Source organism: Protopterus annectens, chromosome 1.part1 (genome assembly GCF_019279795.1).
Source record: "Protopterus annectens isolate FY-2018-M chromosome 1.part1, PAN1.0, whole genome shotgun sequence".
In the NCBI taxonomy this organism is placed as follows: Eukaryota; Metazoa; Chordata; order Ceratodontiformes; family Protopteridae; genus Protopterus; species Protopterus annectens.
In genome coordinates this window covers 1,736,171,231-1,736,315,409 of record NC_056726.1, presented here as the reverse complement: position 1 = coordinate 1,736,315,409, position 144,179 = coordinate 1,736,171,231, and positions in this window count along the sequence as shown.

Sequence of the window (144,179 nt, the reverse complement as noted above, 5' to 3'; positions counted from 1 at the left end):
ATTTCTATCCATCAGGTCATTACCCTTCCTCCCATCCTTCAAAATCACTCTGAAAGACTTCCTAGCCAAAAGCTGATTTTTTTCTTGCTCAGTACCAGCATAAACTGTATCCATAAATGTGAACAAATACCGGTTCAGACCTTAAATTTCCTTACTGTCCCTTCTTCACTCGCTTCCTTATTTCTGCCAGTTTCTCTCCCCTGACTTTCTTTCTAAATATGCCATAAGCCTGCTTTTCTCTCACTTCATATTGCAATTCCTGTTTATATTATACTGACTTTTAATTTTTCTATAAACTGGCCAAATCCTTGTCATATAACTTGTATCTATTCTTAACAAATGTTTTCACATTATGTCAAATTTGGTATAATTATTGGATATGTAGTTGTTTTTGTATTATTTTTAAAGACTGTAAAGTTATTGTTCTTAAAATATTTTGTTATACTTTGGAGCTTTCTCCACGCGCCTCCACTGAAAATGGGCTCCTACTCAATCAGACTTTCCTGGAAACCAACTAACTAACTAAATAAATAAATAAATATTGGTGAGATGTTTAATATCCTACAAGATAGTGAAACATATGCCCTTATTTCTTCAAATGAAATTAACGTTGCATATAAAAATATAGACATATCTGGATGACTATATTTAACAAGGTTTGAGTTCTGGATGATTATATTTCACAAGGTTTGAATTCTGCTTCTTTGTACCATTTTCTGAAAAATAATAATCCTACCATTCTAATGATCTTTGGAATCTCAAAAGTCCATAAAAACAATAACAAACCACCTTTATACCTTTAGGGATGGCCCAAGGCTGTAAAACATATTTATTAGCAGTATATACTGATCACTTATTAAAACCATTGTTTTTAGAGTCAACTCATATGTTAAAAGGTTCTTGGGATTTTTAAGGAAGAATCAAACCTGCTTTATGGAGTAGTAACATTTGTTTTTTAGCTATAGACATGGAGGACCTTTTTATTTGTATTCCAAAAACAGCAGATTTGGATATGTTTAATGATGCATTACTGGACTATGTATTTCTGAGTCACACTGATTTAATTGATGTTGAACCTTATGGATTTAATGTTGTCCAGTAATTTTATTAACTTTGAAGGTGAATTATACAAACAGGTTAAGGGGAGTGGCTATGGGTGCATCTTGTCCAGGTTTAAATAATGCAGTAAGCCTGAAACCAGTTTTGGTGAAAAGACAGAGAGAAATCATGTAATTGAATAGTATAAGATTTCATCATTCCTGCCTTTAAAAGTTTTGTTTATCTGTTGTGGTTGATGCTTATAATGTAGCATATGCTTTTATAATAGATACTTTTTATAATATGACGTTTGTTGTATAGTTACTGTCCTGCTGATTTAAGTCATGTTTTATATAGTGAAGTTATGATATATTCTACTTTTTAAGAGAGTTCTTTTTTAAAAAAAGGTTCTTGTGAAGGAAAGTTTTAGATAGGCTGGCTGGATCATGTGATGTTAAGCAACTCCTATTTAAAAAGAATGAAAGCCTTATTTTAATTGCACTGATGAAGGGTGGTTAGCCCGAAAGCTTTATCGTATTAAATTTTTTGGTGCTATATTTTGTCTGAGTTTTGTGAAGAATATATATAGTGATGTTCTCTGTTCGCGGATTGTAAACTGGTGTTGAACAGAATTGTGAGCGTCAGTTTAAGGAGGTCGTTTTCCAGCCAGCCAGCTGAATGAATGAAAATATAGATCTGGTTTCTAGTTCCAAGGAAGAAAGTGGTTCGATAAAGAGACTTTTATACAAAGAAGCAAATCCATTACTCCAAATGGTAACTAATTCATCTACAATGCTGACAAATGTGGGCCAAGACATGGAAGAATATGAGAAGGCATTGGAATTCCTAGAAAAAAAGGTACAAACATTTAAGCAATTTCAATGGCAACGGTTAACCTTCCAAGTCTATTTAGAGCTGGGGATAGTGCCACGAGGACTTAGAATACAGAAAATGCCTTCATCTGCCAGTACATATCCAGATTTACTTGGACAGTGGCAACAATTAAATCTAAAGCTAAGTGCGGATTATATGCAGTTAATGAATAATTTTTTTAAACCTATTGAGAGTCAACTGGAAGATGAAATAGTAAGGTTAGAAAATGAACTCTTAACCATGTCTACTCATTCTACAGCATTGAATTTATATCAGAATATGTTAGACCCCTTGCATTTGTTGGATGTAAAATTTGAACCGAAAAAGAAACATAAGTTACAACGTGATGTTGCCGATTTCAAAAACGGCCACATTTTTCATGGCCCAGGAATGAAATAAGAAATAATAATGTGAATAGAAATAGTAAAACTTGAAATATACCACAAACTGCAGGCCAATTCCACTGTAGTGCTAAAATAATTTATTGTAAAAAATACAATCCAAGTGCAATTTTCTTTCACAAATGAATCTTCTCTAGCGCCTCGGCCACACTTGCCTTTATCAGAGTATACTATAATCATTCATCCTAACATCCTTTTATAATGCATCACACCCATTTATTCAATTAACCAATTAAATAAAAAGCATTATAATAAAAACCTAAAACACATTAAATACTTATTAACATACTATAAATCATTACACAAAACTTTTCTATGTGCTTTCATACATCCATACATAGAAAGTTTAAAGAAACTATTTCTATTTTGCATGGGGAAAGTTTTCATCCTCCTCATACTATTAAATCTATACCATATACTGAATTTGTCAGAATTAAGAGGTTATGTAGTAGTCCAGCCATAGTGAAAACCTAGCTAAATGAGAGTTATATTAAGTTCTGTTTAAGGGGTATCATGAAGTAGATTTAAGAGAGAGTTTAAATAAAGTTTTGAATAATAGAAAATCTAGAAATAGGAATGGTGTGAATAGAAATAATGATAGTGAATGTATATATTTCACTTCCACCTATTCTATATTGTCTGAAAAAATTTTGGAACAAGTTAAACATGATTGGAGAGTGGTTAAAAGGGAGGTTGAGTTCTTACAATGTAAAAAAAATGTGCTTCTCCTTTAGAAGGGGGAGAAGCATTAAGGATTTCATAGTTCATAATAAATTTGATATGCCAAAAATGATAGTTGAGAAGCCAATTGATATACAGGAAATGCAAGCATGTGGTAAATGTAGTGTATGTAAATATATAATCAAAGAATTTACTAATATCAACGGAGTTAAATTTCAAACAAATGGAACTTTTAATTGTAGAACTGAGAGGGTTATATATGGTCTCAAGTGTTCTTGTACTAAATTTTATGTCAGAGAAACTAAAAGACAGTTCTCCTGCAGAATAAAGGAACACATTAGAGATATTAAAAATAATAAACAGACTAGTCCCATAGCAATACATTTTAATAGATATTATAATGGTTACAGTGTTAGATAGTATAAAAAGAAATGCATATATGAATGAACAGCAAATAAAATGTTTATTGAGAAAAAAAGAGGCTTTTATGATTTTGAAATTTAATACAATGAGTCCAGTTGGGCTATATCATGAATGCACATGGTAAAGTTTTGTGTAATGATTTATAGTATGTTAATAAGTATTTAATGTGTTTTAGGTTTTTATTATAATGCTTTTTATTTTATTGGTTAATTGAATAAATGGGTGTGATGCATTATAAAAGGATGTTAGGATGAATGATTATAGTATACTCTGATAAAAGCAAGTGTGGCCGAGGCGCTAGAGAAGATTCATTTGTAAAAGAAAATTGCACTTGGATTGTATTTTTTACAATAAATTATTTTAGCACTAAAGTGGAATTGGCTTGCAGTTTGTGGTATATTTCAAGTTTTGGCGTATTTGGTTGTGGTTCTTCAAGAAATAGTAAAACTGTTAAAGAAAAAGAAAAAAAATATAACAAAAGAAAAAAGTTCTGATGTTGCCCCTTTAACTTTAGAGCACCAATCATCCAATCAAGAAGTGATAATAGAGCCTCATTCTTTGGTTCTTTCCAATCAGCAAGCAAATAATTTGGATGATGCTGTAGTAGAAACTGCTTTGACTGTAGCCAATAAAGATTGAGTTAATGAAAGTGACAGTACGTCCGAAATTCTCTAAGGAGCAACAGTTGAATTGTAAAACTTTAGTGAATAGTAGAGGCACTTGAAATTTGGCTATAACCTCTTTTTCCCCCTTTCAACTAGAGCTGCCAGAAAAGATATCTATGCAATGATCGTCTCAATGGAGAGGCCGATCAATGCAAAGGGAAGAGCAACAAGCAACGGGCGGCATGAAAAGGAAAAGCAACAGTCCAGCGTACTTCAACAAACTAGTACGGTGATAATACAAATGGGGAAAGGTACTGTTAATCTGTCTTCAGTAACACTAACTGCAATGCAAATAGAAGTCCCTAGTAAAGGACTCAAATTCATCCCTACAGCAGGAGATAATATTGTACAAGCGATAACTGATTTGAAACTGTTTGTTCGAACAGTAAGCTTGAAACTCATTTTTAGTGATGTTAATGCGCAAACTCCTGTTTGTAGAAAATTAAGTACTTTTTCACCAGAAATATGCCCTGTTCTGACAGCCTTTATGAATGTAATTGAAAATGAGTTAAGAATATATTATTCTAAGGTTGAAAAGAATAAGAAATATAACATGACGTTTGATGAATACAAAGCACTGCAATTACTGGAAAGAGATGATAGAATTGTTATAAAACAGGCCGATAAAGGGGGTGCAACTGTTATAATGGATTGAGTAAAGTATTTTGAGTCATTCAGATTGATGTTAAGTGATGAAAGCACATTTAAACCTATTTCTTTTAGTGAAGTGAAGAAACATATATCAAATATAAATATGGTTATTTATGATTTGCAATTAACAAATTATATAACATTAGAGTTATTTAACTACCTTACTGTTTTGTGCCCTAGGATCTCTCAGATATATGGGATCCCTAAGCTACATAAATCTGTCGACAACCCCCCCCCCTTGAGGCCCATTGTCTCGGGGGTGGTTGGTTCACACAACCAATTTCAAAGTACTTGCAAATGGTATTGGCAAGGTATTTAGCTAGATGTTCTAGCATAATTAAAGATACTGATAGTTTTTTGGTTGACTTGTTTGAATGGTATGAAAAATATACAGGAGACAATAACTTCTTGTTTGTCACTTTGGATGTTACATCGCTTTTTACGGTGATACCAAATATGGAGATAAAATTGCAAGCGAGGGAGATAGAGAATATATGTACACTACTAGAAGTAGTTTTGACACAGAATGTATTTGTTTTTGATAATATACCCTACTTGCAACTAACTGGAGTGGCAATGGGAACACCGGTGGCAAATACATAAGCAAACCTAGTACTATAGGAATGGGAAAAGAAGTATATCCTTAGTGAATCTAATAATCTCAATAGTAAAGTTGCTCATTATAAAATATTTGTAGATGATTGTTTTCTTGTGTGGCAGGGGGACAAGAGAGAACTGGAAACATATCTGAACTATTTGAACTGTACAACAGATTTTTTGAGGTTCAAAATGACAGTGTCAGAAGAGAAGATAACATTTCTAAATGTCCAGTTATCCAAACGGGCAAACTTCTGCAGCCAAAAAGAGTAAAATAAATCCACCGGAGACCACGTATAAGTCAAAGATTTAATAGTATCCACAGTAAAAGTATGTCCACAAATCTAAATAGGTTGAGCGCTTTCACTCGACAAGCGAGTTTCATCAGAACACTTACTAAATGCACCAGTAGTTAATTTATACAGAAATTGGCGCCAAAAATTTCCGTGACGTTAAAAACAATTACTTTAAGAATTTACTTTAAAATATTTTAAAAAACTAATACAATGTAAAAAGTGATATAAGACTGCTGTTTAGTTAATATACAAATGCTTGCTTGTACATGATGAAATGTTTAACTGTTTAGCAATAACAATGGTTTTATTGATAAGAAGTCATTAATTCCAGGGTCTGTATTGGCATTAGTAAATAACTGCCAATAAAGTTTTCTCCATGCTAGATAGTTTTTAGTATTTCCTCCCCTGGGATTACTCTTAATGACGTCTATGATAGCAAACTTGAATTTGTGTCCCTCACCATTGTCAATCGTATGCCTTGCCAAGGCATTCTTAGTATCCTTCCTTTTTATGCAATACAGATGAGAATAAATTCTTTGCCTAAGCTCCCTCTCAGTCTTCCCTATGTAAAATTAGGGACAGGCTGAGCACAGAGCTATGTAAACTACCATTTTGGTCCTGCAATTCCCTTTTAATGCTGAAATTCTGTTTCTATTGTAGTTTAATAATGAAATGGGGTTTCTATCATATATATAAGGACATTGTTTGCAAAAACCGCATCTATTTGTATGTGTTGTTTCTGCATCTACTTTTTGAGTAAAATTTCGCTCCAGCAGACATTTTATGTTCTTGCCCATTTTATTAATAAAACATGGAACTTTCCCTACTTTATCCGCTAATTCTTCTTCATCCATTAAAAGGTGCCAATTGTTATATAAAATGTTCTTAATAATGTGACTGTATGGCCCATATTCTATAATACAAGCCTTGCTGTAGTTAATATTCCTTTCAGTCTTGTTTTTATTTATACTTATAACCCCTATCAAATCTACTTCATTAGAATCAGTCTCTAATATACTGGACTGATTTAGGGTATCTGTAGTTGTTGGGGTGTTGTTAGTAGTCCCCAACAAGGGCATATATGCATCTCCTCTTTTACTCATAACATATTCAGAAATGTTCTTCATAATTTCTAAATCATAACCTCTTTCCAAAAATAAAGAAGTTATGAATTCAATTTCACAAATAGTATCATCTAAATCTGATGTCATTCTTATGGCCCTAATGCACTGGCCTTTATAAATGCTTCTTTTTACATTAGTGGGGTGGAAACTCCTGTAATCCAGATAAGAATTAGTGAAGGTGGGTTTTCTATAAATACTAGATTTTAAACCCCCATTTTTAACACTTACAAGAGTATCTAAATACAGCACCCCCGTTGCATTATACTCAGATGTGAACTTTAAATATTCACTACTAGAATTAATAAAGTCCAAAAATTCTGAGAAACCTGTGATGTCCCCTTTCCATAATATATATAAATCATCCAAGAAGCGGGAGTAGTACGCTATGGACGCATACCAAGGACTGTTGAAAATGATCGTTTCTTCCCAGTCTAACATAACCAGGTTTGCAAATATAGGTGGCACCCATAGCTACACCCCTGGTTTGTTTGTACATCTCCCCTTCAAAATAGATGAAGTTGTTTTGCAAGACAATGCTCATCAGTTCCACTAATAAGGAAATTCTATCCCATGAAAACTCAGAATATTTCCTCAGGCTTCTAGTGAAGGATTCTAATCCTTCATCTATGGGAATACTGCTGAACAGATCAATAACGTCCACAGTTGCAAATGTAATATTCTCGAAGTCCATAATCAATGGGTAATTTTTTAAAAATTCCCATGAGTCCTTCACTAGATGTTTAACCTTCATATAAATGGGTTTTAATAAGGTATCAATAACCACCCCAATGTGGAAGGTTTTAGATCTGCTCCCTGATATTATGGGGCGAAAAGGTGGATTCTGGATGTTTTTATGTACCTTGGGAATGCCAACTATGGTGGCCATAGTAGGATGCTCTACCTTCATATATTTAAATAAATCCTCGGTAATTCTTTGTTCCAATAAATATTCCTCAAGGTACAGATCTATTCTTCTATAGGCAATGTTCAACTCATTGAGAGAAATAGTATTGTAATTGCCTGAGTTGTGTAAGATATCAGAAATGATGGCTTTATAAGCTATAGTGTCATAGAAAACAGCCCCTCCGCCTTTATCAGGCTTCATTACCCTAATATTTTTGTTGTGCTGTAAATCATATAACACCTTGCTCTCTTCCTTAGTTAAATTAGGCTTTCTCATATGTTTGATGTTGGTTCCTTGATTAAGGCTGTATATATCTTTAATAACTCTGTTTTCAAACTTTAAAATGCTGGGGTTAGCCATAGGAATGTAACTACTCTTTTTCTTTAAATTAACAGTATTATCATCCAACTCATTCTCATTATGTACAAAAGAAACTGCTAAATTTAATTTCCTAGTATATTTTTTGATCTCTAAAATGTTGTCGACTATGTTAAATTTAGGCGTTGGAATGAATTTCATCCCCTTAGATAATAACTCAAAATGAGCCTTTTCTACTCTGATGTCACTATAATTATATATATTGAAATTTCTATAAGTATTTAATACAGGATGTTCAGTGTTTAAATCACTTGTACTAGTATTACCTAGTTCCTTACTTAGAAATGATGTTGTTGTTTCTTTTTCCATTTCCCTCCTTTCTGCCATTTTCCATATTTTTTGTCCTTGTGTACTGGAAAAAACTCATCATTGTTATAATCTCGCCTTTCTGTTTCATAATATTCTTGTGTTTCTTTAGTAATTTCAGGAGAATCCCTATTCAAATAGTCCCATTTATAACAAACATTCTTTTGATACTGTTCCTTGTCTCTTCTCAATTTCTTTTCCTTTCTTTCATACGCCTTGTAGGCTCTGTCCCTAGCGGTGTTGAACTGTTTCTGAAATAATGACTCCCATTGTGGGAACAACAAATCTTGTGTTATAATATTATTTAAATTTTCTACCTCTATCAATAATCTACATAATTTAAAATCATTAAATTTTATAAGCTTCTTCATGAAATCAAAACCAAAACTGTCAAAAAGTACATTAAATTCTTCTTGAACATCTATATTCAATTCAATTCCCATAGGGAACTTAAAAAATCTAAGGCCCATAGGCACAATGTTAGCAGATAAACAGTAATTAAGATAAGCATTGTCCATTTTTAAACCGTTGATTATATTTAGTTTTTTCCCAAAACTGTAAATCAACTCCTTTAAACTTTTTTTACCAAACTGCCCTTTGTCAAAACAGTTCTTTGAATGCTTGTCATCAAATAAACATTCCTGTCCCAAAAAGTCATGTAAATTATAAGATTTTGAATCAGTATTTGTTTTGTTAATAACAGTACCTTTCGGGCGAACAGTGTCGCCTGACACGCAAGCATATGTCCGTGTTGGTTGTGTATTTTTCGGTCTTGTACCAACACGTTTCATTTCTTCGGAATAATTCCCGAAGGAGAAATCAAATGTGAAGTCTGTTAAAGCAGTCTTATTATTGTCATTCAAATTGGTAGAGCCTGGTAAATCGATTCCCGCATCCTGCTCTTGTATCTGGCCATTTGGTATACCGGGCGAAGAAGTGCCCGTGACCGTTCTACTCCCCATAGAGCTGCATGGAACTGTTTCCTTGAATGCAGGAACCTCCAAACGAGGCTCTCTGAAGTTAGCGCTGTTAGGCGAACATACGCATATGTCAAGTATACTGGGGATCTTACTCATGAACTCCATGACCTTTGAAACCTCTTCCCGTAACGAGGAAATGTCAGCCCTCAGCTGCTCCAATTCATTACGGTTGCTAGTAGTAGTATTGGGAGTAATGCTGCCTGAGGATTCCATAACGGCAACAACAGAAAGCACAAAAAGTGACCGTTTGGTTCAACCTCCAAAAACACACACAAATATCCAAACGGGCAAACCTCTGCAGCCAAAAAGAGTAAAATAAATCCACCGGAGACCACGTATAAGTCAAAGATTTAATAGTATCCACAGTAAAAGTATGTCCACAAATCTAAATAGGTTGAGCTTTCACCGACAAGCTTAGTTTCATCAGAACACTTACTAAATGCACCAGTAGTTAATTTATACAGAAATTGGCGCCAAAAATTTCCGTGACGTTAAAAACAATTACTTTAAGAATTTACTTTAAAATATTTTAAAAAACTAATACAATGTAAAAAGTGATATAAGACTGCTGTTTAGTTAATATACAAATGCTTGCTTGTACATGATGAAATGTTTAACTGTTTAGCAATAACAATGGTTTTATTGATAAGAAGTCATTAATTCCAGGGTCTGTATTGGCATTAGTAAATAACTGCCAATAAAGTTCTCTCCATGCTAGATAGTTTTTAGTATTTCCTCCCCTGGGATTACTCTTAATGACGTCTATGATAGCAAACTTGAATTTGTGTCCCTCACCATTGTCAATCGTATGCCTTGCCAAGGCATTCTTAGTATCCTTCCTTTTTATGCAATACAGATGAGAATAAATTCTTTGCCTAAGCTCCCTCTCAGTCTTCCCTATGTAAAATGAGGGACAGGCTGAGCACAGAGCTATGTAAACTACCATTTTGGTCCTGCAATTCCCTTTAATGCTGAAATTCTGTTTCTATTGTAGTTTAATAATGAAATGGGGTTTCTATCATATATATAAGGACATTGTTTGCAAAAACCGCATCTATTTGTATGTGTTGGTTCTGCATCTACTTTTTGAGTAAAATTTCGCTCCAGCAGACATTTTATGTTCTTGCCCATTTTATTAATAAAACATGGAACTTTCCCTACTTTATCCGCTAATTCTTCTTCATCCATTAAAAGGTGCCAATTGTTATATAAAATGTTCTTAATAATGTGACTGTATGGCCCATATTCTATAATACAAGCCTTGCTGTAGTTAATATTCCTTTCAGTCTTGTTAAAAACCTATTTAGATTTGTGGACATACTTTTACTGTGGATACTATTAAATCTTTGACTTATACGTGGTCTCCGGTGGATTTATTTTACTCTTTTTGGCTGCAGAGGTTTGCCCGTTTGGATATTTGTGTGTGTTTTTGGAGGTTGAACCAAACGGTCACTTTTTGTGCTTTCTGTTGTTGCCGTTATGGAATCCTCAGGCAGCATTACTCCCAATACTACTACTAGCAACCGTAATGAATTGGAGCAGCTGAGGGCTGACATTTCCTCGTTACGGGAAGAGGTTTCAAAGGTCATGGAGTTCATGAGTAAGATCCCCGGTATACTTGACATATGCGTATGTTCGCCTAACAGCGCTAACTTCAGAGAGCCTCGTTTGGAGGTTCCTGCATTCAAGGAAACAGTTCCATGCAGCTCTATGGGGAGTAGAACGGTCACGGGCACTTCTCCGCCCGGTATACCAAATGGCCAGATACAAGAGCAGGATGCAGGAATCGATTTACCAGGCTCTACCAATTTGAATGACAATAATAAGACTGCTTTAACAGACTTCACATTTGATTTCTCCTTCGGGAATTATTCCGAAGAAATGAAACGTGTTGGTACAAGACCGAAAAATACACAACCAACACGGACATATGCTTGCGTGTCAGGCGACACTGTTCGCCCGAAAGGTACTGTTATTAACAAAACAAATACTGATTCAAAATCTTATAATTTACATGACTTTTTGGGACAGGAATGTTTATTTGATGACAAGCATTCAAAGAACTGTTTTGACAAAGGGCAGTTTGGTAAAGAAAGTTTAAAGGAGTTGATTTACAGTTTTGGGAAAAAACTAAATATAATCAACGGTTTAAAAATGGACAATGCTTATCTTAATTACTGTTTATCTGCTAACATTGTGCCTATGGGCCTTAGATTTTTTAAGTTCCCTATGGGAATTGAATTGAATATAGATGTTCAAGAAGAATTTAATGTACTTTTTGACAGTTTTGGTTTTGATTTCATGAAGAAGCTTATAAAATTTAATGATTTTAAATTATGTAGATTATTGATAGAGGTAGAAAATTTAAATAATATTATAACACAAGATTTGTTGTTCCCACAATGGGAGTCATTATTTCAGAAACAGTTCAACACCGCTAGGGACAGAGCCTACAAGGCGTATGAAAGAAAGGAAAAGAAATTGAGAAGAGACAAGGAACAGTATCAAAAGAATGTTTGTTATAAATGGGACTATTTGAATAGGGATTCTCCTGAAATTACTAAAGAAACACAAGAATATTATGAAACAGAAAGGCGAGATTATAACAATGATGAGTTTTTTCCAGTACACAAGGACAAAAAATATGGAAAATGGCAGAAAGGAGGGAAACGGAAAAAGAAACAGCAACATCATTTCTAAGTAAGGAACTAGGTAATACTAGTACAAGTGATTTAAACACTGAACATCCTGTATTAAATACTTATAGAAATTTCAATATATATAATTATAGTGACATCAGAGTAGAAAAGGCTCATTTTGAGTTATTATCTAAGGGGATGAAATTCATTCCAACGCCTAAATTTAACATAGTCGACAACATTTTAGAGATCAAAAAATATACTAGGAAATTAAATTTAGCAGTTTCTTTTGTACATAATGAGAATGAGTTGGATGATAATACTGTTAATTTAAAGAAAAAGAGTAGTTACATTCCTATGGCTAACCCCAGCATTTTAAAGTTTGAAAACAGAGTTATTAAAGATATATACAGCCTTAATCAAGGAACCAACATCAAACATATGAGAAAGCCTAATTTAACTAAGGAAGAGAGCAAGGTGTTATATGATTTACAGCACAACAAAAATATTAGGGTAATGAAGCCTGATAGAGGCGGAGGGGCTGTTTTCTATGACACTATAGCTTATAAAGCCATCATTTCTGATATCTTACACAACTCAGGCAATTACAATACTATTTCTCTCAATGAGTTGAACATTGCCTATAGAAGAATAGATCTGTACCTTGAGGAATATTTATTGGAACAAAGAATTACCGAGGATTTATTTAAATATATGAAGGTAGAGCATCCTACTATGGCCACCATAGTTGGCATTCCCAAGGTACATAAAAACATCCAGAATCCACCTTTTCGCCCCATAATATCAGGGAGCAGATCTAAAACCTTCCACATTGGGGTGGTTATTGATACCTTATTAAAACCCATTTATATGAAGGTTAAACATCTAGTGAAGGACTCATGGGAATTTTTAAAAAATTACCCATTGATTATGGACTTCGAGAATATTACATTTGCAACTGTGGACGTTATTGATCTGTTCAGCAGTATTCCCATAGATGAAGGATTAGAATCCTTCACTAGAAGCCTGAGGAAATATTCTGAGTTTTCATGGGATAGAATTTCCTTATTAGTGGAACTGATGAGCATTGTCTTGCAAAACAACTTCATCTATTTTGAAGGGGAGATGTACAAACAAACCAGGGGTGTAGCTATGGGTGCGGCTTGCGCACCTATATTTGCAAACCTGGTTATGTTAGACTGGGAAGAAACGATCATTTTCAACAGTCCTTGGTATGCGTCCATAGCGTACTACTCCCGCTTCTTGGATGATTTATATATATTATGGAAAGGGGACATCACAGGTTTCTCAGAATTTTTGGACTTTATTAATTCTAGTAGTGAATATTTAAAGTTCACATCTGAGTATAATGCAACGGGGGTGCCGTATTTAGATACTCTTGTAAGTGTTAAAAATGGGGGTTTAAAATCTAGTATTTATAGAAAACCCACCTTCACTAATTCTTATCTGGATTACAGGAGTTTCCACCCCACTAATGTAAAAAGAAGCATTTATAAAGGCCAGTGCATTAGGGCCATAAGAATGACATCAGATTTAGATGATACTATTTGTGAAATTGAATTCATAACTTCTTTATTTTTGGAAAGAGGTTATGATTTAGAAATTATGAAGAACATTTCTGAATATGTTATGAGTAAAAGAGGAGATGCATATATGCCCTTGTTGGGGACTACTAACAACACCCCAACAACTACAGATACCCTAAATCAGTCCAGTATATTAGAGACTGATTCTAATGAAGTAGATTTGATAGGGGTTATAAGTAAAAATAAAAACAAGACTGAAAGGAATATTAACTACAGCAAGGCTTGTATTATAGAATATGGGCCATACAGTCACATTATTAAGAACATTTTATATAACAATTGGCACCTTTTAATGGATGAAGAAGAATTAGCGGATAAAGTAGGGAAAGTTCCATGTTTTATTAATAAAATGGGCAAGAACATAAAATGTCTGCTGGAGCGAAATTTTACTCAAAAAGTAGATGCAGAACCAACACATACAAATAGATGTGGTTTTTGCAAACAATGTCCTTATATATATGATAGAAACCCCATTTCATTATTAAACTACAATAGAAACAGAATTTCAGCATTAAAAGGGAATTGCAGGACCAAAATGGTAGTTTACATAGCTCTGTGCTCAGCCTGTCCCTCATTTTACATAGGGAAGACTGAGAGGGAGCTTAGGCAAAGAATTTATTCTCATCTGTATTGCATAAAAAGGAAGGATACTAAGAATGCCTTGGCAAGGCATACGATTGACAATGGTGAGGGACACAAATTCAAGTTTGCTATCATAGACGTCATTAAGAGTAATCCCAGGGGAGGAAATACTAAAAACTATCTAGCATGGAGAGAACTTTATTGGCAGTTATTTACTAATGCCAATACAGACCCTGGAATTAATGACTTCTTATCAATAAAACCATTGTTATTGCTAAACAGTTAAACATTTCATCATGTACAAGCAAGCATTTGTATATTAACTAAACAGCAGTCTTATATCACTTTTTACATTGTATTAGTTTTTTAAAATATTTTAAAGTAAATTCTTAAAGTAATTGTTTTTAACGTCACGGAAATTTTCCAATTTCTGTATAAATTAACTACTGGTGCATTTAGTAAGTGTTCTGATGAAACTCGCTGAAAGCTCAACCTATTTAGATTTGTGGACATACTTTTACTGTGGATACTATTAAATCTTTGACTTATACGTGGTCTCCGGTGGATTTATTTTACTCTTTTTGGCTGCAGAGGTTTGCCCGTTTGGATATTTGTGTGTGTTTTTGGAGGTTGAACCAAACGGTCACTTTTTGTGCTAAATGTCCAGTTATATAAAAAGGAAACAATATAGAAACAACTATACATAAAAAGGAAGTAGCGGTCGGTAGATATATAAATAGACAGAGTATGCATGCACCGCACACCTTTAAAGGAACTTTAAAAGCTCAATTAATTAGAGTAAGCAAACTTAATACCGAGGAATCAAATTTTGAAATGCAAGCTAATTGCATGATGCAAGAATTTATTGATAATGGTTATTCAGCATTATTAGTAGATGAAATTTATAGAAATGTAGTAAAAGGTTGATTGGATGAGTATAAGCCAAAATTTGGCCCTTTATGGCAGGCTAGTCCCCATAAGGAGAAGAAGAAACAAGTGACTAGATATGTTACTACATTTAATAAGAATACTGAGCAAGTAAGACATATCATTGGAAAAAACTGGATTATTCTAATGGCCATGCAAGACATAAAGAATATAGTTGGAGAGAAACCGCTTTTTCATATAGAAACTCAGAAACATTGAAAATGTAATTATGCTATAATGATTTTAAAGGGGGAGGGAAAAGGATAAATTAGGTAAAGCAGGAACAAAGAAAGGTTATAATTGTATTTTTTGTAATGATATATGTGAAGGGTTAGATATTTATAAACACCCAACAACAGGTAAGGAATATTTTTTTAATATTTCTGCAACTTGCAACACAACTCAAGTGGTTTATTTAGCGACATGTGTTGCATGTCCTGGATTTTATGTCGGTAAAACCACTTGAAAATTAAGGGAGCGTATAGGAGAACACAAGTTAGAAATCAGAAGGAAAATATTGACGAATGCTTTAAGTAAGCGTATTTCTGACTGTGGCCCGGAACACCAATTCATGTTTAGAGTAATTGATTTGGTAGTAATGCGAAATAGGGGTAGTGATATGAACAATGCTTTAGAACTAAAGGAATATGAGTGGACTATTAGATTACAAGCCGACAAAAGTCCAGGTTTAAATAATGCAGTAAGTCTGAAACCAGTTTTGGTGAAAAGACAGACAGAAATCATGTAATTGAATAGTATAAGATTTCTTCATTCCTGCCTTTAAAAGTTTTGTTTATCTGTTGTGGTTGATGCTTATAATGTAGCATATGCTTTTATAATAGATACTTTTTATAATATGACATTTGTTGTATTGTTACTGTACTGCTGATTTAATTCATGTTTTATATAGTGAAGTTATGATATGTTCTAATTTTTAAGAGAGTTCTTTTTAAAAAAAAAGTTCTTGTGAAGGAAAGTTTTAGATAGGCTGGCTGGATCATGTGATGTTAAGTAACTCCTATTTAAAAAGAATGAAAGCCTTATTTTAATTGTACTGATGAAGGGTGGTTAGCCCTAAAGCTTTATCGCATTAAATTTTTTAGGTGCTATATTTTGTCTGAGTTTTGTGAAAAATATATATAGTGCTGTTCTCTGTTAGTGGCTTGTAAATTACTTTCAACTCAGGCAGACAGGGCACTCCTAGGAGTTAAGCCCCCACCCTCCCATGCTGCACTGTAGTGTCAGCAATGAAAAATTAATCCAAGTACCTGATGTGGGAATAGAAACCACAGTCATCTGCACCAAAGGTGAGTGTGCTGCCTGTTCAGCTACTGAGTCTGTAAATAAACACATGCTAGTTTACTAGCACCCTCCAAGGAAAACAGCACTAATAGAAAAAAAACTGTACCAAGCAAATGCAGCAACATGGATAACCTATTACTGGATTTCTGGCTTGTTGACATAGCACCAATAAAAATAATTTTGAGTTTATGTTTTGGGGTAGCATTGTACTTCCCAAATTATTTAGTCAAGAATTCTCAATAAAGCCAAACATAATCAAATGATAACACAATCAGGAACAATTTTTAAATATTACTATAATTAACTTAAAAAGTAAATATAACAACAAGTTTTTCATCTATATGATTTTTTGAGACAATAAGAAGTATAAAACTCAAATGACTGACCTTGCTGACTGACTGTAATCATGAGTGATTTACCAGAAAATTACAAAAGTTATGAGGAACAGGACAAACATCTGAGTCAAAATCAGAGGCATTCTGCAAAAATAAGGGCAGTTGAGACTTATGGGTAGCACTCAAAAGGGAATGTCTTGTCACAATAACCCACTGCAGGATTTGAATACTTTTAGGATGTCTTGGATTTTAAATGATGCAGTTATGATTTTCTGAATGCTGTTATAAGTGTCTTTGAGCAAGTATCAGCAGAAGATTTTAACATTTTCTAGTTTTAATGACTGAAATAATTAAAATTACATATACTTAAATTATTAAGCTGAAGCTTCCTCATTTTCAGACAGTTTAGTATGGCTTAACATTACCACAGCATCCATAGTACCAACAAGCAAAACAATTAAAGAAACTGCAGCCATGGTTATCTTTCCATCTTTAAAATATGGAACACAATATTACCTCTCATTAGGTGTAACAGACAGGCAAAACACTGGGAATTTACTAGGAACTAGGAAGGGAGCGCAAAGCATTGTTGAAAGGTCACCTTACACTTGTTTTATCACATACATAGTTCATCAACCACTAGAAACACTTAGGTTCATAGGTTCATAGGTAGTTACTAGGCTATTGGCCCTAGGGCCTATACAAGCCTAGCCAAAAATGTACCCTGGCTTTCGCCACCCAAGAAAATTATTTTCCTGTGCCCCTGTCAAGCAGAACCACAGAAGTGATCCCCGGGGTGAATTTCCTATTACCCATCCAATCATCAAGAGTGCTAATGAGGAGCTCTGTTTGACATAGATAGGTAGTCTGTTCCAGAGTATGGGAAGTCTCTGGGACAGGAATCTATCCCTCCAGCATGTTCTGTTTATTGTGGTGACAAGGTTTAGGTCCCTAGAGTGTGTAGCTCGGAGGGATTGGGATTTCTTTAAGTGGAGCATGTCCAACAGCTCTGGGTCTGACATAGCTTTGTATGTTAGGCAGAGATCGCCTCTGAGCAGGCGATATGCGACGGAGTAAAGCTGGAGTTTTTTGAGATGGTCTGCATAAGGCATCTGTTTGAGGCCAGTAATCCTCTTTGTGAGGTATTTTTGCGGCCTTTCCAGTTGTTGTAGATGTCTTGTGAGGTACATACCAAAAGGGGCGTTGTACTCTATAATGGATCTAATGAGTGATGAGTAGAGGGGAACAATGACCTCTTTTTTTCTGGATGAGAGAAACAACTCAAGTTGCCAAAATCTAAGGCCCCAGTTGGGCAGTCGCCCCATCTAAAAAAAATCATCTCCAGTTGTAGCTTGGAGATGGCATGTATAGACAGTGCTGGCTCCAGGTTCCTTTTCTGTTTTGGAGTTGGTATGTATAAACAGTGGAGGCTTGTAACATCATGAATACCACACCAACCATAACATCAACAACAAAAGAGTTAAAGAAACTACAGCCGTAATTAACCGATCCTCTTTAAAGTACAGACTCCTAAGACTGCTAGACTGTCTTTCACAACTTGAAGCCATACCAGTATCCCACTACTTGACTGTCTCTCCTCAGTTACCACGAAACACTGTTGAAACCTGTCACTGTGGATACTATTTTCTTCTATACTTTTACAGTGCCATCAGAAATTTGGATTTAATTTAAAACTTTTATAAAAAAACACTGATAGTCATTTGCTGATAAAAATCACTCACTGAAAATAGACACCATAAGCAACAATAAACTTATCTTCCTTTGAAATTCACGTTGGTTGAAAACACTTTTGGAAATCTGTTAAACTGCAGCAGATGTGCAAGGATTCATAGTCAAATTACGTATAGTGAAACAGTAATTAGGCTATCTGGAAGTCTAAAGACAAACGTAATTAATTTTCTAACAGCTTGGGACAGCTTACTGGACACAAGTGTCTAGTGAAATGACTTGGTCAGACTCAGTCTAGAAAAATGAAGACAGAAGGGATCGAATGCTGCATTACAGGAAGCAGCTGATTAACAGCTCATAACCTTAAAGCATATGCACTAATTACCAAATGGTTGTAGCCAAACGTAGTACCTTTCACACCCTTGAACTTGCAAAACACAACTTAAATTAAAAATGCATACATAGTATTTTAAAATTAAACACTTAGACTTCATGCTGTGCAGTTTATTCACAGACAAAAAAACACACTATCAACAGTCAATAAAACAATTAAACCAAGGATCATACCCCTAGAACATGGCTCATATGATGAAGCCCCTGTTTACTGCAATCAGTTCTTTTCCTTTACATCATAAGTACTCCAGGATACAGGATACACACACACACACACACACACACACACACACACACACACACACACACACACACACACACACACATGATAATCAATTACAGCCCCTTGTATGACTGTGTACATTCAGATGTTTGCTTATAATAAAATGAATGGACAAATATATAAATAAAGAGTGAAAAATGTATTTCGGTTCACTGCTGTGAGAACCCTGTAGTGCAATCCATTGCACACCCCATGCCCTCCCAAACACTTATCTCAAGAATCAGAAACAAAGACCCAACAATCTGGAAAGGATTTTCAATATTTCTCTTATATACTTAGAAAATTGCATTAGCAAGCATTTTCTGAAAGACACAAAGTCATAAATGCACACACATGACATTTAGTGACTGTAATCCTCAACAAGCTGCCTGAAAGCTACAAATTTTATATGGAGTGCATGAAAATAATTCTCAATTTCTTTGCTCAAGAATCCTGGACAAAGTCAAAAATAATGTGGGGGGGTGCAAAATGGACAAAATTTAAATAGTATTTTAATATATCTGATAAAAAGGTAAACACACACTGGAGAAACTGTCCCATTTGGTATTCTCTCAGTGATTTGCTCACAGCCACTCCATAGGCAGATCTTTTGTACCACATACAACACGTTGGAAGGATGCATCACAGAGAATAAAGCTTCTCTGGAACCATCGTCCTGTCCTCATACAGCAAAATACTTCTTTGATACTATTTAAATTTAATATGGATGAATGTATGAGTAGCTGCAAATTGACCCCTGGTTTTGCACCCTTGTGCATTATGGATAAGGACAGCATGTAAATGCTCATTACATCACTGGTTTATTCATACTTAGAATATAAGGGCTAATGTTCAAGGGAATGTATGGATAGGCTTCATGAATCAGTAGCCTAGTAATTACTAGTACATATGATGGGGGGGTTCATACCCTTTACCTTTGTCTTCAGGAAGAGCTTTCATTAATAGCTCAGAGCCTTAAGTACCAGGCAACTCTAATTCACTTAAAAGGTTAACAGAACTACAACAGGCATTGCATGAACACACATTTTATGAGAACTCTAATGACTAATTTACTTAAAAAAACACAATCAAACAACAAAAGAAAGAAACAAAAAAAATAGAAGAAGCTAAGGGAGGTCTGGCAGTTAGTGTGGAGGATTAAGGCTCTAAGCTCTTAATGAAGTTCCTCAGAGGTCCGGGGTTTGATTTTTTCCACCTTCAGTGGTGTGATTCTGAGCATTTCATTTAACCAGAAACCCTTAACTGGGGCATTTTATACACGCACACACACACACACATGCACACACACACACACACACACACGCACACACGCACACACACACACACACACACGCACATATACACACAGTAGAAAAAGAGCTTTCCTGTGATTGCTATTTAATGGCTGTCACACCAATTGAATAAAAAAGTAATAAAAGAGAAGAAACATACACTTCCTCCCGACTGCTGCATAATAGATTTCTCAACTGTGCAGTAAAAGACAGGGGCATTCCTGATGGCTTAAAAAGATATTTGTGAGCTTTGAAAAGGCCCGCACTGTACATTGACATAAAGAATGCACTTGCAGAAAGAGTCAAGTGTGTGTTCTCAGCTGGATCAGAAATATTTGTTTGTTTTTAGTATTCCAGGGACTGGGACACTCAGGGTGCACACACATTCTGAGGGGGCAAATGCCCCCTTCTAGCTCCTTCCCTTTATGTAAGTTTGGGGGTATGAGGGCTTGCTCCCCACATCTGTGGTGCAGTGGGTTTGCCCTCTTGCATAAAACAAATTTAAAGGAGAAGACTGATGTTTGATATTTACTTTTCTCCTGGATTTTCCATCTTTTTTGGAATGTTGGCAGTTGGCATTATGTATGCTGACATTTCAATAGGGTGCCCATAACCACATGGTTAATATCTCAAAACAAAAAAATTGCATTTTCTAAAAAATCATATGTAGTGAAATGAAATTGGAGTTTCTTAGCTCATTGGGATATAAAGAATAGACTGTAGCAGAACAGGACAATGTTTACTTGTTTAGTTCACTATGAACATCATCTGAATATGGAGTTTATCTGTGGTTGGAAAGATAATAAATTATGTCTGCAATCATGAGAGGGAACTTGGAGGAATGCTTTTTTAGACAAGTCACAGAAATATTTAAAGGAAATAAAAAAATGTAGTAAAGCTTGCAGTACCAAGTATAGAGATGCATCATTGTTTAGATAGTTAATATTGTAGATGAGATATGTTTGTATTTTCAAATGTAGAATGTGGTTTTGAAGTATGAATGGAGTGTCTAAAAAGCTGACCTTGAAATACTTGGAGTCCTGAGTATGAGGTAATAGGTCTTTTAGAGCCAGTATGACCCTTGAGCTTTATTCAGACATTACAGTGTTAAGTGTGCTTCCCTTGTTCTTAGTTTTAGATGTTCGTGGGTCAAGTAACAAATAGGTAGGAAAAGACAGATTATAAGTAGAGTACATTGCAAAGGGACAATATGCTTGCTTTTCTTGTGCACCGTGTGGGGAAAGTCCATCAACAGATGTATGACGCTGCAATATAAAAATGTAAAATATAAAACTTTTGCCGTTCTTGTTATGGGTTATGGAACTGATGGAAGATTTATCAAAAATTTAGTTTGCCAGTCCTAATCTCTGCATGTCAGTCACTTAAACAAATAAGACAATGTGAATGTTCAAAGAAGAATATTTTATTACTGAGATGGGTAGATGGCTATCAAGTGCATGTTTATAAAACTACCTTTTGCTGACAGACAATAAAAAGAGCAAGAAATACCCAGTAATTAAATAAAATATTGTGTCAAGGTATAAACACACTAAGGCTTGGCTAAATGATTCTGACTATATTAGTGTGTAATAACTTTTAGTGTTCTTGCACATTTGAATATATCAACATTTCCTCTCTCAGCATGATGTTTGCATTTCTGTGGATGTGGTTAACCACAGCACTATGTCAAGAAAACACACTTCTGACTTATCAGTTTGACAGTTGAGATTATAGTGTGGAGTTCAATTAGTGAAAAAAATCTATTTCTGAAACATGTTGCATTTAGTATTTGAGAGACATTTGCATCGGTTTGTGTACCTCATATGAATGGATTTAGGTTTGTTTATATTTTTGTCATAGGTTGTCACAAGTGTAAGTTCCTTTATTACGTTACTACAATTTCTGTGATGTAACCGGGGCGGCCATCTGGAAGTCATACACTGATTTATGATCACATAGACCATGCTTGCATCCAGGAATGCAAAGTCACACTGGGGGTGACAAATTAAACAAGCAAATGGTTTATATTAAGGGAAGTTATAGTCATGATAAGTTAAGTTTAAGGGAAGTTATAGTCATGATAAGCTACGTTTAAGGGAAGTGCCCAGCATCTTTCCCATCTCAACCTAGTTTTTAAAGTTGAATTTCTGGAGTATGTTTGGGCAATTGCTATGTTTCTGCTTGAGGCCTCAGCTGATTTTTATAAACTTTTATAATTATTTTTAACATCTTCTTTGATCCAGGGTCAGTTTGGTCTAATGAACCTCTCCTTATCCATTCTTTGGAATAGGGGTTTCTGGACACACCACTTGACCAGATATGATTTGTTCTCTAGCATCCCTGGCTGTTTTTAACTTGTCTCAAAAGCACAAAGAAAAGGTTTGTTTGCTAATGTGCTGGTGGGGTGGCCACAAGTTAACATTTTAATTCTGAATCTACTTTTAGGGTTACAAACTAGACACTGATATCTTCAATGTTTGGCATTACCATCTCTATTACTGGTCTAGCCTTCTTAGTTTCTTTGCTTTGATTTAATTGGTTAATTGTTTGGAGGTGCTTTCAGTGGTCATCGTTCAATGAATGGATTAAATGTAAGAGTGTGTGTGCGTATGTGTATGCACATGTGTGTGATGTATACTTGCGTCTGCATTTATGAATTTATTTACAATCATATACAGGAGTACAGCACTGACCCAGGTGGATTAATTTCTGGCTTAACCAGAGAGGTACAGAAAAGAACCACAGGACCTGAGTACATTTACAAACAGACTAATCCCACAGTTGATTTGAATTAATGTAACAATATGTAAAAAATACAATTTAAAATATGCATAACACTGAAATCACCAGACGTATAGGTAGGCTATCTTTATCAGCATTACTGATGCAAATATGTATAACACTGCATCAGTAATAGAAGAGAAAAATATGTATTTGTATTCATGTGTATAGCTAATACATGAAAGCATCTGTAATGTTATATTATGTGAGGAGGAATATGGAGCTCTTGGATGGAAGAAGTTAAGTAATGTGGTCTGAGGAAAAGCATTTCTACTTGGCTTATTTAAAGATATGTGCTTTGAACACAGAATGCAATTTAAGGAAGGAGGTTAAAGGTTTTAGGTATGGTGGAAGTGATTCACACAATTTTGGTCCTAGTATAGAGAAGCTGTGATGTGTACATTGTAACTTTCTTTTTTGTTTGTAGTATTGTCCCTAATACGTTCACTCTCTTAAGTGTAGTTTCTGGTATTCTCATGGTAAGTTTGGGAAAAGGGAGTAAACATATTTAATTGTAATAGCTTAAATAACTGAGATCCAAGTAAAAGGTCAACCCTTTGTTTGACAGGTAGCCATTTTGCTGTTTGAATTGTTAGGCAATAATTTTCCTGTTGTGAAGACTGGCTGATAAAGTGTGTGCATGTGTGCTTGTGCATGTATATGTGTGTGTGCATATGCGTGTGCCTGTGTGTGTATGCATGCATGTCTGTGTGTTTAGGTGATGTCAAATAAAACAATGTATGTTTTGAATGAACTTTTTTCTGTTTGCATTGTTACTACATTTTGTGGTGACAACACTTGTGGCACAGACATTGCTGAGGTGATCTGGCTCTGGTGTGTATGTGTGTGTGTGTGTGTGTGTGTGTGTGTGTGTGTGTGTGTGTGTGTGTGTGTATGTGTGTGTGTGTGTGTGTGAAGTAAAACAATGTATGTTTTTAATTATTTGTTTCCCTGTTTGTTACAACATTTTGCAGAGACAACACTTGCTGAACATATGTTGATGGGTTGATTGAACTCTGGTGCACCCACTCATGCATTTCAAGTTACTGTATGTAAACTGAACAAATGATCCTGTGCTTTGCACTAAATCACCAGCATAACCGAAGTGTCAGTATACAGCTTTCTTAGTCCTGATTCGACAATCACAATGTCAATATAATAATCTCTGGATTCCCATCTGAAGGTCAATGTGACAAACTAATTATCACTGCCCTAGGCTTTTGAACAGAGAAAACCATTTACAGTGGTGGGCATAGATGGTAGAGCTAACACTGACCATACATTTATGAGTTGCAGGCCATCAATGCAGAATTTGGTTAGTGCTATCATATGCACTGTCTCAGCTCCCTATTGAAATATTGGCACTTATAATGTTGAGTCCCGACAGACTGAAAAAAAAAAGACTGAAAATTCAGGAAAAGAGAGAATCTTGAATATCACTCTTCTCCTTTGAACTTCTTTTTTTGCAGGGGGTCAAGCCTCCCCCTGCACTCCCTAAACTTATATATACCAACTCCAAGATCGCCATACTCAGAGAAAAGGGAATATTCTAGGAAATTGCAGTACTGAACTTAATATATGTAAGTGTGTTTTTTGGGCCATTCAGTCTCTGTTGTTTTGGGACTTGCTGTAGCAGGTCCTAACCATACCTCTCAACCTCTTACAGCAAGAAATCTGAAAAAAAGCCAAAAGTAATGGGAGTATAAAGGCCCAAAATCAGGGGCAGATTTTAAATGCTGCTATTACAAATGTAGAAAGTTATCAGAATAATAGATTTTGCATTAGAGTGTATTTTCTAAAACTCACATCTGTCATTATTCAGTGACTTCAGTCCTCTCTGATTTGCCAGAAAACCACAAATTATATAAGGAACAGACCAAAAATATGAGGCAGAAATCTGGACATTCTGAGAAAATCTGGACAGTTGAGAGGTATGGTCCTGAAATTTTAAATGATTACCCACTGTCTCTGTTGTAGTAGTGTTATTTCCATTCTTCTATAAATGCTGAACAAAAGCTAAATTCTTGGAAACTGTAGCAGCCCCTTTATCTTTGACTCTAAGCTGATGCCAAAACATGTAAGTTTATTTCACCGGTGGTGCTTTACTCTTCGCTTGCCAAGTCTGGAACATCCACTTGAACTTCCCACTGTGTACTCTGCAAACCTATAAGCCACATGCAGTTAAATATGGACTGATTCATCCAATGGTAAACCACAAAATTTGACTTGCGAAGTGGTTGTACTTGGACTTATCTATGTACCTGAACTAAAAAACAAATAATAATAAAAATAAGCAGGTATAAGTATCCAACTGCAACACAACACTGTGAAAAATAAAGTGATCCTGTCATAAGCTAAATGTACTAAAGCCACTTTGCTTATGCAAAACAATTGTGCAGGTGTAATTAACTGCACAGAAGGGACATCTATCGTATATCATACACTGGCTGCTATGTTTGTCTGTACGCCCACACCTAACAACCTATAAAATAACTCCTTCATCCAGTCAACGGTACACGAATAACAGGTTTTCTCTCTCCTACTTCCCCTCCACCAACCCCACAAAATGTATCGCTATTTAGTATTGGCAGTTTCTATTTGCTGATTTTATTTGTATAAACATAAGATATACTTTTCTTCTATTGTTCTAGCATGTTACACTGTATGCCCAGTCACTTGTTTGCCACTTTTACCCTCATTTTCCTACTGATGGAAAAAAGCATCTGGGGGCTCAGTGTCAGTGAGTTGAACTCAGCTGATAGAACTGTGTTCAGTTTGTATTCAACGAGGTGTAGGGAAGTATTTTCACACACATATTTTGCAATGCTGGTTTATCCTGGTGAATAATAATTTCATAAACTCTTAGCCTTTCTGTTGTGCAACCTATTACAAAATTTGGGCTGTGAATTCAGACAAAACCTTTTTTTGTGAATTTGTACTAAAAAAACACTGTTTTCCATTTTCCACCAAAATCCTGTAACATGTACAAATTAGAACTAAGTACAAAAACAAAGGAATTCATAAAATCTGACATCGTAGACTATGTTATTCTTTCAACTAAACTTGAATTTCTTCTGGTATTTTTCTTAGTGTTCTGTTTTTAAACGTTGCTTTTAATCTCTTACAGACAGACAAAAATATGATTTATTCTGTTGTATAAACCAAGAAAATTACAAACAGAATGACTGTGTTGACTGGAAACCAGGGTACTATTACCAGGATAACACGAGTTTTCAGCCAATGAAAATGAGTCTGTTTTATTTTAGTATACCTAAATCAGCATCTTTCTCCAGGATAAACAATTTGGTATAGACCAAATACAGAATACAGTTCCACAGTGAGTATAAGCACAATGTATGATCTCATATGACACAGTTCTGAGGATGGAGTTTATGTAAGATAACCTCTAAAGTGTACTTCATTATGAGGAATGTTCTTTATTTTGAGTCTTAAAAAGTCCATGTTCCCCACTGATCCACATTGGAAGGGTCTGGCAAATATTCACTGTTAAGAATCTTTTTAACTAATATCCATGGTAAATAATACTGAATCATATTAATTAATCAAAGTATAAAGTAACATATTTAACTACCTATGAGCATCCTAGATGAAGGTGCTACTAAGCTGTCAGTATGTGTTCCACATTATGAGAGGCACTGTTCCACATCTTGGGGGTGGAAGATTGAGAGATAAGTATGTAGGTTGGATGGACACATTATAGTTTGATCATTTTATATAAGGTCAGCCTGTTTTCTGCACCTTTAGACTGGAAAAGACACAAATAAATTAGAAACACACACACAACATGTTGTTACTTGATCCACCATTTTTATATATAAATGTGCATTTATTACTTTCAAAAACTTAAGGACTGCTTATGGCAACAATTGAGGATTAATACTACCAACCAATAAAATATCACTTCTCTGATATTACATAATTTATGTATTTACTGAATTCTTATATTAAGTAGATATGTAGATACCAATAAATATTATATCAGCAGATGGACATGCTATTAACTGCATCATCATACAATTTACTTAATGTGTAACTGTGATGCCCCAACACTGGCCCAGTGATCAAGGCACCTCAATCCTCAACAATGGTAACAGTGGGGGCGTACAGACTTGGAGGATGACAAGTACACACATACTAAAGTACAATTTCCCTTAAGAGCACACAGAGACCACAGTCAGTCTGGGGCTGGTTTATCCCTCTTTCTCCGGATCACCAATAAGACTCCCCACTGACACAGCTATAGAGTTGAGATCTCAGCTGAGTGGCCAAGCCAAGACCACTAACACCCTCTCTGTCCAGCCAGTGCTTTGGTAGCTGACACACACTCTTTTGAGATTTGATTTATACACCCCCCCGGAAAAGGCTGGCACAGGTTTAATAGCTATGCCCCCTTCTGCCCAGACTATAAGGTAGTTCTCACTGCCACCAGCGACTACTTATCAGCTACTTTAAGGCTCTTAGCAAATGGTGTCCAGTCTCTCTGTGTAATGTTACTATTACTCCAAATGGTAGTTTGACCAAGGGCAAAGCTATTAGGAGTGGCCCACACAGTGTCACCAAATAAATATGCAAGTACTCTCAGAGAGCATAAATGTGTTTCTACACAGATCAGCCATAATTAAAGGTTTAAATATATTTAATAATAAATAATAACAGAACAAGAAAATACTTAGTAAATAAAGGCAGTTACATCAGAGTTTAAAATCATAGGAAATACTTAAAACAACATTGCAGGACAGGCTCAAATAAATACAGAAAACATCTAAGCTATACTTCGCTATATTTCTGTCTGAATCTAAGAGAAATTACTTTACCCTAGTTAATTTACTTACAGAACAAGGCACAACAGATGTGGTGAATGGGATTTCTAGCTGATGTTGTCAGGTCAAAGACAAAATACAAAAGTCACAGTTTCTCACTCAGAGAGTTCTTAAATTAATATCTCAAATATTGCTGCTGGAATGCTTGAAGCATGACATCACTTCTTGTCATCTGACTATCCCAAGTGAAAACCCCCACTGCAGCTGGTAGCATTTAGCATCTACCTGGAAAAATACATAAACAAAGACTTCTCTTAGATCTAAGGCAAATGGTGGAAGTCATAAAATAATTTACATTCCTCCACATTTAAACACAATACAAAAAGCTTCTAGTGCTAGACATTGTCTCCTGTTGCACTGAAACTGAAAGATACCATCTCTTTTATTACATGGTTATAAAGTAATTTTAATTTTCAACTATTCTCCTTCTTGTGTTTCAGTCCCTATTGTTAAAATACATGCACATCTAAACAGTTACAATAGTGTATATACTTTTCTGCTCAGTATTTTACAAAATATCTCTTCTGCACGTCTGTACAATATGGCATACAGTTCTATTATAGTTATAAGACAAGCAATTGCATCATGCTGATATTCACAAATGACAAATAGCTACTTGCAAAATTTCATATAGTTGGGTTGGCAGTATCTCCTTCTGTCACACTTCTATATAAATTATATTAATATTCACAGAATTCCATATAACTAGGCTGACAATGTTTCCTTTTGTGACAGGAACCTTAACTATTCCTTTGGGTCCATTTTTTTTTGTATATGCATAGTATTATCTGGGAGTCACAACATAAATTATATGTTTTACTAGTTGAAACAAAAATAACCCTAGGTGATTGTCATGTTTTACTGTTACAAATGAGAGGCTCAGACTACTTTATAGAATTTCTTCTGCTTTGACGCCAAGTGCAAAACCTTCTATTGATTATATGCTAATTACCCTGATGTCAAAATTACACATCTGCTGGTAGACTGCTTTCACAGTGAAAAAGGTCAACAGTGAAAAAAGGGTCTGCCTGTAAATGTTATTTATAGATAAACTGTAATATGGAAAACCCTTATTCAAAACTATTTTATGATTTGTTGGTTGATTACTTCTTAACATAAGCATTGATGGGGGGAGCTATAGCCATAACTCCCAAGTGTGCCTTATTATGAGGAACGCTCCTTGTTTTCAGTCTTAAAAAGTCCATGTCTCTCTCAGATACACATTGAAAGGGTCTGTTACATATTTGTTGATAAGATTTTTTTAACTGATATCCATGTTAAATACGTAATCATATTAATTCATCAAAAACACTTTTCATAAATATAAAGTAACACAATAACCATTCTGTGAGTTTCCTCATTCAAGTTGTTATTAAGCTGCTAGTAGATATTCCACATTTTGCTGATTTGTTCCACATTGTAAGAGGTAGTGACCCATGTTTTGAAGACTAAAGGTTGAGTGTTCTGGCTATAGCACCCCTAGCACCCCTCTATATCCACTTATGATTCACTAAAGGTATTATTTGAATGTGGACCTTATATATTTTATTTGGTTTTGCTATATATCAGTTACTTTCCAAAATAAATTTACTGCACTTTAATAAATAGCATTGTATAACCTGACTTCAGGATAGTCATTTGGAAAACAAGACTGTACTTTTGGGCATAGTCACCTGTGTAGCAGATGGTTTTAGCAGGATTTTTTAACAGTACTTTATTTATTTGTCTTTGTTGGCTGGAAAAATTCTAACTGAACAAAACCCTAGGTTCATCAGGGGGCCAGAGAGAAAAGCTCCAAAGTTAAATCATATATATGACATCAAAATAAAAACATTTTACTTATGCAGTATTATATGAAAATAAAGGGAGTATGTGTACTGAAAGCAGTAAAACTGATTTACATACACTGAATATGCTTCAATAGATAAGGTAATACAAACAGAAACCATGTATACCCCTATTCACTAGCTGGAAGTAAAAAAAAATAGAACTGAGAATGTTTTCCTGGATGATACTAACAACAAAAACAGATTGTAGTAATTTGATTTAACAATAAGAATGAAAGAAAAAAGTAGGTGGATAAAATGATGAAAGACAGGCAGTGAAGGGTTAGTGATTAGGAAGGAGAGACATCAATGAGAAAGTGACAGATTGAGAGTTAATAAGATTTTAGGAGGTAAGATAGAGTACGCATGTTAGAAAGTAGGGAGGTGCTAGGTTTGTTGTTCAAAGGATATATGGGGAGAAGACTTAGCCAGGTGAGCAAGATGAGAAGAGCCAGCCTGCTGTGGTTTAGGTGTTGCTTTAGCAAGGTTTTGAATCCGTTATTCTTACCTGTCTGTTTTAAGTATGTAGGGATTTCATTTCAGAGTTTTGACAAGTAGTGACAATACACAAAGTCCACAGCAGTGCTGAATGATTTACTGATACATATGAGGAGTTTGTTGCTACAGTGGAATTTTCTAATAGGACAGTAGCATATATCATGGACAGAAGTAAGTTAAAAAATAAAAAAGGCAGCTGGGTCAACAAATCCCAGGATAAAAAAGGGCCCAATTCTGGTATGCACTCTGGTGCCAGGGATGGAAAAAATGACAGTGCAGAATCTTCAAGACACAGAAACATTCCTACAATGGGGTTAGGTCAGGCTCAGGGGAAGGATGGCCCCCTCTTTTGAAGAAGGAAGTTGTAGTCCGCAAAAAACACAAAACTTGACAGGCCAAAAAAGAGCCCTAAACATGATAGAGTGGAATTTTGAGGATTAGGAAGAAATTATGTATTATTACTATTATGCAAGAATTTCCAGATAGAGGATATTCAAAAAGATCAAGAGAAAAATTAGAGGAAAGAAAAATAATTGCATAAGAAAAATGATCAAAAGCTTCAAATGCAAATTTGTGTTCATTAATACAACAGATCCATGAAAAACATTACATAGACCAAGAAAGTTTGAACCTTTTGGTAAAAGAAGTGAAAGGGAAAGTAATAAAATATAAAGAACAAAACCAAGAGATTTTTGAAGGGTGTGAAAAGGAAACAGGGACATGGGCAAATAAAGAGTGATCTGATATGGTACAATGTTTTTGCAAAGGAGAAAGCCAAACTAATTAATACAAATCGGCAGTTCCAAAGATCCTTGAAGAAAAATATTGGCAAGGGCTCCCAGATATGGAAAATTTCACGATAAAAAAAGATCAAAAAGGAGGAACTTTAGAACAGAAGATTAGTAAAGCAGAAGTTGAACAAAAAGTGAAGGATTTATTGTAGAAAGTCTAACACAGTTTTGTCACAGGATGATGAAACAATGAGTCCTTAAAGTAAGGAGAAATAGGTGGAGTGGGAGAAATCTGAAGAAGAAATATGGACATGGGAAAGAAAAATAGATTTAATATGGCGCAACATTTATGCAAAGGAGAAAGCAAAACTAATTGATACAAAAAAGCAGCACCAAATATATTTGAAAAGAAATACAGTCAAAGGCATGAGATATGGAACATTTCCTAATACAAAAAAAGAAAACAAGGTGGAAAATGTAGAAAAGAGGATTAGTAATGGAGAAGTTTAAGAAACAGAAACTGATATTATAGATTACCTGCGAAATGAAGGATTTAGTGTAGAAAATCCATCTCTGGCAATGTCACAGTATGATGGAAGAATGAGTCCTCAGTATAAGAAGAAACAGGTGGAACAAGAAGCATCTAATCACTTGCCACATGAAGATACTCTGGCGCCTTCAGTAGAAAACCAGTGCAAAAGGTGAAGATGCAAAGCAAGGGAAGGAGCAGGAAACAGTGGCCACTCTGACACAGGATATGTTGTTGTGTGATAGGCCGATGAGTTTCCATGTGAAAGAGCAACAGATGACACTGGATGTAGCTGAAGAAAATATGCCACAGGAAAATGTTCTGGAACTTTCTGTAGAATGCCTGCAGGAAACAGAGAACAAAGAAATGTTCTCTCAGTTTTCAAGAAAATGATTTAAGGGAACAGTTGCTTGGTTTAATAGAGATGGAGAGACATATTAAGATCGACAGAAGAAATATATTACAGAAAGTCAATAAGACTGAAAATGTTAGAAGTCTGGTTAAACAGATGAATACAGTAATCAAGATTGTTAACAGAAATTCACGTGATGTAACAGAAGCAAATAGGATATATTACCATGCAGCTAAATTAATAACAGATAAAGTCTTATGATAAAAAATGCAGAGCAATAAGGGAAAGGATGGGAAGAAATAAAACGCCATCTTGGAAGCATCAAACCGAGAAAACTATAAAGGAACTGAGACCAGAAGTGTCACTGTTAGAAGAGTATAGAAGAGGGAACAGATCAACAAAAATACTTAGAAAGATCTTCTTCTTCTTTCAGCTTTTCCTGGTCAGGGGTCGCCACAGCGGATCACCTGTCTGCTCATGATTGGCAGTGGAGTTTTACAGTGTCGAGTTGCCAGCCTGGCGCCCAACCTTCTACAGAAGGCACACACATGCACACACTCACACCTAGGGCCAATTTAGAGTGTTCAATCCACCTACAACATGTCTTTGGGATGTGGGAGGAAACCGGAGCACCAGGAGGAAACCCACGCGACCACAAAGAGGACATGCAGACTCCAGACAGAAGGCACCCCAGCCGAGGATTGAACCAGAAGATAGACATGATAAAAGCAACATACAGGATCAGAACAGACCTGGATCTATCCAACATTATTGCAAATAATAACCTAGAGATATCAGCACAGGCAGAAAAGCGTAGAATATATGCAGATAAATATAAAGGAAAAGTTCACAATAAGCTATTCATTGATGACCCCCAAAAAAATGTATAGAGAATTGGGAAACAAAGCAAAAGGAGTAAAAAAGACCACCAACAAAAGAAGAAATGCACACGTTTTGTTGAAATATCTATGATGACCCCATGGAATGTAAGAAAGAAGCAAAATGGAAAGAAATAAAAGTCCACTTTTATTAAGCATCTGTTGGGTTGTTTGTTTCTGATAACTTGCTGCAGTTAAACTCTTTTTTTTCTAAAGGCTCCTTTAGCTGTTTAAAACTTTCATTTAAAGGCTCACTGCTGCTTTTCAGCTGTAACCCTCCCTCCCTGTTGGTATAATGTTTTTATAGTTGGTGGCTTTGCAGTTGCCCGCCCCTAGTGTAAATTTGATCTGGGACCCTCCTCCCAGTCTAGTGTCATTACCTCATTCTACCCAGTACAGGGAGAACATTTGAGAAGGCCAATCAGCTTAGTTTCTGCTACTCCTTTCTCTCTTTCCTTTCTCTCTTTCCACTTAAACAAAAAAATAATAATAATTTTATCTGCTTTGACTGTATTTGTGTTTCTTCCTACTTTATTTTGCTTTTGCGTCATCTTAAAAGTACTCAATTGTATTTATTACTGCTTGGTGTAACTCATTCTAAGCCTTTTAGTTTAATCACTTGGGCTTCAGACCAGTTGTTTTACATTAAGAAGGTTTGTGGTCTGCACTGTAGTGGCAGAACAGGTAGCTTACATCCTTCTAAGTTGGGAACTGCTGATTGAGGGCTCAGTGTCTGTTATTCTAAAAGTGTATTCATTCTGGTTTAAGCACTTGGGCTTCAGGCCAGTTATTTTACATTAAGAGGGTTCGTGGTCTGCACTCTTGTGGGAGGAGAGGCTGGAATCTGCCCTTCTGAGCTGGGAATTTCTGGTTAAAGGCTTATAGTGCCTGCATATTTGAACTGCTTCTTACTGAAATTGGTACACCTTGTTTGCTGTAGCATAGACTAGATCCAGGCCTGCTGAATCTAGCTTTGTTTGTATAACTTGAGCACTAATCCAGGCATTCTTTAAAGTATTCAATTGTATTTATTACTGCTTGGTAGTAACTTGATTAAAGTGTAGCTATCATTCTAAGTCTTTTGGATTAAGCACTTCTTCAGACCAGTTGTTTTACATTAGGAAGGTTTGTGGCCTGCACTGTGGTGGCAGGACAGGTAGCTGACATCCTTCTAAGTTGGGAACTGCTGATTGAGGGCTCAGTGTCTGTTATTCTAAAAGTGTATTAGTTCTGCTTTAAGCACTTGGGCTTCAGGCCAGTTATTTTACGTTAAGAAGGTTCGTGGTCTGCACTCTTGTGGGAGGAGATGCTGGACTCTGCCCTTCTGAGCTGGGAATTTGTGGTTAAAGGCTTATAGTGCCTGCATATTTGAACTGTTTCTTACTGAAATTGGTACACCTTGTTTGCTGCAGCATAGACTAGATCCAGGCCTGCTGAATCTAGCTTTGTTTGTATGCTTGTTGTTTGTTTGCTTGTTATTTCCCTGAAACGCTAATTCCACCTAAAATGCGGCTTTTCAGCACTTCTGTGGATCCCTAGTGATATCTGCATTCCTTACTGTACTTATTTCCTTGTTTCACTTGAAAGAAAGTTACTGTTTGTCATTTTTGCATTTAAGTTACCTGTAACACATTGCATTTAAGTTACCTGGCACTTGCTCACTAAAGCAATTATATAAGTCAGCACTAAAAAATTAAAAGCACTACACTCTCACAAACTCCCCTTGAGTACCTTGTTCCCCATTGGCCCTTTTTTCAATTATAAAGGAATTCCCAATACTATTCTAGCATGTCCAAAGGTCAGTTGTCAATCTCCTCTCCAGTCCAGCTGGTGAATCTGGGAATCTTGAGGCAATGTTACAACTGCCTCATGTACACAGACAACCCTCTCCTCCTCCCAACAAATTCCAACACATGTGAGAGATGCAACCATATAGCCAAACTGAAGGCTAAGTTCTCTCAACTCATTACTGGCATAACCAGTCAGGAGGAGAAGGAAACCACACTCACTACAATTCCAGTCTCACATAGACCTACCACGACAGCAAACCAAACACATAAACACACAAAAACATACTCGGAGGCTCTAAATAAAAATCTGCCTAAGCAGCAGAGACCTCCAAAGCAGACACCCAAGCAACTGCTACCCCAAAACAAAACACATGCAACACATAGCTCACAAAGCCAGTGTGCCAACAGTCACAGCCCTTAAGACTAAACAACACACCTGATACACTTGTAATAGGTGACTCTATCGTCAGGCACACTGACGTCCCGCTCACCAGGCTGAACAAGGAGAAGGTCATGGTGAGCTGCCTGTCGGCGCTAGGATCCACCACATAACACAAGCACTCAGGTCACTCCAAGGCAAGTACAAATATGACTCAGTCATTGTCCATGCTGGTGTGAATGACCTGAGATGTACCTCCCTGAACTACATGAAAAGAGACATAGAGGAGCTCTCTGAGCATGTAGCCCAGGCCGGTATGACCATGACCTTGAGTAGCATCTTACCCTCACCAAGGATGATGCCACAATATGAAGACAAGATGATCAATTTCAACAATTGGCTTAAGTATTGGTGCCTGCCAGCCTGGGATTACATGCTCGACAAGCCGCGATGCTTCGCTAGGGATGGCATGCACCTGTCTCCCCTGGGCTTTCGGATATTGGCAAAGGCTCTTGCTACCCCCATAGTGCCTTTTTTAGGCAAGGCTCAAAAGACAAAACCACCTCCATAGGTATCACAAGGGATAAGAAACTAAGAGTAATGCTACTCAATGCCAGAAGTCTAAACCTCAAGATGCACTTTCGAAACTCTCCTTAGCATGGAGAACATCAATATCTGTGCAGTAACAGAAACCTGGTTCAAGGCTCCTGAGAGCACCCCAGCACTACCAGGTTATACCTCATACCATGCTTTTCGGCCCCAAAACTTGGACCGAACCACAAAAGGAGGGGAGTATCAATATTCGTCAAAGATACCCACACCTCCAGGTTGGTGGCACAGCATGAAGCATCAGAGACTATCCATGTGCAACTAACAGTGGGTAAAACTGCCTTCCAGTTTATAGCCTGCTACAGACCACCCTCCCAAACCCAGGAACCCCACTCGGCCTTCCTGAGAACACTGGAAAATATGAAGGTCTCTCCAAACACCATTATATTGGGTGACTTCAACTACCCAAACATAGACTGGGAGCATTACTCTAGCTCCAACACCCTAGCCCAAAGGTTCCTAGAATTTATAAACTCAAATGCTATGGAACAACTTGTTACCACTCCCACAAGAGGGGAAAACATACTGGACCTGATCATCACCAACATGGGGACTCTATGCTCCAGACCAGAAGTGTATCCCTCACTGGTAAGATCAGACAATAAACTAATCTCACTGGATATTCACATCCCGACCCCACCCCCTGCCCAGAAAACCACAGTGAAAAACTTCTCTAAAGCAAATTTCACACTCCTAAAAACCGAGGTGGAAGCCTTCAATGCCCCCGGGCCTGTGGAAAATACGGCCCAGACCGCAGAATCCTTTATAAACGCATTCTATGAACACCTTCAGGAATGCATGGATCATGCAATCCCAAATAAAACCAAGACCCAATCCTCCAAAGGCAGACATCCTGTCTGGTGGACCCCAGCCATAAACAAACTATACAATAGAAGGAGGAAACTACTACATGATAGAGCAAAATCCCAAAAGGGAAGGCATCTCTGATCAGTATTAGCAAAAACTACGGGCACTCATAAAATCGTCTAAGGCCAGCTTCGAGAGAAAAATTGCACAGGACACTAAGGATAATCACAAGGCTTTCTTTAGTTATGTTAGGAACCTGGGTGGGAATTCCCAGATATGCTCAGAATTAGTCCAAAATGACAAAAATACACCGAACCCACAGACATTGCCAACATCCTAGCTGACAGGTTCAGTGCAAACTTCTCCCCTCCACACCAAAAGGGCAAATATCTATCCCAGCAGAGTGCTGCCCCTGACATCTCAGATGCTCAGGTAAAAGCCACCCTCTCCAAAGCAAAAACACAGCATCAATGGGACCAGGCGGTGTCCCGGGCTGCGTCCTACATGAACTCCAAGAAGAGCTAAACCCAAACCTAAAACTACTGTTCAATCTCAGCCTTACTACAGGATATGTACCCAAAGAGTGGCGTACAGCAACAGTGGTCCCTCTTCACAAAGGTGGTGCCTCAACGGATCCTGGAAACTATTGCCCCATAAGCCTGACTAGCTTGGTCTGCAAAGCTATGGAAAGGATCATCATGGACCTCATAAATAAAGATATTGGGGACCTACAGACACTGGATCCTACCCAGTTTGACTTTGTTAAGGGCAGATCCTGCCTCTTAAACCTGGTCAATTTCTTTGAAACAGTCACCAAGGCCATTGACGAGGGGAAGGTGGTGCACACAGCCTACCTGGACCTCGCAAAAGCCTTCGATACAATACCCCACTTGGGCATTATAGATAAGCAAGCCAGCTTAAATATAAACCCCTATGTCACTAGATGGGTTGCAAACTGGCTCAAGGACAGAACCCACATGGTTAGAATTGCTGGAGCCATGTCAGACTCCAAACCAGTTACAAGTGGCATCCCACAAGGCTCAGTCCTGGGACCTCTCTTGTTCGGTATATATTTCTCAGAGGTACAGGCCAACACAGAAGGACTGTGGCTGACCAAGTTTGCAGATGACTGCAAACTGGGCGCCATAACAGACTCTCCAGCCGACATGAGCATCCTCTAAAAGGGCCTCATAGAAACAGACAACTAGTGCCAGAGCCATGGCCTCAAGCTAAATGCCAAAAAGTGTATAGTCATCCCCTTTGGCAAAAACAAAGTGCCCACAAATTACCACATAGGTGGTAATCCATTAAGTACAGAAGAAGTAATTAGGGACCTGGGGACCCAAATTGATAGCAATCTCTCATTTGACAACCACGTGGCCAAAGTGGTTAGAAAAACATTTTATATAGCCCACCTAATCATGAAGGGATTCACATCTAGATCAGGGGAGGTCATCGTGCCTCTTTACTCATCCCTCATCAGGCCCATAATTGAGTACAATGCCCCTTTTGGGATGTACCTTACCAGACACCTACAGCAACTGGAAAGACCCCAAAAGTACCTCACCAAGAGGATCAAAGGGCTCAAACAAATGCCATATGCTGCCTGGTTAAAGAAACTCCAGCTCTACTCAGTGGCATACCACCTGCTCACAGGCGATCTGTGCCTGACGTATAAAGCCATGTCCAACTCAGAATTAATGGACATGCTGCACCTCAGAAAATCCAAATCCCATCGAGCTACGCGCTTGAGAGACTTGAACCTCAGCACTGAAATAAATAGGACATGCTGGAGGGACAGATTCATAACCCAGAGGCTCCCTTCACTCTGGAATAAAATCCCAGTCCAGGTTAGGCAGAGTCCCTCATTGACTCTCTTCAAGAGGAATCTTGATGAGTGGATGGGAGATCGTAGGTTTACCCCGGGTATCACTTCTGTGTCACTGTTAGACAGAGGCACAGTATACTAACCTCGAAAAATGGCATAGCAAAATTAATTTAAAATGGGTGGCGAAAGCCAAACACACTCTGGCTAGGCTTATAAATGCCCTAGGGCAGATAGCCTAGTATGAACCTATGAACCTAAGAAACAGTAAGAAGTTCAAATGTACAGGATATGAAATGGGATGCAGTCACAGCTAGACAAACTGAAACAAAAGTAAGAAAAGTTCCTAACTGGAAAATCCTGGGACCAGATGCAGTACCTAACTTCTTGCTAAAAGTATTAACATCTTTACACGAAAATTTAGCCCTGAGTAAGAGCTACTTATATGCACATCCCAAACAGACACCAACCTGGTTAAGAACAAAAAAAAAACATACTCCTCCTTCAGAGTGAACCTGCAAACTATCCTAAAAACTACAGACCAATAGCTTGCCTTCCGACAATGTAAAATCTCTATACTGAAACTGATGCTGCCAGAGTTTATAGACATTAAAAGAAAACTCAATCATGGCAACAGAGCAAATAGGTAACAAAAGAAAGTCATATGGAACAAAGGATCATTTGCTGTTAAATGAAGTCATAATGGAGAAATGCAAAAAGGGGAAGAATCTAAGTATGGCATGGATAGACTACAAAAAAAGCATTTGACATCATCCCACATTCACAGGTAAATGAGTGCTTACAGATATACTTTACATTGATCAATTACATTACAGTGACCATGAAGGTGGCAAACCACTTTGCAGCTAAGTCATGATAAAGGACAAATTATTATCCCAGGGCTAAAAATTGAAAGAGGATATTTTGGGGTCATTTGTCACCACTGCTCTTTTGTCTTGCCCTGTATAGTTCATCAGATGAGGAAATGAAAGTACAACTGCATGTAGTCAAACTTTCTCAGATCAGATAATAATGTCATTTGTTCTTGATAAATGTGCAAACATAACATTTAAAGCAGGAAAGCTGCAGCACCAAGAAAATATCAGTCTGGGACAGGAATGTGCTATAAAGGAGCTTGAGCAGGAGGGAGTTTATAAATATCTGGGAATGGATGAAGGAGCGACAATAAAACATGAACAAACATGAACAAAACTCAGTAAGGAATATCTTAAAAGACCAACATTAATACTGAAAACAGCCCTGACATCTATGAACAAAGTCCAAGCTATAAATCAATTTGCTCTTCCCGTTCTAATTTACAGTTTTAGGATGATTGACTGGCCCCAAAAGGTATTGAATCAGTTGAGCAGGAAAACAAAAATAGTCCTTCACACTTATCAAATGATATGTAAAAATCAGTGTATGCCAAAGTTATGTATTCCTCATTCTGAATGAGGTATTGGCCTCCTAGAAATTGATTACATGTACAGATCTGCAATCATAGGACTGCATACATATATCTGCTCACTTCATCAGACAATATAGTGAAAGTTTTAAAACATGGGGAGAACAACTCTACAATGACTTCCCTGGTTAGGTTAGCAGAAGCATATCGGTGTCAATTGTGAATGGAAATCAAACCTGAAGTAGGGAAAAACATACGTCTGGGGTGTTTCTTCGCAGGCCTCCACTGAAAATTGGCTCATTCCAAGTTAGACTTTCCCTGGTAAATAAATGTTAAATAAATGTTGTTGTTTGTCTTTCGGCTTTTCCCGGTTAGGGGTCGCCACAGTGGAACTCCGGTCCGTTAATGATTCGCAGTAAATTTTCACGAACGCCGAGGTGCCAGCTCGATGTCCAACCTTCAATGAAGGCACGCCCATTTACGCATGTCTTTCAAATGCCACCCAACTGCGGGGAGGACATGCAGACTCCACACAGAAGGCACTCTCTGCACTCCAGCTGAGAATCAAATGGGAGAACCTCTTGCTGTGAGGCAACAACACTACCGCTGCACTACTGCGGCAGTCCAAACAAATGTTAAATGTTAAATGTTAAATAAATAAATAAATAAATAAATAAATAAATAAATCAGGCAGCAACTGAATGTGCCAAAAAAAAAAACAAAAGGAAGAATATAAGGAGAAGTATCAGACGAGTAGGCAAGAAATAGGGAAAGGGCATAAATATAGTTACAAATACAGAAACCCCCTGGAACAACCTCATATCAATCAGGATCAGATGCAGAAATGGTTAAGGAGAGGTGAATTTAAATCAAAAGATGAAAGGTTAATATTGGTGGCCCAGGAGTGTGGACTATGTACACGTTGGTTTGCAAGGTCCATTAAACATATGGTAGAAACAGACAAATGAAGTTTTTTTTAAACAGAACTGGAAACAGTCAGATGTCTTGTTGCTGGGTGTGATATAATAATGGCAGGGGGTCTGTATACTGAAAGGCATGATAATGTGGCAAGACTGTTGCACTGGGGACAGTGCAAACATTATGGTACTGAAGTAGTGGAGAAACATTGCAAACATGAGCCACAAAGCATTGTAGTGAATGATGACGTTTGTATCACGTGGTATCACCCCTTACCAACAGTTCATAAACTAGATGCATATAAACCAGATTTAGTAGTCCATGAAAAGAAAACAAAAGTAGCATTGATCACTGAAATTGCTACATCTAGTGATAACAATGTCTTATGTACAGAAAGACACAAAGTCATGATTTGCAGACAGAAATGAGGGCAGTGTGGAAGAAGGATACCCAGACAGTTCTAATATTCATAGGAATATTTACAGTTGTACTTAGTTATGTTACTGATACATATAACTCTTTATGATTGCAGAAGGAATAAGTTCTGGGCACATTGTGGGTACTGCAAAAATCATTTTTGACAAACATAAAAGATTGAAACAACACCAATTTCATGAACTTTAATAATACCTTGACTTAGGAAAGGGATCCTTTCCCATCGTGGTATTAGAAACCCAAAAGACTTGGAGAAATTAAAATGACAGTAATAGAATGTTCTGTAATGCTGGGCATTTGTCAGTAGAATATAGGAGCTTATTGGGAATTTATTAGCTGTGTGTATGTATGCTGCTGTGGGAGTTTGAGTCATTTTAATTGTTGTATAACACAGCAATATGTTTTGTTAGGAAGGTTGGATGCAAATTTAGCTACTCTGTAGTAACAACAGGCCAGTTTAGTTTTATATGTAGTGCTGATGTTTGTAAAAAAAATGAAGAAAACATATAATAGTGAAGGAAGGAGATAGGTTGATGCTAAGGTAATCCTAGCAGTATCCGTCAAGCATTGCTTGACCCTATGGAAGGAAACAAGTTTTTGGTAAACATTCCTGATGAGTCAACGTATGTGATGATCACACTTGAGGTTGTCATTGATTCTAGTATAGTTCCAGGTTTGCCAAAGCCCCATGCCTGCATAAGCCTAAGGATTTACCAACATTTTTGCTTCAAAAGAAATGTCCATCCTTTAGAATGTGTAAAAAACTCAGAAAGAGCTTTTACATTAAAATAGACCTTATCAGAACAGAGTTTGTGACGGTGAAGAAGGTTAGCTGTAAACTGACAAGTTGTGACACCCCACCACTGGCCCAGTAATTAAGATGCCTCAGTCCTCACCACTGGTAACACTGAGGGATGTACATACTGGGAGGATGACAAGTACACACACACACAGTAAAGTGCAATTTCCCTTAAGAGCACACAGAGACCACAGTCAGTCTGGGGCTGGTTTCTACCTCTTTCTCCAGATCCCAATAAGACTCCCCACTGGCACAGCTATAGGGTTGAGATCTCAGTGGAGTGGCCAAGCCAAGACCTCCAGCACCTTCTGTGTCCAACCAGTGCTTTGTGTCCCTGCCCAAGTAGCTGACACACACACACTGAGGTTTGATTTACACACACACACACACACACACACACACACACACACACACACACACACACACACACACACACACACACACACACACACACACCTGGGAAAGGCTGGCACAGGTTTACTAGCTATGCCCCCTTCTGCCCAGACTGTAAGGTAGTTTTCACTGTCATCAACCACTACTTATCAGCTACTTTAAGGCCCTTAACAAAGGGTGTCCAATCTTACTGTGTAATGTTACTGTTACTATTAATCCAAATGATAGTTTGACTAAGAGCAAGGCAATTGGGAGTGGCCTGCACAGCGTAATCAAATAGATATGCAAGTACTCTAAGAACTTAAAATATGTCTCACAAATATTTGCCGCAATGAAAGGTTTAAATATATTTAATAATAAAAAAACAACAAGAAAATACTCAGTAAACAATTACAGTTACTTCAGAGTTCAAAATCACAGGAAATATTTAAAACAACATGGCAGGACAGTCTCAAATAAATAAAGAAAACAGCTAAGCTATACTTCACTATATTCCTAACTGTACCTAAGAGAAATGGCTGTACCCTAGACTTACTTACTCATAGTAAGGCAAGACAGATGTGGTGAGTGGATTTTCCAGCTGATGTTGCCAGGTCAAAATGCACAGTCTCTCTCTGAGATTTCTTAATTAATATCTCAAATATTGGTGCTGGGATACTTGCAGGATGACATCACTTCTCGTCATCTGACTTTAGTTCTCAAGCTAAATCCCCATTGTTAGAAACTGCAAGCCTTTAGCATCTACCTGTGAAAAATGCATAGCCCTTAGATCTTTGCAGTTGCTGGAAGACATAAAACAATAAAACACTTACAAGACAATGCAGAAGGCTCCCTAGTTTTAGACATCCTGTCTCCTTGCTGCCTCAAAACTGTCTTTTATGGTGCAGTTATAAAACAATTTAATTTCAACTATTTTCTTGAAGTTTTGCAAGTTAACCTTATATGTGCCAGTTCCCCTTGTTAAAACATATATATTTGCACGGTTACAATAGTTTATATACATTTCTGCTCTTTTCCAGTAGGGTACATTGTGGATACATCTTTAAGCTTAGTACTTTATAAACCCTTTTCACACACACACTTCTGTACCAGCAGTTTGATATACATATAACATGCAGTTCTAATACATTTGTAACACAAGCATATGAATCATGTTGACATTCACAACTGACATATAATCATCTACAAAACTCCAGACATCTGTGCTGGCAGTATCTCCCTCTGTCACACTTCTATATAAATTGTATTAATATTCACAAATGACATATAATTATTTACAACATTCCAGATAGCTAGGCTGCCAATATTTCCTTTTGTGACATGAGTTACTGTAAATTCACCAAAAATTCTAGAAGCAGTTCTCTGCTGAAGGCTTCCATTATTGGCTAAAGAGCCTTGCTGTTATGATAATGCAGATGGAAACACTATTAGTGGTACTCATTATAGAGGACCTGGCACCCTTGGATCATTGAGGCATGGGTCCACTGACATCACTATCTGACCCGATGACCACTACAGGCTAAGCAGTGAAGGAGTCCACATTTCTCTCTGTACCCACTGTGGTAAGACTGTGCTGACTCACCATGCAATGGAATCTCCAGAGGAACAAATTACTCTTGTGGCAGAAGTTCCAGACTATGCAGAAATCCTGCTAGCTACCCAGGTTGAGGTAGAGACATGCATCCCACAGCTTACTTTATTAGTACCTGTGTCAAGACCTTAAAACCTGCCAATCAAACTGCTGATAAGCACAATAATTCTTAAGTTGAAGCCTACTATAAGCAGTGAAGTACAGGTAAAGCATATCCAACCTATAAAAAAGAATAGTATAACAGACAAGACAGCTGGTTGAGTAAATAGGATATCAATGCATTTTTTCTGTGGCAGTTACTGATGCCTCACGTTTGTATAGCAAATTTATATATTTTTTTTATTCTTTAGATTCAGGATTACAGGAACATGATAAAAAGAGGTGACTGCATTTCTCAGATGTTTCTTGAAATGTAAAACCAGATGTTTTTCTGAAGACATGGTCATCTGCATCATTACACTGGACACTACCTTTGGCAGACTGTTTAATAAACAACAGATTTATTATTGTGGGGGGATAACAGAGTGGTACAACAGTTAAAATCGCTGCATAGTAGCACTCAGGTCTCTTGCTCAGTACCCAGATGGGATGCCTTCTCTGCAGTTTACATGACCTTCTTATGTCTGCCTGTGTTTTTGTCTGGGGTTTTGTATTCCTGTGACATTCCAAAGACATCTAGGTGGGTGACTTGGCAATTATCAGAATTGCCCCCAGGAGTTTATAAGTGTGCATGTGTCTCTGATGGGCTGGCATCTATCCTGGCTTGTTTCCTGCTTAATGCTGGGATAGGCTGCAGCATATTACCCTGAAATGGATAATGTGAGTATTGGAAATGGATGGATGGATTTGTTGAATGAATGGAATTTTGGTACTCTAAGTGCTTGCTGTGTTTTACTTAGTGTTTTTTGTTTCTATACCTCTATTAGTATGCCATTGTGGGTTACTTTATGAGACTATAGAATATAATGTGTCTGACAGCGAGCCTCACAAAACACAGACTTTGGATACAGTTGGACATCTAAAAGCAGGTGTTTGATTGACAGCATATATTCCAGTGCAAACTCACAGTGAGAATCTCATGTGATTTTCAGAGAGAGAGAGAGAGTTAAGGACACCAGACCCATTTTGAAGGAGTGTTTACATATCTTTAAATTTAGCTGGAATGTCAGGGAATTATCTGATGCATATGAAGTGGGTCCAGCCTCCTGTGCTCTCACAGATCTGAATGATTTAGAGTACAAGTCTAGGGAAAAGCAGGAGATAAGTTTAGTGTTAACACCTGTCCCTCCCTATGCAGGACAGTCACTATTTGTCAGTTATGTCCTGTGAAAAAAAAAATTAAAAAATGTCAAAATCCCGAGATTTTAGGAAACTATTTCCTAGGATTCCACTAATAGTTGCTTAAGGGGTTTATTTTGTATCTGAAAGACTTTAATATTTAATACAACATAAACAACTCAAATTCTGCAAGAGAAGTCCCAACCTTTGCACTGGTTGTAGGTATGGATATGGACTGTTCTGCAAAATTTCATCTTTCCATAAAAAATTTACCTTTTTGAGCATTTGAAAAGGTGGCAACTCTAGATAAAATATTTCTACTAGAGTTGTCTGCAGACAGAATGCATGCATACATGGCACAATGTTACTGTGATAGAGTGAATGCCTCCTTATAGGTAGCAGCTATTGGGTATCCATTAGGAGGCAGGATTTTAGAGGATGTGCCATGCTTACAACAAGTTAATGACTCCTTTATGTCTTCATCTCACCTCAGACATTCTTTGTATCTGAGGAATAGGAGTTCTGTTACCAGTGTAGAAGGAGAAAGCATAAAAGGCAGATATTGTGCAACCTTCCTCAACTGTGTGAGATATTCTGCAACCTTCTTCAACCATCTGAGATATTCTTTTACCTTACTCAACTGTCTTTCCACGCAGCAACAATAGCAACAATCAACAGAAACCTCAAAAAAGGTGGGAAGTTGGAGTAATGGCTAAGGCATTTAGCTTACAGACACTAGGTGCAAGGTTTGATTCTCACTTGGGATATTGGCTAGGCTTGAAATGGCCCACAAGGGTGGTTAGCCTAGTACTAATCTATGACTCTGGAAATCAGTTCCATTACAAAAGAAAAAAAAAAGAACTTCTGTCTAGAAGTTCTTTAACCCTCCATACCCACCCTATCATGCCTCCATGCTATGATATTAATGACATCCACAAATATCTTCTTATGTTGATCTTCCTTTATTTAGGTTTATATATTTCATTCAAGTTACAAGATGTATGAATCTGCAATTGACTTGTTGTAGTATAATTTCCCTACGTCATAATCTATTTAATCAGGGTATTCTTTATTTGTTAGAATCAGCTACTTAGCATTTTACAGTTAGGGTGAATCCACCTTCAGTACAATTTATTTAGAATTTAAAGCTGCATCATACACCCCTAATCCAGCACATCCTCATTGTCATCTTTAGTGCACCTTATCTAAAACTTTACTGTTGTATTCTCTTTTGAGCTTTAGGTTATTATTGTTGACCTTTTAGTGTTGAGACTTATGAATCTTTATTCCACTATAGTCTTTTACCTGAAGCATGGTTAAAACAATGAGTACAAAGGTCACACAGGAAAACCAATTGGTTTAAAAACACACAAAAACATCTAGTAAAGTGAAACTTTCCACTGTGTGATACCTTAAAGCTCTTGTATCAGAGGCGGCATGGGATATATGCAAATCACCCTTTAAAGATATCAGGTGTTTCAGCTAAATGGCAATTCTGAATGTCCAAGACTTTTTCTTTTACTTTTACTTTTAAGTCTATTTATGGACAATTTCATGCCAATAAAGTATGTTTATGGACAATTTCAGGCCAATAAAGCTTTGGCTTTGGTTTGTTCATAGGATCATAGGAAGTTACTAGGCTTTTGGCCCTGAGGCCCTTATAAGCCTAGCCAAGAGATTAGCCCATGTTTAGACAAGTCATCACCCAAAGTCCCTGTCCAGCAGGGATACAGGTGGAATCCCAGGGGTGTATTTTCTGTTTCCCATCCAGTTATCCAGGTTGCGCTTGAAAAGGGATAATGAGGTAGTCTTCTTGACATGGAGAGGGAGTCTATTCCACAGATAGGGAGTCTCTGGAACACAAATCTGTCCCACCAACAAGTCCTATTGATGTCACAGAGCAGGCTGAGGTCATGTGTGTGGGTTACTTGAGTGGAGTTTTACTTGCGGATATGCAGCACTCCCATTGAGGCGGGGTCCGAGATTGCTTTGTATGCCCTGGATACTTCTGGTGAGGAACCTCTGTGGTCTCTCCAGCTGCTGCATGTGCTTTATAAGGTACATGCTGAAGGGGGCATTGTACTCAATAATTGGCCTTGTAAGGGAAGAATACAGAGATGTTATGACCTCCTTGTCCCTGGATGAGATACCCTTCCTTATGAGGTGGGTCATGTAGAAAGCTTTCCATACAATGGAAGCAACATGGTGGTCAAAAGTCAGGCTGCTATCAACCTGGGTGTCCAAATCCCTCATGACTATGTGCTTAGGATGTTGTTATTAATGTGATAATATGTGGGGACGTCACTCTCCCCAAAGGGGATAATGATGCATTTTTTGGCATTCAGCTCGAGGCCATGTTTCTGGCACCAGTCATTTTTTTGGGTGAGATGCTCTTGGAAGATGCCCACACCACTTGGGGAATCGATGACTGTGCCCAGCTTGCAGTCATCTGCAAACTTGGTCAGCCATAGCCCACTGATTTTGGCCTGCACCTCAGAGAAGTATATCCCGAATAACAGAGGCCCCAAATAAGCTGTGTCTAGGGGATTAATTCAGTTTATTTATGGTGAGAAGTTGTTTGTCTGCTGATCTAAGAGTGTTTTAGGGAAATACATATTGATTAAAGTGGTAAGAGCTGGCCAGGCTAATGGTTTATGCATAATTTTATGTATTTTTAAAAGATGAATGTAGAAGAGGTTTAGAGGGAGTTCCAGCCAGTTAAGGGTAAGCCGGGCTTTAAAGTGATGGGTAAAGGAGGATGAATTAGTTGCAAACTTGGCAATTTTGTTGTAGCAGCTTTCAAGTTTGTGTTCATGTAGGATTATACATTAGAATTGGTGCTCCATAGAGTAAGGAAGGCAGACGGTTTTCTTGATATTGCTTTGGATGTGGAGGTCAAATTTAAGATTATCATCTGTTATGACTCCTTATAATTTGGTATTGTGGACTAATTCAATTTCAGTGCCATTTGTTGAGAAGATTTGAAAGATGCTCTATTAGGAGTGTGAGTTTCTGGGATAAAGAGGAGGAGTTTGTTTTTTTAGGGGTTAAGTAGGAGTTGTACTCTTGTAAGCCAGGTTTCCATGGAGATAACAGCTTGTTGAGTGATTTCTTGGAGATGAGTTAAAGTGTTTGAAGAGCAGTAGTATTAATTTGGTATTGTAACCAACATTTTTTCACCAGTCTTTTAATGACTGAAGGGCTTTTTTGGAGTCTTATAAGCATTATGTGTGAAAATAATTAGGAAAGATACCAACAATGTTTGAGAGAGTGCTAAATTGTTTGGCTTTATGAGCATAATGCCAATAGTCACCTTGGACCTACCAGCAATAAATTTAATTTCCTCCCTGAAGCATCTGTGGTTACATAGTAGTTGAGTTTGCATTTTTTAAGGAAGTTGACCTCTGTTTGCATGTCTTTGTTTTTACAAACATTTTTAAATCTATCTCCTTCGATGCATCTGTAGTTTGATTCTGTCTACATAATCTCTGTTAACCCTAAGAATTAAGCAAGGAATGGGATGATCTTTAACTCTTCCGATTTTCTCTGAGTGCTACATTTGCAGAGGTAGAAGTATGGTCAGAAGATGTTATACTGTTAGTTCTGAGAATGGTATCATTCACATATTTGTTTAAATATTTTATAAAAGCATCCAGAAAGGTACTGGACAAGATCATGTGAAATCTTACTCCAGGAATATGGATGAAAAAACACTGCTGCTATTTGTCTGTCATAGCAGGTTTCCATAATATGGAAAGAAGTGAGTGCGGATTTACAGAAAAATATGACTGGAATTTTTCCATCATAATATATTATAATATTGATGAAAGGCCTAAAAATGTATAGGTTTTTAACATTGTAAAGAAGGGATTTGATGAACAATGCTGCTGCCTGTAATTTTTTAACAGACTTTTCCATTCACAAGACATTTAGTTTTGTTTGATCTGATTTTTTCAGAAAATGCTCAAAAATTTGGGGATATATTTAAGCTGTTGCAGGTGTAACTGTCACAAATTCTAGCTATGAATAAGCTATGTGATTAAGAAAGTTATCATATTCCCATAATTAAACCTTTTAAATAAAGATAGTAATAAATGCTTCTAAAACTGTAAGTAAACTTATCATGCTCATCAGCTCATCAGCTATGTAAGTAAACAATACCCAAAAAGTATTTACCTTAGTTGAAAACTGGTTCCATCAACGCTGTCTCCTCCTTAACCCTAAAAAAAACCTATTGTTCACTCCCACTCAGAAGTTCCCTGCTATTAACTTCACAGTTATATCTAATAATGGTACTGAAATAGCTCCTGACATGACCACCAAACATTTAGGTGTAACAATTGACCATAATCTCAACTGTGGCACACATATTAACCAATCTATTAAATCAGTTAATAGAAAACTTGGTTTCCTTTATAGACTTAAACCCTTTCTCACAGCTTCAGCTAGGACTACTATTGCCAAAACTCACTTAATCTCCACCCTTCTCTATGCCTCCCCAATTTTTACAAACCTCTCCAAAAGCAATATCAATAAATTGGCAGCATCTTATAACAACATAGCCATATTTGCCACTGGAGCCCCATTTAGAACCCATCACAGCCAAAATCTTAAAATACTAGGATGGCTGGAATTACAAAGTCAGCTTCTTATCCAGCACCTTAATATCATTCAAAAGATCATGCATCATCCCACAAATACTCCCATACTTTGTAACCTTATCAGCCCATATAAAAACCTTACAACCCTATGATCAGCCAATAGGGTACTAGTATCCATCTTAAAATCCAACAACAAATCTGGGGACTGCCTGTTTACTAACTCTGTTGGTAACACTTGGAACAAACTTCCAAGTGAACTAACATCCCTTTCATTCACCCCACTTTTCAAGAAGCAACTAAGAATCTTCCTAAAATCACAATGGCTATGCCCTTGCACCAATCCAGACTGATACTATCTCCTCTTGCCTGACATCCGTTAATGTCTATTATACCTACTTCCTGTTGCTTTGTTTTATCTCTATGTGTTCTACAGAAGAAGCACTCTTCCCATGGAACCAATATATTAATAAACCTTCTGTTGCTTTGTTCCTTCTCTATGTGTTCTACTGAAAAGTACACATCCTAAACAACCTATATATGTAAAAAAAAAAAAAATTGGATCTGTTTATAAAATGTTTTTACCTATGTCTGAGAATAAGTGTATTTGTTAAATGTTATGATTTAATTGCTATGTAATTGTTGTACTTGCTTTGAGCTTTTCCCCCTGGGCCTCCGCTGAAAATGGACATATATCCAGTCGGACTATCCGGGTCAACAAATATAAAATTAATTAAATAAATAAATCATAACTGTTGATTTATGAATAGATCACTGCTGCAGTAGTTTCCTGCGAAGGGAATGGACCATTCTGCCAGCTTCCATACATTTAGAGTACCACCCTAGCACTACCATATACTGGGGAAGCAGTATAATGGCAATGGCTAGGGTGTAAAAAAGTTCACAGTTTTCTTGCCCCAGAAGAGGACTAGAGCCCTGCTTAATAGGGTTCATATCCATAACAATCCTGCACCCTGGCATAAAAATAGAAAAATTGGGAGATGGAGGGGAGAGAGTGGCAACTAGAGTAGTGATCTATTTGACCATCTGCTGTTATGGTAAGTTTACTTACATAACTGTACTATGTTTAGCATTAGAATACTACTGTAAAAGCCTACTCTATTTGGGATTAATACCGAAGCTTAAACAGCAAGGAAGGAGAAATATGGATCAGAGTCCTGGAATCCCTGGAGAATATTCCTGGCAAAGTCTGCTCTGGACCTAGAGTAAGAATCCAGCTTTTAGTGCTTTTTTAAGGTGTGTTAAGATAACCAACTTGCTGCCTCTATTACGTTTCTAAAGTCCATCCCTTTCCAAAAAGCCTCAGAAGTAGCCAGAGCCCAGCTAAAGTGGGTCCTGACTTTGCCTGGAAATTTCTTGTTATGGTGACAATAACATAAGGCAAATGCATGGAACAACCATTCAAAATAGTTTGTTAAACACTGGTGCACCTTCTTCCTATCTTCATAAGAGACAGTTGATCAGATGTCCTGAAGGTTTTTGTCTTGTAAAAGTAGTATCTTTGATGCTTGTGGACATCAAGAATGTGCAAAATTCTTTGTCCCACACTTTTAGGCTATGGAAAGAAAGCAGAGAGATGAATAGCTCGTCTTTATGTAAACTCTGAAATGACATTTGGCATAAAATAAGGAAATGCACTCAAGGGTATCCTAGTATTGTGAAAAATGTGACAGAATGACTTACCAAATGAGCTTGTTAGTCGGATACTCTTTTTTGCAGACATCTGAACAATGAGTAACACTGTTTTCAAAGATGCGAACTTCAAAGCAGCCTCTTGAGCAGGTTCCAAAGGAAACAACGTACATTTTTCTAACATAAAGTTATGATCCCATGAAGGAGCCACCTCTCTTCTATGTGGGTAGATATGCAGCACCCCCTTTAAAATTGTTTCACTAGAGGAAGGGAGGAAAGGGAGGGATCTAAGGGAGGGCAATTAGATATGTCTAAAAGATGAACCTTAATAGAAGAGTAAGAGATGCCAGAGGATAATTCCTCAGCGTCTCACTCTGAAAAAGATCCTGGTTCTCTGATTGGCATAAACTAGAAAAACTTTTCTACTTACTCAGATATGATTTTTCTAGTAGAAGGTTTTGCCTCCTTTAATACCTGCTGTGCATCCACTGAAAAAAGGTGTCTAAAAGGAGTTAGAATTATATCATCCAGACAGTTAATTGAAGAATATGAAAGATGGACTGTATCTAATACCACTGAACACTATTCCTCACACTAACATTCAACCAAGAACAATCATAATTCAAACCATTTGGTTTTATCTTTATGGTTGTATCTAATACCCCTCACCATGTATGAGTAATTCCATTCTGTGAGGGAGCATGTGGTAATTGCCCTTCTTTATTTTCAAAAGAAGGGAAATCCACTGTTGCCCTGGCCAAAAGGGAGGTCACAAAAATTATGAAAAGTCTTTCTGGATCTTTGAAGTGCCCTGGTTGTTAGAGGAAAGGGTGGAAAGCATAAAGACATATTCCCATTCATGGGAATAAAAAATATTCCCATCCATGGGAATCTGTTTTTCTAGGCTTGCATGCAAGGGGTCCTAGAGCAGAATTACTTCAACTGCCTGTTTTGACTGGAGGCAAACAGATCTACTTGAAGAGTTCCCTACAGATCATTCAGTTTCTGGAAGACTTCCAGGTTCAACTTTCATTTGTGAGGGTTTGTCCTGATCCTGCTCAGCTTGCCTGCATCAATGTCTGGCTCTTTTACAGTGTAGGTAGTCTTGAAGAGAAAAAAAAATAGGTGAGTTGCTAGATCACAGACAACCATAGACAGTCTGTACAGGGGCTAGTTCCTGGTATCCCCAATTTGTTTATTTAACATATATTTGTGGTATTTTCTGTGATTACTAGCAGAGGACTTGGAGTCCAAAGATGATTAAGAGATTTGAGAACATTTGTTCCAGCCATCTTTTACTTGATATTTATGTATTTTAACTTGTCTTACTTGCTTTTTCCTGAGGCCCTGTACTTTTATCTCATTGGATGTAAAGTCTTATGCATCAATGATTGTCTGTGTTATTAAAAGAGAGCGTGGTGTCCAAAGATGATTCCAATGTTTGAGAGCATTTATTAGAACCATCATTTATTTGACATTTATGTGTTTTGCCATGTCTTGCTTGCTTGTTCCAGAGGCACTGTACTTTCAAAGTCTGATGCATCTGTGGTTACAAACTGGCTTGGGGCTGGAAGGGAGAAAGGAAGATGGGGGTTGAGAGGCACCCACCAGAGTAGCTCCTTTTTCACTGACTCCTGCACTAGAATCTGAAATGAAAGGTGGTGGTGGTGATGAGTCCAAACTGACTTGACAAACCACTGAATTTTCCTAATATGAAGTCTGGTCAAAGGAATCACAAGACTAGTAGAGTTCATAAAACAAAGAATTCTGAGATATTCTGTACCAGGTACTTGAGCTAAAGCTGAAAATATCAGAAATTGTTCCCTGTAATTGTCTGCTTTTATTTGTGGAAGAAAGACCATCAAAAATATTTTATCTGGGAGACATCCTAGAAACATTATCTTGTGAGAAGGTATGAAAGTTCTCTCTGTTCACATGAAATCCCAGTTTGAGAAATAATTTCATTACCCAAAACAGAGATTCTTGGCAAGCAGTAAAGGAATCTGTAAAAATCAGGAAACTGTCTATAAAGGGGGAAATGCAAATGCCCTGCAGCTTTCATTGGGATATAACAGGGGCTCCATACTTTTAAACAGTCATGGAGGTGTAGATAAACTGAAGTGAAAACAGCAAACTGAAAATGCAAATCAGACAGAAAAACACAAAAAACACCTAAAATTGCTGCTGATTGGAATGTGATTCAATGCACTGTTTAAATCCAATGTTACTAGAAAACTGGAAAGTGGAATAAGGGGTAAAAGAGTTTGTAGGGAAATCATTTTTAATTTTGGAATGATGATGATGTGAAGACTTAGAAATGAAAGGTCTAAAACAGGTATCCAGGTTCCTTCTGTCTTTGTCACCAGAAAAGAATCCTTGAGTAATACCATTTCCTGCTTGATCTGGTGGAACAGATTCCATTGCACTCTCAAGTAGCAGCTGATCCAGATCAGGACAATCCAACTGCGAGGATGTGGAGGGATCCCCTGGAAAAGAGGGAAGGAGTCCCAAAGACACTTACAACCTTTCTGAATGATTCTTAGTACCCAAGTGTTTGAAGTTGTAAGGTACCACAGGGGTAAGTGAAGACCTAGACTTTGGAAAAGCTTTGTTGGGTTACCAAGATGGGGAGGGGGAGTAAAGATCCTAGGGGGGCATGTAGTTATCTTAACCTTTTAGGTTTTTCTTGGTTGCAGAAGGACACACTTCTTTTTTGAATCTCCCTGTGACTGTATTTTGAAATTTTGTTTGCCCAAACCTTGTTAGAAATGCTTATTCCGCTGCCTGAAAGAGGACCCTGAAGTAGAAGAAACAATTCTATTATGTTTAGGAAAAGAAGGTTGAAAAAAATTGGGTAACCCCCTGAAGTAATGTCCCCCTTCATCAACCACCTTAAGGACCTCTACTGAGGATGGAACAAATGATACTTCATTATTATGACTGAGGTTTCTTTTTGGCTAGGCTTGTAAGGGCCCCAGGGTCATTAGCCTAGTAACTTCCTATGATCCTATGCTCAAGAGAATCAGTTCAAATTTCAGTTTTAACATCTTCTGGTAAATTTTGAGAATGTAACCAAGCAAATCTTCTCAAAACAGAGTTAATAACAGCAGATCTGGATACAACATCCACAATATCATAAGTACATTTCAAGCAATGTTTCATTACCTTTAAAATAGCAGATAACACAGAACACACAGAAGTTTTAGTAACTGAAAGCAGGAATTCAGAAATTAAATTCCTTAAATTATTCCAGAAAGCCAGAAAACACTCAGAAGTGTGACTAACAATTTACAATTCTGAAGGCCAGGGTGGAAGAAGAATAACTTTTTTACCAAACTTATCAAAAACCTTTCCTAGTTTGTTAGAAGGGTTAAGTTTAGTTGACGTTGACAAATAAATTATTATAGGATCTGCTGTGGGGTTAGAAAAAAAAAGAAACTTAATGGACTGGGACACTTTATACAACTTATCAGACTTTTAGGAGCAGATAGCGAACTATCAGGGAAAGTGCAGACTGCCACAGAGGCATCCTCTAATGCTGGCAAAGCAGGAAGGGCATATGCTGGTTGAGAAAACTACCTGTAATAATAAATCATATTATTATTGTTGAGATTCAGACAAGTTTTTTGCTCCCATGAAAAAATCCATTATTGAGTTCAAAGTGTTAGAAAAAGACAATTCTTCAGGAGGTGAATCTGTGGAAAAGTTCTCTTCAGAATCAGAATCACCATCTTGTGATGAAGAAGTATAAGGAATACTGCCCCAGTCCTGTTCCTCATATTGAAGATCAAAATCTGACAGGTTTTGTCCGATGATGAAGACCATGCTCATTGAGAGACTGAAGTCCTCTCAAAAACTCTTTTGCTAAATTCAACCAGTTATCTGCAACAGGAAACTAAATATGTCTAGATTTATGTTTCTTCTTCCTAGAAGACCACCTAGAGGAAGAGCAACTCAACAGATTGTTCTACCTCAGTAAAGAGGCTCCTTTTTTAATTTCTACAAGTCTTTTGTATTTCTAATGCCATGACAGGAATGGACCTTATTCCTAAGTCAAATTATGATTAAAGTTCTTGAAATTAGTATTGTTTCAATCTTTGATGTTAGCCAGAAGTGCTCTTTGCAGCACCTACAATGTGCCCAGTAATGACTCCTTCTGCAATTCATATGTAGTTATGTGTATTGGTAACATATCTAAGTATGATTGTAAACCCTTTTTATAACACCTGTTCCTCCTACTAATATTGTAACTGTTTGGGTATCCTCCTTCTGCATTGCCCTTGTTTCTGCTTGTAAATCCTGGTATTTTATGACTTTGTGTCTCTCTGTACATAAGACAGTAATCAGTGGGTATAACAATTTTAAAGATCAATGCTACTTTTTTCTTTTTTGCATGGAGTACTGTATCTGATTTTCTCACATCTATTTTTTGAACTGTTGGTAATGGGTGATCCCATGTGATATAAACTTCATCATTTTATAAAATGCTTTGTGACTCATATTTCCAATATTATAATGTTTGGAAAATACCCAGTGCAACAGTCTTGCAATGTTATTATGCCTTTCAGTATACAGTTTTTCTGCCATTAGTAAATCACAACCAGCAACAAGATGTGTGTGTTTCCAATTCTGTTTTACAAAACCTACATTTGTTTATTTTCCCTCATGTTAAATGGACTTTGCAAACCGACTTTTTCATAGTCTATTACCTTGGGTCGCCAATATTAACCTTTCATCTTTTGGTTTAAATTCTCCTCTCCTTAACAGTTCCTATGTTCAATCCTGAAGACATGAGACTGTTCCAAGATTTTTCTATACTTGCAACTACATGTATGCATTTTCCACAGTTCTTGACTTCACATCTCACCCTACATCTTATATTCTTTCTTTCATTTTGGCACATTCAGTTGCTGGCTGACTTTTATCTTCTGGTTTTATTTCCATTCCTGCTTGACACCAGTATACTTCTGCTAAACTAAGCAGGGAAGTCATCCTAGACTTATTCTTCTCATGTTTTAAAACATTCACTACTTTTGGGTCTTGTAAGATTAGCAGATATGTATGTAGTCCTACAACTGCAGATCTATACATTTTCTCAATTTCAAGAAGGCTCACGCCTCCTTCAGAATGGGGAATATACAGTCTTGGTATACACTGATTTTTATAAATCATTTTGATAAGTATAAAGTATCCTTCTTGTTTTCCTGTCCAACCAATCCAATACCTTTTGGGGGCAGTCACTCACTCCAGAACTGTAAGTTAGGACTGGAAGAGCAAATTGGTTTATAGCTTCGACTTTGTTCTTAGATTTCAGTGCTGTTTTCAGTATTAATTTTAGTTTTCTAAAATATTCCTTACTAAGTTTTATTCACATTTGTTCATGTTTTATTGGTGATCCTTCATCAATTCCCAAATACATATACACTCTTTCTTGCTAAAGTTCTTTTATATCACATTCCTGTCTCAGGCTGATGGTTTTTAGGTGCTGCAACTTTCCTAATTTAAAGGTTGCTTTTGCACATTTATCAAGACCAGATGACATTCGTATATCATCTGAAAAAGTTTTGACCACTTGCAGTTGTGCTTTCAGTTCCTCATCTGAAGAACTACACAGTTTTAAATCATCCACAAAAAGAAGATGAAAAGGTTTTACACTTAGTTTTTTTCTGGGAGCCAAATTGCAGCCATGACCTAATCTGTTAAGAAGATAGCTTAATGGGTTAAGGACAAGACTAAAGTGCAGCGGTGATAGTTACCCTGGAATATCCCCCTTTTAATTTTTTATCCCTGGAATAATAATTTGTCCATCATCCACAAAAAGAAGATGAAAAGGTTTTACACTTTGTTGTTTTCTGGGAGCCAAATTGTAGCCATGACCTAATCTGTTAAGAAGATAGCTTAATGGGTTAAGGACAAGACTAAAGTGCAACGGTGACAGTTACCCTGGAATATCCCCCTTTTAATTTTTTATCCCTGGAATAATAATTTGTCCTTTATCATGGCTTAACTGCAAAGTGGATTGTCACTGTTTCATGGTCACTGTAATGTAATTGATGAGTGTAGTATGCAACTTATACATTTTTAAGCACTCTTTTATCCATGAATGTGGAATACAGCCAAATGCTTTTTTGTAGTCTACCCATGTCATACTTTGATTCTTACCCTTTTTCAGTTCTCCATTAAGACTTTAGTTAATAAGAAATGATACTTTGTTCCACATGAGTTTCTTTTGTTATCCTTTTGTTCTATTGCCATGATTGAAATTTCTTCTAAATGACTATAAGCTGTCAGTATCAATTCCAGTGTATCATTTATACATTGTCAGAAGGCAAGTTATTGGTCTATAGCTTTTAGGATAGCTTGCAGGTTTGCTCTTAATTAGGAGTATTGTTTTTCCTGTTGTTAACCAGGTTGGTGTCTGTTCGGGGTGTGTATATGAATAGTTCTTACTCATTGCTAAATCTTCATGTAATGATGTTAATACTTTTAGCCAGAAGTTAAGTTTACATCTGGGTCTGGGGTTTTCCAATTAGGAGCTTTTCTTAACTTTGTTTCAATCTCTGTAGCCATTACTTCACCTTATTTCATATCCTGTACATTTCAACTTCTTATTCTTGCTTTTACTTCCATCCATTCAGCGTCTTTGTTATTTTTCATGGGATCTTCACAGATATTTCTCCAAAATATATATATTTCTTCGTTTTTTGGTGGTGTTTCAATTCCTTTCGCCTTGTCTCCCAATTTTCTATAAAACATTTTTGGGTCATCAATAAATTGCTTAATTTGTACTTTTCCTTTATATTTATCTGCATATCTTCTAAGTTTTTCTTCATGTGCTTATATTTTCAGTTTATTATTTGCAATAGTGCACGATCGATCCTGATCTGTTCTGATATTGTACATTACTTTTTTCTCTCTATCTTTCTGAGTATTTTTGTTGATCTGTTCCCACTTCTATACTCTTCTAACAGTGATACTTCTTAATTGCTTTATACTTTTCTCTATTCGATACTTCCATGATAGCATTTGATTTCTCCCCTGCCTTTCCCTTACTGCCCTGTGTTTTTGTGGTAAGACTTTATCTGTTATTAATTTAGATGCTCAGTAATATATCCTATTTACTTCTGTTATATCGCATGAATGTCTATGAACAGTCCTAATTACTGCAGTGGCAGATCCAGAACTGCTATGCATGGGGGACCTACCGCTGTCTAAAACAGATGTCAGCAGTTATCCAACACTAGACAGTCTTACAACTTGGTGCACTCATCCCTCATCATCTTTTCATGTTCTATGTATTTAGAAATATACATATGAAGCTATGAGCACTGAAATGAAGAAAGTGATTAAATTTCATACAGACATTAAAGGTGTAAGCAGAATTTATAATTCTAGGTATTCACTTTAGCGAAAATAATTTCTTATTTCGCTTACCCCAACCCCTCCCCTGTCTACCCACACCCATCTGGATGACATCATCCGTATTTCCATATCTTGAGCAAAGATGGCAACAGGTATATTATTCCACCAATATCTGATTTGATCCTACCAGGATTAAGGAAAATAATAAAAACTTACCTCCTGCAATCCACAATGCAGAAACTCACAAAATAACTCACCCCAGCTTTTTCTGACCTTAGACCTCTCACAGGTATGTTACATACATTGCGGCTTTATTCAGGATTATAGTATGGCCCACAACCAGAGACAGATCATGGTCAAATAGGGCCCTAGGCAGGGTAATAGACTGGGGCCTCCCAAAGCAGCCCCTTCTGCAGCAATCCCCTTCCCCCCTCCCCACAGCAGCCCCCTCCCCAGCCATTCTAGTGTTCCATTACTTGGCTATTTCTTCCACAGTTACTATAAACTCTGTTCAAACCTGTCAATGTGCGTACTGTTTTATGATTTGCATCTACAGTGATTACAGATATGGAAATAAAATAGCACAGACACTGATAGTCACTTGCTAAACAAACAAACAATACAGTCTCACAATGAAAACAGACTTAGCATGAGCAATAATCTTTTCTGCCCTTGAAACTCACATTCAATGAATTGGCATTAAAACCCACATTCAGAGAAAATGCATCTGGCCGGTAGAAAGTTAGGTTTACCTTTGGACTGTTTTCAAACCTCTACTGAGGATGGAACACATTGCAAGCATTTTTAGGGCCATACATATATGTATGTGTTCTTTGATTCACCTTCCTGATTGTATTAAATTATATTCCTTATACAATAGGGCAGTGCAGCGGTGCGGTGGTTAACATTGTTGCATCACAGCAAGAGGTTCTCTGGTTTGATTCTAGGCTGGGGTGGCTTCTGTGTGGAGTCTGTATGTCTTCCCTGCATTCGTGTGGGTTTCCTCTGGGTACTCTGGTTTCCTCCCACATACCAAAGACATGCATCTGGAGTGTTTCTCCAGGACCTACATTGAGAATAGGCTGTATCCTAGTCAGACTTTCCCAGTCAAGAAATGCTAAATAAATAAAATACAGCACTACTTGTTAGAATGTGTTTTAAATGTATAGTTTTAAACATTATTCCAGTAAGCAATGAACCAAAATGTATAAACTAACAATGACAAAAATTACCATTTCTGAAAATTTCAACCATAAAAGGCCACTCAAGCATCTGTCATTACAATCCACAAGTATTAGGCAATAAGCATAATCTCTGCAGAAGTGAAAGTTATCTGAATAATTCCACATTGAAGAGATCTGTAACTAATGAAGAGGTTACTACTGGGAAACAAATTTACATTTCAGTGTTTCATCTACAAATTTAGTGCCTGCTGCCCTTGAAGAATTAATTGCCTATGTTACATTAAAAACATTGGTAAACTGGTAATATTGCACTGGGGATTGACTGACAAGCCAACAACAAGTTCATAGTTAATAGGCATCTCATAGAAAGGAGGACATGCTCAGGAGTGCAGAACCCCTATCCCCCATTAAAATACATCATAGGTTCATAGGTTCATACTAGGCTATCTGCCCTAGGGCATTTATAAGCCTAGCCAGAGTTGTGTGGCTTTCACCACCCCTTAGGTTGAAGAATACTATACACATTAGTTTGCCGTGCCTCTGTCCAGCAGTGATACAGAGATGATCCCCGGGGTAAACCTACGATCTCCCATCCACTGGTCAAGATTCCTCTTGAACAGAGCCAGCGAGGTGCTCTGTCTCACATGGACCGGGATTCTGTTCCACAGCATAGGGAGTCTCTGGGTGATGAATCTGTCCCTCCAGCACGTCCTATTTATATCCGTGTTGAGGTTTAAGTCTCTTGCTCTTGTGGCTCTGGTGGATTTGGATTTTTTGAGGTGGAGCATGTCCATTAATTCTGGGTTGGACATGGCCTTGTATGTCAGGCACAGGTCACCTCTGAGCAGACGGTATGCGACTGAATAGAGCTGGAGTTTCTTCAGTTGGGCAGCATATGGCATATTTTTGAGCCCCTTTATCCTTTTGGTGAGGAACTTTTGGGGTCCTTCCAATTGCTGCAGGTGTCGGGTAAGATACATTCTGAATGGGGCATTGTACTCAATCATTGGTCTGATAAGTGAAGAGTACAGGGGAACAATGACCTCCCTTGATCTGGATGTGAATCCCTTCATAATCAGGTGGGCAATGTAGAAGGTCCTCCTAACCACTTTGGCAATGTGAGTGTCAAAAGAAAGGTTACTGTCAACTTGGGTCCCCAGGTCCCTGATAACCTCTTCTATGCTTAATGGATTGCCACCTATGTGGTAACTTGGGGTTACCTTGTTTTTACCAAAGGGTATGACTATACATTTTTTGGTGTTTAGCTTAAGGCTATGGCTCTGGCACCAGTTATCCGTTTCTATGAGACCTCTCTGAAGGATATCTGTGTCTGATGGATTTTCAACTATGGCGCCCAGTTTGCAGTCATCTGCAAACTTTGTCAGCCACAATCCTCCTGTGTTTGCCTGCACTTCTGAAAAGTAGATGCCGAACAAGAGGGGGCCCAGGACTGAGCCCTGTGGGACACCGCTTGTGACCGGCTTGGAGTCTGACATGGCACCAGCAACTCTAACCTTGTGGGTTCTGTCCTTGAGCCAGTTTGCAACCCATCTTGTGACATATGGGTTTACATTTAAGCTGGTGAGCTTTTCTATGATACCCGAGTGGGGTATTGTGTCGAAAGCTTTTGCAAGGTCAAGGTAGGCTGTGTGAACTGCCTTACCCTCATCAATGGCCTTGGTGACTGTTTCAAAAAAGTCGACCAAGTTCAAGAGGCATGATCTGCCCTTGACAAAGCCGAATTGGGTAGGATCCAATGTCTGTAGGTCCCCTATGTCTTTATTTATGAGTTCCATTATGATCCTCTCCATAGCTTTGCAGGCCAGGCTTGTTAAGCTTATGGGGCGGTAATTACCAGGGTCCGTAGAAGCACCGACTTTGTGGAGTGGGACCACAGTTGCCGTACGCCACTCTTTGGGTATGTATCCTGTGGTAAGGCTAAGATTAAACAGCAGCCTTATGTGTGGGTTTAGTTCCTCATTGAGTTCGTGTAGCACACAGCCGGGGACACCATCAAATAATCAGTGATTCAAAGGGCAGTCCAATATCAGCACTCCACATACATGGTGTGGGAGTAGAATACACAGCCTTCTGTACCAAAGTCAATTATGCTATTAACACTGTTTTCAAATTCTACAGCACAAACAGTAATTGCCATTTGCTAAACAAAGCCATTAGTTGCACATTGAAAACAGACTTAGCATGTGCAACAGTAAATCTCTCTTCCCCTAAAACTCACATTTCCATGAAAATGCACTGAAACTCATAATTCCCTTGAAATGTACTGGGACTCAAACTCACAATCCTGTCAGCAGTCTGGTAGTTGGTGTAGAGGATTCAGGCTCTTGTCTCCACTGAAGCTCACAATTGCATCAGCAGTCTGGTAGTTGGTGTAGAGGATTCAGGATCTTGTCTCCTGTAACCAAGTTACAGGGTCAAGCCTGATCAAGTTAATTTATTTACCTGTCCCACCCTGCACCATCCCCAAACTAGGGTATTGCATACTATACCTCCATACCTCTCAAACTCTTACTACAAGAACACTGAACAAAGCCTAAAATAATGGGGGGACAAAGTCCCCAAAATAGGGACAGATTCTAAATATTGCTCTTATAGACTTAGAAAGTTGTTGGAATAACAGCATTTGTCTTAGCATACATTTACTGAAGGAAATTAAGTGTGTATCTCAAATATAAGCATGAAAAAGTGAAAACCCCTCTTCCAGAAAACAAAATAAGCAACTAGCACAAGCCACAGAAAGAAGGAGCATCTGATGAAGTTTGAGTATTTTATTAAAAGGCGAACGAAAGTGCTAACATTGTCTCTGGCTCCTACTTTCTGTGGCTTGTGCCAGTTGCTTATATTGAATCTCAAATACATGACATTATTTAGTCATTTCAGTCCTCAGTGATTTGCCAGAAAACTACTCATTTTATGAGGAATAAGCCAAAAATATGAGACAAAAATTTAGACATTTGAGAGGTATGCATACCTACCAACTGCAATAGAGCAGACAAATGTAGCAGCAACCAGAAGCTGGATGGTTAGCCTATCAAAAATTCTTCTATTACCATGGCTTTAACAGCTTTTATAGAGTATAAAACTTTACCAAAAAATATCCCTTATATAACAAACCACACAACAATCAATTAATTAAGCAATGAAGTTAAATTAACCATTCCAGTTCTTCTTCTTCTTTTGGCTGCTTCCGTTAGGAGTCGCCACAGCAGATCAACTGTTTCCATTTCTTCCTGTCCTCTGCATCTTGCTCTGTCACACAAACCACCTGCATGTCCTCTCTCACCACATCCATAAACCTTATTTTAGGCCTTCCTCTTTTCCTGTTACCCTGTTACCTGGCAGCTTCATCCTTAGCATCTTTTTCCCAATATACTCTGCATCCCTCCTCAGCACATGTCCAAACCAACATAATCTTGCCTCTCTGGCTTTCTGTCCAAACCTTCCAACCTGGGCTGACCCTCTAATATACTTATTCCTAATCCTGTCCATCCTCATCACACCCAGTGCAAATCTTAACATCTTCAACTCTGCCACATCAAGCTCTGACTCCTGCCTTTTTGTCAATGCCACTGTCTCCAACCCATATAACATAACTGGTCTCACTACCCTCTTGTAGACCTTCCCTTTCACTCTTACTGGTACTTGTCTGTCACAAATCACTCCTGACACTCTTCTCCACCCACTCCATCCTGCCTGTACTCTCTTCTTCACCTCTCTTCCACACTCACCATTACTCAGAACTGTTGATCCCAAGTACTTAAACTCATTCACCTTTGCCACCTCTACTCCCTGCATCCTCACCATTCCTCTATCCTCCATCTCATTCACACACATATATTTTGTCTTAGTCCTGCTGACCTTCATTCCTCTTCTCTCTAGAGCATATCTCCACCTCTCCAGGGTCTCCTCCACCTGTTCCCTACTTTCACAACAGATCACAATGCCATCTGCAAACATCATAGTCCACGGGGACTCCTGTCTGATCTCGTCTGTCAACCTGTCCATCACCATTGCAAATAAGAAAGGGCTCAGAGCTGATCCTTGATGTAATCCCACCTCCACCTTAAATGCATCTGTCACTCCCACTGCAAACCTCACCGCTGTCACACTACCCTCGTACATATCCTGTAACACTCTTACATATTTCTCTGACACTCCCAACTTCCTCATACAATACCACAACTCCTCTCTAGGCACCCTGTCATATGCTTTATCCAAATCCACAAAGACACAATGCAACTCCTTCTGACCTTCTCTGTACTTCTCCATCAACACTCTCAGAGCAAATATTGCATCTGTAGTGCTCTTTCCTGGCATGAAACCATACTGCTGATCACTAATCATCACCTCCCTTCTTAACCTAGCTTCCACTACTCTTTCCCATAACTTCATGCTGTGACTGATCAGTTTAATCCCTCTGTAGTTACTACAGCTCTGCACATCACCCTTATTCTTAAAAATCGGTACCAAAACACTTTTCTCCATTCCTCAGGCATCCTCTCACTTTCCAAGATTTCATTAAACAATCTAGTTAAAAACTCCACTGCCATTTCACCTAAACACCTCCATGCTTCCACAGGTATGTTATCGGGACCAACAGCCTTTCCGTTCTTCATCCTCTTCATAGCTATCCTTACTTCCTCCTTGCTAATCCACTGCATTTCATGATTCACTATCCGCACATCATCCAACCTTCTCTGCCTCTCATTCTCTTCATTCATCAACCCCTCAAAGTACTCTTTCCATCTGCGCAACACACTCTCCTTGCTTGTGAGTAAGTTTCCCTCATTATCCTTTATCACCCTTACCTGCTGCAAATCTTTACTAGCTCGGTCCCTGTCTAGCCAATCTGTACAGGTTCTTTTCTCCCTCCTTAGTGTCCAACCTTTTATACAACTCTTCATACGCCTTATCCTTAGCCTTTGCCACCTCTTTCTTTGCCATGCACCGCATCTCCTTATACTCTTGTCTACTTTCTTCATCTCTTTGACAATCCCACTTCTGCTTCGCCAACCTCTTTCTCTGTATACTCTCCTGTACTTCTTCATTCCACCACCAGGTCTCCTTGTCCTCCTTCCTCTTTCCAGATGTCACACCAAGCACCTTTCTAGCCATCTCTCTTACTAGCTCTGCTGTAGTTACCCAGCTATTCAGTAAGTCTTTACTGCCACACAGTGCCTGTCTTAACTCTTCCCTGAACATCACCTCACAATTACCCTTTTTCAATTTCCACCATTTGATCCTTGGTGCTGCCGTCACACTCATCCTTCTCTTCTTGATCACCAGTGTCATCCTACAATCCACCATCTTATGCTGCCTAACTACACTTTCCCCTGCCACCACTTTACAGTCCCCAATCTCCTTCAGATTGGCCCTTCTACATAAGATATAATCCACCTGTGTGCATCTTCCTCCACTCTTGTATGTCACCCTATGCTCCTCCCTCTTGTTAAAATATGTATTCATCACAGCCATATCCATCCTTTTTGCAAAATCCACTACCATCTGACCTTCTGCATTTCTTTGCTTAACACCATACCTACCATCACTTCCTCATTCCCTCTGTTCCCTTCACCAACATGCCCATTGAAATCTGCTCCAATCACCAGTCTATCACCCTTGGGTACAGTCATCACCACTTCATCTAACTCACTCCAAAAATTTTCTAGTTAAATTCCATATTTAACCCTTCAGAGGACAGTGTATCAAATTTTAAAATAAAAACAAATTCTTTTTGAAGCAGTTTACATTTGATGTTAGAAACATTAAAAGGCTCATTATATATGTGTTACAAAACTGTTACCTGTAGTCTCTGAACATCACTACTACAGCAAGTTTTAAAATGCAAAGCAACTGGACTTTCTATCTTACATTTTTTTATATCTCTAATATGCTCCTTTATTCTTGTAGAACAGAATCTTTTACTTTTTTTACACCTACTTTTTCTCTGCTCTATCTCTCTCTCTCGCTCTCACACACACACACACACACACACACACACACACACACACACAGACACACACACACATAACCACACACACCTTCTCTTTGTGCTCTCACACACACACACACACACACACACTGACACACACACACACACACACACACACCTAGCTTTTGTCCACTCACACACTCACACACACACACACACACACACACACACACACACACACACACACACACACACACACACCTACCATCTATCCGCTCTCCCAGACACACACACACACACACACACCTAACATCTCTCTGCTCACACACATACACACATGCCCCTACAATCTCTCCTCTCACACCCACACCTACTGTCCCTCTGCTCTCACACACACACACCTACCGTCTCTGCTCACACACACACACACACACACACACACACACACACACACACACACACACACACACACACACACACACACACACACACACCCTCTCCTACCTTCTGTCTGCTCACACACATACACTCCTACCTTCTGTCTGCTCACATACACACACACACACACACACACACACACACACACACACACACACACACACACACACACACACACACACACCTAGCTTCTCTCTGCTCACTTGATCACATATACACTCACTCCCTCACTCACACACTCACACCAGAATGGCTTGTTTAAATTTCGTGTGGGAGTGCGGAATGTGTTTACATCCGCATTGGCATGTATGCATGTGTATGATGCATGCATGGTCCTCCTTAAAGGAGAAGACACCACAGTGTTAAGAAATACTTTTTTTTTTCTTTCTTTTTTTTAATATGTGTTGAAGCCTGCTGGCCAGAGTGATTTCCCCTGTCATCACTGTTGCCTAGTGCTGGATCTGGCTCAGCCCATAAAAGCTTTTGGCAGTATAGTAATAATCCGATTTTTAATCTTGATTCGGACTAACCAAATCAAGACTAAAAATGATTTTTTCATAACACTGCTGCTGGTACTGCTAATGGGGGAGCTTTAGCTCCCCTAGCCCCCCCCCCAGTAAATCTGGCAATGTACTGTGTTCATTTGTTTTATCAAACTTCTAACCTTTGGGGTTTTATTGACTTCCTGTAATCTATTTTTTTCATTGATCTTAATATGTCTGTCCATCTTTATTAAATCAAGCAACTTCCTGTACTAAGTTTACTTCTTTTTTTCTCCCTCTCTTTCAAAAGTTCCCAGCTCTCCATCCTGGCTATTTCAAATCCAAAACCTAGAGTCTACCTGCTTGCTGGCTACGGACCCCTTTCAAAATAACCTGAACTCCCACTGGACTGCTATCCTCGCACCCTTCCAGTAAAGAAGTAAACATGTATGTGTACTCCCTAAACTGGCAGTAAAGCATATGCTTGACATTTTTACTTTTGGTGATTAAAAGCTTGCTTCACAGCCAGGACAGCCAGCAGCCATAGCCCCTCTCTACCCTGTAGCTAGCATACTTTCTCTTCTCACTAGCACAAGCCCCTTCTCCTGAGTATTTTCTCCCTTCCCAATACCTTGATCAGCCTTTCTCCCAGATAGAACTTCTATTGTAATACAGTACTTGTCCACTAGGTGGCACCCTTATTTCAGTCAGTCCCACACCTTATTTATGTAGCCCTCTGGCTTATAATATTAATATATCTCAACTCGGTTATTCTAAGCCCTGCTCTTATACTCTCAGCTTTAAATCCTACTTTATAATTATCATCTAGCTATTCTCTAACCTGCTCTATTACTGTATTCCCACTTATCTTTACATAACTAAACTTACCTTAATAAACCTATTTCACTGATTTTTCCTCTCAAGCTCCTTCCTTCTTTTATGTCTACCCGCTCCGTTTGCCGTGCAGGCTCACTCCACTCTCCTACCCTACCCCCATATCCCACCCACCCCAGGGGTCCTACCTTTATACATCACATACCCCTCTCTCCTAGCTAATTACCCAGTATCAGCTCCTTTTTTTCCCCCTCCCTGTCCACCAAACGTAGGAATTTCCCCCCCTTTCCTCCCAATTGCTACCTTCTCACTTAAACTCTCTTCACCTCTTCCTCCCTCCATAAACAATTAAAGCCCTCTTCTCTCTCCTCCTATACCTTCACTGCTTCACAGACATCCTCCTTTCTCCTTATCCTCTTATACAATTCTCCTTTTTTTCAATATGCATTTGTTAAGTCACCACTCTCTCTACACCCCTTGCTTTCTCCTTGTCTTCCTAATTCCTCTGTACTACACCAGCTTGTTCTTCTTCACTGCTTATGTAATATTACCTACAAAAATAACCTCCTCACAACCCCACCTTCACCTACAATCCTTCTCACATTTCTACTCAATCTCTTCCTCACTTATACAGCCCAGCCCACTTCACCTATTCCACCTTAAAATTTTTTCCTCTACAATTAAGATACTGTCTCCTAAACTACTCCTGGATTTTCCAAAACTCACATTATTTAAACTCAAATGGCTAAAGGATACCTCCTTCAACAATCTAGCCCTTGCTGGAGATATCCACCCCAACCCTGGTCCTAGTCCCCATACTTGCAACACCTACCCCCTGCCTCCTTCCTCCTCCCACAACACCCTAAAAATCTTTACCATTAATGCCCAGAGTCTTAACAACAAAGCTCATCACTTTCAAGCTTGGCTATGCCACAACCAACAAGACATCTTGGCAATCTCTGAAACTTGGCTGAAACCCCATATCTCAGATGCTGAGACCCTACCCCCAGGATTCATTATTCTCAGAAATGACCGACCAAATAAGAAAGGGGGTGGCTCTGCCTTAGTATACTCCAACCTCCTCACCTTAATACCCCTCCAAACTCTAATTCCACATTTCCAGAACACAGAATTGACTGCTGGACTACTAAAAATGAATAAACACAAGAATATCTGCATAATAACCCTTTATATCTCTCCTGGTAACAATATCTCTACCCTTGAGGATATTCTCCTATGGGCCTCTACTGAAATTAAGTATGAAACATATATTTTAGGAGATGTAAATATTGACTGGAACAAAATTAATAGCACCTCTCCCTCCCTATTCATCAACCTCTATAACTTCTCTCAGATAATTCAATCAGTCACCCGAACTAACAAAGTAAATCCCCCTGGTTCCACTTTAGACTGGATCTTAGTCTCTGATCCTAATAAAATAACCAACTCTGGCACAACTCCTGATTCCATCAGCGACCATTTCCCAGCTTACATTCATCGCTCAATGACCTCTTCCCCTCACCAGCACCAATATATTTATACCCGTATCCTCAGTAATTTCAACCCCACATCATTCTCAAACATTCTCAAACAAATGAACTGGCAAATACTAAACTCCCTTCCTCTTGACAATACTATAGAACACTTCAGCTCTGTCTTTCTGGACACTCTAAACTCACTTACCCCGCTTAGACACAAGAGGGTAAAACTAATACAGCTCCTTGGCTATCCAAAGATACTAAGAAAATTATGTACCAAAGGGACAAACTTTGGAAGCTTTATCAAAAAGATAAACTTCCCAATAACCTGCTCCAATACAAACAGCAATGTAACCATCAAAACAGCTAATAACCAAGGACAAAAAGTCCTAATACATCAAACTCCAGTCCAACAACAACAAAACCCCCAAGCAATTCTGGAAATCAATAAACTCACTGCTTAACCCAGGATCCAAAAATAATCCTTGCCCTGACCCAAGCAAATCGGATCTTGATCTAGCCTCTGATTTTAACTCATTCTTCTTAGAAACTATTTCTGACCTGACCAGGACCTTCCCCAACATTAACCCTCCAGCCCCTCTCTCTTCCTCATCCAAGCCCACTAATAACTCTCCCCCCTTGTTCGATTTCAAACCTCCCTCTACTAACTCCATAAAAAGACTTTTATCCAAACTTAAACCATGCTCTAATTCTCCTGACAACATTCCCTCTGCCTTCCTAAAATGTGCTGCTGATGCCGTAGCTCTCCCAATCAGTATTATAATCAACAGATCTATTAAGGAATCTTATGTCCCCAAACTCTGGCACTCAGCCTATATTCTTCCCCTTCATAAAGGAGGCAAAAGCACCAGCATCTCTAACTTCCGCCCTATTGCTCTGCTCTCTCCAATCTCTAAAATCCTTGAAAAGTGCATTCACCTTCAACTTATGCCTTACCTGGCCCAAAACAATCTTTTTACCTCTACCCAACATCGTTCCTGCCCAGGTCATAGTACTATAACTGCTCTACTCTCTTTCTTAGAAACAGTCAATCTAGCCTGAGACTCTGGACATCTAGTCTCTACTGTTCTACTCGATCTGTCCAAAGCATTCAACACTGTTTCACACAAACACCTTCTTTATCACCTTTCAAAGCTCCATCTCTCCCCAAACACTATATCCTGGTTCTCCAGTTACATATCAGATAGAACTCAGGCAGTCACATGGAAATACTCTACCTCTTCCTTCTTACCTACTCCAACTGGCGTACCACAGGGATCTATCCTAGGGCCCATGCTTTTCAATATCTTCATAAACAACTTTCATGCTGCCATTCCTGATTCCAAAATTATTCAATATGCAGATGATTCTACCTTAGTCTGCTCTGCCTCTAACCTCTCAGAATTGCTATCTAAAACACAAACTGCCTTCTCAACCACCGAAAATTGGATGCGCCAAAACCACCTCTCTCTCAATGCAAACAAATCAAAAATTCTACTTTTCCCTCCCCCAAAGTCATTCTCCTACAAGAAAAAAGCCTTCAAAGTACTAAGTCAAACTAATTCAGCTATAGCAGTGGTTCCTTATGCTAAACTACTTGGTATTACTATTGATGAACATCTCAAGTTCGATATCCATATTCAACAAAATATTAAGAAAACCCACCAAAAGCTAGGTATGCTGTATAGGAACAATTGTTTCCTCTCTTATACTACTAGGAATACTCTAGCCACCACTTATCTACTGCCTTCCTTATTATATGGAGCCTGCCTGCTAACTAACCTATCCTCCTCTATTTCCTCCAAACTAGAAAATTGCTATAATAAAATCTCAAAATTTGCTACCATATCTAAGCCTTCTACCCATCACTGTCTTACCCTAAGATCCCTAAAGTGGCTTGAACTCCCAGACTACTTAGACTTCCTCCAACTCACCACTGCTCACAGACTTGTATATGACCCAACTAAGTGTCCAGCGCTAATATCCTCCCCCATTACACCCCCAATAGAACTCTCAGATCCGAGCATCAAAACCTAATTGCTATCCCCAAACCCAAAAGTACAGCAGGCCAACTTCTCCTCGCTGTCTCTCTAGGCAAAAAATGGAATTCCCTTCCTCCCTCTCTAAGAACCATCCCAAACTTAGAAAACTTCAAAACTCAGCTTACCAAACACCTGGCCACAAAATGGAAATGCAATTGCCACCATCCAAGCTAATCTTCCTTAGTCCATTCCCCTGGGGGATTTTCCCACTTTGGTTACTAAGCCCTCAACAACTCTCCTTCAGCTATACTCCTGGGGGTTTTCCCCCTCAGGTTCCTAAGACCTCAATAACTCTCCTTCTGCTATGCTCCCACAAGCATTTTCTAAGCTCTCCCTTCTCCATTAGCTATCAATAACTATCAATACAATAACAATAGCTATCAATAACCTCAATAACTCTCCTTCAGCTATACTCCCACGAGCATTTTCTTTGCTCTCCTTTCTCTATTAGCTGCTTATTTCGTATGGTTCAACACTGTAAATATTGTATATAGCTTTCCATTACTAATTTCTTTTCTGAAATTGTGCATGTATAGCGTATCCTCATTTTACTTAAAAGTATTTATATAAAACATCTTCTCACCTAATATTGGAGTGTGAACACTAAAGAAAATGTATAAACAATAAGTCCACACTCAATGCTTTTCTGCTTATTATGCATATTTTCAAGGTACTTACTTGTAACTGTTTCCATATTATGTAAGGCTGACATCCGTGTATTTCTGTACCGTATCTGTATTATGTATCTTGGAGCTTTTCTCCCCGGGCCTCCACTGAAAACGGGTCACTCGGACCCAGTGAACTTCACCGGTAATCAAACTGGAAATAAATAAATAAATAAATAAATAAATAACTCTTCTCTTAGATCATTTTCTTCTAACCTGAAGGCACATTCTTTGTTCTCCATTCCCTGCGGGTATTCTAAAGAAAGTTCCAGAGCATCTTCCTGTGCCACATTCTATTCAGTTTCACTCAGTGATATCTGTTCTCTTTCATATGGGAGCTCACTAGCCTATAACTCCACAACACTGTATCAGAGTTGCCACAGTTTCCTGTTCTTTCCTTTGCTGGGCAACTCCAACTGAACTTTTGTGCTGATTTCCTGTGGAAGGCTCCAAAGTATCTTCATATGGGAACTGTTCAGATATTTTCCACTCCACTAGTTTCTCTTTAATTTGAGGATCCATTACTCCATCATGCTGTGATGTTAACAGAGTTAGATTTTCTACACTAAAGCCTTCACTTTTCAGGTATTCCATAACCTCAGTTTCTATTTATTTAACTTATTCAGTACTAATCCTCTTTCCTACTTTTCCTCTTTGCTTTCTTATTTTTTGTATTGTAAAATGTTCCATATCTGGATGCCTTTGCCTGTACTTATCTTCAAATATATTTGGTGCTGCTGTTTTTGTATTGATTCATTTTGTTTTCTCCATTGCATAAATATTCCATCTTCTCTAATCCATGACCCAAGTGTTCTCCTCTCCATCCACTTGCTTCCCTCTACAGTAAGTGTACCAAGCACAAAGTAGTCTGATAGTAGCTGCAGAAAAAGTTAACATATCTCACTACCAAATGAACTTGTACAGCTGAATTTCACCCACAGTTGCAAAAGTTCAAAAGAAACAATACATTGAGTTAAAATTTATCGTACCAAGCATAGAATAAGTCTGACAATTGCTGCTGAAAAAGTTAACATATCTCACTATCAAAGGAACTTGTACAGCTGAATTTCACCTGCAGTTCCAAAAGTTCAAAAGAAACACCACAAACAGTAGCTTGAGTTAAAATCTATGTAAGGCAATTTTCAAGACTCAGACTAAAAATGTACTTGTTTTCCTCACTTATGCATTAGTGTGTTATGTACTGTAGTGTTGAATTTACTGGAGAGGCACTCCCACCCCCACCCACACTCACAGGCCTTTTACTGCTGAATGTGAAGCTAAATTAACACTTTAGCATATTTTACTCTAGCAGGGTAAAAATAATTCCTGGAAAGGCAATAAAGAGCACATAACCATAATATTAAATGCTGTGACTCAAGTCAAGTATTTAGAGTTCAGAGACCCTGTCTTTGTGTCCATAAACATTGATTGTTTGTTTTTGGTGGTAAATCTTCTGTGGGGGGAGTAACTGCATTCCATTGAAGGACCTGATTGGTCATCCCCTCATCTCAGTTGTTTCTCCAGTTACTATAGCATTATTTCAAGCCAAAGTCACTGCAAAACTGCCTTTTGCAGTTAACTTAGGTGTATATTAACATCATTTACCAGCTAGTGTTACTGCACTTAAAATTAGCAGGACTTGCCTTACCTTCTGTTTTTGCTGCAGTTTTACAGATATTTTTCCTGGTACTTACTCCACTGTGGGCCATCCCGCACCGTTCAGCCCTTGCTACATTCAGGCTTCATGCCACTCATCTACCCTACCCCCAGTTCCCACCCACCCCCACAACATCTGTACTTATACCTCACTTACTCCACCTCCTCTACTCACCTTCCTGTCCTGTGCCTAACTTACTATCCAATCACAAACTTTCCCTTTATACCATCTCCACCCACTTTTGTTCTAAACTTCTAATCAAATAACACACTGTTCCCTCCACATCAAAACCTACCTATTCTCCACTCTATTATCACTGTTCATTACCTCACCTAACCATACTGCAATATTTTACAACATTAATTATGTTATTGCCTTCCTGTATCACTTTATTCATCCTCTCTTTCCTAACATCATCACCAGTTGCAGTATTAAATAAGCACACCTTAATCTTTACTTCATCCTCACCCATCAACCATCTTCCCCTAGCTAGTCAAAAATCTCTTCAAGGGTATTTCCTATAACCTCATTCCACTGTTGTAACCCCAAAATACTAAAAAATGTCACTCCCAATGCTAAGGTAATGCTTCTACCCATCTCTGCTAAAAATGCCATAATAAGCAAACCTTTCTCCACCATACATCATTGTGGTAACATCCACTCCAACCCACGTCCCATTCAAATCCCAAACCATAAAATACACTTAAAAAGTTTAAACATAGTGACTCTAAACATTAGAAGCATATGCAACAAAATCACAGATTTTCAAGCCTGGATGACCCAACACAAGCCAGACATCCTAGCTACAACTGAGACATGACTAAAGCTTGAAATAAAAGATGCTGAAATACTACCCCTGGTTATAATATTATTAGGTTTGATACAAAACATAAAAAAGCAGGTGGAATAGCTATACTTTTCCAAATACGCTCACAGTAACTCCCTATACAGGCACAATCCCAACTTTTAGAAAAGCAGAAATTCTAATCTCATTCCTAAAACTTAATAGCGCTAAGATCATATGCATTGCTGTGCTATATATCCCACCAGAACAGAACATTCCAATACTTGAAACATATTATCATGGATAACACATACAATCACAAATAAAATTATCTTCCTGGGTGATGTAAACATTGACTGGCATTCTTTATCAGCAAATTCAGTAATCAACAGCATGAACCTCTTTGGATTCACTCAACTTATTAAAATGCCAAAAGATATGGCAAAATAACTCCCAACAATCTGTCCTGGATTGTATTCTGGTTACCAACCCATCTAATTTTACCTCCTCAGGTAACCTCTCTGATACACTAAGTGATCACCTGCCAGCTTATACCCACAGGAGTATTACACAGCTAACAAAGGAACATAAACTTTAAACTACCAGTGATCTCTCCATATTCTCCAAGGAGTCTTTCATTGAATCTCTGAATGCAGTTAACTGGTCCTTCCTAAAAAGACTCCCCTTAAATGAAGCAGTTGAATACTTCATCGCAGTATTTCTAAATACTCTTAACACATTAGTCCATGAGCATACAAAAAGAATTAAAAACAGCCATACACCATGGCTCACCAACCAATGAAAACGCCTCATGAAAGACAGAGACAAAGCATGGATTAAGTGGCAAAAAATAAAAATGACACAAATTGGCAACTATTCAGACAGCTATGAAACCAAGTCAAGAAATACATTAATAGTGATAAAAAGTCTTATTATACTCAGCTACAAGATAGCTATAAAAGAACCCTAAACAATTCTGGTGCTCCATAGCCTCTCTCATCAGCCCAGGTGCAAAAAAGAAGCCTGGCCCATACCCAGACATTCCACTTCTTCAAATAGCTACCTATTTCAATACATACTTTATACAATGCATAGCCAACTTAACCTCAAACTCATCTAACACACCCCCTTCCACACAGCCAACTTCCCCTACCTTAGTCCCTACCACATTTCCTTCACAAAACACGTCTATCTGCAACGTCTTCAATACATATGCAGACAACTCCACCCACTCTACCTTTCAACTGGTTTCTATAACTGTCATAAAAAAGCTTTTAAATAAACTCAAACCTTGTTCCTTCGCAGCCAACAACCTTTCCCCAGAAGACATGCGTGAATGGGCATACCTTCATTGAAGGTTGTGCATCAGGCCTGGCAAGTCGGTATGCAAAAATCTACTGCCAATCATTAGCAGACTGGAGTTCTGCTGTGGCGACCCCTAACTGGGAAAAGCCGAAAGATACAACAACAACAACAACCTAAATCTAGCTGCAGATGCTATAGCATAACCAATCAGCATCCTTATTAATGGATCAATAACAGACTCATTTGTCCCTAACTTGCGGAAAATGGCATACATTACCTCATTACATAAAGGAGGTAATTCCACTGACATTTCAAATTTCTGTCCCATAGCCATCCTGTCTCCCCTTTCTAAAATCCTTGAAAGATGTATCCATCAACAATTTCTCTATTATCTCTTAAAAATAAGCTAATCACCAATATGCAACATGGATTTCAGCCAGAACACAGCACTTCTACTACATTACTATCATTTACAGACACTGTCAATAAGGCTTGGAACTCTAGTAAACTTGTATCTGCAGTATTTCTAGATCTATCAAAAGCCCCTGACATGATCTCTCACAGTAAACTCCTCAATCAACTCTCCACTCTGGGTCTAGCATCTCCATCTATTTAATGGTTCTCTAGTTACCTTGTCAACAGGCAGCAAGCTGTAAAATAGCAAAGCTCCATCTCCACATATCTTCCCACTTCAACGGGAATCCCACAAGGATCCATCCTTGGCCCTCTACTGTTCAATATTTTTATCAATAAGCTACATTCGTCCTCTTCTGAAGACACTTTGATTCAGTATGAAGATGACTCTACCATCATCTGCTCTTCATACACTTTAACTCACCTCCAAGAAACCACTCAAAAAGTTGTCATCTCCATTGAAACCTGGCTTTCAACAGCACAACTCCTACTCAACCCCCCAAAAAACAAACTCCTCCTCTTTACCCAAAAAACTCACACCCCTAACAAAGGACCTTTCAAAATCTTTTTTGGCAAATGGCACTGAAATCGAGTTAGTCCACCATACCAAACTATTAGGAGTCATAACAGATGATGATATTAAATTTGACCTCCACAACCAAAAACTAGGCATGCTACACAGAAACAATACTTTGAGCACACCCACAAAAGTTACTCTAGCCAAAACCTACCTTTTGCCCTCTCTACTCTATGGAGCACCAATTCTAACCAATTTACAATCTTCCATAAAAAAAAAAAAACAAACTTGAAAGCTGCTACAAAAAATTGCCAGGTTTGCTACTAATTCATCCTCCTTTACCCATCACTGTAAAGCTCGGCATACCCCTAGCTGGCTGGAACTCCCCCTCCACCTTTCCTACATTCAGCTTATAACAATAAATAAAATCATGCATAAACCATTAGCCTGCGCAGTTCTTACCCTTTTAATCAACATGTATTTTCCAAAAAGAACTCTTTGATTGGAAGATAAACAACTTCTCACCATAAATAAACCAAATAAATTTCCTGGATAAAGCCTTTACTTATACTCAGTAGCAAAAAAAAAATGAAACTCCTCACCTCTAACCGTCAGAACTATTTCTAACTTACCCACCTTTACATGCACCCTAAAAGAATATCTTACAAAAAATCTTGGACCTGCTCTTGCACCAATCCTGGCTGAACTTAATCACTATATTTCACTCACTTACTATATTTCACTCACCCCCTTAAACCTAGGTCATGCTTCACCACCTTTTACAGCCTCCTACTCCACTCCTTTTTTGTTTTCCCACTACCTTACCTTATTCTCTTCATCTCTGCAGACTTTCCTCTACCTCTTTCTCTTCCTGCCTACTCATCTAAGCTACGTAAAGACACATTACCCTGCACTCATATAATCAACTTCTCTCCATCCTTCTTCATTCTAGAACCATGATATGATCACCGTCTCTCATATTAAGATATCTCTCAATTTCACCTCACTGCCTGTAATCATATACTCTTTGATATCTCTTTAAATATCTTATAAGAATTGTCCCAGGTCTCATTTAGCACATACTAATCTATGTAACAAATAGTATGACTATTGAATTTTTTCCTTACATATTCTCTTCAACTAATGTTATTTTTATTGCACTCTACTATGAAACACATGTTCTATGTTTTCTCATTACAACATTCTTTCACTCTTATGTTTGTACTGTAACATGATACTTTGTGATATAAAATATCTGTACTTGCTGTTTTCTCATTACAACATTCTTTCACTCTTATGTTTGTACTGTAACATGATCCTTTGTGATATAAAATATCTATACTTGCTGTTTTATAATGTAACATGATACTTTGTGATTTAAAATATCTGTACTTGATGTTTGAAATATTGTTATTATGGAGCTTTTCTCCCTGGGCCTCCTCTGAAAATGGGTACTTCCCTGTAAAAAAATGTCAAGTAAATAAATAAATTAAATAAATAATCAAATCTCTTTTTATTTCCCATGTCCATATTACTTCTTCTGATGTCTTCTGCTCTTTCTGCTTCACTGTACTTGGGGGACTTGTTCCACCATACTGTGATATAACCTGTATTAGACTTTCTGCACTGAATCCTTCACTTCGCAGGTATTCCATAACTTCAGCTTCTATTTTTTTTAACTTCTGCTTTACTAATCTTCTGTTCAGCATTCCCTCTTTGTGATTTAATTTTTTGTATTGTGAAGTTTTCCATATCTGAATGCCTTTCCCTGGATTGCTCTTAGAACATCTGTGGGGCTTCTTTTTTGTATTTGTTAATTTGGCTTTCTCCTTTGTATCAATATTGCACCAAACCAGATCTCTCTTTCTTTGCCATGTCCATATTTATTTTTTACACCTTTTAAAATCTCTAGATTTTGTTCTTTATATTTTCACACTTCCTCAATAGCTTCTTTTTCCAAATTGTCCAGGGTTTCTTGGTCTATATAATGTTTTTCATAAATGTGTTTATTAATGAACACAAATTTTTATTTGAAGCTTCTGACAGTTCTTCTTCTGCAAGTATTTGTCTTTCCTCTAATTTATCACTAATCGTGTTGTATATTTTTTTGTCTGGAAATTCTGTCTTCTTGCATAATAGTAACAATACATAATTTCTTTCTTATCCTCATTAGGCTAAAAAAGAGTCATAAAGATGATAGAGTAGACTATCAGTTTTTGTGATTTTTGTGGACTACAACTTCCTTCTACAACAAGGGGGCCATCTTTCCCCTGGACCTGACCTAGCCCCATTATAGGAATGTTTCTGTGTCTTGAGGATTCTACACTGTCATTTTTTTCCATTCCTGGCACTAGTGCATCTACCAGGATTGAGCACTTTTTTTATCCTAGGTCTTGTGCACCCAGCTATATATTTTTATTTTTAACCGACTTCTGTCCATGATATATACAATATAAAATACAGCCTATATATCAGTGTACTCTTGGTGAGATTTTGTGAAAAACAGGGTCCACGCAATGAAGGTACTCATCAAGATGAGGATGAATTTAATTCCAACAGTACTACTCTCCTTTGCTTGCTGATTTATCATCTCTCCATTCAGACCACAATGAGGCTCCTCAATGTGGTATAGCTACAACAGCTAGCTCAACAGATGGCTCCTACCCCATGAAAAAGGCTTCTCAGTGAGGCATACAGAAGGACCCTCTCCCAGCACCTTCCCAAAGCCTTTAAGGATGGTTCTCCTGTACGCTGAAAAGCCAATTGTACAGCTTCAGAGGATGTGCCTGACTCCTGGTCCATGGTGGTATCCCAAGGAGCAAATCCAGTGAGTCCTGGAGGAAAAGATGAGTGATCTGAGGAACAACTGATGGCCAAGACAGAGTTACATATCAAAGTCTGAGACACAGAGGAAGCTGGCTTGGAGATCAAAGTTTCTTTAATAAGTTTTTTCTTCTTGCAGCTAGGGGAGGAATAAATAGACTTAGCAGGAACCTGGCCCATGCCCTGGCCACAAAGGGAATCTCACAAGCAGATAGCAGAACTTAGAAGAGTTGTTGACACTTTTTCACAAAAACAGGAGATTTTTGAGTTAAATCTTTTAGTGACAAGCATTAGATACATTTGTTGTAGCCACTTGCAACAAAGTAATGGATAAAAAGTGCACTTTCCCTCACAAAAATGAATAAAAAAATTATAGAAAATTGTGCAAAAAGTGGTTAGCACAACTCAAAAGTTAGTCATAATCCCTGACAGAAAATTATATTTCTTTGGTAAAATTTCTCAAAGACTACCCAAACAATTAAAAATTGTAGCCTTGCATAAAAGATATGACATAATCCATTTATCCATTATTATTAATCCATTTCAAATTTATCCAAAAAAAAACTATTTAACACAGACAGGAATACCCCCAGAGAAGCTAGGTATTAAAATCTTGATCTGAGGGAAAAGCATAGTGTGACATGCAGTTGAAGTAGAGCAGAAATGCTATAAAATAAAAAATATTATATAGAGCACAACATATTTTCTTTAGATTAAGAGACTGGAAGGTAATAATCAATGGAGAACTTACTTGTCCAGCATTGATGAAGTGCTAGCCAACCACCAGTCACCTGAAGCCCCAAAGGAGCACAGTCTTCATTACAAGAAAGTTCTAAAGTTTTGGCCTCCTAGCTACTGCCTTTACACTGCTTCCCTTGCTCTTGGAAGTGATAGGAGCCTGTGGAATTTGCCTTAAAACTTTGGAAGCTATCTTGCTGGTCTGAACCCTAGACGGGATGCCTCATATAGCTTAGGCTACTGTAGCATTGATCTAATGATGATCATATACAGTGATAAATTACTTTACTACTTGGAACTTCTTTTGTCACTACTGTACCCTTAGTGAAAGTAATCAGTTACCTTAATACACTACTACTACTTTACCTGTTTAGTATAATCTACTCAGTTCATTATAATCTCCTGTTGTAACTTCTGATGATGTTAGGTATTGCCAGTTATGCCAGGAGAAATAGGGCAGGGGATGTGTAACATATGCCATCACAGCTAGCTGGAATTTTGTAAAGAATTATATGTCATTTGTATATCAAACTGATTTGTACCGATGCTTGTGTTGAAAATGTATTTGTAAAATTGCTTGCATTAAAAATGTATCAACAGTGGGTCCTGACTGTATTGTAACAGACTTAAATGTATATGTTTTAACAGAGGTTACTGGCAGAGAAGAGGTCAATCACAGTCCAGTTGCAGCTAACTTTGAAAAATGTTCTGAAATTAAATTACTGGGTGTAGGCCATAAAGACTGTATCTTATAGTTCTCAATGCACCCAGAGACAAAAAGTCTGTCACAGGAAACTTTCTGTATTGTTTTTGGGGTGAACTAACTGCTGCTCTGAAAGGGTGGATGTTTGAAATTGTTTTATGACTTCCAGGAGCTGCAGCAAATTTTAAGAAGGGTGTGTGTGTGTGTGTGTGTGTGTGTGTGTGTGTGTGTGTGTGTGTGTGTGTGTATTATTGACACATATGTGCTAAAATGTGGCAGTTTCTAGCAATTTTTTTATGGGACCTAGAAGTCAGATGAACAGGCGTATGTGATATCCTTCTGTAATTCATCACTAAAATAATGTTTAATACTCATTGAGACTGAAGTCTCAGAGCAGTCTGTTTTTGTAACCTGACAAGGATAGACCCCTCACCTATTTTGGATCTATATTACAAACTCAAAGTTACTGAACTTCGAATACAATATAGTCGACACATCATTGAAGTTCAGTAACATCGAATTAGTAATAAAAAAATGAAAGGAATGAAAACTAATTGCTGTAAGCAGGGGGGCAAGCCCCTATGCTCCCTCCACATCCCCCGCTACTTAAATATACCAACTCCGAGATCATGCTACAGTGTAGGAAATTGAAATTTTCTGTTTCCGCACTGTAGTGCAATGAAGTACGATCTCGGAGTTAGTATATTTAAGTAGCGGGGGTGTGGGGGTGCAGGGGGGCTTGCCCACCTGTCTACACCATTTAGTTTTTTTTTTTTTTTTGTTTTAATATTTTTTTTCCGAACATTCGATATTTTAACAGTTCGATCACTAAGGGTCAACTTTTAGTGATTCAAACTGTTAAATATTCGATGTTCCAATATAAACCCCCTATTTTATCTTACCTTGCTCTAGTAAGTAACCAGGGAATAATAATTCTTTAGATCAGTCAGGAAAATATAGTGAGATTAGTTAAGTATTGGTTTCTTGTAAACTGTGTGATTCTGTCCAACTGTGTTATTTTTAATATTTCCTGTGAATGAAACTCTGGTGTTTATTGTAAACATGTTTTCATGTTCTTTTATTATCTGTTATTAAATATATTTAAGCTTTCATTAAGGCTGGTCCTTTAGAGAATATTTTAACCTTTGAGAGTGCTTACATTTATTTGGTGGCACTGTGGCCCTTCCTGAAAGCCTTGCTGTTTGGTCAACATTACCATTTGTATTAGTATTAATTTCACTCAGTATAACTGGATACCCTTGTAAGAGCCTTGGAGTAGCTGGCTTTGGAGTGTCTGGTGGTGGAGTAACTACCTTATAGTCTGGGCAGAAGGTGGCATAGCTAATAAATCTGTGCCAACCTTTCCCCATGTGTGTGTGTGCATGTGTGTGTGTGTGTGTGTGTGTGTGTGTGTGTGTGTGTGTGTGTGTGTGTTGTGTGTGAAAATCAAATCTCAAAGTGTGTGTGTGTAAGCACGAAGCACTGGTTTCACAGAGAGGGTGATGGAGAACTTGGCTTGGACAGTCAGCTGAGGTTTCAGTTCTATAGCTGTACCAGTGGGGAGTCTTACTGGGGCATGAAGGGAGACAGAGAAACCCAGACCCCAGACTGAGTGCATTCCCTGTGTGCTCTTAAGGGAAATTGTCCTTGATGGAGAGCTGCATCTGGAAATACTGGGTGTATGCATTTTTGTTCCAAGTGAATGTCCATCTCCAGTGTCAGTGGTGAGGATTCAGGCTCCTTGATAACTGGCCCAGAGTGGGGATGTCACATAACTAACCCTACTTTGTTAATTTCCTGATGTCTTTGGAATTATATTTGCCTTCTAATACCCTGAGCAGACTTCTTTTCATACATTCCTGTTCTTAACGTGTGCTTCCTGCGTGTTCCATCAATAAACAGTACTATGGTGCTGATGTGTTAGCTGGTTTGTGTGAAATATTTACTATTTTCTATAGTTCATTGATGCATGCTGAAACACTGTAGTTTGCTTAAAATAATGTTACATTGTATTCTGAAAAGTTTTTAGTTTTCTGACAGTGAAATACCTATATACACTTAAAGTGGTCATCTGAAATTTTAGTACTGACCAAGGCCCATTTATATCTCTGAATCTTCATTGCACTTTACAGACCTTTCACTTTTTGGCATTATAAGCCACATGCATACAAGGACATGTCAAACCCAGAGCTGTTGGACATGCTACACTTAACGAAATCCCAATCCCTCAGAGCCACATGCTCCAGGGATCTAAACCTTGTCATCACAATAAACAAAACATGCTGGAGGGATAGGTTCCTGACCCAGAGACTCCCCAGACCCTGGAATAGACTGCCATACATGTCAAGCAGAGCGCCTCCTTGGCCCTCTTCAAAAGGAACCTTGACGATTGGATGGGAGAAAGGAAATTCACCCCGGGGATCACATCAGTCACCCTGCTAGACAGGGGTCAAGGGAAGTAAATAGTGTGGGAAGAAACAGCCAGGGAATTATTATGGCTAGGCTTTTATAGGCCCTAGGGCTGATAGCCTAGTACCAACCTATGAACAGGTTACCATATTGTACTTTTCATCTTTTTCTTTTCCATGTACTGTCACCACTGAATACCATCAAATTTCCTTTTACTGGCATTTTATATGCCTAGCCAGTGACTAAAATGGATCCATACAGATCATCTAATAAATAAGCCAATCACTCAGTAAATATTTGATATAAAATTAAATGCCTAATTAATTAAGATTCAGTTTATGCTATACATATAGTCTTTATTTTCATTCAAATTCTGTGCTTACATGTTTGTGTGCAGTCCCTTTGTTGTGAGTCTGTTCTTCTAACTGAGATGAAATAATCGTCATTGGCAGTAATGTTAGAAATTGTTCCCAAGGTGTTTTGGTTTGGTTCTGCAGGGACAGTCACTGGTTTAATGCACATTTGAATTACACTACATGGTGAATTGAAACAATTCTGAGTCTACCTCACTGTGATTTATCATACTTATCATATTTATGTTAGGGAGTCAGTTAGCAATCCAGCTTATTAAGATGTTATTTCTGTGCACCCCAGGAACTTGCCAGATGACTCCCCACCTTAACCCAATTTCCTCAATCATTCCAATGAAATAGGTACTCCCAGGCTAGGCAAGAGATTATTCATCAGTTAAGATCCATGTGTTTTTACCTGGGAACCACAGTCAGCCTGCTGTTCCTTAGTGAATGTTGGGTAGTAGGGAATGGGGTAGCTTGCTGGTAATGTAGGTGGTGTGGTGTCCTACCTTCTCCCCCTTAGGAGCACCTCTCTACCCACAGAAGCACCACCAAACTTGCAGTTACTGCTTCTCATGGAGATGCATGCCTCTACATGCCAGTTTCCCCAGAACTGCATATAGTGAATGGACTGTAGCAGAGCTAGCTCAGCCATTTCAGAACTGCACTAAGTGAACACCAGTTGCTCCCCGCAGGTGTCATGTGGCAAGAACCAGCTTTGCTCCCCCAGGATGGGTGATCTGGCAATGGCTGCTTAGTCCCATCCTCTCTGGCCAGCTCCTACAATCACTGAGCTGCTAACTGAACTCTGGTTTCTTGGCACATTGTCAGGATTTTATTCTTGTGTGCCACAGAGATGGCCCTAGCTTATTAAGATGTTAGTTACTTCCAGCTCCCCAAGATTTTTAATAATGATTATATGATTCATCCTGTTAGATGTCTTAGGTAAGTACAGACATAGGTGAATTTTCATTCACAGTCCTTGTTACTACATAATAAAAGCTTATTTCATTTATGATACATGAACCATGTTTTAAAGCCATATTGTTTATGTACCTAATTTCTTGCATAGTATCTCTTTACTTCATACTTGCTTCAAGCAGGTTTGCTACTACATTTATGCATACCAACTGGTTAGTAACTATTAAAATGTATTTATTTTTCCCTTGTATATAGTGGTTGTGTCCAATCTCCTCCAGTCCTCCATTACTTATCTTATTGCAATGATCAATTAAAGCGCTTGTTATAGATTCACTTTTTTTCCTGTGACCTGAATGTAATTCATCAGGCCACCACTGACTTGCCTAGTTTTAGTATCTCTAGTAGCTAGTTCCTTTTTATTAACTGGTACTTGATAACCTCCCTCCTACCTAGTACTCCCACTTTCAGTTAGAAGGTCACCAGCTACACAATTGCCTTTTATGATACAGCTTTTTCTTACATTTGTAATGGTTTCCACTGCATCTTGTTAACCATTTCTCATCCTACCCTGTAAGATGTAATCCATTAGTCTTATCATCATATAATATTTATATAAGCAAAGACCTGTTTGTATATGTTCATTGCTAGTTTTAACTTTAACCTTTCCTTCTTCATTTTTTATTAATCTTTGATCAGTTTTAAAACAATTTCAGTCTTTTCTTTGTCCCCATCTATTTCCCTTTAACATTTTCCTCAGAATCTGGATTTCTTCACAAAACCTTATAAGGGAAAAATCCCACAGCACATGTAATTAGGACCAAGCCAGTTCTACATGCATCTGTTAGGGGATTTAAAATTTTTTTTACACTTTGTTTTGTATCTATCCCTGAGGTTAATCAATCAGAAGCTTCTTGCTGAACTGAATATTTTGAAACCTAAGTCATGTGTTCCACTTAATTATGCTGATAAGGTCATAATAATGCTGAGACCACTGAACATGCCTGTACTGATAAGGTCATTATTAAGCTGAAACAGCTGAAAGCCAAGATGTCTACATCTAGTGGAATTGTTGGCCGAGCACATAATTAAATGTATCATCCTGCATTCTTGCACTTCTATGCTGAAACAGTAGATGTTTAAGGGAAATTTACATATTTTTCTGTAATTCTTTGACAATATGACATTTGTAAAAAGCCTTCTTACAAACCATGTCATTCTCAGATGGTCATCACCTTTCTTATGTAAGGGTGTTATCCTTCATAAAAAATAATTTAACCTTTTTTTAAAATGACTACGATTTCTCAAACTGCTCATTCTTGTATTACTTTACCCTAATAAGATTGTGATAGCTATTTCTTTATCACAGTAATTTTATATTTCTTGTTGTTAAAAACTTTCATTATTACATTGCCTGCTGCTTTTGTCACACTAAACATTATAATTCTAGGCCTGCTGTTTATAACTATTTTTAGATATGGTGCTTTTTAATTACATTGTTGTAGGAAATACAAATATCTACTTTAAATAAAAATTGCAAAGGATCAATATTTTTTATCAGGGGTGAAGTCCCCTCTGTTTCATTATGAAAGAACAATTTGGGCTCCCCTAGTGTAATTTCAAAAATCATGAATCCCATAATTATAAAATAAAATAAAGAACATGAAATGTTGCCAATCGCTTCCTCCTTTGAATTTGTTTTTTGCAGGCGGCAACCCTCCTGCACTGTCAGTACAGGAGGCTACAGATCCCTACATCCCCACTATACACATTAATTCAGAGATCACCATACCTTGGGGGGATACAGCAATCTCAGACAGTACATGTAAGTTTACATTTTTCACCTTCAATCTCACTGTTCCAGGACTGTCACTTACAAGTCTCAGAATTACAAATGGTTACCTGCTCTTTCACATACCCCTTTATGTATATACTGCACCTTAAAATCATTCACTGGTAGATAAAAAATAAATAAATAAAAGCTTACAAGCTCTTTCAAGTTTTTGCTAGTTCTGATGAACATTCTTTGCAGTATTTCACATAATCCATTGAATGTGTTATTTTACAACTTTCGACATTAATCAGAAATATATCCAGTCTAGTCCATCCCCATTTTGGATGACTCAGTAATTGTAACCCACAGCCCTTCTGCCAAAATTAACTGTTGAGATTTCTTCTTCTGAAATCTTCAGCTCAGCACAAATTAGAATTTTCTCAAGTTTTTGTACCCAGGGCAGGGTATGCACACCTTTGATTAGTAAGGGTACAGTTAATCTCTAAGTTATCATGTTCTTTTGGTTCTCTGATATGGGTACAAATTATATGTTTGTGAATTCCAATAGTTTCTGAAAAATGGTATTCAAAGTTGAATTCCAAGTGTCCTTTTTATGTTGTAGCAAAGTCTCTTAGACCGATTTGCAGTGGTCTTATTCCTGTACCCCCTTATTTAAGGTAATAAAATGGAGTGTTTATGAATAGCAATGAATTCAGTTTTGTACTCAGTGGACATTTTCACTCATTTCATTTGCAATCACAAAAAGTGTCTACTACTGTTTCTTTTCTGTCATTCTCACAGTTCTGGTCACAGTTACAATGTTTATCATGGGAAAGTTGCTGTTTTTAACATCTAAAATGACAGAATCATCTAAGTGGTCCTATAAACATCAGATCAATAGGTAGTCCCACCCTAGCATTTCCTGTATTGCTTCGGAAAGGAGGATAATGTGAAACATTACCCAAATTAATGTACTTCAACCTAGCAACTTTCTGAAGATAAAGAGAAAAGCCTGAATTCAACATCATCTGCTTGAATATTATAGCTGAGCAGGGAGCTTATTGCAGGAAAGTTCCTCATGTGATCTCAAGTTGTGCTGGAGTAACAAGAGAACTAATGGAATCAAAGACCAGACATGGATCAAAACCACATTCAAAAAGATACAACTATGAGAATGGCCTCATGTTTTTTACTAGACACATGTTCTACCTAAACTTGCAAGGATCAGTGGAATGTGAGATGTGCAACCTAAACAGTCACGATGCATGGTGTTACACAGATTGCTCACACTACGCCGCCCATAACTGGACATCCATAGCATGACCAAACCCTTCAAACTCAGATAGAGTAATCCTTTAAGATCAATGTATTTTCTCCCTATGATTGGTCCACATAATGCAAGACACATCAGCTTGGATTGAGGAGATTCCTGTTTTTGCTTCTGATTTACTGGACTTTGGATCTGAATATGATGTTCAATGTTTGGTGGAAATTGTTCTCATGAGTGTGGGAGTGTATGCATGAGAACCATGTCTTGAGATGAGAGTCAGGGTTTTGCAGGCTTGTCATGATGCAGCATCATGTGCAATGTATGCTACACATCATGACCCAGCATCATGTGTTTTGTGTGCTGTACATAATGACGTGGCATCAAGTGTGATGTGTGCTGCACATCATGCTGCATCATGTGCGATGTATGCTACACATCATGATCCACCATCATGTGTGAAGTATGCTACACATCATGATCCAACATAATGTGTGATATGTGCAGCACATCATGAAGCAGTATCATGTGTGATGTGCTGCACATTATGAAGCAGCATCATGTGTTTTGTGCAGTGCACATCATGCTGCTGCATCATGTTTTTTGTGCACTGCACATTATGATGCAGTATCATGTGTGATGTGTGCTGCACATTATGATGCAGCATCATTTGGTTTGTGTGCTGCACATCATGATGTGGCATCATGTGTTTTGTGTGCTGCACGTCATAATGCGGCATCATGTGCTTTGTGCAATGATCATGATGCGGCATCATGTGTTTTGTGCACTGCACATCACAATGCGGCATCATGTGTTTTTTGCACTGCACATCACGATGTGGCATCATGTGTTTTAGTGTACTAAACATCATGATGCAGCATCATGTGTGATGTGTACTGCACATCATGATGTGGTGTCATCCGTTTTGTGCACTGCACATCATGATGCCACATCATGTGTTTTTGTGTACTGCACATCATGATGTGGCACTATGTGTGATGTGTACTGCACATCATGATGTGGCATCATGTGTTTTTGTGTATTGCACATCATGATGTGGCATCATGTGTGATGTGTACTGCAATTCATGATGTGGCATCATGTGTTTTTGTTTATTGCACATCATGATGTGGTATCATGTGTGATGTGTACTGCTCATCATGATGTGGCATCATGTGTGATGTGTACTGCTTATCATTATGTATCATCATGTGTTTTGTGTGGTGCTCATCATGATGAGGCATCGTGTGCAATCAGTGCTGTGTGTCATGACACGGCATCACATGTGATATGTACTGAGTTCCACAACACGACATCATGGGTGAAGCATACTGGACATAGCAGCAGTGCCCCATCTGCTGAAATCTCCTGATGGTATACTATCAAAGGCTCGACGCTCAGAAGGTTGAGTCAAGTGAACCCTGTCTGTTGACAGTCAATGTGTCAAATACTAGCATTGCTGACTGTTCAAACTTGCCCCCTTTCCAGATTCATGTTAGTGCTTGATACTGGGTATGAAGCTGTAGGGAGTTTTGGCATTTTGTGTTTATTTCTCACATGCCAGTTTTTGGCATACTGATTTTCATGGTCTAAATTATCTGTGTCTAGTTGCCCAGCCTGGGTTACCTGGGATAGCTCTGTTGAGTGAAAGCTGGACATAAAACCAACCAACCTGCCAAACATAAACTGAAAATTGCTACGCTTAATGTAGGTTCACTGACAGGACGCAGCTTAGAAGTGGATGACATGATGATACAGAGGAGGCTGGACATCCTATGTATCCAAGAGATGAGATGGAAGGGCAGTGCAACAAAGCCACGTGGCTTGGGATCCAGACTCTACTACTCAGGTGGTGGACAGGCTAGAAATGGTGTAGGAATTGTGGTGAGACAGAGACTTCAGAAGTCAGTGAGGGATATCATCAGAATTAATGACAGACTCATGGCAATCAGACTCCAGTGTAATGATAGGACAGTATTCATAATCTCAGCCTATGCCCCACAGCAAGGTTGTGATAGTGAGGAAAAGAGTGCATTCAGACAGCAGTTGCAGGACCTACTAGATAAAGCAGGACAACATGAACTGGTGTTGATAATGGGTGACTTAAATGCACATATTGGGACAGACAGAACAGGATATGAGGACTGCCTGGGTTCACATGGATGGAGCAATAGGAATAAAGAAGGAGAAGCCATTCTAGACTTCTGTCTGGAAAATGGCTTGATAGTAGCCAACACATGGTTCAGAAAGAGAGACAGTCACAAGATCACATACAATAGTAGCCAACATGCAACTCAGGTAGACTTCCTCCTAGTAAGGAAAAAGCACTGGGGTAGAATCCATGATTGCAAAGTCATCCCCAGTGAAACAGTTGGTTCACAGCATAAACCAGTAGTTGCCACAGTCAGCTGCAAGCAGTGGTCAAAGAAGGCTCTAAGGTCAACAGAGACCAGGATGAAGACCTGGAAGTTGACTGGAGAGAAAGTACAACAGTTCAAGGAATTACTCAGGGCTCTAGCACCCCAAGAAGAGGAGGAAATAGGTGGAGTTGAAGAAGAGTGGCAGCACCTAAAAACAGCATGTGTTAGCACTACAGAAAAGATATGTGTCCGAGCCAGGTATGGAAATAAGGTACATAAGGAAAGCTGGTGGTGGAATGCAGAAGTGCAGGAAGTAATCAAAAGAAAGAAGGAGTGCAGGAAAAAGTGGGAGATTGAAAAGACTGACCAAGCTAGGAAGCAATACTGGTTGGCTAACAAAGAAACTAAGAAAGAAGTTGCAATAGCAAAGAATAGGGCATCAGAGGCACTCTATCAGCTTCTGGAAAGTGACTCAGTAAGGGCACAAAGAAACTATACCAGGTTGCAAGGCAAAGACAGAAAGATAAAGAAGATAGTCAGACACCCTTCATAAGGGATTCCAGCAACAACCTGCTTACCAGCCCACAGGACATCAAAGGCAGATGGAAGGAGCATTTCCAGCAGCTTCTGAATGAAGAAAACCCCACAGAAGTGGTACTGCCCCAGAAACAGCCTACAATGAGAGTAGAAGAGGAGCCCAGCTTAGAAGAAGTAAGAGCAGCACTAAGGAAAATGAAGTCAGGGAAAGCAGCAGGCTCAGATGAGGTCACAGCAGATATGATAAAGATGCTGGGTGAGCTAGGGGAGAAATGGCTCCTGAGGGTACTAATTGCAGTGTGGAGAGAAAGATGTATTCTAGATGACTGGAGAATAAGCATACTCGTGCCAGTGTACAAGAACAAAGGGGACATCCACAACTGTGGACAGTACAGAGGCATCAAACTCCTACCACACTGCATGAAAGTTCTGGAGAGGGTGATTGATAAAGGGATACACAGAATAGTAGAATGTAAGATGGGAGATGAACAGTTCGGATTCAGATCAGGATGCAGCACAATTGACCCGATGTTTGCATTGAGATAGATACTTGAGAAGAAACTAGAGAAGAGGAGAGAGTCAAACTGGGCTTTCCTAGACTTGGAGAAAGCATATGACAAGGTCCCAAGAAAGCTGATCTGGGCAGTACTGCTGTGGTTTGAAGTCCCAGAAACATTGGTAGAATTAGTACAGGCTATGTACAAGGACCCAGTGACTCAAGTACGAACAGTGTTTGGCCTCACTGAGGGGTTCCCAGTGGGAGTGGGTGTACACCAGGGTTCAGCTCTGAGCCCACTGCTGTTCATACTGGTAATGGACTACATCAGCAAACAGGTTGGAGGGGTCAGAGCAACAAAGCTGCTGCATGCAGACAATGTGGCAGTACAGGCAGACTCTGATCTAGAACTTCAGCAAAGGATAGGAGAATGGAATGCAAATCTGAAGGCACATGGGATGAAACTAAGCACAGATAAGACAGTGGTAATGGCAGCAGATTGGGGAAATCAGAAGAAGCTGAGAATAGAGATAGATGGGAAGATAGTGGAACAGGTAAACAGCTTCAAGTATCTGGGAGGGGTGGTTGAGGAGAAGGGTAGTCTGAATGAAGAGGTCAAAGCTAGAATCAGAGGGGCTGCAGCCAACTGGCATAGAGTATCAGGTGTAGTATATGACAGAAGAATGCCAAAGAAGCTGAAAAGTAAGGTGTACAAGACAGTGGTGCGACCAGTACTACTGTATGGTACAGAAACCTGGGCAGTAAAGGCAGAACAGTTGAAGAAGCTAGAGGTGATGGAAATGGAGTGCCTGAGAAAGGTGGTAGGATGCACATTGCGGGACAGACGAAGAAATGAGGACATAAGAGTAGAAGCCAAAGTAGCTCCAATTGCAGAAAAGATCAAAGAAAACAGATTACGATGGTATGGGCACATGTGTAGAAAAGCAGAAGACAAGCTGGTGAGGGAGATTTGGGCCAGACAGGATGAAGGTAAGAGGAAGCGAGGGCATCCAGCAAAGAGGTGGATGGATTGTGTGAAAGAAGATCTGCGACAGTCAGGCATGAATGTTGAAGAAGGCAGGAGAGTGGCACTGAATCAAGAGAGTTGGCAACAGTTAATACGATACCCCGACCCCATGTAAATGGGAAAAAGGGGGATGATGATGATGATGATGATGATTTTCATGGTAGGGTTGAGTTAATTGCATGACTAAACCTTCCAGGTGTTGAGTATTTGATAGTAAACCTCTCCATACATTCAACTATAGCTTGCTCTACACTCTTTCTCTGCCAGGCGAGCCTACACCAACACTTTCTGCATTTTGGGTAGGGGAGGGGTGGGGAGGATATCCCCTTCAGTTCTTTGTAATTGGACTTTGAGGATCCATGTGTTCTTGACTTTGAGGTGGGCAAGGATTATTAGACACTCCCTCCCTATAGGTCTCTTGCAAATGACCTCTCCTTTGGGAGAAGCTCAGGATTATGAAGTCTATCATGGACTGTCTGTAGATCCTCTGCCTTCTTCACAGAAATGCCTTAGTCATTATATGAGCAAAAAAGATCTGATACCTTTAGATGCACCTCCATTAAACTTATTCTGAAGGATGTCATATATATGCACCTTGGAAGCTTCCTGAATAATCTCCATCTGTGTCCAGGAATGTAGATGCCCCCTTTAATCCCTTGACAGAATGGTGTGATATATTTTATAAGCATACCATGGCGACTTGTGTGTAATCTCTTCAGTTCACCATAGCTCCCGAAAGACAAAAACATCTTTCCATCTTATTTTGTGATAAAGTATCTAAAAGTTTGGATGAGGAGGGCAAGAGGATTTTCTCCTCTGACACTTTGGGACTCCAGTCACCTAAATTATCTGTGTCACCTATCCAAGTTTAGTACTTTGTAGTGACTTAGAATCTGGCGAATCAACAAAATTCTAGAATAAAGGGAAGGAGATTCCAGAGAAGACCATTACCATGCCTTCTACAATAGAATTTTTTCTGCCCCAATATAATTTTTATGTACCCCATATAATTATAAGTCTGTTGAAGCTATGTCTAAGAAAGCAGGCTGTTGTATGTATTTGTATTGGATGATATGGCTTGGGCCCTTCTACTTTAAAGATGATCTCATTAATCCATTCCAGATGCCCAATCCCTTGGTGATAGCCTCCTTGTCAGGGCTTTCAGAACCTGGTGAAGGATTTCAAAAAGAAAGACAAAAGTTAACCAGCTTGGAGAGTCTCAATGATGCCTTCAGCTCAATCCCCTTCTATGTTACCACATTTTTATAAGAAGGATGAAGGCCCCCAAGCATGGGCAGTTTTGGTTCCCATGGTTGCAGTGGCTAAATCGCCAAGAAAGACAATTTCCATAGTGCAACAACCATGGTCCTGACTGACATGCCCCAGTTCCATGTTAGTACCCATGTTAGTCCAATTCTCCTTGTTATTCCCTGCTTGGAGAGCCATTACTATGGACTGAGGGTTCTGGATTTGGAATGAAAGGCCACATTTTAGAATTAATGATTCTACAGTGAAAACCCTTCATTCAGTGACCAGGCAGTCCCATCAAAACTAATGGAACAGACCCAGACTCTACTCTGTAAAAAATAACAGATAATGCTGATTATGGAGAGAAGAGCTAAGGATTCTAATTGACACTTTGGAAACCCCACTGGTGACTGGCTGATCAAAGACTGTTCATTCACGACTATCCAACTAAATGGATATCTTGACTTTTTCATTTTATAACTTGATCTATGGTATTGTAACCTTGGAGTCAGTTTTAATTGAGAAGTGGATGCATGAAGTTGAGCCCAGGAAACAAAATTGAAAGTTCCATTTAGTTGGCTGATTGCAATCAATGATTCTTGAAAAAGAAGAATAAGATTGTTCCTTTGCAACATTTACTTCCCCAAACTGAGAACCAGGAACTCTGGTTCATTAGGTTTGCATATGACTGTAAAGTGGATGTTACTCTCAAGAACCCTCTGACACCTCTACCTTTAGAAAGAACTTAACTTAGTTAACAGCCGGTGTACTAAAAATAGACTCAAATGCAAAAAAAGTGCAGTATCATTTCATTTGGCAAACAATCCCTACCCTCAGCAGAAAGTGTAGATAATACTCCACTATTAAAGGAAAATGTAGTCAGGGACTTTGGTACCTGGGCTGACAAATTCCCTCAGCCTTGAGCATCACAGGTCAACTATAGTTAGAAAATTCTTCTTCTTAGTACAACTAATACCAAGGGGTACATCATACAAATCTAAAGATGCCATTTTCCCTTATAGTTAGCAATGATTAGATTAGTTATAAAATACAATGCACCCTTTGGGATGTTCTTCACTCAACATGTCACACAACTAGCAATTCCCAGAGGTTCCTAAAATGATTTTAGACATAAAAACTCTGATGCATGAATAGAGGCTAGAATCTCAGTACCTTACAGATCTTAAGCACTATAGTGATATTAGAGACCCCACTGTCCTTGGTCTCATATATCTCTGCAAATCGAATAACTTAGCAAACATCAGAAGCAAGGACCTAAATATTCACCAGCAGATAAAAAGAGATAGATTCATCCGCCATCTTTGTAGTAAGAATTCCCTGCAGGTTTAGTGCTGCAATACATTAGCACCCTTCAAACAGATCCTTGATGACTAGATGTGCATCCTTAAATTTTTCTGTGACCAAATTACCTAGATCTCCTTGAGAAAGAGGGTACAGCCTGAGAGTGGGTTTTGGCAAAGTGTTGACAGCAGTGACATTTAATTACCCATAAACTCCTATGAATCACATGAATAATTGATAGAGTGACCTGTAGCCATACTAATCCTGCCTTTTCCTAATTCTAAACAGGACAGAAGAATTGTTTCATCTTGGACCTCAGTAACGTCAACAAACTCACTTGACATGTCAACTTTTGGAAGTTGACTCATTATGGACATGATGGAGACCTTTTAGCACATAATTTTTTTTTTTTGTCGTTCTTGTGGGAAATTCGTTTGATTCACACTACGTGTTTCATTTTCAGAACATGTTTTCGCTGTTTGATATTTCTTTATTTCTTTTGCAACCAGTGTGTTTACCAGGGTGTTAACTGTGATGAGTGAAGCCTTGAGGGAAAAGGTGGTGGCTTCCGTTAAGGGATTCATTGGTGATGGAGAGTAGGTGTTCGCTTGGATGTCAGCCATGGGGAGTCTTCAAAAACTGGAACTCTGGACCTGCTTACATTCTCTTCAGCAAAACAGAACATTCCAATGTTGTTAATTCCTGCATATGAAGAGAGCCCAGGAAATCACGACACTGGCAGCTTTGGTGGAGACTGAACAGAAGGCCCTGGCTCCATTCACACATTTTAGCCATCAGACTTTCACTGTCTTTCTGTTAGATGGAGATCCTTGACACCAGTCTCTGATGGTAAACCATCCTGATCAATATGAGTGTGTTTTTTCCTTCCTGCAGCAAAAAAATAACATAAGTCCTCAAGTGAAATGCTTAGCTAATGAATAGTGAGTTGGAGAGCTTATCTGATCTGAGCTCCTCCTTTCTTCAGGGAAAGAAGAACCCTGAGGAGTGCTGGTGCAATACAAATCACTTGGATCTTTGAGTTATTTTCTTCCCTAAGGGATTTTGTAAGGAGAATGCAGACAAGAATCTCTCCTGTTAAATTTGGACAAACAGATCATATCATGGTACATGAAGAAATATGGTGGCATATGTTTATTCCCTTGTCCAATGAAGTGATGTGGGTCTTGACAGTGGACTATAAACCATGGGTTGGGGAAGTGAATCGACACTCAAATGTCCTGATCTGTATCTATATCTACTACTTTGTCTGAGATCTGAAGATTTATGATTTTCGAATCCTGTTTGGTTAGGGTCTTCCAGGAATGAGCACTCTTCAAGGAATGAATGAAGCTGACAAGTCTGGACTGATTTACATGACTGAACTGTATGCCACATGACAGAATACAATCTTCCCCTGTTCTGCTGAATTTAAAAGGGCAAAGGGAGTAGTTGTTATTGGACATATATCTTCTCCCATGGCAGGAAGAATTCATTGCCATTTTTTTATCATTCTGTCCAAGTATGTACCTCATTGCAACATTCCAACGAAAACACCAAAACTCATCTTTATTATTCACTACTGACTGAGAAATGTGTGGTTTCAGGTTTTAAGGTCTCAGGCAGTACAGAAAATTATTCCTGTACAAGACAAGGAAATCACCCTTAATTGGAGTTGACAGCTTTGCTCCTCTTGATTTTCCATTGGGAGTTTAAGAAATGACTGAAGCCATCTGGAAGTCTTCCGCTCAATATATATATATATATATATATATATATATATATATATATATGTGGGAGAAGTTCTCAGTTTGGAAAGAGAAGCATCCTATGTTGTCTTATTCAGGCACCTGTATATTTTGGGAGTCTCTTGTTCCATGGTCAAGGTGTGTGTGTGTGTGTGTGTGTGTGTGTGTGTGTGTGTGTGTGTGTGTGTATTTTTGCATTTCCGCAAAAGACAACTCTATGTTTGGAAGACAATTTGCACAGCACTGACTGGTTAAGCAGTTACTTAAGGGGGTTCTCCCACTTTTAAAGATCCCTCTCCTTCTTCACTGACAATTTGGTAGTGCTCTCTTTAAGCTGGCTGGTTCAGTGGTTTTCAAGTTTATTTCATAGAAGATAATTTTCTTGATGGTCATCACTTTTGCTCACAGGGAATATTATTTGCAGACCCTTAACTGTAGAGAAACCCGTTTGGTCATTCAGAAAAACTGTTTTTTTGTTTTCTCTTTTAGTAGGAAAAAATCCAGGGGACACTCAATCATCCTCTGAATATGCACAGAGAGTTCGAGATATACTTGAAGAAAATGCATGATTCAGAAAGAAGGAGCAATTGCTCATCTCTTTTCCTTCCTGTAAAGAGGCTTGCATGGGTTAAGCAAATCCTCTGCAAGGGAAGAGATAACTTAATTTTCTTTTGCTAGCAGGCAGTAAAATTTACTGCTGACAAAGATATGTGCTTGCTACAAAAATGTCTCTGCTGTAGATAGCTGTGTTGCAGCTGCTTACTCACCGGACTTCCACCTTCATCAGTCATTGTTGCTTAGACTATGACCCCAGAGTTCAGGCCTTGTTTGGAATTTTGGGGCTTTAGAACTTGGCTTCATGTACCCCTGTATTTTGGTATTACTATGACTCCAGTCTATTATAGTGACTTAAATATCTTTAACTTCTTGAGTTTCTTATTAGTTACCCATTGCATAAGAAGTCCAGAGTCAGGCACAGCAGGTATTTATGCACATCAGCCGACATGTGAGACCTTCTGCACTGGGTCCCCTGGTGTCTGAATAGCCTTTCCATCCAGCTTCTGGAAATGGTTCCTTCTCTAAGGCAGACAAATACAAATGTTTATGCTCAGTGTTTTTTTCATTGTTTTGCAGAATGTATAACCTCAGTACATGAAGGATGACTTGAGCAACACAGAGGCTCTGCTTTCCTGCCTCGGAATATGATAACATAAAAGCATTAACTGTTGAAGACGTTTATACCTCTGAGCACTGGAATATTAGGTAATTCTGGATTGTGCCAAGCTGAGAAACATCAGAAGAGGAAATCTCATTGCCCACTGCAGAAGTCCATTTCACTATTCAGTTGATAACCTGAGTACATATTTGTTATTGTACAATATTATACAAATTTGTGAAGGAATCAGTACTGCAAAACTAAACAATGATATACATTTTGAGCCTCAAGAGTAGGAGCACACTCAAGCAAATCTGCAGTCTGCGGCTACCACTCCACCCAAACAGTATAAGAAGGAATCAGTACTGCAAAATTAAACAAGGATATATATTAATAGCTTTTACTTTTATATCAGTATTTCTAGTTTTACTTATACATTAGCTGCATTTAGTAGTTCTCAGCGTGCTAATAAAACTGACTGTTGCAGCCTTCTAACCCTCAAACCCCCAGTAATCCTAACTGTCCTAACAGACAGCTATCCAATTCACCCACATTTAATTCAGACTGCCTCACATTAATTCACTACTTTGGTCTTCCTAGTTATTTGCAGGTTTGTATCAATCCCCTGCATTGCTTATTTTTATCCCCCCTTCTATATGGTTTATTCTAATCCAATTTATCTCCTAATCTGTGCTTATTGCAGCTGGATTGTCGAGGATCCACAGCCCGATCAGCCCAACTGAATCCAGCCATAGCCATTGCCAGTTTAAATCAGCCCCGTTTTAATTCCTGCTTTTTAAAAATCCCATATACCAAATATGCGCTAATTTTAATGCATAGCCAATCGAAAAGCTTGTTAAAAATGAGCTGTGCTTAACGGTTTTTGATTAATGATTACGGCTCATAAACTTTTCTCTGTTTTTCATTTTTCGCATTTGGCATTGTTTAAACCGAAATATAAACAAAATCAAAATTAAACACAGCATTGTTTATCAGTGTTCGATTGGCAGTTTTTTGCAGAACACTTTTTGTCATCACGGGCTACCAACATACGGCTTGTCACAATTTGGCACACGATTACTTGTGTTCTACTTGTGGAAATCGAAATGTGATGTTTAAAACAGGAAGTTTTTTTTTTTTTTTTTTTTTAGACTTTTTTTTTTTTTTTTTTTGTTTTTTTCCTTGTCCCTTTTTTTTTTTTTTTTGGTCCTCCAACCTGCCTACCCAGCTAATCTCTGACCTGCCTGCCCTAATCTAATCTAAAACTAATAAACTTACACTAATCAGCAAGTCAATGAAGACACACTCCCAACCTTAATCTTTCTTGTCTTCTTCTCTTTACATTTTTACAGGTAGTTTAATTACTTCACTTCAGGCCTTAGTCTTGATTTTCTTTGAATTTCCACTGTTCTGCACCCTTCCCACCCTTGTGCTATCTCACTCCCTCACCCTCCCAATCTCACGCCTCTAGCTGCTGCCTATATTAGAATCCTGCTTCCATCTTTTAGCCATCTGGTTTCTTCCTCTCACCACCCTGACACAAGTCTTCTCACTGCTTGCATCATTGCTCCTTAACCTTTTAGATTTGTTTCTCAGATTCAAAAAAAATGTTCAGATTTGTAAAGTAATGCTTACTCTTTACTCACTCTTGTCCTCCTCGCTGCTGCTCGGCTCAATGCTCCCCTGCTCTGCCTCTGCTCCCCTGCCTCCCCCTACTTTCTCCCATATATAGTACCACATTCCTTATACAGCTCACACTCACATCACCTCCACCAATCATGCTCCTCAAGTCAGATCACCTCAAGTCACAGACTTGCTTACCACACCCATCTTGCTCCACAAAAATACTCCCTAGGCATTTCATACCATACTTACATTTTTTTACATCACTCACACTATACCCAATATATACATCCCACCTAGACCTATAATTACCACCCAGAAACTTTACTAACTTTAACTTTATAACCATGACTGTGACACACAACTAAGTCTAGTCTGTTCTATCAAACTAGTTTATACCCCTTAACATTATCAAAACTCTCCTAACACTAAACTTAGTACTACACTATGCACTCATCATTATACATATACACACACATCAATACACAATAATATCTTAGGAACCACATAACAGAACTAACCAACGGACCAATTCAGAACTGCTCACATATACTCCACACAACAAAAAAAAACACACTACCAACCCCCAACTCTCACATCACTCCATCATTTTCCACCAGGCTTTAAGTGGGGATATCATCATATCCACACCCAACCCCCCATCCATCCCCCAAACCATCCTGTCCAACACAAACTGTGCAACACTAAATCCCATAAATCATAATCTCCCCAATATCAACAACAGCACAAAAACCAACCATCTACCAAATTTTATTCAAAAATATTGCTAAATAAAATAAAATATTAATACATGAACTCTGAACCCAACTCCAGGCCACACCACTCCCACAGACATAGTAACAACAGACAAAGTAATAATATAAAAAAACATAGCTAACTCCAGTTGTTCTATTAAGCAATCCTAATACACAATTAAGATTAGACAAGACAGAAACTGCCTTGTACTATAGAACCAACTAACTGCCTTTACCAAGTTAACTGTATCAACCCCCCACCCTTCCCCCCCTCCCACTCACTTGGGACACTTTCCTAATCTCAAAACACTTCATCACTACAAAGGTCATTACCACACCAATATCACCACACCACCTGGCTATATCTTCTTCTACTGGAAGACTTCTTTATCCAGTTACCTCCAAACCCACTTATATTCTCAGGGATCTCAAGATTTCAAACTCTGCATATTCACCTGTGTGTGTGTGTGGTGTGTGTGTGTGTGTGTGTGTGTGTGTGTGTGTGTGTGTGTGTGTGTGTGTGTGTGTGTGTGTGTGTGTGTGTGTGTGTGTGTGTATGTGTGTGTGGAGTGACTGACTGCATTCTGGAAGTAGGTGTGAAAACTGAGGTACAGCTCTATGAATCCTAGCTAAGACTGCATGTTACCATATAGTGTGCTTTCTGCCCTTACTTTATCAGCTGTTAGCCTTGCAGGAGCTGGTTTTGTTCCTGCAGGTGACAGAGTATTTAATTGAAAAGGAAAGACAAGGATGGAAGGTGGTGGTGCTGCTACCAACATGAGAATGAAGGCCAAAAAAGGGAACCATTGCATCAGGGAGGAGGGTGGTGTAAAAACACAGTACATTTCCAGCAGTGGTTGTGGTACACTGTCTATGTACAGTGAAGATGGAAGGATGGAAGACTGACATTAGGAAATGTTGACTCATGTGCAGGATGATGGTTCAGCTCTCTGATGCATTTCCAAAACTTAGAGGTGCATTGTCCATTTACAGTCATGTGTAACCGCACCCATGTGTCTAAAGATCATTTGCTTTTAAGCTTGCACCAGGCATGGTCCATTGCTGACAACTGTAGATGTCCACTTGTAACTTGAACTGAGCATGGTCCATTACCAACCTCTTGTGGAACTGTGCTGGTGACTTGCCTGTAGATGACATTGCCACTTCATACCTCAACATTTTGTTCCATTCTACAGGTCCAGCTTTGTGCCTGCTGCATGCCTTCTGACTCTGCCAAAAGCCCTTCATACTGTAGAACTGAATTTTGTATCTGCCAGGCTCTAGTGCTAGCTGAGATCCACAGAGAGGTCATGTGCCTGATTCAAGATATAGATTTGTGCCATAGTCAGATCTTAGTACCTGAGGCCTTGAAATTACATTTGTAAATTTCAAGTGCTTGTATATATACACAGAGTTCATTCTATAGCACTGGTCTGGAATATTTCTTAATAATGATCACAATTTAAAGTGTGTGTGTTCTAACCTCCATGTAACTCATGCCACCCTCATTAATGTCTTCTTGTTATGGCAGGTTTTCCTTGGATGCATAAATTTTTGTTTTCCACAGTACTGATTCCTAGACAAAATTGGTTTGATGTGCATCAGGACACAGTCCCAGTTGGTGTGACAGTGGACATGGGTGACTTGTAGCTGCAGTATGGAGTACCAGTTGCAGATATTTTATGTAACACTTTCAACCACAGAAATATATCAGCAAAACTTATAAAAAAGTTATTTTATTTATATTTTATGGCACAATATGTACTTTTATCTATTTGCTTTTTGCCCCTATCCTGTCAGCTATCAAATCTCCCCAAGTCAAACTTCACCTGGCCAGTATGAAGATGAGAACTATCCCAAGTCCCCATTACTCAGGCAGCCATGCCACAGCCAACTGAAAGCCATCCAGCCCATTGTGACTCACTTCTTCTATGGGGGTTGTCCAGACTAACAGCTCAAGAGAACCACAGGGGAGAGCTACCAGATGGGCAATACCAGTAGTCTACTGGCAGCCTCTGCTTCCTGCTGCCAGCCTGTTCCCTAACCCCACTTCTAGAGTTACATCCTCATAGACCTTCACATTCTTGGGTAGCCATGGCATTTTCTTTACAATTCCTAACCCACCAACAGGTGACTGATGTGAGCACCTGCTAACCACAGGTTGTCCACTGCCCTCCACCTGACATGCTCACACACATGTCCCATAAGACCTACTGTCACAGGTTTGGGATACCAAGCCATGACTTCCCAATCTATGGCTAGCTTGCAAGCATCTACCTTCATGGGATCTGCAGACAACCACTGGAAAGCCCCTGCCCCATGATGGGTGAGCCAGCTGATGCTGCTCTTTGCCCCCCCCCCCCCAGCTCTTCCAGTATTCAAGTCACTACTTGAACTGCAGTTGACTGTGCTACAGTCTGGACTTTATTCCTCAATGCCACAAAGCCAGACTCTGGTACTATATATACTTGATTGATGACACCAGCTTTGTCACAGGTGGGTTCAGCAATGTGTGCAGCTACTGTCAGCTGTGAACTGCATTGCTTTTCCATTCAGTAGCAAATTACTTTGGAATAACTTGTTATCAGGGTGGTGTTAGCTGTGTCATGGACCATTGTTTCATCCTGAAATTATGCTCATCTGAATTATGCAGTTATAGTTTGTCCTTATTTGAGATGCCATATAATTGAAACACTTGATGTCCTTAAGAGGTCATTTGCATATATCCCATGGGCCTCTTTTACAAGATGTTTAAGGTATTACACAGTGAAACCTCTAGCTTGGCTAGGCTTTTCTTGTAGGTTTTTCTAACTGGTTTGTCTGTGTGACTTTTGTTACTGTTTGGTTTTAATGTAGCATGGACAAAACATGCAACAGTAATCTGACATAAGATACTATCTTGGAGAGCATAGCAAAGATGTTGGTAACAGTTTCAGCTCAAAGTAGTGGTCAAAAGACACTAATGACTGACAAGCCCAACAAAGACTGTATTGCAATATTTACTGTATCATGACAATTAAAAAAAACTCTTTAATTGTGGACTGAGTAGCTAAAGCTTCAATGCTGTGCCAAAGTCAGTTCTGCTGACATATGCAAGTACTCAATGAGTTTGTGCAGATCTCTGCACTGCTGCATGGAAGGCATGCGAAGTGACACAATGACACATTTTATGTTGCAGTTAGTTTATCATTATGCATACAATTTCATCTAGAGCAGAACAATGTGTAAAATGACAGCACTGGGCAGTAGTCTATAAAACTGTGCTTATACACACATAAGTCATAGTACTTTTCAGCAAATTTATTCCACCAGTTCCTGTCATTAAAAATTTAATTTAATGATTTGAGTGTAATGGCATGATCTTAAGTAATTTCTGCAAAAGGCTCCGTAAGTATGTGTGCGCAATGTGTTTGAGTATCTGCATGCTTGTGTATGTCTGTGTGTGTGTTTGTGCTTGTTCCCTCAACATATTCTGCTCCACTGTCATCCACACAAGTCTCACTGGAGTTTTCCCAGTCTGAATAAATTCCCAGAAAGGACTGTGGTGCAAAAGCTAAACAGGTGTTAAATTTTTTTACTGATTGATTGATCGATTGATTGATTGCATTTGTTAATTGGAAGTTTGATGTAGTGGGTCATTATGGGACTGGCTTCTTAGACTATAGATAGGTATTTAAGTGAGAGTTTAGCTGCTAAGCTAATGTATATATAAACTATATTTAGCTGATGATGCAAAATTAATTAGTGGGACAGCCATTGCAATATATTACAAATGACTCTCAAGGCTAGTGCTATTATCATAGCGTGCTCAAGTTATACTTATTTTAATATTGTACCGTATGATTGTATTCACAGTTTATCCTCAACCAGGTTTAACTTTATTGATACTGAGCCACCTACCACACAAGGATAATGGATAAAGGAGTTTGTGGCAGTTTTCCAATTTATACTGTCTGCTATACTTACTAAAGCAAAGCCAAACAGTAAAGTTTGCAAACTGTTGCAATTATAACAAATCAAACATCAAACAAACAGTTGCACTAGAAAATTCAATACATCAAAAACTTATACTCTTCAAAGTCAGCAAAAACATATAAGAAAAAATAAATTATAACACACCACAATAAATTCTATCATCTGTATTATAAAAAGGAAAACAGTGAGGTGTTACCTGTGATGCTTAAAACATATATCTTATATTGCATATTGCCACAATCAAAACAAACTAAAACAATTTATATGGGAGTGCCACCCCACACTCGCTAATATGGAGGGATTCACCCCCCCTTATTTATATATATTCCATGGTCACACAACTTTCACATAAGGTAATCACAATGCATTGATATCATCAACTTAATAAAGGTTGACTATAAGCAGAAGCGGACAATAGCTGCACTTACTCAAACAACCTAAGAATAAAAAGAGATTGATAATCAGCAAAACTGACCAGCTGTAGGGAAACTGAATAATGATATAACTCTTGTTTTTTATCCTGACTTTTTGACAAGTCTTTTCAAGTCAAGATTGAGACCTTGTTGTCATTCGCTGCTAGATTGTCTTCAGGTGTCCTCCAAAGCTTTGTCTTTGGACATCTACTGTTTATTGTCTTTATTAATTTTCTTCCTTGGTTTGGTTTTCACTGCTGCACCTGAACTGGAATAAAACCAAAAGTATGTGCTTTCATGCCACCTGCCAACTTTATATTAATTCCTCTCAGCAACACTTTTGTATCCCTTCTTGGTGAATGTATTGACCTAGTCTCTTCCCTTAAATAATTTGGACTTCATCTTAATCCAGCTTTCTCCATGGATCTCCAGTTAGACAATCTGAAAACTAAAATTAACTGTTCCTTGTTTAGATGCTATGAACTCTTGAGATTCTCATGTCCAATGCACAACCACCATTGGAAAAGGAGTCCTACACCCGCAGCTTTGGTATGGCCTTCCTGTATTAGTTAATTCCTCCTGCAAAAGGCTGCATGACCTTTAGGTCCTGCTGAAGAAGATACATAGATTCACTGTCTTTTCTCCCAATTGTAAACACCACTGTAATACTTTCTATAGAGACAAATAGCTGGCAGTTAAGGAATGCTCAGCTGTTCTCTTTTGTACAGCAATCTTTATAATCCTGTAACTCATTCATTCATTCTCTGCAAGCTAAAATCCCATGCTGATGGAGCCCCTGTTTTACAAAAAATTTTCAAACTGTATCACATTGTCTGAGCACTTTCAGCTCTAGAACTTATTTATTGATACACCTTAAGCAATGCTATTAGAAACTGTAGTGCATTTAAGACATTTAGATTAAAACTTACTTTGCACCTAGATGAAAGACCTTCTTGCAAGTGCTTGATGAGCTCTCCAATTACTAGACTTTTCTCTAACTCTAAGCCTGCCCTTATACGTACTGTATTGGACTATTCTTCTGGATTCGTATACCTTTGTGTATTCCTCTGAACATAGAACCCTAAATCTATTCTTCTTGTAATTTGCACCTGGGAGCATTATGTGTGGTTCCTAATATGGTTCTACTCTGTCCTTACCATTATGTTCTTGTCTGGAGCACATTGCTATCGTGCCAGTTATAATCTTTGATAGCTGCTAATATACTATGCAACTCTTTTAAATTGTGTGTGTGCATGTGCGTGTGTGCATGTGCATGTGCATGGGTTCATGCGCGCATGTGTGAGTGTTCCTGCCTAGCTATCCATCTTATTATTTCCATCCATCTATATACCTATACAGCTATATTATCTATCTATATTTATATCTATATCTTCTATCTTTCTCTCTCTCTCTCTTTAAATATATATATATATATATATATATATATATATATATATATATATATATATATATATATATATATATATATATATATATATATATATATATATATATATATGTGTGTGTGTGTGTGTGTGTGTGTGTGTGTGTGTGTGTGTGTGTGTTTTATATGTGGGGAGACTGGTATATACCTCTTTTCCATCCCAGTTGCAAGGATTGTTTTGATCACTTGTCATTAACTTGTACTCAAAATAGTTTTAATGTTAGGTAGCTCTTTTTTTTCACTATACATCTGAAAGAAATAGCAAGCAACAAACTCAAGCTGTAAATATAGTTTTAACACAAACTATATTTATTATATTACAGCCAAGCAATTACTCTGACAAGATATATCAATTCTTTATAACATGGCTTGATGTAAGTCTATGCTTCCGATGACTGTCTCCCACAGATGATCAATGCACACTTGATCAAGATGGTTTTGCTGATGCTTGAAAGTCTTTTCTTTTTATAGTCTTTTCAACATTCTGTTTTCACCTTGTGCATTCCTGCTGATAAAGCTTTTTCCAGAGAAATTTTGTCTATTCCAACAGAATTTTTGCTCAAAACAGGAACCATCTATTTGGTGCCTCTAGCAACAGTCAAAATCATGATGCCAGGTTTTATTTTTCTAACCCTCAAACAGATGTATATCTAACTAAGCATTATTTACATGATTTATGATCTTGTTTTCCTAACTTCTCATCACACTTATGCAGATCTGTACAGAAATGAACATGCAACCTGTCATATAGTTTCTACAAGAAAAAAAAGTGTTCCACAAATGAACATACAAACTGTCATGTAGCTTTGCATATGTTACAGTCTTTCTCAGTGGGGAAAGTTACTCTAATTTATTACAATCTCTAACAATCCCCCCTTTTTATTTTAACCCAAGAAAAAATTATTACATAAATTGTCTCTATTTCTAAGCACTGCAACATTAACTTGTTTATCATCACTATTTATAATAGTAACTGGATTTACTGCCTTATTCACACAAACTTTAGCACACATGCATGTTATCATGCATAAAAGTATAATAACAATAAATGCAATAAGTGCTGAGATGATGGTACCCAACGATTCAGAAAATAGACCGGTCACTCCAATCAGTGTTCTAGGTTTCTCTGCATTTTTTCTGTGACTTCTGCCATGTAATCTAGATGGTCTTGTATTGATTCTGACTTGTCTGGGATATAAGTACAGTACCCCCTTAAGAGGCAAGTAAAACATCAAGTGCCATTTTGTTTTGGAGGACCGTAGTCTTCATTGTTATCATTTCTACTGTAATGTCTGAAATAGCCCCATATGTGGCATTTGCCAATACTTCAGAAGTTTGTTTACTTTTCTTAACTCTCATATGGCTTTTGGTGCCCCATACTAAGGAAACATTCCATCTCCTGATATTATATCATCCCCCGGATCCATGTGTTTTAATTTCTTGGCACAAGCTGCATTTAAATCATGGCTGTAGATCTAAGATTGGTCTAACTGCCTACTTTACTGCTAAGTTCCCTAGCATTTCTGATTTTTCCTTTGGGTAATTCTTTTATTTTTATCAGAAGTGTTACCCTATATAACATTTCCCTGTCCATGACTTTGGGAGATACTTGTATACTTTGTTACCACAGATGTAGTATTACCCTCCACATAGTGTGCCTACAGGTTCTGTTTGTGTATTTACCTCTAAACTATCAGGAAAGTCAAAAAAGTCTAATACTTTTTTACCTTGTTCACCTATTATCCTGTAACCTGTGCATTGGTACCACCCATCTGAAGTCATCAAAGATTAATTTGCTATTGCCACACAGTCCCTCCAATTTGTCCATTTTTGTGCTATACTTAACAAGATTTTGTATCTCTTGGTGAATCCTCCTTTTTTTGGTCTGCCTTTATTACCAATTCCCTTAATTTACTTCTGTATTCTCTTCTAGTACTCATGGTCTAATTTTTCCAAAAACACCCCCTTGACAACGTGACATTACACATGCTCCATTCTACTTCTCTTGTCCCATTTTGTGTTAAACATAGACTTCTTTTGAGTGTATTCATAACCTGAAGAATGGGGACTTCTGTATGTCCTCTTTCTCCGCAAAACCTGTTTTTATTTAATCATTGCAATACTTCTTTCATCATTGGTGTAGTTGTAATAAAACAACTCTTTTCCCTAGCAGTGGGTAGGAGAGAACAGCTCAGCAGTTTCAGTTGCTTCCTACACTCTTGGTGAACACAAGATATTGTTTTTGCATCTGCTCAGACATGTTTCAAAATCAATTCATCTGAAGAGGAGTCTACCAGCACTTTCATTGAAGACAGCCTGATCACCTGTTTTTTGTTGACTGATTGCAGTAAGCCTCTTTTTAGTCATAACATGGATGCCAATTAAAGGCCTTCATTTAAAATGCCCACATTCCATTCAGCTAGATATACATGATAATCCAGATAGAATCTGGAATTTGTTGAAAAAATGATTTGAATGCAGTACCTCTGACACTAAATGTAAAACAGGTCTTTTTGGAAATATAAAATTTGACAAAGCATGTCTTTATAAATGGATTACAGTAAATAATCAGTATTTGTCTAAACATATACCATTGACTGAATGATGTTTTTTGTGTGATAGCAAATATCCACAGTTATGTTTTTCTTGTCATAAGACATTAGAATCACAACCATATACAAGCTTGCAACAATGCCAACAGGACTTCCCTAAGCTATATCCAGTTTTACTTCAGAATGAGACTTTCAGTAAGCATTTTACTCTACCTGTAATGCCTGTCATGGGAGTATTAAAAGACTTAGGTGACTTTATTACATATTACAAAGCAAAATGTTTCACAGGTTTTGTGACAGCCTTTCAGTCTTGTATTCAAAAATGGAATGATAAACATGGTAATGAAGATAACTTAAAGAAGCTAATGACCTGTACCAACAAGGTTTAAAATCACAGGAAGCTTTACTTAAAGAATTTTCTGAAAAAAAGCATTAGACACTCAGACTGCTTTTCAGGCTCTGGAGGCAATTCAAAAGTCACAGAACACTGACAAAAATTACATTCAACAATTAAAAAACAAAATTCAGCAGGCCAGTCAGCAAATTACAGGTCTTAAACAACACAATTATTTTTTTAGAAGAACAACTAGACACATATAAAAAGGGGTCTGACATTAATGTTGTCAATGGACAGGAATCAACTGTCCCTTCCAAAGGGGGTACTTCAGCTGATATTTATCAGCAGTCCTGATTGTTACAGAGTCTTCCATGGTGGAATGGCAAAAAAGTATATTTTATAATATGTTAACATTTGAAGAATGGGTGGCATATACGGCAGGAACTAATTGGAGTGATTGTGTAGATTTGTTTTGCTTTTATTCTTAAGTGTTACAGGTCTTTTATTTTTTTGCATAAATATTGCACAGACACAAAGACAGAATGAATGGCAGCTGTTCTCATGGCATATACAAAAGGGCAACCTTTGACTACCAGACTACTAGATCATTTTAAAAATGACCATTTCAGATAAATTAATGGAACAAGCAGAATATTTTAAATTAACTTTTCAAATAGTTTATGGCAAATCAGATGATCAAATGGCAGAGTCAGAGACTCAAAAACAGTTAATACACTGTTTTTTGGAACAGGTGAAAGGGGTTCCAGGATATATTAAATGCATCCATGAGGAAAGCTCAAAAATGCTGGAGGATGTAATTGAAAAGCTTATGCATGGGAAAGCCATGGGTAATGATGGAACTTTGTTCACTCATCACATTTTTAGTTTGAGGGAAAGGTGGAAGTGCTTGTAGTAGGAAAAGGTAGAGGACGAAGTAGATGGGGAGATGACACAAAGGATGGTCCTCCAATGGCATCTGCTCCATCTATTATGAAGGAAAAGACTAATAAGGCGATTACCTGTTTCTGTTGCAAGAAATTGGGTCATGTAAAGCAGGAATGTCTATACTATAAAAGGTGGAAGGCAAATAGGTTCATAGGTTCTTAGGTGTTTAATAGGCTAATGACCACAAGGGCCTTTTAAGGCCTAGCCATGCATACCAAATCTCTGACATGTTCTGATACTTTTGATAAGTGTAAGCAGGGACTTGGGAGATGAAACATTTACAAGCTAGAGCCTGGGAGATGAACCATGCACAGTCTGCCTGTGTCCATTAGAGACATAGGTGCCAAACCAGGGATGAATTTCTGGTTCCCCATCCAATTGTCCAGGTTGCACTCGAATTGGGTTAGGGAGGAACTCTGCTTCACATGGATGGGGAGACTGTTCCAGAAACATGGTAATCTCTGGGATACAAACATGTATTTCCAGCAAGGTTTAAGTTTTTAGAACAGGTAATTCTGGTGTTGTTTGTTTTCCAGATATCCAAAAAATAAATGAAAAGGTGTAAAATGTCAAATAATCCAAGTAAGAACACCAGTCCAGGAAGTGAGGCAGTGAATTAGGAAGGCTTTTAATCCACAGCAAGTGCACAATCACAAAACATTAATGCCAACAAAATGGTACACAGTCATTTTCATCCCAAAGTAAAGGTTAGACTTCATCAGATAAAGCCATCTAATAGCTCTAAATGCTTAAATACATTTTAAAATACAAGTAAGAACCAATCAGCATCATTAGTTAATATTCCAATAAAACCCGTAATTAAAAAACACAGTAAAATCCTAAATGTTGAATAAAATCAATTAAATAGGTTAAGCTTAGAAAAACGTTGTCCTGAATTACCTAAAATCACAAAAAATTGATGTATGAATTAACAATATATTGACTAAACAAACCTTCAAGACATTTATAAAACAAAGAAACCAGAAACAAACAATCATAGTTTGGCTGCCCTAGGTTTAAGTACTGATGACAGGCTGATATTGTCATTCAACCCTGGTGACCTCCCAGAGTCCAGGGTTACCTGCCAAAACAACTCACGGTACTCCAACCTAGCCTCCCATGGACCACCCCTAATGTCCATGGGAACTTGTTCCACCACATAGAATGTAAAACTTGCTTCTTTACACACCAAAGTATGTTTATAGAGTGCATTCCGCTCATTTTTATTTTTAATTTCATAAAGGTGTTCATAGACACGTCTTTTCAATTTCCTCTCCGTTTTACCCAACTAGAATGCCTGACAAATTTTACAGGATGCCATATAAACAACACCAAAGGTATTGCAATTAGAATAAATCTTATTTTTAATCTCCCTACCCCTACTATTGAGGTAAACCATTTCACAGTTGGCCATAAGGCCACACTGTGCACATGTGCCACAACTGCATGTACCCTTTTTGTTATGACTATTAGAAGCAGCACTGTAATAGTGTCCCTCAAAAAGGTCCTTTAAATTTTTGCCTTTTCTATACACAAAAAGTAAGGGGTCATGCTGTATAGTGTCCAAGTCTGTAAATTCCAGAAATTTTGCCCACTCCTTCTGGATCAACTGACTGATAATGGGGACATTGCCCCCAAATTCCATAGAAAAAAATTCTGTTGACATCAACCACCTTTTCAGGCCTGGTCACAGGATTATGTATTTTTCTGTGTGACCACATTCCCGTATTTACTTACAATATTCCTAGGGTATCCCCTCTCAAGGAAATATTTTTCCAAAATGTCACAGTCGTTTTCAAAGTCAGGTGGCTAATTCTAATAAATTGCCCTCTAACAATCCCAAACTTCTGATGTCAGGGATGTGCACTAGAAAAATGCAGATAGGAATTTAAAAACGGGTCCTTATGAAACACCTTTGAACAAAAAACATTTTTAGTTTTTTGAATACAAACATCCAAATATTCCATATTATCAACAAACACTCAGTGTGTAAAAGTCAAGAAAGTGGTGGTGAAAGCTAAAAAATCCAAAAACTCCGTTAACCTGTCTTGGGTGTCAGTCCAAAATAGACAAATGTCATCCAAGAACCTCTTGTAAAAAGACCAGCATCCCTGAAAATCCGAGTTAAGCACAAATTTTCTTTACCACCAGGATAATACTATATTAGCATATGTGGTTTGCTGAAAAAAATCTCCAGAAAAATACAAAAAATTGTTCCTCAAGTTCAATCAACCTGAATAAACATTGTATTTGGTTGTGGACAGAAAAAGGTCTTTTATATCAATGGTAACAAAAATTAGATTATCCTTATAAAGTCCCGGCTCAATGTTCCTCAAAAAATCCCAGGAATCTTTGAGCAACTCATTTTCAATACCCCATAGTCTTTTTAGTTCAATATCCACATATTTCGCCAGGGGTGCAGTTTTAGAACCCTCAGCCAAAACAATGGGACGCAATGGGGATCAATACTATCTTTGTGGACCTTAGGGATCCCAAAAATATTAGGTATTCCTGGAGTAGAATTAAACAAATAGTTGTATACTTCAAGATCAATGAGCCCTTCAAGGAGTAAGTCTTGCAACTCAAGATCTATCTTCCTGTAGGCAATATTGATTTCATTTCTAGAAACTTGAAGATAAGTTCTACTATCCCCTAAAAGGACCATCATTTTAGCCTCATAATTGATGTTATCCATTATAACCACCCGGAGGGACACCATTACAGTGCTGCTTCTAATAGTCGTAACAAAAAGGGTACATACAGTTGTGGCATGTGCACAGTGTGGTCTTATGGCCAACTGTGAAATGGTTTATCTCAATAGTAGGGGTAGGGAGATTAAAAATAAGATTTATTCTAATTGCAACACATTTGGCATTGTTTATATGGCATCCTGTAAAATTTGTCAGGCATTCTATTTGGGTAAAATGGAGAGGAAATTGAAAAGACGTGTCTATGAACACCTTTATGAAATTAAAAATAAAAATGAGTGGAATGCACTCTATAAACATACTTTGGTGTGTAAAGAAGCCAGTTTTACATTCTATGTGGTGGAAAAAGTTCCCATGGACATTAGGGGTGGTCCATGGGAGGTGAGTTGTTTTGGCAGGTAACCCTGGACTCTGGGAGGTCACCAGGGTTGAATGGCAATATTAGCCTGTCATCATTACTTAAACTCAGAGCAGCCAAGCTATGATTGTTTGTTTCTGGTTTCTTTGTTTTATAAATGTCTTGAGGTTTTTTCAGTCAATATATTGTTAATTTATACATCAATTTTTTGTGATTTTAGGTTGTTCAGGACAACGTTTTTCTAAGCTTAACCTATTTAATTGATTTTATTCAACATTTAGGAGTTTACTGTGTTTCTTAAGTAAGGGTTTTTATTGGATTATTAACTAATGATGCTGATTGGTTCTTACTTGTATTTTAAAATGTATTTAAGCATTGAGAGCTATTAGATGGCTTTAACTGATGAAGTCTAACCTTTACTTTGGGATGAAAATGTCTGTGTACCATTTTGTTGGCGTTAATGTTTTGTGATTGCGCACTTGCTGTGGATTAAAAGCCTTCCTAATTCACTGCCTTGCTTCCTGGACTGGTGTTCTTACTTGGATTGTTTTCCAGATATGCAGGAGATCCATCAGAGTGGGGTCTGACAATGCTCTTTATGTCAGGCATAGATCTCCACTCAAAACCCTGGAGGAAACAGAATACAGCCTTCAGGCGGTCTACAGAGGACATTTTACTTGAGCCCTGTATTCTTTCAGTGAGGAAAGGAACCTCTGTGGACATCCTAATTGTTGGATATGCCTGATTAGATACCTACCAAAGGGGGCATTGTACTCAATGATACGTCTGATGAATGCCAAATACAGTGGAAAACAATGACTTCCTTGGACTTAGATGCCATACCTTTGTTTATAAGTTGCGCAACATAGAATGATTTCCTCACCACTGTAGACACATGATGGCTAAAGGCTAGATTACTATCTATGTGTGTGCCTAAGTCCCTGACTACTGGGTCACCTCTAATGGGTGTGTTGTCAGTAGTCAGGGACTTAGGGATGCACATCAAATACAAAAAGGGGTATATGCCAAAAAGCCAAAAAATCAGCAGGGGGAACCTAAAAAGAAGAAGGGATATTCTCAGGAAAATGGACATTTCCAGGAAAAAGGACAAACATCTACTGTGTACTGTGGAGTATGAGAATAATTCTTCATACAACTCTGAACATGAACAAAGACAAACAGTAAGGCAGGAAATTGAGAGTCCTAAATACACTGTAGACGATGATGATGGTCACAAACTGTCAAACACTGAACATAGTGTGTGCCTAGTTTGGCACAGCCCTAGGAGTTTTGATCAGGAGGAAGACTGTTCAGAACAGGGATATGCTTCCCTACCCAGGTTACTTTCCTGGCAAATGTTAAGCAGGGAAGAGACGTCCATCCACTGGCTGATGTCTAGGTGGAGGGGACTATGTGGAAGGATGTTTTAATAGATACTGAGGCAGCAGTCTCAGTAACAGATGTTTGATGGTAGATCCTTCAAAAAAGTCTTTTATTTCAGAATTTGATGGCAGTACTTGCAAGGCTGTTGGTAGCACACCAGTAAAAATACAATTCTGAGAGGATGGTAAGTCAGTGAATGGTGCATTTTTAATGCATCTAAGTTGTGGAACAACTATCATTGGCATGGATATCATAAATAAACTATGAATTGTTATCGACTTCGCAAACAGAATTTTGTGGACCTCCATGGGGGAGGAAAGTGAAAATAGTTTTTTTCCATGTTTTATGATAGACATAGATAGGCATAAAAAAAGAGTCTAATAAACTGGACCAACTTATGATAGAACGACAGGAAATCATGGACAGTGTTACAGTACAGTTTGAGCCATTATGGACTAAATCAAAAACTGAATGTGGGAGATTAGAATTCCCAGTAAGTGTTGATAGCCCACATGATTACATTCTGCTTTTGCGGAAGCAGTATCCAATACCAGAAGAATCTGAAAAGGATATGAAAGTGTATTGATGAATGGAAGCAAGCAGCAGTCATACAGAAGGAACATAGTCCTACAAATTCACCTATTTGGCTAGTTAAAAAGAAAGATGGGAGCTATAGGCTGGTAATTGATTTACGCAAGGTAAATCAATATACCACACCTCATGCGTATTTCATTTCAGGTGTTCTGGAACTAGCGGCCAGAATTAAACCAGAGAGTAAATGGTTCACAGTAATAGACTTAGCAAATGAAGTTTTTGCAGTGCCGTTACAGAAAAGGGATTGGCAAAGGTTTGCATTTACCTTTAACAATCAACAGTATGTTATGACCTGTTAGCGCAAAGTTTCCAAAACAGTCCGGTAATCTTCCACCAGACAGTTGGGAACATCCTGCAAGATTTAGAATCAGATGACAGTGTCATACATTACACTGATGACATTATAATTCAGTCTGAAACTGTGGAGAAACACTTAAGAAAACTTAAGAAGGTTCATAAACTCTTCAAGAAGTAGAATTTAAAGTTAATAAAATCAAAATCCAGTTCATGTCTCAGGAAGTTAAATTCCTAGGAATGATAATTAAACCAAGCTGAAGATCATCATGTAAATAATGGGTTAGAGGAATTTTGGAGTTACCTAAGCCCTTGACCATCCCAGACCTTCATAAATTCCTAGGAATTATGAACTGCAATAGGGAATTTATAAAGGATTATCCAGCTGCTGCTGCTGTATCTCTATACAAAATGTTAACAGATCGGAAGGAAGAACCCTGTTTAAGATGGGGTGTGATGAAGAAGAAGCCTTAAAGAAAAACTAGCTATGGCTGCGGAGCTCATAGCACCAGTGACAGAACAACTGCTCATGTTACAGGCAGCAGCAGGGAAAGAAACCATTTTGGCAGCACTCTTGCAATCCTGGCCACATGGTAATGCAGACCATATGGAAAAGACTTTACATTTTGTAGCAGAAAAATAACACATGTTGAAAAAGGATACCATTCATTTATCAAACAACTCTTGGCTATCGCTTGGGGTATTAAACAAACAGAATACCTAACAATGTCAAAGGTAATAGTACAAACCCCACATCAAGCTATTAAAACTCTGCTCAGTTCGACAGAAATGAATAAAATCACTGAAGGTGTTAGTCAGACTGTCTTTGCCAAATGGATTACCATGTTCAGCACAAAGCATGTGTAAATACAGATAGGAGACGAATACTATTTGTCTAATTTTTTGGACTATGATTGTCAGGAGCACGACTACATGTATGATTTAGAAAATCCAGAAACTTCACCATTAGGGATAGATTATAATCACACTTTGCCTGTGGTGTATGTAGATGGAGCTAGATATTGGAAAGACAGAAAATACTGGACAGGATTTTTAGCACTGACCACTGACAAAAACCCATCAGCCTTAAAAAGGCTACCGGGTTACATGTCGGCACAAAGAGATGAATTGTAAACTGTAAAATATGTCTTACAGTATTATAATCCAGTCAACATTTATAGTGACAATGCCTATGTAGTCAATTCCCTATGTTTTCATATGATAACATGGGCAAGGAGACAATTTGATGCCAGTGCGGGAAAACCTTTAAAGCATGCAACAGTTTTAAAGGAAATTTGGAATATATATGTTTGATAAATGAATGATATCCTTTTTCAACTCCAGAGCCATGGACAAGGGTAAGGCAGTCCACACAGCCTATCTGGACCTGGCCAAGGCCTTTGACACCATCCCTCACTCTGGAATCATAGATAAACTTACTAAGCTGGGCATTAATCCCTACGTCACTCGATGGGTTGCCAACTAGCTTACTGACAGAACCCACACTGTAAAAGTAGCTGACTCCAAATCCAGCTCCAGACAAGTGACAAGTGGAGTACCTCAGGGTTCAGTCCTGGGACCTCTCTTGTTTGGCATCTATTTCTCTGAAGTACAAGCCAACACTAAGGGACACTAGCTAACAAAGTTCGTAGATGACTGCAAACTGGAGCCATTATTGAATCCCTAAATGATGTGGATACTCTACAAAAGGGCCTTACAGAAACAGATGCTTGGTGCCAGAGTCATGGGCTCAAGCTCAATGCCAAGAAATGTATAGTTATCCCCTTTGGGAAAAAACATGTACCCATGAATTGTCACATAGGTGGCAGTACACTAAACACCAAAAGTGTGATAAGAGACTTAGGGACACAGGTGGACAGTGGTCTCACCTTCAATAACCACATCGCCACAACAGTCAGGAAATCCTTCTATGTGGCACACCTCATCACTAAGGGCTTTTCATTCAGAAAAAAGGAAGTCATTGTCCCAATCCCTCATTAGACCCATTATAGAATACAATGCCCCATTTGGTATGTACCTCTCAAGACATCTGCAACAACTGGAAAGGCCGCAGAAATACCTCACTAAAAGAATCACAGGCCTAAAGCAGATGCCCTATGCTGACCACCTTAAAAAACTCCAGCTATACTCTGTTCCATATCGTCTACTCTGAGGTGATCTCTGCTTAACATACAAGGCCATATCAAACCCAGAGCTGTTGGATATGCTACACTTAAAGAAATCCCAATCCCTCAGAGCCACACGCTCCAGGGATCTAAATCTTGTCATCACAATAAACGAAACATGCTGGAGGGATAGGTTCCTGACCCAGAGTCTCCCCAGACTCTGGAATAGACTGCCCATACAGAGCGCCTCTTTGGCCCTCTTCAAAATGAACCTTGATGATTGGATGGGAGAAAGGAAATTCACCCTGGGGATCACGTCAGTCGCCCTGCTAGACAGGGGTCCAAGGAAGTAAATAGTGTGGGAAGAAATAGCCAGGGAATTGTTATGGCTAGGCTTGTATAGACCCTAGGGCCAATAGCCTAGTACCAACCTATGAACCTATGAACCTATATTGACACAGAATGAATTACACGGTCAGTTTACCATCCTTAAGGTAAGAGCACATCAGCATAGCAATTCTGCTGAAGTGTGAGGTAATGCCTTGGCAGATGCCGAAGCAAAGGAAGCTGTGGAAAAGGGAGATCTGTTATACCCTGAGAATCTCTAGGGGACTTTCAGACAGTAAACGTCAGGGTAATACAAAAAGAGCAGGACATGGAGGGAGATTTAGGTAAAATCCAGAGACAAAAAGGACTTCATGAAGAATTGTCTAGATGTGTCAAATAAGGCACCAGTGGGGAGGAACTTTTTACTTCCCTGACTCCTTGGGCCTTAAATTACCATATGTACCTGGCTAAACAGCTGATTAAGTATGATCGCTAAATATTAGGACATGTGGGAACAGAAAAATTATGGCAAGTGATTAAGACAGTACAGGAGGAATGCTTGATTTGTCTATAGATAAATGCCAAGTGTTAAAAGCCACAGTTGCACAGGGTACTGGCAGTAGACAGGCTTTGGTATACTGTATATATTGATTATGCAGGACCTTTACCACCAGCAAAAGGAAAGGTTACCGATACTTATTGGTAGTGGTTGATGTATTTTCAAAATGGGGTGAAGCACTAGCAATGAAAAGTATGACAGTTAAAGTAACGACAGACGCTTTACGGAAAAATACTTCTGTACATTGGGGATGCCCTCATGTTATTGAATCTGATTGGCCTCAGTTTGCCAGCTAAGTGATGAGACAGTTGTGTAATCTTTTAGGAAATCAGCAGAGATTCAATGGGATTGTAGAGAAAATGAATCACACCATTAAGGAAAGACTAAAAAGGCATGTATAGAGAAGGACTTGGTGATGCATTTAGGTTCATAGGTTCATAGGTTTATACTAGGCTATCTGCCCTAAGGCATTTATAAGCCTAGCCCAAATTTTTGTGGCTTACGCCACCCCTTATATGAAAAAATACTGTGCCCATTAGTTTGTTGTGCCTCTGTCCAGCACTGACACAGAGATGATTCCCGGGGTAAACCTATGATCTCCCATCCACAGGTCAAGATTTCTCTTGAACAGAGCCAGCGAGGTGCTCTGCCTCACATGGACCGGGATTTTATTCCACAGCATAGGGAGTCCCTGAGTGATAAATCTATCCCTCCAGCATGTCCTATTTATATCCGTGCTAAGGTTTAAGTCGCTTGCTCTAGTGGTTTTGGTGGATTTGGATTTTTTGAGGTGGAGCATGTCCATTAATTCCGGGTTGGACATGGCCTTGTATGTCAGGCACATGTCACCTCTGAGCAGACGGTATGCGACTGAATAGAGCTGGAGTTTCTTCAATCTGGCAGCATATGACAGATTTTGGAGTCCCTTTATCCTTTTGGTGAGGAACTTTTGGGGTCTCTCCAATTGCTGCAGATGTCGGGTGAGATACATCCCGAATGGGGCATTGTATTCGAACATTGGTCTGATAAGTGAAGAGTACAGGGGAACAATGACCTCACTAGATCTGGATGTGAATCCCTTCATGATCAGGTGGGCAATGTAGAAGGTCTTTCTAACCACTTTAGCAACGTGAGTGTCAAAAGAAAGGCCACTGTCAACCTGGGTCCCCAGGTCCCTGATAACCTCTTCTGTGCTTAGTGGATTGCCACCTATATGGTAGCTTGGGGTTACCTTGTTTTTCCCAAAGGGTATGACTATACATTTTTTGGCATTTAACTTCAGGCCATGGCTCTGGCATCAGCTATCTGTTTCCGTGAGTCCCTTCTGAAGGATATCCGTGTCCGATGCACTTTCCACTATGGCACCCAGTTTGCAGTCGTCTGCAAACTTTGTCAGCCAAAGTCCTCCCATGTTGGCCTGTACTTCTGAGAAGTAGATGCCGAACAATACGGGGCCAAGGACCGAGCCCTGTGGGACACCACTTGTGACCGGCTTGGAGTCTGACATAGCGCCAGCAACTCTAACCCTGTGGGTTCTGTCCTTAAGCCAGTTTGCAACCCATCTTGTGACATATGGGTTTACATTTAAACTGGTAAGTTTTTCTACAATACCCGAGTGGGGTATTGTGTCAAAAGCCTTTGCAAGGTCAAGGTAGGCTGTATGGACTGCCTTTCCCTCATCAATGGCCTTGGTGACTGTTTCGAAGAAGTCGACCAAGTTCAAAAGGCATGATCTTCCCTTGACGAAGCCAAACTGGGTCAGGTCCAATGTCTGCAAGTCCCCTATATCTTTGTTTATGAGCTCCATTATGATCCTCTCCATAGCTTTGCAGACTAGACTTGTTAAGCTTATGGGGTAATTACCAGGGTCCGTAGAGGCACCGCCTTTGTGGAGTGGGACCACAGTTGCCGTACGCCACTCCTTGGGCATGTATCCTGTGGTAAGGCTGAGATTAAACAGCTGCCTTATGTGCAGGTTTAATTCCTCATTTAGCTCATGTAGCACACAGCCGGGACACCATCCGGTCCCATTGATGCTGTGTTTTTAGCTTTAGAGAGAGCAGCTTTCACCTGCGCATTTGAGATGTCTGGGAGGCTGCACTCCGCTGGGATAGTTATCTCTCCTTTAGGGGGGGAGAGGGGGGTGAAGTTTGCACTGAACCTGTCTGCCAGTATGTTGGCAATGTCTGTGGGTTCAGTGATTTTTGTATCATTTTGGACTAATTCTGGGCATATCTGGGAGTTTCCACCCAGGTTCCTAACATAGCTGAAAAAGGCCTTATGATTGTCCTTTGAATCCATGGCAATTTTTCTCTCAAAATTGGCCTTAGTTGATTTTATGAGTGCTCATATTTTTTTACTAATAATGATCAACAGTGATCAATGATCAATGATTTAACAGGCATTTTAATGGGGAGTAGGGCTACACCCAACAGTAAGACAGGAATTTCCCCATTTGAAGTAATGACAAAACAAAAAATGCCCCTGACCCTTCCTTGTGATCCTGAAGTAATTGGAAACAAGCTACTGTGGGTGGCAACACAGCATCAAAAATGGTTGAAAGACATACAGGATGTGTGTGATATGATTGCCAGAGAACAGGCTTTCCTTTTGTGGAAGAAAGTTCCAATAATCCCTGAGGAGGAAACCCTGCCAGTAGGATGTAAAGTTTTTGTAACAAACTTTCAAAAGAGAGGACCATGGGATAGTAATTGGCAAGGACCATATGAGGTAGCAGAACAGATAGGGTAACAAGCACAAAAAAAAAAAGGAAAAGACGATGTTAGATCACAGAGATCAATGCAAAATAGTGCAGATTACAAAGAGAACAGCAGAGTACAATGTCTTATCTGTTTACAGATGCTTATTTATTAGTTTCGAAGGAAAACAAGAGAAATGGAAGAACATAGGTTCATAAGTGAGTAAAAGGCTAATGGCCCTGGAGCCAACACAAGCCTAGCCCAAGAATATTCCCATTCGTCCTGTTGCCGGACGTTAGTTCCTTGTGCCCCTATTGAGCAAAGGTGTTGAAGTGATCCCCGGGGTGAATTTCCTGTTACCCATCCACTTGTCAAGATTTTTCTTGAAGAGGGCTAGTGAAGTGCTCTGCTTGACATGAATGGGGAGTTTATTTCAGAGTATGGGAAGTCTCTGGGTTAAGAACCTGTCCCTCCAGCAGCTTCTGTTTATTGTGGTGATGAGGTTGAGGTCTTTGGAGTGTGTGGTATGGAAGGAGTGAGACTTTTTTAGATGAAGTATGTCTGCCAACACTGGATCAGACATGGCTTTGTATGCCAAGCAGAGATCGCCTCTAACTAGGCGATATGAGATGGAGTATAGCTGGAGCTTTTTTGAGTCTGTCTGTATAGGGCATGTGTTTGAGTCCTAGGATCCTCTTTGTGAGGAATTTTTGTGGCCTCTCCAGTTGTTGTCGCTGTCTAGTGAGGCACATGCCATATGGGGCATTGTACTCTATAATGGGTCTAATGATAGATGAGTAGAGAGGGATTATGACTTCTTTCTTTCTGGATGAGAAACCTTTTGTAATGAGGTGTGCCGCATAGATGGACTTTCTAACTACAGTGGCAACATGGTTGTCGAAGGAGAGGGTGCTATCTACCTGTATCCCTAGATCTCTTATCACACTTCGTGAATTGAGAGGGCTTCCGTCAATGTGGTAGTTCATGGGCACTGTGTTTTTCCTGAAGGGGATGATGATGCACTTTTTAGCATTGAGCTTAAGACCATTCTGGCACCAGTCATTGGTGTCTGTGAGCACCAGTCATAGGTGTCTGTGAGGCCTTTTTGTAGGATGTCTAGATCATCCTGAGAATCAATAATAGCTCCCAGTTTGCAGTCATCTGCAAATTTGGTTAGCCAGAGTCCCTTGGTGTTAGCCTGAACTTCAGAGAAGTAGATACCAAACAGGAGAGCACCCAGGTTGGATCCCTGTGGGACTCCACTTGTAACTGCCCGGTAGTCAGATTTGGAGTCTGCTACTTTCACCATGTGGGTTCTGTCCATGAGCCAGTTGGCAACCCATCTTATGATGTAGAGGTTAATGCCTAGGTTAGTAAGTCTGTCAATGATCCCTGAGTGGGGAATGGTGTTGAAGGCCTTGGCCAGATCGAGGTAGGCTGTATGGACTACCTTGCCTTCACTGACTGCTCTGGTGACAGATTTGAAGAAGTCTATCAGGTTGAGCAGACATGATCTGCCCTTCACAAACCCAAACTGTGAGGGGTCCAAGATTTGAAGGTTCCCTATATCCCTATTTATGAGGTCCATAATGATGTGCTCCATGGCCTTACAGATCAGGCTCATCAGGCTGATTGGGCAGTAGTTTCCAGGGTCAGTAGTCGCTCTCCCTTTGTGGAGTGGAATGACTGTAGCAGTGCGCCATTCGGTGGGAACAAAGCCTGAAGTGAGGCTGTGGTTGAACAAGGCACTCAGGTGTGGTGCCATTTCCCTTTGTAATTCATGTGGAACACAGCCAGGTATATTATCAGGTCCCATGGAAGCTGTATTTTTGGCTTTGGATAGTGTGGCTTCTACCTGCGCAGCCGTGATATTAGGGATTTGGCATTCCTTGGATATTGGGATGGGCTCTTTAAGGGGTGGGGGTGGGGTAAAGTTTGCACTAAACCTGTCGGCCAATATATTGGCAATATCTGTTGGTTCAGTATAAGTGGCGCCATTGTGCAGTAGCTCAGAGCACCTCTGCGTATTGTTATGCAGATTCTTGACATAACTAAAGAATGCCTTGTGGTTATCTTTAGCACCTGTTGCAATTTTGTTTTCATAACTAGCTTTGGAGGATTTGTTGAGGGATTTATATAGTCTTGGGACTTTATCCTTTTCTGCAACATATTTTTCCTTCTGTTGCAGAGTTTGTTAATGGCAGGGGACCACCATATTGGTTTCCTTTTTTGGAGGACAGGATCTTGGTTCTGTTTGGTATGGCCTGATCCATGCACTTGTGTAAATGCTCAGACAGCACCTTGATGTATGATTCAGTGGCCATACATCCATTCCCCGTTTGCATGGATGATGTCAAGTTTGACACTTCTGTCTTTAGAAGCTCAAAACTGGCTTTGGAGAAGTTCTTCACTGTGGTTTCCTTCATGGGGGGGGGGGGTGAGGGTGAGGGTGGGATTTGGATATTGACTGTGATTAACTTGTGGTCAGATCTAACCAGGAAGGAGTTGATTACTGGTGTAGAGCAGCGGCCCCCCCATGTTTGTAATGACCAGGTCAAGGATGTTTCTACCTCTGGTAGGGGTGAGAATTAGTTGGTCCAGGGTGTTGGAATTAATGAATTCCAGAAACCATTGGGCAAATGAGTTGGAACAGGTGTCATTTTCCCAGCTAATGGGGGGTGGTATAGGTTCATAGGTTCATACTAGGCTATCTGCCCGAGGGCATTTACAAGCCTAGCCCATAGTTTTGTGGCTTACGCCACCCCTTTAGTATGGGGAACTATACCCATTATTTTGCTGTGGTAGTTAAAGTCTCCCAGTATATGGGTATTAGTTTGAACCTTAATGCTTTCCAGAGTATTCAGGAATGTGGAGTGGGAGTCTTGGGACGTTGTGGGGGATCTATAGCAGGCTACAACCTAGTTTGCAGTTTTATCTAGCGTTATTTGTACCTGTAGTATCTCTGATGCATTATGTTAGGCAACCAGTCTGGAGGAATGCGTATCCTTTATGAAGATGGATACACCACTGCCTTTGGGCCTGCAGTCCACACCTCCTTTAGGGCTTCTGTCCAGGTTTAGGGTCTGAAAGATGTGATATGCAATGTAGCCTGGTAGTGCTGGGGTGCTCTGCGGAGCCTTGAACCAGGTCTCTGTTGCTGCACAGAGGTCGAAATTCTCCAGTTTAAGGATTGACTCCAGCAAGTGCATTTTGAGGTTTAGGTTTCTAGCATTGAATAGCATAACCCTCAGGTTGTCTTTGCTTGCAGTTGTTATGGTGGTAAATTTGTCTTCAGGGCATTGCCTAAAAAAGGCACTATAGGGGTGGCAAGAGCCTTTGGCAGTATTCAGAATCCCAGAGGTGACAGATGCAGGCCATCTCTTGCAAAGCATTGAGGTCTGTTGATCATGTCTTCCCAGGCAGACAGATACTTTGAATGACACCAGAAACTTAGCCAATTGTTGAAGGACAGGACAAACCACACATACAAGTAGTGATGTGTATTTTACTAGCTACCGGTATTGTAATATTATCATACATATTGTTTATCCTAGAATTTGACAGGCAAAGTAAGGAAATTCAAAAGCGATAAATATTACAAAGACAGTGGGAATGGACACCACATTTTAATGTATTTACAGTAATGCAAATGGCCTATGCCAGTGTAAGTAATGCAAGTAACCATTGGGTCATACCTCTCAACCTCTTAGAGCAAAAAATCTGGACAAAGCCTAAAATGAGGAGGACAAATAGAGACACATTTTAAATATTGCTCTTACAACCTTAGAAAGTTGATAGAATAATAAGTTTTGCATTAGCATGAATTTTCTGAAGGATGTGGAGTCTTAAACTCAAATGTTTGTCATTATTTAATTACTTCAATCCTCAGCTATTTGCCAGAAAGTTACAGATTTTAGGAGGAACACACCAAAAATATGAGGCAAAAATCTGGACATTCTGCAAAAATCTGCACAGTTGAGAGGTATGCATTGGGTATGTATGCCAACAATATCTATTACATTTCTTCATTCTATGATTTTCTGTTAATGCTGTATTATAATTATCACCTTTTATGAAACATTTTACTGTTATCCTTTTAATACTCAAAGCTTTGTATGCATTACTTGCTCTGTACCTTTCTATTACCCAAAACAATAGGTGAAATTGGTATTTACAAGCTCAGTCTATTATCCTGGCTAAAAGCATTAAATACATCACAGTGAGTTAGTCATCTTTCTATGTATCTTTGTTTTACAATGAATGCTATTTCAGTTTGTGTTCTACCTGTTGAATTTGCATTTTATTTTTGTAAAAATGAACATTATGGTGAAAGTGTGGAGCAGTACTGCTTTCTTTTAGGTGAGAGGATTATGAGTTTTCTGTTATTTATAGTAGATTGAATGGTGATAGATGTCTTTTAGAAGCAGTAGCAATGACTTGTAATCCATACTCTGTGAAAGAAGGTTTCTTTTCTTTATGATTTCTCTTCTAGTAAGGATACTCAGAAAAGGTGACTTTAGGTTTGGTAACTTTAACATGGTGGTGTAAGGTGAGTGAAGCGTCTAAGCAGATACCCTGGTCCCTAAGTTCCTGGGCTGTATCTATAGGCTCAATTTTGTGGTGTACTGTGTTCCATTTTGTAATGGTTTTTGATAGCTTAATAGGGGTACCAAATCAAATGTTTTTTTTAGAATATTAATTATGACACGTTGATCTAGTCGGTTAGTGAGTAGTTTGAGATATTGCTCTAATTTGTTTTTTATAAGTGCTGGGGAGTTTGGCCTATAAATAACCTTATTTTCTGGATATAAATAACTTTAAGTAAGGGGAGATGTGCAGATAGTTTATTTATGAACAAGAAGTAGTATATCAGATAATAATAAACCCTGAGGGACGTCTTTATTAAGAGAAGTTGAGGGAGATGTTTGAACATTTAAATGTCTATTAGTCAAGAAATAGAAGCATGGATGGAGATGAGGTTGTACCTGTTTGAAGTCTGATGTGGTTATTAGTCAACAAGTCTTTAAGACAGTTTGTCAGTTGTGTGCTTATCCCTCAACTGGTTCGAAAATTTAGCAATACAGAGTGGTCAACTAGGTGAAAAGTTTTTGCAAATTTTATAAAAATGGGTATGAGAGCCTGTTAGAAATCCTTTATCTGTGTTTAGCAATAATGTTATTCTTTTGTATATAGAGGCTGGTTAGCCCTCCTACCTAACCAGAAGCTGTGTTTATGATGACAAAAAATCCTGTAGAGATGGAGCGGCAATAGCTGGCCGCAAATCAACTTTTCAAGAATTTTGCCTAATGTAATTAAGGCTGAGATGGGCCTGAAGTTATTAGCTTTAGAAGGATTTGAAGTATTTAGGAAGGGATTTACCCATAGCCATTTTCCATTGATTGGGCAAAATAATTTTGGTGAGGGATAGGTTGCATAGGTGTTTCAGTGGTTGCAGATTTGTCAGATTTGACACTTTTTATTTTACAGGAATTAGAAAGAGATAAAAAAATGAAATGTTCATTAACAGTTTACACATCGACCATGATGTGCTTTTTAGCACTATTAGAATTTTGATTTCTATAATACCCAGACAGCAAGAGTACTGTAGACTTTTTTTTAAGGGAATCACTTATCTTGGATAGGGAACATTATATTTAAAAAAAAATTCTAATGTGATTTGATATCATTTTATAGCAGAACAGGCAACCACTCCATATAATCTATTTCCTATAGAAGTGGGCAACATCTCTTTGCTTCAAATGTACAATATTTTTTTTTTTTGCTTTCTTCTCCCCAAGCTACTACTTGCTTCCAGCTGTCTACCCCCACACCCAGTCTACTCTCCCTTGGTACCTCCTTAGCTCCACTGGACAGTCATGGGCATGTTCTTCAGTGGCTGAGCCCTGACTCTGACAAGCTGGCCTTATGGCAGTAATCCTATAGCTGGGGAGTGAAGATCCTATAGGTATGGGTGAAGTGGGTGTAGGGAGTCATGAAATGGCTGGTCATGATATTTACTAGGAGGAATTACGTGCAACGATGTCAACATGTCTGTTATTACCTGTTACTGAACTTAGTGAGCTGCAAGGCTTCTGGTCTCCACCAGTGGTTGCACAGCCAGCTGTTCTTCCCAAATGCTCCCTGGCATAGATGACCTGACTGTTGGGTTATGTCATCTTATCCGCCTAACAGCTGTACTCACAGCATGAGCCCATTCCTGAACAAGGGTCACTTTCACGTCAGAAAGATGCCTTGCCTCTGTGCCATTTATCCAGTCCACAAATGTCCAGGAGTTTAGCAAAGAATTGATGTGAGATTTTTATTTGGTGAAAACTTATTCAGTGATTTTTTTGCAGATTGTTAGAATGGTAAATAAATAAATTAGTAACACAAGCTCTAATTAGAATCTGCTGGGTGCATTCAGTCTAAGTGAATGAATACCTCTTTTTAATAACTATACATTGATGACATGATCATATTAGAGTTGTATTAGACTGCTCTGAGGTGAAATGTAATTTTTAGTATGTAGCATGTCTAAATGATATACAAAAGAAATAGAGGATCTGGCAATAAACCTAAATACTTCAATGTACTGCTTCTTCAGTCTGATAAGTTGGTTTTACTGTAACTTGTTAAAGTATTTTTTTCTGGATATGCACACTGACTATAATATTTAGGCTACTACTAAACTATGTTGCATGATGGGTGAAACATTTTCAGATGGAATCAGACTCTGGTCATCAATATATATGCTGAAGAGCTGGATTTTCTAGTGTACAAGTCTGCATAGATGGTAAAAGGAAAGGGACTGGGAATGGAATGTTATGGTACTCATACTATAAGATGTTTTAAGGAAGATTGTTTTCTGGAAATTAGTATTGTACGTGACTGATTAAAACAATTAGAAAGATGGCTTAAAGATCACTTGATACAGTTATGGTCAAAACTACATTTGTTGAGCTTTGTTAGTATTAACAAGTGGGGTACTGTATCTAAGGTTTGTTTTCTGATGTCATTTTTACTGTCCCTAGTAAGCATAGTTAGGACATCAATGTGATAATTTTGAATTTAAGAGACAGACAAATGAGGTGCACATGTTGTGCCTGGTCTTGAACCCCCACTACTGATCATGGAAGAAACAGAAGGAGCTGAGGTTTTTGTGCAGCTTAGCAGAGCTGAATTGAGGCTGTGTTGTTAAGAATTTTAGAAATGGATGAAAAAAGGAGATTAGGCAGTATTATTCATATCAGACCTGCGGCCACCCTTGGCTGGAGGTGGGTGGCTGGGTGGGGGGAATATTGTTACTGCATCATTACACTTTTTAATCCTTTTTTATACTTAGTGTGCTTTATTCCTCCAACAGAAGCACTGTTCTGAAATGTTGTGGCTTGCCTAAGGTTACCTCTGCCGTTGGTCATAGCTGAGAAACACCATTCTCCTAATCATAACAGTTTTCTGCTGCTACTTTGCAGTGAGATGTTCACTTTTAATTAGTCTATATTATGTCCCAAAAACACAGACTTCTCTGCTGGGTAATAGTAGGTGCCCCTGTGATAGCTTTGGGTCAGCTTGGTGTGGGCAGGAAAGTATTGCTGTCATGCCTGAGAGTTTGGAACAACTGAGCCCTAAGTGTACAGAAAGGAGTGCACACTCTTATTTTATTATACCCCCTTTCCAAGTGTGGTTTTGTGTATCCCTGTACTTTTAATCCCATTTAGCTCAGCACACCTTTACTTTTAACTTGTACCAGGAATTAGTAGTCTGGTCCAGTGCTCTTCACAAACAAACAGCCATGGTATATCACCAAAGATAGGCAACCATACAGGCTATTCTCACCTTTCAAGTATATTATTATATTATTGATGGATAGAATGACCTCCTCTCCAAGTGTTTTATTAGTGCACAATTAATACACTTACACCTTGAAAAGGAATCATCACTAATCACATATATCAGTGTACTGGTTCTTCACCATCAATTGTACACAAAGTTATTTCTATAAAGTGGGCTAGGAAGACTTGGTAGATTCAGAATATCCCTGAATGCCATCATTTTATTTTATTTTCCATTTCTTAACTAGGTAGGTAAACCGGTCCAAAGACCCTTTTCAGTCTTGATGTGGGTCAGACTGTCAAAAGAATACATTACAACAAATCAGAACTAGAATACAAAACATAGAGCTGTTGAACACTAAATAGTGATAGTACAGTTAGGTCAACATCAAGACAGTGCCATAACAATCAAGACAGCAATATGAAAATACGGCACTTCAAGAAGAACTGGAAGTATGTCAACACTGACATATGGCTTAAATAATGGTGTGTATTCTATGTAAAAGAGAATAAATACTGAACAGACTGTGTGGTGTTAATCCATCAGAATGGTGGTCGGGGTTATTTATTTCACATTCTTTTACTGATTAAAGTCCATTGAGCCAAATGACCTTTTACAGGAGTGACTCATGGGAGATTTACTCCACCGGTCACATAAACAGAGCATCAGGATACATTGCTATGTGACTCTCAACTTCTTTGCTCAAGAAACCAAAAATTACTCCCAAAGTCTTTACAAATCCATTCAGTGACACTGAGAATTGGAAAAAATAAAGCTGCTATTTATTAAAAAAAAAAAAATAGTTGAGCGCTTTCATCCAGTTGAAAACCTGGACTTCATCTGAACTAAGTTACTTACAACTCAGTTGTTCTTAAAAAAAACTTAAAATTTCATCAGGTGATAAAACTCAACCAATCAAACAGCCAAATACATTAAATAATTAAGTCACTTTAAACAAATCACTTAAAAAGACAATGATAAAATAAAAGTTAGACAGTGAATAAATTCCTCAATTTTAAATCCTTTTTGTCGAAGAATTATTCTCCAAAAGCTGATTTGCTCACAATTTGAGTGTATATGAAATACTAATCGAGCCATTAATTCCCAGTGGAGTCAAGGCATTAGATATAAGCTGCCACATTGTCTGTCTGTGTCCAAGCAACATTTTCCAATTGCCTCCTCTATCCTGAATGTCAGTCCTTTCCAAAATAAAGAACATAAAACATACAAAGTTTTGACATTCATTTACATGTTTATTTAATGCATTCTTAAAGTCAGACTTGCTAATACAATAACAGTGGTGGTATATTCGTTTGCATAAGGTATTCTCTGTTTTGCCAGTGTAAAAAGTTGGACATGTGACACAGATTGCCATGTAGATCACACCAGCTGACATACAATTTTATCTACCAAGTCTAACCCACCTTAACATTTCTTTGTGCTTAACTCCTATATCATAAATATTAATATATCAACATTGCCAATAATTACCACATTTCCTGGTGTATTTTGAACTATTAGTGCTGGATATGATAGCTTTTTCTATAATGGTCTTTATATTGAGCTTTCTGCTATATACTATCACAGGACCATTTCCAATTAACTCCTTAGGTTGGTCCAAGGGTTCAAATATCTTTCAGTGTTTTTTTTTAAATCCCCCCAAGAATTTTACTGTTATCCAAAAGTGAAGTAATGAAGTGGTACTAGAAAACTCCTTAAGTTTATTTGAGCGCCTTTGCCCACATTGTGTCAGTCTGTTGAAACCAGATTTTAAAATAGGGATATAGTCTGTGTCCTGTCTTGAGGAAATGTCCTGTGCTATTTCTTCCAAAAATTTCAAAGGATATCCTCTCTGCAAAAACATGCCCTTTACAACTTGTGTTGCTGAATAGATTTGAATATTGTCCAGGATATCCTAAAAAATTGACTTTTAATTATTCCCCTTTTAATATGCATGGGGTGGCAGCTAGGAAAGTGTGTGCATGAATTACAGTATGTAAGTTTACAGTGAATTTTTGATCTAAATTAATTCTTATCATTCCTTTTATTACAAACATTTAAAAAAATTAATTGAGCCCCTAGTCATTGCAAATTTAAATCTTAAAAAAATCAGTCGTATGTTCCAGGTCATTAATGAGCATTTTAAACTGTTGTTCATTACCCCTCCATATAACAAAAAATGTTGTCTAAATATCTAAGATAAATATAATATAGATTAAAAAATAGGGTGGGTATAAACAAAATGCCTTTCCCAGTGATACATTACCAAGTTTGCATATATTTGGGCACAACTTGCACCCATGGCTAATCCATTCTTTTGAGTACTTCAAAGTACATGAAGTTATTATATAGGACGATTTCCATAAAATCAGTTAATGCCCTAATATCCATGGCATCAAAATTGTAGTTAAATAAGAGTTTGTCTCAAGAATTCTGCACAAAGCCATAGTAATGGTCTGACAAAGGCCCAAGATGAGGGACAATTTTTAAATTACTCTATTTCACTTAAAAAGTTAAAATCAGGGAATGTTTTTAAATTCCTATAACTCACTGTCATATTTTGCATTAACATGCATTTTCTGAACAATAAGAAGTGCGAAACTATAATATCTGTCATTACTGACTGGCTGTAATCATCAGTGATTTAACAGAAAAGCAAGCATTTTATTAGGCATAGGACAAAAATATCAGACAAAATCAGAGACATTCTGAAAAATCAGGGACACTTGAGCGCTATGCATTTTTGCTTGAAACACATATCTATAGGCATTTCCAATGATAATGAGTCCCATCGGTTTTCAAAGTCATACATCATACCTACTACTACAAGTGCAGCATCATAGAATGACATTTCTCTTCATAATAATGCATGAACACAGTACATTTTTTGCAGCAAGACATGCTCATTCTGAAACACAAGGAGAAATTCTCCAGACACTAGTTAACTTGAAGAGAGCTTCAGCTGTTTTGGCAATTATGTGATATCTTGTCCTGTTGTGAACATGATTTTTGTAAGTTTAGTTTTGAAAAACACGTTTCATTATTTCAAGTTTCAGTAAGTAATGAACTGTATCATGCACTAATAGCAACTGCAACTCAAAGTAAAATTGAAAAGGATGCAGCCAGATCCATTGAAACCTATTAATTCTAGTTTGCATACCTAAACAGATAAATTGCTGAAACTACCACACTTCAGGACATGTTATATTGCCTGCTTAGTTTCCCAATACTGATAGAATTGGATTTCATGAATCAATGCAAAATGAAAATCAGAGACAGTTTTTAAATACTGTCGGAAAAATGGTTTCTTTTATTTGATTCTATGTACCTAGGAATGAGAAAAAAATGTGGGTCATATTTGGTAAAACAATCTGCACGTAAGGTAAATCAACACTGATCTTAAAGTGGTTCTCACAGCCATGACCAGAGCTGTGTATGCAATGCCCATATGCTTTGTCCCCACTTATCCCAGGGAAATAGGACAGGCTCTTTGTGGTTTTATACTTCATCATCTTGCGCTTTCTCACAATATTCTCTGTTTTGCCACCATGATCAGATGCAAGTTGTCATAGTTACAGACAGATATCTCGACTTTGTAGTAATGGACTAAAATGTTGATGATTAGTAATTTATTTTGTGTTTCTATAATTATTGTCATACTGTATAAACCAGAAGTACTGCTTATTAGCAATTCTGAAATAAATACCCCCATGGTGTCTTATATAGCCAAGTCAGAAACTAAAAAGCTGCTGACAATTTTTGAGATGAAGTGACTGTCAAAGGAGACAGAAATGGTATCTCTCCATCACAAAACACGTTATGCAGAGATTATTCACTACACGGTAGTATAGTTTTCTCCAAAATGTACAGCCTTTTCCTTCAAAGGAATACAATGTAGATATGACAATGCAAGCTGTAATACTCTATGGCAGACAAAGTCATTCATGATTATGATTTTGTTGGGATTTTGCATCTTAACTAGAAGTGTCACTAATGTAACTGAAGCTGCATGGACCCCCACTCTGTTTTACAATCATATGGGTATGAGAATGATAAATTACTGAAAAGAGTGACTTTAATGAGAAGTATGTAATCTGAACCACTAGGCTTGTAGTACTGCATTCAGAAAACTGGCAGCAGCACACAGATTTAGTGCTATGGCCCTGATGATTACCTTTATTTTGTAGTCTTGGGTTTGATTCTTTCATTTTCTACTTGCCTACAATGTGATTGAGCAAGTTTCATAACCAGATCATGTCCCTAAGTCATTCTAAAAATGCACCCATGTCTGGTGGCCAGTTCACACACAGAAAAAAAAAAAACACTTGAGTAAAAGGAGGAAGCATTTATTGCTAATTAGATTCTTGTGCCCAGCACTGTACCACTTCTACAGATTCTCTCCACGAAAACAATTCTTCATGTAGCAGTGTCTTCACTGTTAATAGATAAATTCAAGTGATAATAATGCTGTTACATTAACGGGATAGCGACTCATTTCAATAGTTGTAACACAAAATAATAAATGTTGACCTGACTTTGGAGGCCTTCTGTTGAAGGCAACTGCTGGAATTCTCTTTTCTGATATTCCCAGGATAGCACAATTGAGAATACTTTTCAGCTCTTTAACTCAGGGCAATGCATGCCACTGGTCAATACACATTGTGACATTGCAAGACACACCGTGAAGACACTTCTATCGCCTGTGCTCCGCAGTTCTTTTTGATGAGGCTGATAAGGGAATTTTTCCAGTCTTGGGACTTCACCTTATTCCACATCAGTTTCCTCCTTCTGTTGTAGAGTTTGTTTATGGCAGCGGACCACCAGATTGGCTTCCTTTTTTTGGAGGAGAGCATCTTGGTTCTGATGGGTATGGGTAGATCCATGCATTTGTGTACATGCTCGTAGTCATTGGTGTATGATTCGGTGATCATGTGACTGATCTCCATTTGCATGGGTGCCGTGAAGTTAGCCACCTCTGTTTTTAGGAGCCCAAAGTTAGCTTTGGAGAAGTTTTTCATGGTGGTTACCTTTGGGGGGTGATGTGGATTTCCAAGGTGATTAGTTTGTGGTCGGATCTAACCAGGGGGGCGTTGACTATTGGTGTAGAGCAATGGTCGTCCATGTTAGTAATGACCAGTTCAAGGATGCTGCTACCTCTAGTGGGGGTAAGAACAAGCTGGTCCAGGGCAATGGAATTAATGAATTCCAGGAAACATTGGGCAAGTGTATTGGTACTTGAGTAGTTTTCCCAGTTAATGGAGGGGTAGTTGAAGTCGTCTAGTATGAGAGTGTTATGTTGGACCCTAATATACTCCAGGGTGCTTAGGAAAGTGGAGTGTTAGTTTTGGGACATGGTTGGAGGCCTATAGCAGGCTACGACCTGAATCGCTGTCTTACCTAATGTTAGCGGCACCTGAAGTATCTGAGATTCATTATGTTGGGCTACTAGTATGGAGGTGTGCGCATCCTTTATGAATATGGAAACACCAATACCTTTGGAGCTTTGGCCCAAGTTCTGGGGCCGAAAGGTGTGGAATGAGTTATAACCTGATAGTGCAGGGGTGCTTTCTCCTGCCTTGTACCAGGTCTCTGTTATGGCACAAATGCCGATGTTCTCCATTTTAAGGAGTGCTTCAAGTGAGTGCATTTTGAGATTTAGACTTTTAGGGTCGAGCAGTATGACCCTCAGATTGCATTTGTTTGTAGCTGTTACGGTGGTAATTTGGTCTTTGGCACACCTCCTAAAAAGGCACTACAGGGTTGGCAAGAGCCTTGGCTAATATCCGGAAGCCCAGGGGTGACAGCTACAGGCCATCTCTGGCAAAGCATTGAGGTCTGTCAGTCATGTCTGTCAGTCATGTCATCCCAGGCAGACAGATACTGAATCCCCTTAGAATGACATCAGAAACTTAGATGATTGTTGAAATCAATCTTTTCCTGCTTGTACTGTGGTATCATTCCGGGTGATGGTAGGATGCTGCTCAGGGCAAGGGTCATACCCGCCTGGGCTACATAATCTGAGAGCTCCTCCATATCTCTTTTCATGTAGTCCAGGGAGGTACCTCTCAGGTCATTCACACCCACATGTACAATGACAGAGTCATATTTGTACCTGTTGTTGAGGGACCTGAATGTGTGCATTATGTGGTGGATCCTGGTGCCTGACAGGCAGCTGACTGTTACTTTCTCCTTATTCAACCTAGTGAGTGGGACATCAGTGTGCCTCACTATCGAGTCATCTATGACTAATGTGTTGGGCATGCTGTTTTGCCTTAGGGGCTTTGGTTGAGTGGCACGCTGTTTAGGAGAGTTATGTGTCTCGTGATTAGTGCTGTGGTAGTCAAGTGCATTTCTGCCTTGGAGGTCTCTGCTATTTGGGTAGATTTTTATTGAGACCCTCTGCAAAGGTGAGTGTGTGGTTTGTGTTTTTATATGAAGGCAGTGTTGGAGTGTGTTCTGGAGGGCTCTGTGTTCCATGTGGTGTGGTGCAAGTGTTGACCTTCTCCTCTTGACCAGTTATTCTGGTCTTGGCTGGAGAGTGCATGGTTTTCAATCTGGACATATAAGTGGATCTCTCACAGGTCTGAGTGTTGGGAGGTAAGAGAAGAGGGTTGTCAGTGTACATGAGGCAATTGCTATATTGCCTCAGGATGCCCAAGTTCACCAGGTTAATAGGAGAATTCACAGGGAACTGACCTTTAGACATGCCTGGAGGGGTGGGCATTAATAATAAGTACTGGAGCTGTTTCCTTGTAGAACATTTAGTACTGGTAGCACTTTTGTGTGCTACTATAATTGTTACAAGAAGTCTGGTAAAGTGCTAGACCAGGGGTCTGCAACTTGCAGCTCTGGAGCCATATGTGGCTCTTTCACCCCTCTGCAGTGGCTCCCCGTAGCTTTGTAAAATAATGGCCACTGTACCACACAACACACACACACACACACACACACACACACACACACACACACACACACACACACACACACACACACACACACTGAAAGTGATTGAGTGACAGACTTTAAATATTGCTGTTATAAACTTAGAAACTTGCTAGAATAACATGGTTTCTGTTGCCATTCATTCCACACAAACTGAGAGTGACTGAGCAACCCCCCCCTGGCAGCAGGAGCATCTCTTGAAAGGTTTCCATATCCCACATACCTCTCAGAGTCTTACGGCAAGAAATCTGGACAGAGCCACAAATAAAGGGGAACAAAGGAACAAAAATAGGGATGGACTTTAAATATTGCTCTTATAAACTTAGTATGCTCTTATAAACTTAGAAACTTGCTAGAATAACATGGTTTCTGCTAACATGCATTTTACACACACACACACACACACACACACACACACACACACACACACACACACACACACACACACACACACACACACACACACACACAGTTACCTCTCAACTGTGCAGATTTTCACAGAATGTCCTGACTTTTACCTCATATTTCTGGTCTGTTTCTCATAAAATTGTGTTTTTCTGGCAAATCATTAAGGTTGAAGTCAGAAACAAATAAGCATTTGAATTTCAGACTTCATACCCTTCAGAAAATTAATGCTAATGCAAAGTCTGTTATTCCATTAACTTTCTAAGTTTGTAAGAGCAATATTTAAAAAGTGTCCATATTTTTGGGCCTTTGTGCCCCATTGTTTATAGCTTTGTCCAGATTTCTTGTTCTAAGAGGTCAAGAGATACAACACACACACACACACACACACACACACACACACACACACACACACACACACACACACACAGCTATTGAGAAATCCTAACAAAGGAACAAAAATAGGGACGGATTTTAAATATTGCTCTTATAAACTTAGTTCTTTTATATTTAGTATAATAACTATATATAAAACGTTATACACTGTGTTATCTTCATTTTAGGGGTCAAATAGGTTTCTTGGCTCCCAATGAATTTTATTTGGTGAGAGGGGCCAAAAATGGGTCTTTTGATAACAAAGGTTTACCCCTGTGCTAGACTAATAGGCTAGTAAAAGTGCAGGAGAGGAGAGAACTAGTAGATCTAAGAGAAAAATTGAAGAGCAGAGTTTGGCACCACTCAGAAGCTTACAAACAGTCCTGGATACAGCAAATCTGTATCTGGACTAGACTAGTTACAAGAAAGGAGGGAAAAGCGCAAACGTGGACTTTTAAACCAGAAGGTTGAAAGAGATGGAAAAACTGCCCAAACGGCCAATATACTACAATTTATGGGTCAGAAACCACCCCTCTTGTGGTAGATAGGCTACCTATTGCTTACCACTCCCACTGATAAGCTAGAATGCTTACCTCCAACACAGGAAGGCTTGGAGGGCTCAGAAGCTTACAAACAGTCCTGGATACAGCAAATCTGTATCTGGACTAGACTAGTTACAGGAAAGGCAGGAAACAAAATTAGAATTTTTTTTAGTAAAGTGGAAAGGGAGAAAGGAGGAGCAGAAGATAATTCAAGGTTAAGAAATTAAGTGGGTTGGCCTTCTCAAATGTTCTCTCTGTATTAGGTAGAATGAACTAATGACACTAGACTGGGAGGGCTGTCCCAGATCAAATTTACAGTAGGGACGGGCAACTACAAAGCCATCAAGTATAAGAACAGAATACATAGGGAGGGAGGGTGAAAAACTAAATCAGTTATATGATACACTCCTTGGCAGGAAATCAGAACAAACACAAACAGATGTTTAATAAATGGAGAAAATTTCCTGTTAATACCTCACACACAGTGAAACTAGGTTTAAAAGATTTGCAAACAGTGTGATAGTAAAAACCTTATTTATCAGGCCATGTGAGGCAGACAATTTTAATACAACCGTGCAGATTAGTTTATAGCTATAAAACACAGTAAAACATATGCAGCAGACAATAAAAGTGCTATAAATATCTGTAATAGACAATAACTAGTAAAAATAAGCAAAAACTGGATACTTAATGTTATATATCACAGCTCAAAGTTTTGCTCAGTGCCCTTCCTCTGATTAGCTCAGTGTGAAATGGCAGAAACACTCACAAGGTAACTTCTTAGATAACAGAAAGTTGAAACCTGAAATAACTTTAAAAAAAAAACTCAAAACAACCAATGAGGTGCTTACTCCAAGCCGTAGTCCAGGTAACCCCAACCAGGCAATGACCATAAACACTTCACTCTCACTGAAATGCAAAATGGCATTTGCTAAACTAAGATGGCCTGGAACATGTGCTCAGACACACAGCTTCTGCAAACAAACAACTGGGTCCAGAACACAAGCCTGAATATGGACAATGCTACAACTACTACCTACACTACTTAGGTAGAAAAACACTATAGAAATGTTTATCACAGCAGAAAACAAGCTTAACAAGTTTACTTTTTTTCTGTTTTGGGGGGTATAATCAAGACTCTTCATGCATTACAAGCACAACAAGAACATCTAAACTGGTATTTTTTACCTTCACTTTTTGTGGCAAGTATGAAAATTCAAATAAGGCTTCAAATCAGTATGGTTTGCCTGTTTTTGAAAATAGTTAAAACATTTGTTTTACCCGCTGAATGTGATACATCAGGGTCAAGGACAACATTACTAAAACCAAACAATTAAAACAGAATAGAAAAGTGAAAGTCTAAATAAATAAATAAATAAATAAACAAATAAATGAATAAATAAATAAATAAATAAATAAATTAATTAATTAATTAATAAATAAGACATATTTATTTTTCCTTTAAGGATTAGTCCCACTGGGCTAGTGGCATCTTTTAAGGGAAAATCCAAGGAGGTATTCTTACTACTAGGGGAAGTTTGGCCATGGCATCAGGAACTTCTACTCTCTGGAACTGCTAGATGGTGCTGGAGATCTACAGCTGCAAAGGAAGAGGCCAAAAGGAAGCAGCAGCATGGAGGAAGAGAGAAAAGCTGTGGAGAGTTTGGGGGTAGAAAATGAGAATTTGGTGAAAAATTTGTTTGATAAGGAGCATCAGAATGTAAACAAAGATTCCTGTAAGGCTGGTGATACAAATGAGCAGCATTTAGTTGTCTCAATGCAGAAGGAATTTTGCAAGTCTGTTGGAGTGGTGCAGATAACAGAACAGGCATTAGGAGGACTTGCTGATGAATTCCTGTTAAAAATCATCATAACAGGATGATCCACACGATAGCTCTGCTGTTCCACAGGGTGAGATGGCAGATACATTTTTCAGAAGGGCTGAAGATGGAAATGTGGAGAAGGAACCAGGTGATGTGGAAGCAGAGAATGTAGCAGTTAAAATTATGCAGCAGTGACAGAAAATAAAAAGAGGATAGCAACAACAAACAGAGAAGGTTCCTGGTTTTGTGGCAACAGATAATGCAGTAACAAAAACATATATAGCAGTGACAACTAGGAAAAAAGGAGAGCAGCAACAAATTGTTGTAAAACTGTTTTTAAAAAAAAGAAAAAAAACAGCTGTAGGAATAAGAACAAAGCATGACACTGTAATAGACAGATCTTACACGTGGAACAATTTGAAAACTGTTCTGTGTTTTAAAACTCAAAAATTCTGTCTTTGACACATATTGGGGCACAGACTTTTCATGACATAACATCTGAAACTGAGTGACTGATGATAACATTTCTGGAACTGTGTAACAAAAAGAAGGATGTTTATCCATGGAACAATTATTTCATGTGAAGTTGTCCTGTCTTTCCTTCATTCTTTACTGATGGGTTCAGAACCAATCCTCGGTTCCAACTAGGCCATTTACTAAAGCTTGAGGTCTTCAACTAGCTCGTGGCTCACTCCCTATCCCATGATGCTGCAGGACATTCTCTAGATCTCGTTTGCCGCTGAAACGGATCGAGCGTCGGATGCTAGCTCTGGCTAAGTTTATTTTTCTTTTGTCATATTTACATTTTAAATATAACCTTTTTGCATTATATTATACTCTTCTAGTAGTTTGCTAGTTTTCCATTCCTCGACATGTTCTTATTATGTTTTTTCTCTTAAAAAAAATAAAGCGTTTGTTGTTTCCTATCAAACAAAAACGGCTGTAGGTAAAACCAAGGTGCACAAAAACATGAAGCAAGAACAAAAGAACAATGCACCAAGGTAGCACACAATAGTGTCTTTAATAAAATCTTTCTTTTGTTTATTTTATTAAATACGCTATTGTGTGCTACCTTGGTGCATTGTTCTTTTGTTGTTTCCTGTTTGGCCAAGTGTTTTAGGCCTGAAATCCCCTATCCCTTTAACATTAGCATGTTTTTTGCATATTTATAGGTAGTTAGATTGTAGTCTTATAAAGAATAGTTAAAATGTTAGATAATTAATAAGGTTTTTCCTTACTTGTTCTTTTTCTTACTTATCTGCCTGTGTTTTAAGGCTTGTGTGTATATAATTATTATAGATATTGAGCCCATTTTTACTTAGAGAGCTGTTCTTTATATTACCTTGTATGTTCGTCATACTGTGATATTTCAACAAAAGTGTGCTATTGCATGCGTGTGAATTTATCATTATCTTTCATTAGCTCGTTTTTTTCTTAAAAAGCTGTTTAGCCCAATTTTCATTAGTGGGCTTGTTTTTCCTGCTTTGTGTGTTTGTGGAATTACCTGGATAGGATTAAAATGTCAAAATAGCCTAAGGAGTGTAGAGTGTCGGGGTTTAAAAGGTGCCCCAAGTGTTCACAGAAAATGTCCATTACGGATGGTCACACTGATTGTGTTTATTGTTTGGGAGCCCTGCATTTACAGGAATCTTGCTCGATATGCCATTCTTTCAGTTCAAGAGTACTCCATGAAAGAAGGAATAAACTGATTCTTAAGAGCCTACTTAAGTCTACTTTTTCTGAAGCCTTGGGACAGGGTCAAAGCTCTTCAAAAAAGTCAGTGTCTCCCTCTCAGAAATCTGACAAGGGCTCTAAAAGACCATCACCTGATGGATCGGAGCTGTCAAAGAAAGTTTTGAAAGTATTGGAGCCAGTTGAATTAGTTCAACCTTCCACTTCAGTTCCATTTGTTTCAGGGCCGATAGTGTTGGTAGTTAGGAGCTGCTCACCTGCTTTGGAGCCGGTTACTTCTATACTTAGGTCACCAATTCTGCAGTCTATAGCATCACTATCTCCATCCTCTCCTTCTTCTAGAAGTCTATCAGATTATGATATGGACCATCTTGTGCAGAAACTACTGAAGATACCAGCACTGGCCAAAATTTTGTTGAAACCAAGTCCATCGACTTTGAACCGACCAGACCAATCCCTTCGACGTTGATTCCTCTTCCAACCCAGACTGTGGCTTCGGAGCCAGAATGTGTGGAACCAATAGAGAAGGACCTGTCGGGGCTGAGACCTACATCGGTATCTTTGGCTCTGACTACCTCTGTGCCATTGGAGGGGTTTAGGAGCCGACACTCTCCGGTCAGGTCTGGGGGGGGAGAGTTGGACCGAGTTTTTATCGGTTCTGGCCTTACCTCTTGGGGCCTCGGCTCAGGTGAGCTCGGCTCCTACCTCAGCCTCGGAGCCTTCTCCTGTGGTGCCGGGAGATCTTCTGGCCCCTCAGAGCTAGAGGTTTCCTCAGGTCATGGCAGGGGGGCTTTTGCAGTTATAAGGAGAGCCTTGTCCCCATGAGCATCTTCTCTGTCAGATCCTCCTATTCCTCCTAAGGCACGGGTATCTGTTTCAGCACAACCCATCCCACAGACGTAGAACTTAGGAAGCCCCAGAGGGTGAACCCCTCTCTTCGGAAACCTCTCCAGAAGCCCCATCTGAAGAGGCACCCCAAAAGAGACTATGTAAGAGGAAACATTTGGACTCCCTGGAGGAGTCACTCACATCAGACACAGACCTCAATGAATTGGAAGGGTCCCCATTGTTGCTCTCTGTGAGCTTTGGCCGGTTAAGACCTGCATGCTATCAACTTGAATGCCTAAGTGAAGCTAAGTAACTTTTATCTGCACTTTTATCAAATAATACACGATTTAAAGTAAATTGTTTGTGTTGCATTGAGGAATATCTAGCTGGAAGATGTGACTCTTTGTCAGTAGGTTCTCGCCCACCCTCCCTGTTTTTGTGTTGGTGTTAATCTTGGTGACTTTGAAACTGCCCGCCCCTCTTGTAAATTTGCACTTGGATACTCCTCCTGGGCCCATCTCATTTGCTCACTCAAAAAAAAAAAATCTGCTTTTACTGTATTTGTGTTTCTTCCTACTTTATTTTGCTTTTGCGTCATCTTAAAAGTACTCAGTTGTATTTATTACTGCTTGGTGTAACTCACTCCAAGCCTTTTAGTTTAAGCACTTGGGCTTCAGACCATTTGTTTTACATTAAGAAGGTTTGTGCTCTGCACTGTAGTGGCAGGGCATGTAGCTTACATCCTTCTAAGTTGGGAACTGCTGATTGAGGGCTCAGTGTTTGTTATTCTAAAAGTGTATTAATTCTGGTTTAAGCACTTGGGCTTCAGGCCAGTTATTTTACATTAAGAGGGTTTGTGGTCTGCACTCTTGTGGGAGGAGAGGCTGGACTCTGCCCTTCTGAGCTGGGAATTTCTGGTTAAAGGCTTATAGTGCCTGCATATTTGAACTGCTTCTTACTAAATTGGTACACCTTGTTTGCTGTAGCATAGACTAGATCCAGGCCTGCTGAATCTATCTTTGTTTGTATAACTTGAGCACTAATCCAGGCATTCTTTAAAGTATTCAATTGTATTTATTACTGCTTGGTAGTAACTTAATTAAAGTGTAGCTATCATTCTAAGTCTTTTGGATTAAGCACTTGGGCTCAGACCAGTTGTTTAACATTAGGAAGGTTTGTGGCCTGCACTGTGGTGGCAGAACAGGTAGCTTACATCCTTCTAAGTTGGGAACTGCTGATTGAGGGCTCAGTGTCTGTTATTCTAAAAGTGTATTAGTTCTGGTTTAAGCACTTGGGCTTCTGGCCAGTTATTTTACATTAAGAAGGTTCATGGTCTGCACTCTTGTGGGAGGAGAGGCTGGACTCTGCCCTTCTGAGCTGGGAATTTCTGGTTAAAGGCTTATAGTGCCTGCATATTTGAACTGTTTCTTACTAAATTGGTACTCCTTGTTTGCTGTAGCATAGACTAGATCCAGGCCTGCTGAATCTAGCTTTGTTTGTATAACTTGAGCACTAATCCAGGCATTCTTTAAAGTATTCAATTGTATTTAGTACTGTTGGTAGTAACTTGATTAAAGTGTAGCTATCATTCTAAGTCTTTTGGATTAAGCACTTGGGCTCAGACCAGTTGTTTTACATTAGGAAGGTTTGTGGCCTGCACTGTGGTGGCAGGACAGGTAGCTTACATCCTTCTAAGTTGGGAACTGCTGATTGAGGGCTCACTGTCTGTTATTCTAAAAGTGTATTAGTTCTTGTTTAAGCACTTGGGCTTCAGGCCAGTTATTTTACATTAAGAAGGTTCATGGTCTGCACTGTTGTGGGAGGAGAGGCTGGACTCTGCCCTTCTGAGCTGGGAATTTCTGGTTAAAGGCTTATAGTGCCTGCATATTTGAACAGTTTCTTACTGAAATTGGTACACCTTGTTTGCTGTAGCATAGACTAGATCCAGGCCTGATGAATCTAACTTTGTTTGTATGCTTGTTTGCTTGTTATTTCCCTGAAACGCTAATTCCACCTAAAACGTGGCTTTTCAGCGCTTCTGTGGATCCCTAGTGACATCTGCATTGCTTACTGTACTTATTTCCTTGTTTCACTTGAAAGAAAGTTACTGTTTGTCATTTTTGCATTTAAGTTACCTGTAACACATTGCATTTAAGTTACCTGGCACTTGCTCATTAAAGCAATTATATAAGTCAGCACTAAAAAATTAAAAGCACTACACTCTCACAAACTCCCCTTGAGTACCTTGTTCCCCATTGGCCCTTTTTTCAATTATAAAGGAATTCCCAATACTATTCTAGCATGTCCAAAGGTCAGTTGTCAATCTCCTCTCCTGTCCAGCTGGTGAATCTGGGAATCTTGAGGCAATGTTACAACTGACTCATGTACACAGACAACCCTCTCCTCCTCCCAACAAATTCCAACACATGTGAGAGATGCAACCATATAGCCAAACTGGAGGCTAAGCTCTCTCAACTCAGTACTGGCGAAACCTGTCAGGAGGAGAAGGAAATCACACTCACTACAATTCCAGTCTCACATAGACCTACCACGACAGCAAACCAAACACATAAACACACAAAAACATACTCGGAGGCTCCAAATAAAAATCTGCCTAAGCAGCAGACACCTCCAAAGCAGACACCCAAGCAATCGCTACCCCAAAACAAAACATGTGCAACACATAGCTCACAAAGCCAGTGTGCTGAACAGTCACAGCCCTTAAGGCTAAAAAACACACCTGATACACTTGTAATAGGTGACTCTATCGTCAGGCACACTGACGTCCCACTCACCAGGCTGAACAAGGAGAAGGTCACTGTGAGCTGCCTGTCGGGCGCTAGGATCCGCCACATAACACAAGCACTCAGGTCACTCCAAGGCAAGTACAAATATGACTCCGTCATTGTCCATGCTAGTGTGAATGACCTGAGACGTACCTCCCTGGACTACATGAAAAGAGACTTAGAGGAGCTCTCTGAGCATGTGGCCCAGGCCGGTATGACCCTGACCTTGAGTAGCGTCTTACCCTCACCAAGAATGATGCCACAATATGAAGACAAGATGATCAATTTCAACAATTGGCTTAAGTATTGGTGTCATTCAAAGGGGATCCAATGCCTGTCAGCCTGGGATGACATGCTCGACAAGCCACGATGCTTCGCTAGGGACGGCTTGCACCTGTCACCCATGGGCTTTTTGATATTGGCAAAGGCTCTTGCTACCCCCATAGTGCCTTTTTTAGGCAAGGCTCAAAAGACAAACCCACCTCCATAGGTATCACAAGAGATAAGAAACTAAGAGTAATGCTACTCAACGCCAGAAGTCTAAACCTCAAGATGCATGAACTCGAAACTCTCCTTAGCATGGAGAACATCGATATCTGTGCAGTAACAGAAACCTGGTTCAAGGCTAA